At 36.1% G+C, this 144,179-nt stretch overlaps 11 protein-coding genes and 1 pseudogene across 14 annotated transcripts in view; 6 read left to right on the top strand and 6 right to left on the bottom strand.

Annotated features, from left to right (window-relative positions):
- The window catches only part of LOC121811370 (mitogen-activated protein kinase homolog MMK1-like), a 3,835-nt gene extending 654 nt beyond the window's left edge, over positions 1-3,181 (top strand). The window contains exons 3-6 of the mRNA XM_042212219.1: positions 935-1,072; positions 1,506-1,838; positions 2,400-2,580; positions 2,702-3,181. Of these exons, the coding sequence (XP_042068153.1) occupies positions 935-1,072; positions 1,506-1,838; positions 2,400-2,580; positions 2,702-2,880 (831 nt within the window). The 3' untranslated portion in view covers positions 2,881-3,181. The remainder of the gene's footprint in view (positions 1-934; positions 1,073-1,505; positions 1,839-2,399; positions 2,581-2,701) is intronic.
- Positions 3,182-9,031: 5,850 nt separating this feature from the next.
- LOC121804932 (protein MEI2-like 7) lies at positions 9,032-10,519 on the bottom strand. The gene is made up of 4 exons (XM_042204657.1): positions 10,104-10,519; positions 9,615-9,701; positions 9,359-9,524; positions 9,032-9,294 (listed from the first exon to the last, which is right to left on the bottom strand). The coding sequence occupies exons 1-4, from the start codon at positions 10,490-10,492 to the stop codon at positions 9,139-9,141; spliced, it is 798 nt and encodes a 265-aa protein (XP_042060591.1). The 5' UTR covers positions 10,493-10,519; the 3' UTR covers positions 9,032-9,138.
- Positions 10,520-63,742: 53,223 nt separating this feature from the next.
- On the top strand, positions 63,743-67,724 carry LOC121811363 (phosphatidylinositol 4-phosphate 5-kinase 2-like). The gene is made up of 7 exons (XM_042212208.1): positions 63,743-65,456; positions 65,548-65,713; positions 65,788-65,898; positions 65,991-66,184; positions 66,272-66,402; positions 66,496-66,589; positions 66,884-67,724. Exons 1-7 carry the CDS (start codon positions 64,123-64,125, stop codon positions 67,188-67,190), a joined length of 2,337 nt encoding a protein of 778 aa, XP_042068142.1. The 5' UTR covers positions 63,743-64,122; the 3' UTR covers positions 67,191-67,724.
- Positions 67,725-77,557: 9,833 nt separating this feature from the next.
- Positions 77,558-80,563, bottom strand: LOC121811353 (multiple organellar RNA editing factor 1, mitochondrial-like). Its single transcript, XM_042212198.1, has 5 exons — positions 80,175-80,563; positions 79,392-79,489; positions 79,249-79,314; positions 78,393-79,154; positions 77,558-77,841 (listed from the first exon to the last, which is right to left on the bottom strand). The coding sequence occupies exons 1-4, from the start codon at positions 80,513-80,515 to the stop codon at positions 78,397-78,399; spliced, it is 1,263 nt and encodes a 420-aa protein (XP_042068132.1). The 5' UTR covers positions 80,516-80,563; the 3' UTR covers positions 77,558-77,841; positions 78,393-78,396.
- A 980-nt stretch (positions 80,564-81,543) lies between these two features.
- Positions 81,544-88,350, bottom strand: LOC121811345 (oxysterol-binding protein-related protein 1C-like). Its single transcript, XM_042212187.1, has 10 exons — positions 87,526-88,350; positions 86,741-87,097; positions 85,226-85,325; positions 84,279-84,721; positions 83,574-83,729; positions 83,159-83,326; positions 82,941-83,081; positions 82,430-82,657; positions 82,126-82,239; positions 81,544-81,928 (listed from the first exon to the last, which is right to left on the bottom strand). The coding sequence occupies exons 1-10, from the start codon at positions 88,045-88,047 to the stop codon at positions 81,761-81,763; spliced, it is 2,397 nt and encodes a 798-aa protein (XP_042068121.1). The 5' UTR covers positions 88,048-88,350; the 3' UTR covers positions 81,544-81,760.
- A 5,630-nt stretch (positions 88,351-93,980) lies between these two features.
- LOC121811335 (biotin--protein ligase 2-like) lies at positions 93,981-100,524 on the bottom strand. The gene is made up of 11 exons (XM_042212176.1): positions 100,372-100,524; positions 100,024-100,297; positions 99,854-99,915; positions 99,614-99,762; positions 98,198-98,318; positions 97,825-97,980; positions 97,296-97,341; positions 96,325-96,397; positions 95,484-95,560; positions 94,269-94,362; positions 93,981-94,151 (listed from the first exon to the last, which is right to left on the bottom strand). Exons 1-10 carry the CDS (start codon positions 100,478-100,480, stop codon positions 94,320-94,322), a joined length of 1,110 nt encoding a protein of 369 aa, XP_042068110.1. The 5' UTR covers positions 100,481-100,524; the 3' UTR covers positions 93,981-94,151; positions 94,269-94,319.
- Positions 100,525-100,630: 106 nt separating this feature from the next.
- Positions 100,631-105,176, top strand: LOC121811324 (histone-lysine N-methyltransferase ASHR1-like). Its single transcript, XM_042212164.1, has 14 exons — positions 100,631-100,766; positions 100,862-100,995; positions 101,145-101,279; positions 101,880-101,934; positions 102,032-102,156; positions 102,431-102,519; positions 102,605-102,686; positions 102,813-102,917; positions 103,023-103,113; positions 103,196-103,315; positions 103,810-103,916; positions 104,069-104,138; positions 104,500-104,563; positions 104,680-105,176. The coding sequence occupies exons 1-14, from the start codon at positions 100,667-100,669 to the stop codon at positions 104,843-104,845; spliced, it is 1,443 nt and encodes a 480-aa protein (XP_042068098.1). The 5' UTR covers positions 100,631-100,666; the 3' UTR covers positions 104,846-105,176.
- A 47-nt stretch (positions 105,177-105,223) lies between these two features.
- On the bottom strand, positions 105,224-110,544 carry LOC121811317 (annotated as a pseudogene).
- A 6,400-nt stretch (positions 110,545-116,944) lies between these two features.
- LOC121811307 (DEAD-box ATP-dependent RNA helicase 42-like) lies at positions 116,945-121,033 on the top strand. The gene is made up of 2 exons (XM_042212147.1): positions 116,945-117,167; positions 117,415-121,033. The coding sequence occupies exon 2, from the start codon at positions 117,451-117,453 to the stop codon at positions 120,829-120,831; it is 3,381 nt and encodes a 1,126-aa protein (XP_042068081.1). The 5' UTR covers positions 116,945-117,167; positions 117,415-117,450; the 3' UTR covers positions 120,832-121,033.
- A 916-nt stretch (positions 121,034-121,949) lies between these two features.
- LOC121795204 (synaptonemal complex protein 1-like) lies at positions 121,950-129,186 on the top strand. 4 transcript variants are annotated; one of them, XM_042193673.1, is made up of 20 exons: positions 121,950-122,076; positions 122,244-122,459; positions 122,558-122,607; positions 122,924-123,131; positions 123,208-123,333; positions 123,458-123,556; positions 124,348-125,024; positions 125,104-125,352; positions 125,436-125,564; positions 125,665-125,733; positions 125,817-125,927; positions 126,433-126,540; positions 126,620-126,733; positions 126,797-126,883; positions 127,553-127,639; positions 127,753-127,827; positions 128,026-128,112; positions 128,208-128,273; positions 128,584-128,687; positions 128,843-129,186. In XM_042193673.1, exons 2-19 carry the CDS (start codon positions 122,294-122,296, stop codon positions 128,683-128,685), a joined length of 2,610 nt encoding a protein of 869 aa, XP_042049607.1. In that variant the 5' UTR covers positions 121,950-122,076; positions 122,244-122,293; the 3' UTR covers positions 128,686-128,687; positions 128,843-129,186. The 4 variants fall into 4 exon arrangements, with proteins under 4 accessions (XP_042049607.1, XP_042049625.1, XP_042049616.1 ...); XM_042193691.1 differs by having other exon boundaries at positions 128,211-128,273; positions 128,843-129,185; XM_042193682.1 differs by having other exon boundaries at positions 126,623-126,733; positions 128,843-129,183.
- A 1,971-nt stretch (positions 129,187-131,157) lies between these two features.
- Positions 131,158-133,530, top strand: LOC121798686. The gene is made up of 3 exons (XM_042197817.1): positions 131,158-131,992; positions 132,698-133,069; positions 133,148-133,530. Exons 1-3 carry the CDS (start codon positions 131,347-131,349, stop codon positions 133,393-133,395), a joined length of 1,266 nt encoding a protein of 421 aa, XP_042053751.1. The 5' UTR covers positions 131,158-131,346; the 3' UTR covers positions 133,396-133,530.
- Positions 133,531-142,587: 9,057 nt separating this feature from the next.
- On the bottom strand, positions 142,588-143,570 carry LOC121804754 (protein SRC2-like). The gene has a single exon (XM_042204407.1). The coding sequence runs from the start codon at positions 143,452-143,454 to the stop codon at positions 142,984-142,986; it is 471 nt and encodes a 156-aa protein (XP_042060341.1). The 5' UTR covers positions 143,455-143,570; the 3' UTR covers positions 142,588-142,983.
- Between the last annotated feature and the right edge of the window lie 609 nt (positions 143,571-144,179).

Raw genomic sequence — 144,179 nt, 5'->3', positions numbered from 1 at the left:
AATGTATTGTTGTTCTAAGAAGGAGACTTGTTTTGCCATTATTTGATTCTTTTCATCCCGTTTCGTATAAATGTGTGTAATCATTAGGATTTTGTCCTTTTTATGTGTTTTGAAATTCGTTAGTCTGATGTTCCTTGGGCAGCCCGCAGCCGGTTTGTTGGATTAATAGATTGCTCTAGTTGAAGTTTTTTCAGTTTTTTTGTAATTTTAGGGAGTTTGTGGTGCTTTTAGCTGCCAAATAGAAAGAATCATGTAAAAAACAATATGTCTGTGTGTAAGCGAAGTAATGACTTCACACGTTGGTGTACTCGTTTATGATAAACAATGAGTTAGTTACTTAGTTAGAGATAAAAAGTTATCAAGATCGCTTTTTTTTTCTAGAGAAACTACATTTTAGGAGATAGTCTTTTTTATTCAAAGATGCATAAAATTTTAGTAGTTTCGTGCCATGCCACGATGGAGCTCAATAAGTCGTCACAATGTGAAATAAGGCAGGTGGCCTTTGGTTTCTTTGATATCATCTTTTTTGGTGATAGAAAGATAAATACAGTGTTTATACCTGGTCAGTTTTGATTGAGTGAGGAGCCTGAAACTGATGGCTGGTTAATTTGAGTTTAACTGGTCTAATAGGATTTATCCATATGAGATTATTTAGGAATATATGATTATTAAGTTTCGATGAAAGCTTTGGTACTCACATAGAGCGGCAATTGGATTCAATTATAGTGCTGAGCCTGCAACACGCTCCTGGCGTGACTAATTTGGCACTATCAACTTTACACGATCTTTTGTTAATATAGACATTTGGTACTGACTAGAGTGTAATCGTTCATATAATCATATCATCTGACATGGAGAAGAGATCTAGAGAATTTTAGGAATGCTGGAATAAGTTGATTTGAATCTAATTCAATGCAAATCTCTTCTGCTGCAGGTGGTTGCTATCAGAGATATAATTCCACCACCTCAAAGAGAAGCATTTAATGATGTTTATATTGCATATGAACTTATGGACACTGATCTCCATCAAATCATCCGTTCCAACCAAGCTTTATCCGAGGAACATTGTCAGGTTATATTTCACATTTAGTTCAATTTATTCTGCTTATATTATCACTTGTTGCTTATTTAGTTATTATTTTTGCACCTAGTGACCTACATGAAAATGTCTTTCTTGTTCATCTTGAAATTACAGCACTTTGTGTTTGCATAAATATAAAACCGGAAAAAGTAAGTATAGCTTTTACATCTTCTCGTCTTTATTCAGTTGTATATAATTTTACAGTTAGTATTTTATTCGTGGAGTGTCGATAATCATATATTTTGGCTTTGTTGACATGTTATTGCTTTGTTGGAAGTTGTTTTATATCATCCCCTGTTTTCTTTCTCGTTTTCTCTTTCACTGTCAAAAGTTATATCCATTAACGTTAAACTTCGACGGAGACATTTTGAGAGTTCTTGTAAAAAAAATCTTTTTCTGTAAACTAACTATTGTGGTTGTACAGTATTTCTTGTATCAGATCCTTCGTGGATTGAAGTATATACATTCAGCAAATGTTCTCCATAGGGATTTAAAGCCTAGCAATCTTCTTCTGAATGCAAATTGTGACTTAAAAATTTGTGATTTTGGATTGGCACGGGTCACATCTGAAAGTGACTTCATGACGGAGTATGTGGTTACAAGGTGGTATCGGGCACCAGAGCTGTTGTTAAATTCATCGGACTACACTACAGCTATTGATGTATGGTCCGTCGGGTGCATTTTCATGGAATTGATGGATCGGAAACCATTGTTTCCCGGTAGAGATCATGTACACCAGTTGCGTCTTTTAATGGAGGTATCTACTAGCTACTTTATTTTGATATCAATTTGTCTATTTTCTATCACGATGACTTATTTATGAACCATTATTTGGATGCACAAATAGATGAATCCGGATATGCGGAATAAAAAGATGGCAAAATATTATTTTCTCATCGAATGAAGCAAATAAACCACAAGCATAAAAAACTTGATGCATTGATCAAGTCATCAATCTCACATATTAGTAGAACTGCTGTTACTTTTTTAAATTCCTTAACTGAAGATTAAAACATTCAATCCCCAGGCTTTTCGCACCATCATCAGTGTTGTCGCTGTCACCATAATCATAATAACAATTCTAGGAAACTTGTTGATGAAAATTGTTCCTCCTCATTTGTGGTGGAGGTAATATTCAAGGAAGACGGAAATTGTTATACTCCATTGACAAAGGCTCTTAATACGAGGCTGTTCCAGTTCTCTCTGTAGGCATTCGATTGCATATAGTTAGTTTTTTAGGTGATCGATAAGCATGCTCCATTGATGTCTACATGTGCTACTATGGCAAATGTCAGCATGGGTTTTGTTTTTCTTGCAGCTGATCGGCACGCCATCTGAAGCTGAGTTGGGATTGCTGAATGAAAATGCAAAAAGATACATCAGGCAGCTCCCCCCTTATTCCCGGCAATCATTTACGGACAAATTTCCTCATGTGCACCCCCTTGCCATTGATCTCATCGAGAAGATGCTAACTTTTGATCCTAGACAAAGGCTTACAGGTAATGGCACTTCTGCCCTGCCAATCACTATTCTTATCTTGAGAAACTAATGTTATACAGATTTCCATTTTGATATCGAGCTGGTTGTAGACGTCTTATATTTTGATATTTTTACCATCAGTTGAAGGTGCATTGGAGCATCCGTACCTCAACTCGCTCCATGACATCAGCGACGAGCCTGTTTGTGTGACCCCCTTCAACTTCGACTTCGAGCAACATGCATTGACGGAGGAGCAGATGAAGGAGCTCATCTACCGGGAGGCGCTTGCTTACAATCCGGAATATCATCTGCCCTTATGACAGCAAATTGTGTTGTGGAGTTGTTGAGTATTGTGGTGCCTGTGTTGTAGTATGTGATATTTGAATCAGTTTCTTGTATATAAATTATTGAATTTAGGTATGCATATTTATCTAGACCAATGCTGTTACGAGCAGTGGCTGCCGGCGGTGGTGAGGATCAAAACGACATGTGTTAGTGGTTGCCTTGTATTTTTCTATGAACCTAACATTTTCCGACTATTTGAATATTGTGGTTTATTTTTCATTGTTTGTTGTACTATGCGATTCGTAATGTTATCAGCTAACTACTGATTTCATTTTATTTTTGAATTCTTGTATATCTATTTTGAGTCAGTTAATAGTATGTGAAATATTTAATTCAAAAATATCAAAAGAAATGCGAAAACAATGTAACAATTTTCATAATTTATGTAAGAAGAAATTAAATCTAATTTAAGCCTTTCATCTTTAACTACAATTAAATAATAGCTAATAGATATTCATAAATTTGATAGTTGCTATTATCTTTTTAATATTAAAAAATAAAAAACGAAATTACACATGACAAATTGTAGATCACAAGATTTCTAAAATCATATGGTCTTAAATTAGTTGTAGTTAGCAATTAAATGATGAGTTAGCAATTGATCACTACTCGTGTACTCCGTATGTAACTATTTGTTGTACTAGCAAATTAGTACTATAAATGGTAAAGAGGTCCAATATTCTACTAACTTTCTCCCACTCGAAAAAATGAGACTCCTATTCATGAACGTAGGACGAAGAGATCAATATACAATGTTAATTGATATTGATCATATACTTATTTTGTAGTACTACCTACTATTGTCATGGAGTAGCTGCTTAAGTCTAAACAGTATATCCTAAACTGAAGATTTGCTAGTCCATCATTAATTATTACTCTACACTATTTCAGTTTTCAATTGATGTATGTCAAATCATATTTAATTTTTAATGTCCAATAAAGAATAAAATAATTAATTACAAAATCAGAATAAATAACTTAATGGATTAGACAATAAAATTATTTCTGCCTTTTAGATCATGTTGATCAGTAATCATCTAAGTATTTAAATACTTATTTAATTATTTTTCTCTCTTCTATATTCTCAATATTCATTAAACCAAATGATAATTACTTCTAGTGGTTTATCAATAACCATTCAGCCATCTCATTATATAATTTTTATATTATTTTAAAAAAATATTATTATTTGTTTTAGGGTACTAGTATTTTACTATTGTAAAATTATAAAAAAGTACAAAAAATAACAAATTAAAGAGTTAAAGAGATAGTAATTGATACTATTAACAAATAGTAATAAAGAAAATTTGATTATGCATAGAGAAAATTTTAATACAATTATAGCAAATTTGATATGAAGAGAGAAAAATTATGAATTTTAGTATTTTTTAAAATAAGGAATACTAAAGATAATTAATACTGTAAAAAAAATATTTAAGCACAAGTAAAATTAATTCAAATGATAACTTTGGCGAATATACGGAAGAAAGAGAATCAAGTGGTCTCATTTCCCATTTTCATTAGACCAAAGTCTATGAAATTTTTGTTTTATTAATTTTGTTTAATTAATGACATAGAGGAGAGAGAGACCGTCGTCTCCGGTTGACAGAATATGGGCTTACAGAGAGATAATGTAGGCATACATTTGCAATTTAAGGGAAAATGAAGGAAAATGTACAGGAATACTACTAGTACTACTCAAATATTAAATGTGTACTTTTAAAAATGTATATACTTCTTGTAAATTTGCTTTGTTTTTTTTTTTAATCTCAAACTGTATCTCTCTAGAAATGAGTAGTAAACCAATTTTTTTTTTCTCATCTTAACTGAAAAAATTGGATTTTCAATGCAATAAATAGAGATTGGAAGTACTACTATTTAGTATTTTGTAATTTTATGTCATCATATCATATCTACTCAATCCTGAACCTAAGAGCATCCACAACCGTGCTCTTGCCAGCGAGCACGGTTGTGGGCCCGGACCCACTTTTTCTGCCTACTATCTGGCAAGAGCACAACACCCACAGCTGTGCTCTTCCGCAAGGACGAGCACAATTAAATTTAAAATTCAATTAAACAAAAACATTTCCATAATATTAAAATTCATTAAAAAAAACTAAATAATATTACAAATGACAAATAAAATAAAAACAACATAATTAAAATCCTAAAAATTAAATATTACATAATTAAAATACTAAAAATTAAAAATTACATAATTAGACACCTCAAAATTAAAAATTACATAATTAAAATCCTAAAATTTGAGATTGAGAGAGTTGTTTGGTATAGTGTCATTTTTTGTGTTTGAAATGAGACTATTTATAGATGAAAGTATGAATTTTGGGGTAAAAATAATGAAAAAAAAAATAAATTAAAAGTGTGGAAAAAATGGATATATTTTATTAGGAAGTGGGAAAATATTTTTTTTATTAATTTTGAATTTTTCAAATTTTTTTTGATTTTTTAAAAAAAATAATAAAAAAATGATAAATCAACGGGCCAATCAGAGCATGCCACGTCGACGCCTCGTGCTCTTGCCGCTGGCACGGACGTGCTCTTAGCTAAGAGCACGCCCGTGCCAGCGGCAGCGGAGCTCGTCCTTGCCAGCGGCACGGACGGACGGACGTCGTCCGTCCACCGTCGTGGATGCTCTAAATCTTAAACACTATTTATAGTTCTTAGCCATTATTGCTTTACATTAATTATTATGACATGTGTCAAATCACAATTAATTTTTATATGGTCAATAAAAAAAGAATAATTAGAAGTCAAAATAATAATTTAAGTAATCCAATTAAGTTTAATATCCACAGTTTCTTACTATTTTATTCTTTTTTTATCATTTCTACTTTATTTTTTATTTTACTTTTCAACATAATTTCTTAATTTATATGTACAAAAATTTTAACTGAACTTAGTTGGGAATGAGTGAGTAATTTTTATCTCCTGTTAACATATTGAGATAAGTTCGATAGTCGACCATAGTTTACTTAGGCCATCCACAACGCTGTTCCTATACAGTTCCTAAACCGTTCCTTAAACTACTATTTGCGGGCCCCACTGTACTTTTTTACTCCATTCCTTAACTAAGGAACGGAACCTGCAACCCTCCGTTCCTTAACCGTTCCTTAACCGTTCCTTAAATTACTATTCATTCAATTTCATTTTTTATTTTTATTTCCAACTCAATTCAATTAAAACAAACACACTTTAATAAAATTAAAATAACATTACAACTTAAAATTCAAAAAAATAGAAAAAGACATAATTAAAATCCTAAAAAAATAAAAATTGACATAATTTAAAATACAATTTTATAGAGACAACCAAGAATAAGTTTGTCCCACATCGAAAGTGGAACATAAAACATTCAAGGATGTCTCTATAAAATAGAGACAACCAAGAATGAGTTTGTCCCACATCGAAAGTGGAACATAAAACATTCAAGGTTGTCTCTATAAAATAGAGATAACCAAGAATGAGTTTGTCCCACATCGAAAGTGGAACATGAAACATTCAAGGATGTCTCTATAAAAGAGAGACAACCAAGAAAGAGTTTTTCCCACATCGAAAGTGGAACATAAAACATTCAAGGATGTCTCTATAAAATAGAGATAATCAAGAATGAGTTTGTCCCACATCGAAAGTGGAACATAAAATATTCAAGGATGTCTCTATAAAATAGAGACAACCAAGATGAGTTTGTCCCACATCGAAAGTGAAACAAAAAACATTCAAGGATGTCTCTATAAAATAGAGATAACCAAGAATGAGTTTGTCCCACATCGAAAGTGGAACATGAAACATTCAAGGATGTCTCTATAAAAGAGAGACAACTAAGAATGAGTTTTTCCCACATCGAAAGTGGAACATAAAACATTCAAGGATGTCTCTATAAAATAGAGATAATCAAGAATGAGTTTGTCCCACATCGAAAGTGGAACATAAAATATTCAATGATGTCTCTATAAAATAGAGACAACCAAGATGAGTTTGTCCCACATCGAAAGTGAAACAAAAAACATTCAAGGATGTCTCTATAAAATAGAGATAACCAAGAATGAGTTTGTCCCACATCGAAAGTGGAACATGAAACATTCAAGGATGTCTCTATAAAAGAGAGACAACCAAGAATGAGTTTTTCCCACATCGAAAGTGGAACATAAAACATTCAAAGATGTCTCTATAAAATAGAGATAATCAAGAATGAGTTTTGTCCCACATCGAAAGTGGAACATAAAATATTCAAGGATGTCTCTATAAAATAGAGACAACCAAGATGAGTTTGTCCCACATCGAAAGTGGAACAAAAAACATTCAAGGATGTCTCTATAAAAGAGAGACAACCAAGAATGTGTTTCATAAATTCGCAAGCCCATCAAATATATATGGGCTAATACGAATTTCTAGTATTCATTTATTTGTAAAAATTGTTTTTAAATATAAAAAACAATTTTTATAAATAAAAATATTTTTTTTATTAAATTCGATTTTTTAAAAAAAAATCGAATTATTGCGTCACCGTGACGACGCCCACTCGCGGGGCAGCGAGTGGGCGTCACGCGTCGAATGGGAGGCCGCCACGTCGCCTCGGCGCGTGGTGGAACGTGTCGTGCCGCGTCTCGCGGGAACGCACCCGGCACGGCACCTGCACGGAATGGCGACGACACGGGCGGCTGCAACGCGTGCCGCCGCGGTTCCGTTCCTCCGGAACGAAATAAGGCACCGCAACGGCACGCGTTGCGGATGCTCTTATAGACCTAGGCTAAATCGAAAACGTGAACTGCAATAATTAATTGATTCTAGCTGTTGCGCTTGAATACGAAAATTACAGTTGGAGTTTATACGTTAAATAGTCGTATGAATTATTAATTGCATTCAACCTATTTCCTAGTATCAATTTATTAGTAATTGATCGAGTAGATGACAAACTTGAGTAATCATAATATTTTAAGTGATATTGTTTAATAGTATGATAAAAAAAAATAATGCTATGCGGTCACGTTATGGTCAACCATAAATTAATTAAATAATAAAAAAAATTGATTTTTTAAAAATTTTTGGTTTAATACTACTTGATTTTACTTTTATATCATCTTCATTATATGTTGCTCAACATATTAGTGTTGCTCTTTCGTAGTTTTTGCTCAACTTATTAATACTGTCATTTCTTGATTGTTGCTCAACGTATACAGTAATTCGTGATATTAATGTGTTTTACGTAATGAAATTCAAAGATAAGTATCAACTCACAAGTCCATTCACACACATATAAGTTTATATCGGTAATTGTAATTTTTTTATACATGTAAATGGACTAAATTAACTCTTTATGGCCGGCCACATTATGGCCATTTAGCATCACTAAAAAAATACGTAGTTGAATTTATATTAACGGAAAGAGAAAAAAATAATAAAAGTAATAATAAGAAAGAGAAAATGTGACTGAGTTCCTCTGTTGTTCCTCCCAACACAACAAATCATCATGTTCAGTTATTTTCCTTTCTTTTTTATAGTATGACATTTTTATTTTTGTTATTGCTATGATTTTTTCAATTAAATACTAAAAATGTTCTATAAAAATTATTTAGACTCGTAATTAGCACACTTACACTTTCTGATTTTTTATTTGTATTATACTTAATTAGACTAGGTATATAGTATAAAATCATAAAAATCCAAATATTTAATTAAATAGATAAAATTCAATTCAATTCAATAGTAATATTATAATTATAATTATGTAATTATTTAAATTTTCAATTTAATGAAAAATATATCCTGATCAAATTTTACAATGTATGATTTTAATTATAAAATATAATTGCAACTCATTATAAGAGTAAGTAAGAATGAAAAAAATGAAATAAAAGTTATATATGGGTTGCGTTTTTAGACGAATTCAATATGCTTTGAATTATTTCAGTTCTGTTTTTAGACACTTGCCCTAACATTCAATAGAATGATACTATTAATATACACTATAGAATTAAAATATAAATTTTAACATTATTTATTTTGTTGTATGCACAGCAATTTGGAGGAAGATATAGTAATGAGTGAAAATGAGAATATTTAACAATAGGATTGATAATGAGAGGTTACATAACTAAAACACCAAATAATACTACTCTACTAACATATGTTTCCAAATCACCCAAGCTTCTACTCCTATACCCATACCGCTAGGGAGACATTGAAAACACTGCCCTTCTATAAAACCCAATATTTTAATAACATCCGCGGCAGATTCTGCCCACATTCACCGGCGCCGCCGGGTTCCGGTCCGATCCATCGCGCGGCGGCTCCAGAACCACCGGCAAAAACTCCATATCGTTGCAGACAAAGGTCGACTTCTCGAACCTTCTAATCAGAGCTTCTTTCCCCTATTTAATAATTCAATTAAATCAAAAAATAAACAAACGAACAAAAAAAGAAAAACAAATTCACCTGAACCCTAGCCCACTTGATCTCACAAACTTTGTGGCTACACACAAATTCACCATCTTCGGTGTAATATTCCCGCCATTTGAAGCCGGAGAGAACCTTCTTCATTTTCACCACGGCCTCCGCATTTGTGAAATTAACGAAAGCATAACCCAAGTTTCCCAGCTTCCTGTTTTTAAAGAGGTATGGAAATTTAAAATAATACTAGCAGTAGTTCAAATAATTATGTTTAAAAATCAGTTGGATCTTTTTTTTTTACCTGAAATCAAAGGGGAGGTAGAAGAAATCATACGCCACAGAATGAGTTTTACAGTAGCCATCAAGAAATTTCAGCATGAATTCTCTTCTACACATAATTAACAAAGGAACACTCATTAATTCAAGAAATAGGAAAAAATGTTTGAGGTGTATACTTATGGAAATGTATTTATTAAGATTAAATACATAATCATGAGGCTGCATTAAAGAATAATGATCAAAGTATTTAATTGCAGATAAGTACAAAGATGCGAAAGTTTCCCTTTTTAAGCACATATCTGAAGCTAGACAAGAAGAGTGGCAGGCAAGACTATCACTAAAAAGAAGTTTTGCAGAAAAATTAATTCTTGTACAGTACTTTATTTCTGCAGCGTAAGATGAGACAAAAACATTCATTCCCAATTCATGTCCCAAAATTAAATACAAGTATGAATTTATGTTTTATAATCTCGAAAAAATTGTTTGATTTTCTGTAAAGGAATGTAGCTACCTCAGTTGATTGGGAATGTTCTTGATCATCAGAGTCGTGTTTGAAGACGATGCGGCAACGGGGGAAGCCTTTAAAGTGGGCAGTGGTGGCGCATTCTTTGGCCTCCATTTTAGCTTCGGAGGTGGAGGCGGTGGCGGTGGCGGTGGCGGTGGTGGTGTCTTAGCCTTAGCCTTAAGAAGGCGCGGGGGGAGACGATTCTTTAGAGGCTTTTTGGGGGTGTGTCGTTGTTGATGGGAAATGGTGTGGTTTTGTAGGTAGACGACATAATATGGCGGCGGAGCGTATGAGAAGAGGGCGTGGGGAAGGGGAGGAAGCGGTGGGGGAAGTGGAGGGCTCGGCCGCCATTCATCGGCGTGAGGATTCAGTTGCTTTGGGAGGTTGACACACATGTTGATGTTATGAGAGAGAGAGAGAGGTGTTTTTAGATGTCTTATTTATATAGTTGTACGACTAGGGAACATTTTGTTGGTGTCTAATATTTTTGTTTTAACTTATGAAAACTGGAGTATATTTAAATGAGTACGTATATTTAAAGCCGATAGAAGATGGAACACATGGATTTCTATAGTGGATTAAGCTCTTTGTGTACAAAGATACGGGATATGATTATATTCATTTTTATTGGATTTCTATAGTGGATTAAACTCTTTGTGTACAAAGATACGGGATATGATTATATTCATTTTTATGTTTCAATTGTCAACACCCTCCCTCAAACCCTTCAAGGTGAATCTTGGAGGGGTTGGACTTTTTTTTATGATCGATTGGACAATCGGCCCAATTTTTTTTTTCGATCGGTTGGACCACTGGCCCAAATTTTCAGCCCGATTATACTGTTGGGTCAATCATTTTTTTCGGTTTCAGCCCAGATATACTGCTGGGTCAGTTAAATATGACTCACAGTCGGCGACCCGCTCTGATACCATGATAGAAATCCATGTGTTCCATCTTAAAACCAATTGGTAATAAGAGGAGATGCTCATGAGACTTATATAGTGGATTAAGCTCTTTGTGTACACCGATATGAGATATGATTATATTCATTTTTATGTTTCAATTGCCAACAAAAGTCACACTCCATTTCTATCATGTCATTTGAGATTTTTTATTTCAGCTAGTCGGACCATTTCTAGTTACAACTCATTTAGCCAGTCTGTATCATTTTTCATATAAAACTAATTAAATTACAAACTATCATAGCTTAGAAAAAACTGCAATCAAACTTATACCAGCTTAGTATTTTCAGCTTCACGTATGAATTTCATGTTCGTTTCATCGTTGGGATCCTATCCAATTGAAAAACTATATACTATGACAAAACGCAATTTGAACCACGGGGTCATGGAATTTCACATTGTTGCTTGCATTCATTTTGTGCTTTCGGGGCAATAGATTTTATTGGCGGACCACAAAGATTATTATTTATTTTACAAATTATAGTGATGTATAAAAATAATATAGACTTGATATTTATATTGATCTTTTGCATTTATATTTTTTTATAAGTGATAAATGCAAAAAGATCAATATTAATACAATAATTAAATATATAAAAATGCTAATTAAATATTTTTTCAATAAAAAATGAAAATAATAATAACTAGGAAACTGACAATACATCAGTTTAAGTTATAGAGTTTAGAACTTAAATTTTAAGATTTCACCGGTAACATAAATAAATTTAGCAATAATATCAATTCTTCTTGGGCATTCACATCCGTCGTTCCGCCAATTAATCTCCATCCATCAGTAATAACGGCATAAAAATACTCTCGTAAAATTTTTGGCAATGCCAATTTGTTTACAAATAATTTTACGGTAGGTAATATTCATTCATCAAACACTATTTTCTTAATTATCATGCCAAAATATAATCTTAGTTAACTTTGACGAGACAATGCAAGCTATTTTGTTTCCGTATGATAGCAAAAGATCAATATTAATCATTAACATTGATCTTTTGCCTTTATCATTTCAAAAAAAATTTGATTTTGCAACAAAAACGTACATCAGCACATGTTGTTTCTCACAAATCAATAAAATAATATATTTATTTGATCTATTTTATTTGATTATTTTACTCTTTTAAGTGGAACAATAATGACAGTTGTGCATTTTTACAAAGTAGAGGATCCTCCTCATCCCCATCAAGATTGTTATTCATTGTACTAAGTTTTGGAAAAAATATACTCCATCCGTTTCATGATAAGTGAAACATTTCTTTTGAACATGAGATCTAAGGAATTGATATTTAAAAAGTTAGCGTAAAACGAGTAAAATATGAGATATGGAAAAATAGAGAAGTAAAGAGAGAATAAAGTAAGAAAGATATTTTTTTGCTAAAAAGAGAAATCACTTACTTATATTGAGACATTCCGAAAAGGAATATGACTCGCTTATATTGAGACGGAGGGAGTAGTAAAATTTGAATAAATGGACTGTGAAATAAGGTGAGAACTAGGAGTAACATTTATAGATAAAATAATGCATTAAAATTGAATAAAAGAGTATTTGAATCAATCGCAAAATGCAGTACTAGTCTTCGGCGGATTTGTGGGTGCCGCAAAGTGTATCGATTAAACTCAATAATTAATATATTTGACAAATTGCTAGTTCCCATTTATTATTGCTTTTCATTTTTCTTTATGGCAAAAAAGTGACGTTTTGCTAGTTCCATAGGAATTATTGCTTTCATTTTCCTTCATGGCAAAAAAGCGACATTTTGCTAGTTCCCATTATTATTGCTTTTCATATTCCTTCATGGCAATGAAAGTGATGTTTTGCTAGTTCCCTAGTTATTATTGCTTTTCATCACAACAATGGATAAATAGTATTTTATAAATATAATTATTGATAATGATTTTTTGCATTTATTTAAAAAATGGTTTGCAACTTTTTATTGTAATGTATTGTCAAATTTAATTAAGCCAATATTTTACACACAATTATGAATGTTTAATCGCGAGAAAGAAAGATGTTTTTAGATGTCTCAACTCTTGATGGTAGACCAGTTATATAGGGAAGTAGTTTAAATTTGGCATGGTGTCTTATATTTTTGGTTCAACTTTTTAAAAATATTTAAGGGCACTTCAAAATCAGCTTAATTTTAAGCCGCATCATTTTGGTCAGTATTATGTATTTTAGCTACAACAACTACTATCAAGATAGGCTATTTTAAGCCACAACCCTTTCTCTGCTTTGTAATATTTTTCATGCTAGATTTTTAATTTTTTTAACTATAAATCAAATAAAAATACAAAATAATTATAAACTATCATAGCTTGAAAACTGTAACACCCGCCCTTTTTGAACCATAGCCGAGCCAATATCACCTTGCATTAGTTGTTATTTCTTGTTTGTTCGGGTTTTAAAATGTGTGCGATCTCGATAATCATAAAGAAGACGTTTAATGGTTTTGCTAAATAAAAGAAAAATCTATGAGTTCGTTCAACACAAATTCAAATAGAATTTTGAAAAGTCCTATGCTATTACAATTTGAATATCGAGAATATAGCAAAAAGAGGAGACGTGCCCCGAGTCTCGGTGGTTGTGCACATCCCCGACCCCCACCTTCATTTCGTGCTCCTATCGATTGCTACATTTCACACTTCTGGAACCTACAAAAGATAGATAAAATAGATAAATATTAGTCGCATCACCATAACATCTTTCAAATCAATAGTACAAGACTTTTGACAAAATCACATCACATCAAGCACGTTTCCCAAACGACGGCACAGGTTTCCCAAACGACGGCCATACTTGCTAGCCGTCATTTTGATTAACAAGATGTAAGATTCTTGCCATTTTTTAATTATTGAATGATTGATTTGCCAACTTGCCCATTTTAGTAAAAAGTCTCTAACTCTTGTGTAATAATTATCCATGTAAAACCATGTGATCCCTTTGTCTATAAATAATGCTACACCTCCTTTCACCACTCTTTAGTGATGATTTGACATGCTGTAGGAAGTCCTAGTGATGTAGCAGAAGGTGTTTTTGGTTAGTCCTAGTGCTAGTCTATTATTAGCTAGGGAGTCCTATTGTGGATGTTCTAAGGAACGACGGATGTGGATACCCAAGAGGAATTAATATTTTATTGCTATATTTTTATTATGATAGCTACTAGTTAAGAATGTCGATCGGGCTAACCCGTTCGGGTTCGGGCCAACCCACTCGGGTTGCTAGGCTATTTGGGTGCGGGCTATTCGGGTTATGAATTTTTTGGGTCATAAATTTTGAACCCTAACCTGCCTGATTCCGGGCTAACCCATCGGACTATTCAGACCTAAAAACATTCGAAAATAATCTCGTAATCAAATTTTTCTAAATTAAAGGATTTAAAATTTTATATTTTTTCTTCTTAGTGATAGAATCATATAAAATATTCAAAATATTTATAGTTTTCCTCAATAATAGTTGGAGAGAAGCCTTTTATCTCGATCAACTACAATCTAAACAAAGATAAATCAAAATTAAATCAATTAATTTCAATTAAAGCTTGTGCTCATGTCATTATTTTGGCATGTTCATAATTATTTCTTTATGAAAATTAAAAATCATATCTTACATGAATCATTATTAAAATAATAAATATATTGAAATTTTGATGGGTTAATTATTAATTTTGTATTGATATACGTTGGTGGTAGTAAGACAGTAGTAACAGATGATGAGACGATCTAATAATGAGTTGATGTAGAACTTGAAAGTTAGTAGTAGTATGAGATTGAGTGGAAAAGTGTAGAATGTAGATTGAAAAAGACTAATCATTATGCCACATGAAATTCAAAAATACAAAAGTCCCAAAAACTCAATATTTTTTAATAAAAAGTTGCAACTTGTCGGGCCAACCCGCAACCCGTTCGGGCCAACCCGTTTAACCCGCCAACCCATGCGGGCAAATCCGTTTAGCCCGTTTTATATTTGGGTCATTAAATTATAACCCTAACCCGCACATTTAACGAGCTATTCGAGCCGACCTACGGATTTTGGGTTGAATTGACATCCCTATTACTATGAACTATAAAATTCTAAACCCTAAAATCATGTATCTAAACTGACGTTTTGCTTGTACCTGCCCTAGTTATTATTGATTTTCATTTCCCGTCTTTGCAAAAATTTTCATTTTTATTTATTTAATCATTAAATAAATCATGTGCATTCTATCACCTGGAAAAAAAAGTTAGTTTGTGATTTTTCATTATACTGTCTTGTCAAAATTAGTTAAGACTATTTTTTGACATGATAATTAAGAAATATTACTCCTAGGGATGTCAATGTAGCCCGTAACCCGTGGGTTGGCCCGAATAGCCTGCCAAATTTATAAGGTTAGGGCTGAAAATTTCTAGTCCGATTAAATCACAACCCGATTAGCCCTAACCCGATTGACCCACAGCCCGAGTAGGGTTGGCCCGAAACCCGATGGGCTGGCCCGATTGACATCCCTAACTACTCCGTATTGACTAACAACGATTGTTGGTCGTAACAATTACTCCCTCCGTTCCATAGTAGCGGAGATATTTATTTTCGGCACAAAGATTAAGAAAAAGATGTGCAATATATTAAATAAAAAGATACTAATAAAGTAGGAGAGGGAAAAAGTAGAGAGAATAAAGTAAAAGAGATGGAAAAGTAAGTGAGAAGAAATGTGTTGACTTTTACTAAAAGGGGAAATGACTCAACTACTAAGGGATGTGATGGTTAAGAGATGGATGGATACATGTGTTGTCTCTTAGTTAAGAGATGGGGCAAAAAGTGCAGTGGGGCCCATGAATAGTGAATGGATGAGACGGTATTGAGACACAGATGCGGCTGGCCTTAGTTTTAGTTTTCTGGTTTAATAAAAACTGAATTTCTTTTTCTATCCTTAGTAAGATTACCGCCTCTTTCAGGTTATCTATCAATATATAAAGTGCCAGTTTTTTGGATTGCCACCTGGCACTGTTTTTGCAGGCTTTATAGTAGAATGTTTTTAGTTAATTTTTTTTAAGCTTATGTTTTAGACCAGTTGCTGCAGATTTTGTAGTTACACTTTTGGTAGGGGGCGCGTGAACATGTGGGGCCAGTTGGAAAGTAAAAAAAATCATATTTTGTGTTGCAGACCTATTTTCACTTTCTTGGCCTATTTTTTTATTTTTTACCTATTTTCTAAACTATAGCACATTATACATCACAATTACACTAATAATACAATATTTATATGAACCAACAATTACAAATCGAGATTTGTGCTTTTTTCTCCTCTGGTCTTTTTCTCTTCCAAACAACCCAACCTGAAATGAAAATTCATTTAGTGCATGTAAACTTTGATTATCCTATGTGGCATAGCTCATTTGCTGTATGATATTTATTTTGTCTGTATACCTAATTCGAAAATTGTTCTGCAATAAATGGTTCTCTTAAAATTGATGCTTAATCTTCCCTTTCCTATGCCACCTGATACATAAATGGAAAAATATATTTAAAACAGTTACCAATATATTTAGTGAACTATTTTAAAATAAATCGGTATTAAAATATGCTTAAACTTTTCTGTAAATTAAAAGCAGAACAAACAATTGGCATGAATTTACTTTCTTTAATATTTTTTAAACTTCTAAGTGATTTCTAAAATTGCAATTATTTGATACAATATGAATGATTAAAATCACAAGTTCATTTTTGTTTGTGGAAACCAAATACTAATGTTTTGATGCATCTAAATATTGGACTTTATAACCTATTTTTCAGCTTAATGAAATGAAAGACTAATAATGCATCTAAGTCTTATGTTTATTGCTTAATAACCCTAAACCCTAATCAATTGAAAGGCCATGAAATCTATTTCAAATCTGCCTCTAAGACTACTACTGAAGTATGATTAATTATAAGAACTTTAAGTTTTAAACCTAGAATGCAGGCATGGATGATAGAATCAGAAATTATTTGGTTTGTAATATTAATGAAAGAATATAATACCTTTTGTATCTTCTTATTATTAGTTCCTGTTGTTTGCCGATCATGAAATATAGTTGCTTCAGCTTCCACGCATGCCATGTCACCTGTGGAAGATTGTAATAATTGTGTATCTTGGCTTTTTTGTCTGACTGCTTTCTCTCACCTTTTTGCTGCAGAGAGTGGCTCCTTTTTGCTCCAGAGAGTGGCGGCTGTTGTGTTCTAATAGGGTTTTAGGCTGGCTTTTATTTCACTGACATGCCACATGTATATATATTAGATGAATAGGTTAGAAATACAAATAATAAAATTGTCCTGAGTTGTATGTTTATAACCTTATGAAATTAAATTAGCCTAACCTTCCTAAAGTCATATTCTAATTTCGATCATGTACATATATTATGCATAAAATGAGTGAGAAATATTTTAAAAACGTTTTTTAAAAGCATGCAGTCCAATATTATTAATTACAGAAAATAATATTTAAGATTTTTTTTGTTTTGATATGTGAAAATACTCACTCATCATTGTGTCTTATTGGGAAACTGCATTGGTTTATTATACAACATGCTTAGTATTTTTTTCCTATGAATACCTTAGCAACTCCACAAATCTCACTCAACACTCATTCGTATTCCACAAATCAGTAATATCAACAAGTGAAAATTCAGTTAGCACCAGTTTCTCTTACAAAATCACCTCTTTTTAGTTCTTTGTTTCGGTTCTTGGCTATGTTCAAGTTATTTTTACATTTTTTGTTGCTGTGAATAGTCGTTTTTTATGCAAGCACTTCTTAGCTGACTAAAGAACAGTTATTTTTACCTCATCTAACATTTTGTATGCATTCTTTGATTCCTTAATCGTGCTGTCAGTTGTTGTGCCTCCATTTTTATCTGCGTTTTCCTAAATTGAAATTATTTTAGTAGTTTGTCAACTCTTTTCATGAATTACTGATCCTCCTATATTTTTTTTAAAAACAGGAAGTAGTAAATCAAGAATGACACCTTTCATAACCTTACTCGACAATATTCATCCCAGTTTCTCTAACTCTATCACCAAGGTCAGATGTGTCCGGATTTTTTATGGATATTCTGGTGACAAGAATGATTACAGTTTAGAAGTTGTATTTCATGATAGTAAGGTATGTTTAGTTTGAGAAAGCAAAGTATGTTATCGAAATTGTAAGGAGACAACAGTATGTTTCAAACATAGGAATATCTTTTTTTTATGTATAGGGCAGCAGAATACTCTTTTACCTACTGAACATACTCTTTTAATTAATACATACACATGTTCTAACCTTTCCAATGTCATTGCTGCAAATGAGCTCTGGTCATGCTTATCAAGATCAGTCTACCCTTCCTGCGCTCTCATCTTTCTTCCTGTTTTGAAAGGTTATGACTCTGCAGAATATGACATAATCATTTGCTTAGATAAGGTCAAAGGATACTCCCATAGATTTATGTAATGATATAAAGTATTAAAAAATCATATTACAGGTTAATACCTTAGAGACTATTAATTAGTTTTAGACCAGCACTGTGTGGAGTTTTATTAAAATGCTAATCATTTTACCATTTTCAGATATTACTTGAGGTATACCTCAAGGCTTATGTTATGCATACCAATTTCCTCACATGCTCTAAGTCATCTTTACAGTACAAGTTCTAGACTAAGTAATTGCACCTTCAATACTATAACTCCCATAATGTTCTAACTGATTTTATCTAAGTTTAATTTCCTTAGCAAATGTAAGACCTATGTGGAGAGCAAGTATAAGTACGAATTTAAGCACAACAATCACACGAAATATGAGCATAAGCTCATTGCTAAATCCTGTATTAAATCTTTAAATAATATGAAAGTGTGAAATAATATGTGGTTTACATTGCCACTTTTTTTCTGTCAGTTGGTAGTTATGTTATACTACTAACTAATATAGGAATATATACAATACTAAATGGTTTTTACAGATTTTACTCTCTACCTGTTTCACTTATCCATTATATCCTAATATTTTTGATTTGGTCATCCTCCTAGCAATTTATAAAGTACTAAGATTTTTGAAGAGATGGTTAAAGAGATGAATAAAGAATAAAAAAATTAAGAAAAAGAAGAAAAATTAAATCATGAGACAAGTGCAGTATATTATTGAATCTTGGTAAGACTGAGATTGAAATATTTCTAAAAAATGTATATTTTCTTCTGTAGTGCGTGCAAACATGGAATATTTAAAAATTTTAAAATATTGTCATATTGATAAGTCGTATTCTAGGCCTAGGTTACTGGTCAGTATGATGTGCGTAATTGAATTATATCTGCAAAAACTAGTTGCTTAAGCGTGCAGGGTAAGCATTCTAGCCAGTAGGCAGAGTTTCAGACACTTCAAGTGAAAAGGGCGTCAGGACGATTACGTACTGACCAGTATACATGCAAATATGGCTCGAGATGGAGAAGGAGGATAGCTGGGACTGCTCAATCACAATTAAGGGCAAAGAAGTCATCTCACCGCAAGGTCTTACCCTAAAAATCAAGGGTAAGCCTCCCTATAAAAGGAAGCCACTTGGAGAGATGGAATGGAATGGAATCATCATCATCACTCTTAGGTAGAATTCTCTCGGAGTTCAGTCCTTCCGCCCAGTCCAGAATCTCGTTCCTCGCCACTGCCATGGTCACTTGAAGATCTAGATGTTCCCGGAGTTCCAAATCGTTCGTTCCAGCCAGCAAGACCGTAGCTTAGAGATTTCATCGCCCGGAGTGGCGAAACACTTTTATTTGCTTTCGTAGTTTAATTTACTTGCTTTCTTTACGTTGGATCTTTGTTGCTTTTGGATATTTTCTGCTTTTGAAGTACTTGTTGAAGATCTGAACGTGTTTATGCTATGAAGTTGATTTCCGTTTCGGTTATTGTGTTGATTTATTTTCCTTCCTATTTCGCCTAGTTAGCTTAGATCTAAGGTTCCTTGGTGTTTTAAGTGCCGAAACTTTCCTTTCTTTGTTTCTGTCAAAATTCCTTTAGTTAAATGTGGAACTGTTGATCGTGAGTGAATCGCTGCATGTGAAGTCTTGTTTGAGTTCGTTTTCGTTTTCCTGCTGACCAGTACGCGGAGTTGCATTTTCTGTGTTTTGATTTCAGATTTGGTGTTCTTATTTGTGGATCTGTGTTCGCGGATTGATAAACTGTGTTTCCGTGTTGAATCTGGAATTATTTTCTGATTTTAGTTTGTGTTGTTGAAGAAGATGATGTCCCTGTCTAATGTTGGGGACCACTTTGCTTTTTAGATGCTTTTTGCTTTTTGTCCTTTACTTTTAGTTATAACCTGCAGATCTGTCAGCCTAGTCACCTTGACTACCACCACCCTCTGAATATTCTGTCTAGCCCAAAATAGAATCTCGTACCTTCCAAATATTTTCTGTTACAAAAATGTCTCCTTATTTCCACGTACACAGCTGCACCCCTACACTCCTTTCCCCATTCTAGTCAGTAGGAAATTACCTTTAAGTTCTTGCCTAGGTAAAGACTCAACCCGAGCGTGGTAGCTAACCAAACCATCCAGAATATCACCACAATAGTTTTAACGCACCATCTCTGTGGGATTCGACCCTTACCACCACTATACTAATCAGTAGAAGTGGGTTGAGGAATTTTTGAAACCAGGGTCTAGGCTTAGTTAGGATCTCTATCCTGACCAGTAGGACATATCCTAGCTTGAACGACACCTAAGCACCCTGAGAAAACCAACGTTTCAAATGGCGCCGTTGCCGGGGATGGATGGCGTTACTAGTTACTTTTGTGTGTGATACTTTGGCGTATATATTGTGCATAATCTTCTTTTCCTTTTCTTTCCATTTCAGTTTATGAGAAGCAGTTCGGCTCCTGACCAGGGGAGACCGAAGATACTTCAGCGAGGATCTATACTCGTAACCACTCGTTCTGGCTTGTCGACCACCTTGTCTGACCTAGGGATGAGTAGTGACGAGGAGAAGGGCACCATAGAGGGACCGATACCAGAAGAGATACCACTGTTGGAAGGCAACCCAAGGGAAATGGCCAACCAGGGAGATGAGGACCCGGAGATCGGGACGCTGAACGCGCATACTGAAGGAGAGCCCCCGCAAGCCATAGTCGTTACTCCAGGCCAAACCGCCTGCGATGTGAAGCCTCATGTGATCGCAATCCTGCCTACATACTGTGGGAAGAGCTATGAAGGGCCGTATGAGTTTCTTCATGAGTTTTGCAAAATTTGTAGGGCGCAGAGGAGACCGGCAGGAGCGACGGAGGATGATTATAGGTTGAAGGCTTTGCCATTTGTGCTAAAAGGGGAAGCTAACACCTGGTTCATGCGCCTGCCCCCAACTCCATCGAGACTTGGGCCGATTTCAAGTCAGCATTTCTGGGCGAGTTTTTCCGTCATCCAAGACAAGCGCGCTGAAGAGGGAAATAACGAATGTGAAGCAAGGGTATGGTGAGCCCTTGAGTGATTATTGGGCAAGATACATGGGTCTTTTGGAATCGTGTCCCAACCATCGCATGGCGGACATTGAAGTACATCATACTTTCTACGAAGGCATGAACGCGGTAACCAAGGACCTGGCAAATTCATCGTCGGGAGGAAGCTTCCCGCAATTGCGGGTTAGCGAAGCAAAGAGAGTCCTAAGGAAGCTACTGAATGCAAAGAAAGAGTATGACCATTCAAGGGAAGGATATAACCGAGAGCGGGCTGCTGTTGCCTCGGTTACTGATCAGGAAAATACACTGGAGCAGAAAATGGATTTGAAAATGGATGAGCTGAAGAAGTCACTTCTTAGTGCGATCGAGAAGAGCACTCCACCACCTCCCCCAGCTGGGAATTACAAGGGTGCAGAGCAGGGAAATCAAGGACCGAACTATGATCAGCCTAATGACTTCGGGAATATGGAGCAAGTTAATGCTGCGGGGTACTTCAACTCTAGTGGGCATTGGATTCAAGGTAGGCAACGGGATGCACCATGGAGGGATCATCCAAACTTCCGATGGGGTGACGGGAGCCAAAATCAGAACCAAGGTCAGAGCCAGTATAACCCCCATCCGAACCAAAACCCTAACCGTGGACCAGCGAACCCAGACTACCAGCCCAACTGGTCAGGAAGAAACCAACATTCCCAAAACCAAAACCCACAGAACCCGAACCCTGTCTATGTGCCACCCCACCAGAGAAACTTCCAAAACTTCCAAAATCAGCCAAACCCAGGACCCCAAAACCATCAGAACCAAAATCAATTCCAAGGCCAGCACCAGAATCAATATCCTCAAGATCAGTACACCCCTCCTGCCCAGTATAACCAATACCCGCCTAATCAAGGCCAGCAAACCTCCCAGAACTATCAACACCAAGGGCCAAGTCACTTCCAAAACTCGAGCAGGTCAAGGAGATCCGTTGAAGACATGATGGGTGAAATGCTAGCATCACAACAGAGCATCAAAGGAGAATTGCAATCCCATAATGAGGTCGTGCAGGGGATGCAAAACGCCCAGAAGGAACATAAGGCGAACATGGATATGATGAATAGGCAGTTAGCTCAACTGGCCAGTTCGGTGGGTGATTTGAAGGGAAATGCAGGGAAACTCCCATCTACAGTCCAAAAGCCCGAAAAGGCAAATGTGAGTAAGGTTACGTTGAGGTCGGGAACCGCTTATGACGCGCCTCAACCGAAACAACCTGGTGGAGGATCTAATGGAACAAAGATAGGAGGTGATACCATTTCAGTGGATGAATTAGGGAGAACTATGCCTCGGATGAAGGATCCATTCTTCTTGGATGATACACCAAGTTTACGAGGTGAACCCGACACCCTACTGACCAGGAAGAAACCCCCTCAAGAGGTAGAACCCAGAATGAAGGCCCAGACCCAGGAACTACCCAAGAAAAACTCCAAGAAGGTTGCTGAAGAACCAGTAGAGGAAAGAAAAGGGGAGAAACCGTTCCCATTCCGATTTGTTACAAAGAGGAAGAAAGAGAACCCGGTTGACTACTTGTCGATTTTTGGGAAGTTGGATGTCACCATACCATTCCTCCAAGCCGTGAAGCTACCCCATCTCGGGAAATTCATTAAGGACTTCATAGCCGGGAGAGCCCAGAAGGATGACAAGATTATGGTGGAAGGAATAGCGTCAGCAATAGTGCAAGAGAAGTTACCACCCAAGAGAGCCGATCCAGGTATGTTCACTTTGCCTATAGCTATAGGAGATGTGAAGGTCAAACATGCAATGTGTGATTTGGGGGCGTCCATAAATGTTATGCCATTGTCTATCTATAACCGATTGAAGGGAGTTAGATTGTCTAATACTAGGGTGTTGATCCAACTGGCTGATAGGTCGTGCATAAGTCCTGAGGGAGTTTTAGAAAACGTGTTAGTAAGAGTGCATGATTTTACCTATCCTGCTGATTTTTATGTGATCAAAATGAGTGAGCATGAAGCTAGGGAATCTAGTGGAGTGTTGTTAGGAAGGCCATTTTTGAGAACGGCTAAGACAATAGTCGACATGGCCGAGGGGACAATTTGCATTGATTTCCATGGAGAGAAATTTACTTTTGATATCAATGAAGCCATGAAGAAACCGATTGATTCTGAAAATTTGTGTTATGTTGACGTGATTGACCCCCTTGTCCAAGATTTTCTTGAGACCGAACTATTGCAGGAGAAACTCCAAGCATTAGATGCTTATGAGCAGGCTGACGTCGAAGCCGCTGCATGGTGTGAAATGATCAGTAGCCAAGGGTTGACTGATGAAAAATAGAAGTAGCAATCAAGGGATTCTGTCAGAAATCGGAGTTCACTGGAGCCGCAGGGGTTCAGCTACCAGCCAGTATAGAAGAACCATCGAGGGGAGGTTTAGAAAAAGAAGGAGAGATTGAGAAAAACCCTCTACCCGAAGACACACTTCCACCTCAAGTTGAGCTGAAGAAGTTGCCACCAAATTTGAAGTATGCCTTCCTTGGAGAGGAGAACTCTTATCCAGTGATCATCAGTAGCAGCCTCACGAAAGAACAAGAGGCTAGGCTACTGACCGTGCTGAGCAAGAACAAGAAGGCAATTGGATGGAGTCTTACAGATTTAGTGGGGATTAGCCCCGACGTCTGCATGCACCACATTAGGTTGGAGGAAGGAGCGAAGACACATCGAGATGCTCAAAGGAAGGTAAACCCTAACATGCGAGAAGAGATATTGAAGGAGATCTTGAAGTTGTTGTCGCTAGGGATTATCTATTCAGTACCGGATAGTGAGTGGGTCAGCCCGATCCACATGGTCCCAAAGAAGTCGGGCATCCAAGTAGTTCAGAATGAGAGGAATGAACTGATCCCAACGAGGCTAGTCACGGGTTGGCGAATGTGCATCGATTACCGTAAGCTGAACAATGCGACCAGGAAGGACCATTTTCCCCTGCCGTTCATCGACCAAATGTTGGAGAGATTAGCTGGGAAGAAGTTTTTCTGCTTTCTAGATGGGTACAACGGGTATTTCCAAATTTACGTAGATCCTGAGGACCAGGACAAGACTACTTTCACTTGCCCGTTTGGAATCTATGCATACCGTCGCATGCCCTTCGGCCTGTGCAACGCTCCAGGTACGTTTCAACGATGTATGATGAGCATATTTTCTGATTTGATTGAGGATTGCATAGAGATATTCATGGACGATTTTACGGTTTACGGAGACTCGTTCGACTCTTGCCTTCACCATTTAGATATAGTTTTGGAGAGATGTCAAGCAAAGAGTTTGGTTTTGAACTTCGAAAAGTGCCATTTTATGGTCGCCGAAGGGATAGTTTTAGGACACGTGGTCTCAGAGAGAGGTATCCAAGTGGATCGAGCCAAGGTAGATGTTATATCCAAATTACCATTCCCTACTGATCAGAAGGGAATAAGGGGTTTTCTGGGGCACGCCGGATTTTATCGAAGATTTATCAAGGATTTCTCCAAGATCGCCCAGCCCCTTACTAGATTACTTCAGAATGACGTGGAATTCATCTTTGATGAGCAATGCAAGGCTGCTTTCAACCTTCTCAAGGAAAAGTTGATATCCGCACCTATCATAAGGGCTCCTGACTGGAACCATCCGTTCGAAGTAATGTGCGACGCCAGCGATTTTGCGGTAGGAGCCGTGCTGGGTCAGAAGATCGACGGGAAGAGGTACGTAATTTTTTATGCGTCCAAGACTTTAAATCAAGCCCAGCGGAATTACGATACCACTGAAAAGGAGATGCTGGCAGTGGTGTATTCTTTCGAGAAGTTCAGGCCGTATTTGTTGGGATCTAAGGTCATAGTGTATACTGACCATGCGGCGATTAAGTATCTGAATGCCAAGAAGGAATCCAAACCACACTTGATCCGATGGGTACTCTTGCTACAAGAATTTGACTGGGAGGTAGAAGATAAGCGAGGAGTCGAGAACAAAGTGGCGGACCATTTGAGCAGAATAGTGCAAGATGGAAACGGTGACGAAGTGCATGATAAATTTCCAGAGGAACATTTGTGTGAGGTGATTTTTGTGCCCAAAAAGATTGATTGGGAAGAAGTGTTCAAGCTTACTGGTCAGAATGATACAGCAAAAGGAAAAGAGAAGGTAGGGCAAAAGCCTTGGTACGCGGACCTGGCCAACTACCTGGTAACTGGAGAGCTTCCAGAAGTGCCAAGTGTTACCAAAGCCCAAAGAATGAAGATCAAGAGTGAAGCGAAATACTACTTTTGGGACGACCCCTATTTGTGGAGGATAGGGTCCGATCAAGTGATAAGGAGGTGCATTCCTGACTAGGATCAGCGGGATGTTTTGACCCACTGCCATTCGTTAGCATGCGGAGGACATTTCGGGTCCAAGAAGACGGCTAGGAAGATTTTGGATAGCGGCTTTTATTGGCCAACCCTCAACAAAGATGCGTACGAGTTTTGCAGAAGTTGTGAGCGTTGCCAACTGACCGGTGGAATATCTGCCCGGGATGAAATGCCACAGGTACCCGTAATAGTTTGCGAGTTATTCGACATATGGGGAATGGATTTCATGGGGCCTTTCCCTTCATCCTATGGGAATCTGTATATCCTAGTTGTTGTAGACTACGTCTCCAAATGGGTGGAAGCCAAGGCCACAGGCACGTGTGAAGCCAAGGAAGTGGCCAAATTCTTAAAGAGTCATATCTTCAGCCGATTCGGTGTGCCCAGGGCGATCATATCCGATCAAGGTACACACTTCTGTAATCTCACAATTGAAGCTTTAATGAAGAAATACGGTGTGCACCATAGACTATCCGGCCCTTACCATCCGCAAGCAAATGGTCAAGCAGAAATCTCTATCCGCGAAATAAAGAAAATTTTGGAGAATACGGTGAACACTTCTAGGAAGGATTGGAGTGTAAGGTTAAAAGATGCTCTCTGGGTGTATCGAACAGCCTACAAGACTCCCATAGGCATGTCCCCTTACCGGATTGTCTTTGGAAAGATGTGCCATTTACCAGTTGGAATCGAGCATCGAGCATACTGGGCAGTACAGAAAGTGAATATGGATGCTATAGCCTGCGAAGAGGAAAGGAAGCTGAACTGCAGGAGCTTGAGGAACTTAGATTGGAGTCATTCGATTCTTCCATGTGGTACAAAGAACGAACTAAATTATGGCATGATCGAAATCTGAGGACTAAGGAGCTCCATGTTGGCCAGAAAGTACTACTCTTCCAGTCAAGATTGAAGCTTATGCCAGGGAAACTCAAGTCCAAATGGACAGGACCTTACATCATAACTGCACTCCGGTCCAACGGGGCAGTAGAAATTTCAGGGAGTTTTTCTAACTCTGAACCTTTCATAGTAAATGGGCATAGGTTGAAAATATTCAGGGATAATAGCGAGGTGGGTGTAGTGGATGAAATTCCACTACAGCCACTTACATCGGTTTCATACTGATCAGTAAGATAGGAATTTGGAATTCCGCGCGGCCAGTTTCCCTTTGAGAATAGTATGCATATACTGGCCAAGTTGAATTCCAAATTACCTAAGAAAGTTGTAAATATTGTAAATACGTAATTAATATTTGCACGCTAGATAATTCCTAAAAATCCAAAAAAAAATATTTTCGGGCCTTAATTTTAATTTGAAGTGCGCATTGACCAAAGGATTGCTTATCTGGTGCTATTTCAAAATGTTATTTAAGTGCCCATTTAAATTAGTCTCTTTTTTTAGGCAAGTAGAGGAGGAATTATGGAAAGGACGAAAATTTGAATTAAAGCTTGTGCAGCTTTTGCAGGGTGACAGCAAGAGAAATGGCGCGTGAGCAGAGGGAAAAGACGCCCGGACCAATCAGAGGCCAGCAACCTCAACCGCCCTTCCCGTCTGAAACGTCGCGACCGGCTACCCTGATAACCGGTTACAACCACCTGCAACTGCTCTCTCTCACCCGAATTAAACTTACCGTCCCAACATTTTTCCCTCACAAACCCTCATTTTCAATTCGCTTTCAAGAAATCCTTGTCCATCTCTCTCGCGGAAACATCATTCTCAACCCTCAACCCTACCTTTTCACCACTAAATCGCAGATTTCCACTCATGGGGAAGAAAGCTTTCACCCGGAAAATCAAACCGCGCCGCCAAGAAACCCAGGAGACACAACCACAGCAAAATCCACTGCCACCAGCACCGACCGCTCAGCCACCACCTATGATTTCCATGGATGCCATGATGGCGTTTCTTCGTCAACAAGACCCTACTCGGGACTGGACGGCGGCATTGATTGGTTTTGATCAAATGGGGGGCGTAGGAACCACACCCAGTGAACTCCCGCCTGCGCCGGACAGTCATGCAGCAGATTCAGTGCCGACTTTGGCAGAGCTCGACGCTATCACCGCACATTACGACTCCGACTCTGAGGAGCGTACGAAAAAGTCGAGTCAAGGCAAGACAACTCCGGAGGGGAGCGAAGGAACAGAGAAAACGCCCGAAGCGGAGCCGGTAGTTCAAGAAGTGAGAAGGCTGGAAATAGATTTGAATGAATCGGCCAGAAAACAAGGCCTAATGACAGACGAAGAATTTGACTCGATTCTGAACAGGGTCAACCAGAGAGAAGAGGACACTGCACCAATGGCTGAGGGTCTAGACCTCGCATTGGGGGCAGCAGGAAACAAGGAGAAAGCCACATCAGGAAACATACCGGAAGGCCGACCTTTCCAGTTGGTAGGAGGGGAAGGAGAAGCACCGAGTAAAGAAAAAGAGCCAGTAGATCCCCGAGTAGAAGTAGGGGATGGTAGAATGCAGGTAGGAGATGAGGAAACAGCTGCAGAAACCAATGAACCAGAACCGGTGGCACCTCCGGTAGTGAAGCCCAAGCCCATAAAGCGGAAACTGGTGGTGAAAGCAGACCCCAAGGCAGACTCACCCAAACCGCGGAGAATTTCGCAGAGATGCTTGGGAAAGTGGGCAGCTAGTAGGGCGAAGCCGAAGACAGAGGCAGATCCCGTGGAAATCTTGAGTGAAGAGGAGAGGACCACTCCCACAAAACCTGGGAAGGAGTCTTTACCTGTTGCAGAGGAAACCGAAGCGGTCTCTCCAACACTGAGTGGCCAAGGTGAAGAGGCTGACGGGATGGCTGAGGGTCTGGACCTCGCATCCAAGTCAGTAGGCCACAGGGAGACCGGTCCTACTACCCAGTACCCATTTTCAACACAAGCTGAGAAAGAACCCGAAGTAGAGAACGACAAAGCTGAGGAGGAAGCCAGGTACTAGATAGAAAGAAAAAGGAAAGGAAAAGCCGTTGTGAAGAACAAGCCGAGTACCAAAAAACCGCGTACCGTGAACACAGGCATCGTGATCACTGAGGCTGACCAGAGGACCCCATCAAACCGGCAAACACAGAGTGACAGTGAATATGAGATCAGTGAAGAATCTGACTCCGATAGCGATACGACCATGGAAGATGAGGAGTACAAGGAGCAGCAACTCCCTAACGATCATCGGGAACTATTGCATCCACCTGTAGAACCACTCCGATATAAGCGTTGGACGGTGGAGCTCACAGATGACGTGGTGGAGGGGATGCAATTTTTGACTCCAAGGAGCTCCAATCCATCTATTGCACCAAGAACGCAAAAGGCAAGAAGGTTAAGTGTGGAAAGGTAATTCATCTCCCCTCGTTAGATGAATTGAAGGTTCGGGAATCATTTCTCGCCCTTTTCCACGAATTGGGTTTTGAATGGCTGTTAAGGAATGAGAATTTGAATGTTCCGGTCGATTTGGCCAAAGAATTTTTCGCGACCTTTCGATTCAAGGTCACAACGGATTTGGATGTAGAGTGCATCAGTTTCAGAGTATTTGGAGGAGAGATTAGGATGAATTTGATTGAATGGACTGTTCGGCTAGGGATATGCAGTTTGGAGGAGGCCATAGGGCCCGAGTGGAGAGATAGGGAGCGGGGGATTCCCCGCAGGCATGTGGACTTTGAGCCCCAGGTAGCTTGGGAAGAGCTTACTCACCCCGGGGCAGGACAGTTTCAGTCCACTATCTCCCGATCTATCCATCTCAACGATCCTAATCTACGCCTGGTTCAACTCTTCTTGGGTTACAACCTTTTAGGACAGTCGAATTCGGCAGTCCGGACATCGATGACGGAATTGTATCTTATGTGGTGTGCCAAGAGAGGCAAGAAGTTGCATTTAGGGTTCTGGACTGCATACACATGTCACCTCATCGCTACCCACCCAGCACGGAATATTTCCCTCTGCCATATATTGGGAATCTTTGTGAGAAACAACGTCACCGTTTCAGAGGACAAAGACTTAACCCCCTTGACGATGGTGGACGCCCCAGGATTGTTTGATACCCCCCTATTCGTCTGGACGAATGCGGTATACATGAGGCAAGGCGTGCCACACTTCTACGCGATGGGAGAGGAAGCTACACCCACTGCTCGGTTGGCAGCAGCTCATGAAGCACCGGCACACGACCAGAGACAAGAGGGGATGGAAAAAGCTGTGGAGAAGATAGCGGAGGGAAGCAGACAGATAAGGGCAGAAATGATCGGATTGGCATCGGACCAGGAACAGCGTCAAGCCAGAATGGAGAAGGAAATGGATGAAGTTAGAGAGGAGAATAAGCAATTGAAAGCAGAGATGGTCAAGCTAGCGGCAGTGATGGAAATGATGTTGGAGAGATCTGCAGAGCAGAAGACATTGGCTCAAAAGCAAGACGCTATGGAGACGTTAGTGACTACTTTGGGAGAGGAAAACCATCGATTGATCACGGAGATGGGCCGGATGGCATCCGTGATAGATGTGTTGTTGGAAGAAGTGACCAGCCGGAAGAAAGAACAAGCTACAGGAACAAGCGGCCATGGAGGCCAGGACGATGAGACCCACCCACCAGAGACAATGATAGACGAGCCCGAGGAAGAGAACGCCGAGGTGCCGGCAGCAGCCGAGGAACCGGCGAAGGAGAGTGAGGATCACACTGGAACGGAAGAGGAACCCCTGGAAAAGCAGCCTACACCACCTGCCCCACGGAGGAGCAGGAGACTTCGCTAAGACCACCCCCATCTGACCAGTTAGTTTTTCTTTTTATTTTCTCGTTTTTAGCTTTTCGTTTTTAATTGTGTTTTGTGTGTCTAGGTAGTATAATTTCTGTTTGTGCGCAAACCCCGTTCATAACACTTAGCCTATTCTATAGTCTAAGCGTGAGAAGTTAAGGGTTTGTCTTTTGGCGCATGTGTTTGTGTTTTCTGTTTTTCGTAAGCATGTTAACTCACACTTAGTCCGTTGCACGGCCTAAGTGTGAGGAGTTTTGTGTATATATGTGTTTTGTTGGTTGTTGTTTAGGTTTTCAAAATCTCACACTTAGCCTATTCCATAGTCTAAGTGTGAGAAGTTTTAGTTTTAATTTGTTGTTTTTGTCTGTTTGTCTATGTGTCCATCATACTGGCCATTACCTTTTCCACTTCACAGCCCTATCTGAGGGCAGACACTTGTGAAGTGGGAGGGGGGACGCAATGACCAGTATGATGAGTATGTGTGTATGTGTAGTTTTTGTGTTCGTGCTTGTGTTAGTGTCCTGTTAGGTTTAGTTTTTTATTTTGTGTGTTGATTGGGCTTAAAACTCAACCGTCTTGAGCTGACGGTGAAGGGAACTGAGGGAGATAAGACGTGCTGGAAAACCGAAACCACCCTCCCTAGTACCTCCTAGTCAGGTTAGATGATGTGAGTATGAGAGAAAAGCCCATACTTAGAGCCAAGCGCGAAAGCCCTCTTAAAATGTGAGTTATAAGCTTTAAGTGGAACCACTTTCCACATATATGGAAAAGAAAGAGAGGCTGCCACAAATTGCCTAGGAGGAAGTGACCACGGGTAGCAAAGACTGAAGGCAGTAGGAAACCTCCCATCAATAAAAACCACCCTTAGAACCTTTTTTTCTAACTCTTTTACCCAGATAAATACCCCTAGCCAATGGGACTGTGTGTGTGCAAAGCGTGAGGCGAATGAAGCCTACTGGCCAGAAAGATGTACAAGGAAGCAGACTCCAGCTGGGCAAGAAGGTTCGGAAGAAAATCGACCAGGGAGTTATCCCGGGTCCACAAAAAGAAAAAAAATGAGAAGAAGAAGGAATAAGGGTGGCGAAGCCACAAAAAAAAAAGAAAAAAAAAAGAGAGAGAAGATTGTGGAGAAAAATGGTCAGAAACTTGACCACAAAAAAAAAGAGAAGGAATAAGGGTGGCAAAGCCACAAGATGATACTGAACAGTTGGAGACCCAAGCCAGAAGCGCCAGCTAAAAAGCAACTGATCAAAAGCCTACAGCACACAGTTCTCCCGCATTAATAAAATAGAAATTTTGAAAACTTAGAGCCTTAGGAACATCTACCCCAAAACGCTGCAACCCAATAGCCCCATTACAAGCCTTTAAGTCCTTCAGTAGCTGCACGTGAGATCTAAGTCCGAAGCAAGCGTGGTTGAGCATATTGAGAGAATGCGGTCCTAACATTCCTGGTGAGGTATGAGAGACCGAGTGAATCTAGTGTTTGGCCGAGAGTTTGGGCGATCTTGACAAACGGATGTACTGACCAGGAAGGAATAGGGGGTGGCAGGAGTTCAAGGCTGTCTAAGGCCGGATTGCACCAGATCCCGAGGTAAGGGATGGTTGAAAATATAGCCCAAATCTTTGTGTTTGTGTGTTTGTGTGTCTTTTTCTGTGTTTGCCCAATTGTTTTTCTTTGCGTCGAGTCTAGTTTAGGTAGAGTCGGTCAGGGGAGTAACCAGGCTAGAATTCGACTTATTCGTTTTTGTTTGTTCTTCACGCTTGAGGACAAGCATGTGGTAAGTGTGAGCAGTTTGATAAGTCGTATTCTAGGCCTAGGTTACTGGTCAGTATGATGTGCGTAATTGAATTATATCTGCAAAAACTAGCTGCTTAAGCGTGCAGGGTAAGCATTCTAGCCAGTAGGCAGAGTTTCAGACACTTCAAGTGAAAAGGGCGTCAGGACGATTACGTACTGACCAGTATACATGCAAATATGGCTCGAGATGGAGAAGGAGGATAGCTGGGACTGCTCAATCACAATTAAGGGCAAAGAAGTCATCTCACCGCAAGGTCTTACCCTAAAAATCAAGGGTAAGCCTCCCTATAAAAGGAAGCCACTTGGAGAGATGGAATGGAATGGAATCATCATCATCACTCTTAGGTAGAATTCTCTCGGAGTTCAGTCCTTCCACCCAGTCCAGAATCTCGTTCCTCGCCACTGCCATGGTCACTTGAAGATCTAGATGTTCCCGGAGTTCCAAATCGTTCGTTCCAGCCAGCAAGACCGTAGCTTAGAGATTTCATCGCCCGGAGTGGCGAAACACTTTTATTTGCTTTCGTAGTTTAATTTACTTGCTTTCTTTACGTTGGATCTTTGTTGCTTTTGGATATTTTCTGCTTTTGAAGTACTTGTTGAAGATCTGAACGTGTTTATGCTATGAAGTTGATTTCCGTTTCGGTTATTGTGTTGATTTATTTTCCTTCCTATTTCGCCTAGTTAGCTTAGATCTAAGGTTCCTTGGTGTTTTAAGTGCCGAAACTTTCCTTTCTTTGTTTCCATCAAAATTCCTTTAGTTAAATGTGGAACTGTTGATCGTGAGTGAATCGCTGCATGTGAAGTCTTGTTTGAGTTCGTTTTCGTTTTCCTGCTGACCAGTACGCGGAGTTGCATTTTCTGTGTTTTGATTTCAGATTTGGTGTTCTTATTTGTGGATCTGTGTTCGCGGATTGATAAACTGTGTTTCCGTGTTGAATCTGGAATTATTTTCTGATTTTAGTTTGTGTTGTTGAAGAAGATGATGTCCCTGTCTAATGTTGGGGACCACTTTGCTTTTTAGATGCTTTTTGCTTTTTGTCCTTTACTTTTAGTTATAACCTGCAGATCTGTCAGCCTAGTCACCTTGACTACCACCACCCTCTGAATATTCTGTCTAGCCCAAAATAGAATCCCGTACCTTCCAAATATTTTCTGTTACAAAAATGTCTCCCTATTTCCACGTACACAGCTGCACCCCTACACTCCTTTCCCCATTCTAGTCAGTAGGAAATTACCTTTAAGTTCTTGCCTAGGTAAAGACTCAACCCGAGCGTGGTAGCTAACCAAACCATCCAGAATATCACCACAATAGTTTTAACGCACCATCTCTGTGGGATTCGACCCTTACCACCACTATACTAATCAGTAGAAGTGGGTTGAGGAATTTTTGAAACCAGGGTCTAGGCTTAGTTAGGATCTCTATCCTGACCAGTAGGACATATCCTAGCTTGAACGACACCTAAGCACCCTGAGAAAACCAACGTTTCACATATCAAAAAAGAGATGGCATACATGACATTGTATTTAAGAAAATTCTATAAATCTACAATCTGAATAAAGAATTGGAGATGGATAAAGAATAAAAAATAATAATAAAAAAAATAAGGATAATGAATAAAGAATAAAAAGTGCAACAAAACAGAATCATGACAAAAAAAAAACCAAAGACCACTTACTAGACGTAAAGGCCAATATCTGAAATGGTTCAGATTTATTTTAAAATTTTAGAAAACCAATGTCCAAATTGACTTACCAAGGAAGTTTCTGTTCTCTATAAATACCACTTCCAAACGGACACTATTTGCACACTAACTGCTCAAATTAAAACAAAACATCATATTAGAGGTATTTTTTCACCAATCTGCATTCCATCAGAAAATATTAAAGGCCATCACAGCAAAAACTCAGGCCAGGATTGTTAGGGACACAGGGAAGAAACAACCATTACCCGATGCTGGCCAATGGAGGAAACAAATAGTTTTTTACAGTATCATCTTGCTTCTACATTGTCTTTGCATTCTCATTCTTCTTCTTTTTCAAATAGAGATGCTTGCCAATTTCTACAGTAGAGAGAACCGAGTAGTTGAAGTAGTTAGTTTCACACAAAAGAGAACATCTGCAGGTAGCTTTATCATTTTCTTACTCATTACCAACTACTAATATCTTAACTGAAGATCAATTCCAGAAATTGTTGTGAGCATAAGAAATCATCATGCAAGGTCTATTGTCTTACAGTTTTACATGGAAACAATTCCTTGAAGAGCACAAGAAAGTACCACCGAGTATAGGGAGAAGAGCACATAGCAAACCCACAGTACAGTCATGTCAAATAGGCGGGTCTTTCATAATTTTGGAAAGCACAAGTCGTTCAAAAATCAGCAAATTATAAACTTAATTACAAGAACGGTTATGGAGATTTGTCAGTGTTATGTTTGATTGAAATAATCAGATTTTAGAGATTGTACGCTTCAACTTTAAACGTATAAGTATCAAAGCAGGGATGGATCCAATTTAGCTCCACAAGGGGCAACTGTTCCACCTCAAAAAAGGAGAAGGTTGCAATGAGAAGAAACAACCATGTATCGAATATTGTAAACCAAGTTGGCCAAATCAACAGCTTACCGTAGCAGTTTTAACATTGTAGGCTATAACTTTAGAGATTGTGGGCTTCATAACCAACAGAATAATCTTAAGCGTAGGACAAACCTGCATAACAAGGGTTCCAAGGAAGTTTAACATTGGAAACGGAACGATCAAGAGACCATGTTTCCAACTATAAGAAGACAAACAAATGGACTATGAAAAAAATCATCACTGCAAAAGTACAATCGCAGCCGGTAAGCCTTGATCAAATGCATCCTGCCTTCCACTCTATTTCCTGCCATCCATAAAAACACATTTATAATTTATATAATTATATATACAAATTACTATATGATTTTTATTCACTATTATTTCACTTATCTCATTATTTCTTGAAGTTTTTGGTTTATACCTGTAGCGAGCAATCTGCAAAGTATCTAATACTATACTATTAGTAGTATTTTTCACATATATGATTTGTATGTTTACAGAGAATAGATGACTAACCTATAAATTTTGTTTGAAATCTTACAGTTTTCGAATTTATAGCCACAAGTTGCAGTTACTTCTTTTTTTGCATACTTCTTTTTTAAGAGTAGAGTGTCTGAAACCCTATAATTTTTAAAATGATATCCTAAATGGGTCAGCCCGAATCCATTTTCTTTTTTTTTTTATATTTTTGTTATGGTTTCGAACTAGGGTTTGTGCCCTTCTCTACTTAGAGACTCTATATTGCTTCTGAAATTAGAGGAAAAGCATTGTCAATACGAGTATATAAAACTTTTTGAATAATTTTTTTTAAAAAAATTTGATTCAGAATTAGGCGATTTATGCAGATTAAGGAACGGAAGGGCAAGAAGCCGTTACCTTTTTCGGTTGATTGTGGTGAGGGAGGTAATTTCCTCTGATTTTATCTAGGGTTTGGAAGAAATCCAAATGGTGCCTTTGTTGTAGTCGTGTAGGGGATGGATTTAGTCGATCTATGAGAGTGCACGGTTTCGAACGGAGCCTGAATCTTTTCGTTGATCACGCCGTCGCTGAAAAATGAAAAAATAAGAACTTCTTGGTTGAGAGTGCGATGTATCCGTAGCCGTCGCCATTTCTCTCAGTTCGTTAAAGCGTAATAGGTAGGGTTTCGTCGATGAAGGCAGCGCTTGAAATGGAGAGGAAAATGTATTTATATGGTGTATATTATATGTTAATAAACCCTAAAGTATTTTAATTAGCTGATTTAATTGTATTAGTGTAATCTTAAGTTGATAAAATTTGGAGAATACTGTATTGGGCCAATTTCAATTTTATTAGTTATTGGGTTTATCTTTTATTTTGCCCTATGATTCTTAATAATAGTATCATTCTTTATTTAAATTTTGTAAGCTGGTCTATGTAAAATGTGCGTACTCATTTGTGAGAAATAAGGACTAGTAATTTACGTTTTCACAATATAGAATTTTTTAATGGTCCATTGTAAAATTGTTCCATTATTTTTCTGTTATTTACTCTGGCTGCTAACCTTTTATTTGGTCCATATTTTTGGAGCTTTTATATATTCTAATTCCAATTTTGTAATATTGTTCAAATTGATTATTATGTTAATATTTATTAATTTACTATTAATTGTTTTATTTGGTATAAAATTTTTTATTTGACAAATTTAATTTTCTTCTTTTATATATTGACATATATTTGTTTAATTAAAAGAAATCATGAACTATTTTTCGTTCATATAATTTTCTTTTTTTTTCTTCTGTGATTAGGAATACATTTTCCTTTATTTGTATATCTTATTCTATTTAATTCGTGTATGTCCTTATTTGTTCTTTTTTGTATGGTGCTACCCCTGTATTTGATATTGGAAATTGTATATTTTAATATTGTAGTATGATGAATATCAAATGTTTCATTAGAGAATGTTAAGAGGATTTCAAATGTATGTTTGTTGTTGTTTATAATATTTTTAATTGTTTATAATATTATTAATACTATTTTTAATCAGTTAATATTTGTCTTTGTGATTTATTTTTCTATTTGATTTACTTGTAAAACAAAAGATTGTTAGAAGTAAATCAACAAATTTCTTAAATCCAATTAAAATCAATATAAATATTCTATTTTTAAACCTATCTATTGCAATTGAGATATTCTCAGAATTTGTTCATCAATCAATTTCAAATTTTTGGTCTAAACATTTCAAGCAATTTTGCATTTCTGCAAAAAAAAAATCACAATTGTTAATAACATATTGTACATGCTTATTTTCAGAATTCCTATTGATGTCTATAGACATCACATTTTCTGAATCATGATCGATCTGTTTTTTCGGATAATTAATTTAATTTTAAAACTTTCATTGATTGCTCAACTTAAATCAGTCAAAATATGAATCTATGTCTTACCTTGGTTTGAAATCCTTCAATTTATTAAAGACGCCTTTGAATTATCTTTCTTCTTCGTACGTTGTTGGATTTATGTGAATCATTCTTCTTCAATTCTTCTCTTTCTTCTTCGCTGTGTCTTTGAACACCGATCTGTCCCATTTTTGCCGATCAATAGAATTTGTGGTGGATCGTTGCTGTCAATGGGTTTTGCCGATTTGAATCCTCTATCGGCGATTGTGCTGGGCAATTAGATGTCGGCATCGGCGTTCTTGATTTGATTTTTGCGGGTGAGGAGTAGATTTTGGTGTTCTCTGATTGTTAAGGCTTTTGGGTTTAGGGCTTTTGGGATTCTGTAAGTGTGTTATTTGACTTTGGTTTAGGGTGACAAAGATGAGTGTGTGATTGTGTTTTTGGCCGTGCTATGCACGGGACAGAGACAATTAATCTATTTGATTGTACTCAAAATATGTTTGTACTAATATGATTAATGATCATTAATAATTTTTTTCTTTTTTAGAGACAATTATTAAAGTTTTCTTAATTTAAATTTGATTTTAATGCGAACGTAATCTATTTGGGTGAAAAGGTTTGGGCCGTTTTTCTTTATTTTGTTTTCAATTGTTGGGCTTTCCATTTCATTTCATTTAGCCTACTCTATAAATGAATTTGATCCAGTTCATAATAATTTAGTTGGGCTAACATAATATTTTTTTAGTATTGAATATGAAGTTTTAGATTTTAGTTTGTAAAGATGAAATAGGTAGCAGTAATGATTTTACTGTTAATATAGTGTATAAAGAAGTGTTTCAAACTTAAGAATTTTGTTGTTGTGTTAATTCTAAGTGTTGTTTCTACATATGAAAATGTATGTTTTCGTCTCCAAAACTTATGAACTATTTATTTATTTCAAGTCTTAGATTAATAAGTGTTGTATGATTTTTTTCACAAATTAAAAATGTACTTCGTATTAAATTGTGTGAGATGTGAAAATCCTTTTTTTAGATTAGTTCGAAAGGATCATGCTTCTTTTTAATTTAGTAGTACATTTTCTTTTATTCATATATCTTATTTTATTTCATCTACACATCTCTTTTTTTATTTCTATTATTTAACATTACTACACTCATATTATATATTAAGATTGTATAAATCGCATGCTAAGTATGAAATGGTTCATTTATAGTATTTTGAGATAAGTACATATTTTGTTGTTATTGTTTATAATGATATGAATAATTGTATAAGTCGTATGCTAAATATTACAAATTATAATCATATAAATCATATGCTAAATATGAAATGGTTCATTTGTTTTATTGGTCGAATTTATAATGAACTATTTACTTTTTTCAAATAATTTTATTTATTTACTTTGGTATTTAGTATTTCTCAATCTTTTGTTTGTATATCCTATTCTATTTCTATTTTTTTCCTCATGTCCTTTCGTTATAGTGGATTGATAAATTGATAGATGTAGAAGCAGAAATATGTTTTTTAAATCTTTATAATCTTATGGATGCAAAATTTAAATAGTTTCTATTCTTGATTTGCAATAATTTTTATATTTTTTCTATATATTTTTTAATTGATTTAATTTCGTTTAAATATATTTTCTTATTTTTTGAAAATCATTTGGCCCGTGCATAGTAGTAACACTAATTCTCCCATAAATGGCGCCCATCTTTTCAGTTTTTTCCCTCCCTCCCTTTTACCATTTCCGGGTACATCTTAATACTATTATTTTTTGAAAAATTGTAGAAGATTGATCGAATCTGCATTTTATTTTGTTATTAATATACTCCACCTCTTTAGAAAGAAAACATCGGATCTACACTATTCCGTACATTTAGTTATTTTGTTTATGGAATTTTAGTCTTTAAATTCAGTTGATTTATTTGTCGATTCTGCAATCTCAAGTATATATAATAATGTCACATTATAACATACTTTACCGCATGTTTTATTTTCTATTTTGTTCTTATTCATTTTTTTTTACCTTTACTTAAGAGCATATATTATGCAACTTTATAGTAGAGTACATGTTTTCATGTTTCAAAATTTTAGTAATAATTTAGAGAAAATAAAATTTTGAAAAATAAAAAATTAAAGTTACGAAAGGTAGGCCGGAAACTCAAATAACAATATTATATCACATATCAAATTGTAATTTGTTTCATGTTATTGCGAACTGAGCTAAAATCTCTAATACTATTTGTAAAGAAAAGAGAGAAAGTATTATATTATAAAAAAATATTTTAAAAATTAAATTTATAAAAATTGATATGTTGAAGAGTAATGAATTAAAATTAAAATTACAAAATTCTTAAAATCAATGTAATAATTCAGTTAGGTTAATATATCAAATAGAAAATTTAAATTTTGAAGAATTTATAGAGACTTAAGCTAATAACTCTAATACTATTATATTACTGTATAAAAAAATATTAACTATATATCTTTAAAATATTAAATAGATGAGTTAGAATAATGTTAGTATTATTTTTTGGTCAAAGTTTGATTGGTACTACCTCCAAAAGATTAAGAATTTAAATAATTAAAATTTGGAAAGTAAATAATTATAATCATATTGAATTATGAACCTCATAGAATAAAAAAGTGTAAACTCAAGTAGTATTAATCCATCATATATCATATTTTATTTGTTGCATAGTGTAGTGAATTGAGCTAATAAGAAAGAAAAAAAAGGAAACATTATCTATCTTTTAATGTGTATTTATTTTTATGATCGAAATTTGAGTGTAACATTTCAAAATTAAATATTTAAAGAAATTAAAATTTTTAAAAGTAAATTATTAAATCAAAATTGTAGACTCAATTAGTGCTAAATATATTGTATACTAGTATCATTTTGTTGCATGTTACGGCAAGTTGAGCTAAAAACATTAATATTTTATAAAGAAAACTTTAACTATTACTGTATCTTTAAAATATCATATCAATGAGTTAAGATCATGTGATTATTTCTTGATCAAATATCAATTGTAACGTTAAAATAATTAAGAATAAAAAGAATTAAAATATTAGAAAGTAAATAATTAAAATCAAAATTATAATATTACTAAATTCAAAATCCTAAACTCAATTAGTATTTATATATCGTATATCAAATTTTAGTTTGTTTCGTGTTATAATGAATTTTAATATATTATAAAGATATTAACTATACAAGGTTCGATTAAGTTTGCAACGTTCCAAAAAGTTAAAAAAATTGAAGATATAATGTTGGATAGTAAAGAATTCATATCAAGATTATGAGATCATTAAAATCAAAACTGTAAATTCAGTTAGTAATAACACATCGTATATCAAAATTTAATTTTATTTCATAAAAATAGTAAATTGAGCTATTAATTACAATATACTTATACTAAAGAAAAAGGGAAAATATCTAACTATATTAGTTCAAATATTATATAGATGGGTAAAGAATATGTGATTATTTTTTTGATCGAGGTTTGACTGTAACGTTTTAAAATTTGAGAATCAAGAAATACTAGTTTAGCAAAAACAATTAAGAATCGAGAAACTAAGAATTAAAAAGGAATGATATTTCATATTTTGTAAGTTGTTATAACGAGTTGTGGAAATTCTAATCTTTTAGCTTTATTAGTAGGACTGTAGGAGATAGTAATTTCTTGAAATATCCATACATTAGTAATGCTTCGGTGGATCATCCGCAAATTTACAAACCACAACAGATGATGTGTTTAAAATTAAAACACACCAAAATACGAATAGAATTGCAACAAATGATATATTGAGCATTTCCTTTCTTGTTTTTTAAAAATACTTTATTGGTTTGATTACTATTATATTAAACATATATAATTTTAATCCAATCATAAACCTAAAAGAATTAAGATTAAAAAACATCTAATCAGTTTGCAAAATAATATAAATTTTTTAATTAAATCAATAACTTAACATATTTATTATATTCTAATTACGATATCACAGATTAATTTTAGAATAAAATTATTAGATTTGAGTATTTAAAGAAAAAAAGTGTTTTAAAAAATAACATAAAAATATTAATAAAAGTAAAAAAATTAAGATAAAATAAAAAATAAAACACACATACATATATTATAATTAGAATTTATGAGTATTTTAGCTTATAAATCTAATTGAATTTTAAAATATATTTGAGTGTTTAAATTCAAAAAGTGTTACATAACGAAAATATATATGCATGGTGCAAAAATTAAGATATCATTAAAAAGAAAAGAAATAAACATGGAGTAGCAAATTTGCAGGCATATCGAAATTTTGTGTTTAAAATTTGTCTCGTTGAGTTTTTACTTTTTATTGGGACTATGAAGTCATTGAAGCGTAATTAATGCATAATTTTTGTTCAAATTTGAAAATGAAGAAGAGAGGGAATTCTCAATTCTGATTTAAGAGGGTTATTAAAGTCCTTTTAATTTGTCCACTAACTACAATTAATATTTTAATATATAATTACCACTTTAATTTACTAAAGTAACTTTGTGTTTTGAGTGGTTGACCATAATGTTGTTGTTTAGCATCATTCATTTTTTAATTGCATATTTAATCTCAATAATAATATAAACGTAAACAACATTGGTAAGTAGTACTACTATGTTAAAGAGGAAACCTACGGCGATGTCAGAGAATATGAGTTGCAGCCTTTTCACTAAAATAGTTCTGTTCTCACCAAACTGCCAACTTCAAAATTATAGTAAATCCTAATAATTGTTAATTTAACTGAATTAATAATTTATAAAATGTTTTACTATGACATTTATTAAAGAAGCTAAATAATAACAGAATTAAATTCCGTGCATAGAAAACAGGTTATCCATTTGCGTTTTTTGGGAATCATTTTTAATTGGTGTCATTTTTTTAATAAATTAAATAAATAAAATTAGCCATTTAAAAAAATATATAATCGTACTTCTGTTACTTTATAAAAATATACTCCTTTAATTTCATTTAGTTTTTATTATCAGGTGATGGAATACCCATTTTGGATGAGACAAAATGGAGGCGTGGACATATATAATACTCACTCCGATTGTTCCATTTTTCCATTTCCGTCTATCCCATCAAACTTGTCTCATTTCACTTTTTATCATTTTTAGTAGTGAACCATATATTCTACTAACTCATTCCTACTCACATTTTATTATAAAAGTAGGACTCACGTTCCACTAACTTTTTCAACTCACTTTTCATTATATTTTTAAAACTCGTGCCCGGTCAAAGTGAGACAATCTTTGTGGGACGGAGGGAGTATTAATCTTTTGACTGACACTTGTCAATTTAACTGTTATTATTAATTTATTTTTATAAATTTCTCTTGTGTAACAATTCATTAATACTGTTACATTTAATGAATATTCAGTTGAGTTACTACTTCCTTTATCTATTATAACATTTATTATTAATATCGTTTAGGTACAGATAAATCGATCACATAATTTAGAGTTGATGCTTCTAATTACTGTGTCTCAAATCATAATATTTTTTAAAATATTAACAATAAAATGGAATAACTTAAGTAAGAGCAATAAACAAAAATAAGAGATCAGGTTAAAAAAACAGTTTTAAGCTTTTGATAAATCTCGATATTCCACAAAACTCCAAACATCTTGACAGATCGAAATCAAACAAAAAACTTAAAAGTCAAAACTTCAAAAACGATCACCAAATCCCCCAAAAAACGGTGACAAACTTTTGTTATTTTTGAAATCATTTGGCGTTTTCCCACAAATCGATTCATAAATCCCAATTCTTGCTCTTTTTTCTGCTTACTTTTGTATTTCATCAAAATTCTCACCGTCTGCAGCCTGCATAAAAATCCACTTTTCCCCTCTGTTTCTGGAAATACTAATACTCTGTCGCTTTTTCGCTAAGACATTTCGTCGAACGCATCGTAGACTTCCTTGTTGTCTCCAACAACCAACAGTTTTTGCCGTTTTAAACAAAGATTCACTTCCCCATTGAAATGGGTTTGACCAGGAAATCCGTTTCTGATCACCGGATTCTTGGCTTCATCAGTAGTTGATCTGACAGTTTCCGGTTGCAGCTTAAACACCTATCTGAAACGTTGGTGCTCTGCAAAAGGAAATCATCACAAATAGATGCTTGAAAGATGCAACAAAAAGGGACTGTTTTCAGACAGAATATCTGATGTTTTATCTATGTCTAATCTGTATGAAAAAGCTGGCTCAGATTAGAGTTGAATTCATGTTTTTGTGTTTAGTTTGTGTAAGTTTCGATTATGGAAAGATATTGATAATCTTTTAGATAGTGTTGCAAGTAAGCAAATTAATAGACAGTATATGCTACTATTTCCCTATTTACTAGAGTTCACTTTGTCTGCTTTCTAGTAGGAGTACTCCCTATAATTTGCTATGGATATGTTTTTACTGATTTTATTATCATTGAATTTTAAATGTAATTTTTAATTTTAACGAAAGTCATAGTACTAATATAATAACAATTGAAATTGTAATTACAAGAAATGAGAGCTATAATTATGAAGTGCTTATAGTGTTTCATGATTGTGGATGTATTTATACGTTATTTTTATATGTAAAAGTAGGTGTGTGACACGTGTATTATTGGATCAAGGAGAAACACTTATAATTCGGGTTGTGCTACATAATGGCGATTAATCTAGTTTTATTTAAATTGAAAATGTGAAAATCTTATGATCTCGTTTTAGATGTTACTAATGTTTAGATTTTCTCTCTTTAGTTCCTCAATTCTTCTAATTGGCATACGAGAGAGAGAGAGTAGTGCAGCCCAGTGAAGATGGGCCCAATAGAAGTATGTATAATCACCTACGCTCAACCTAAATGGGTCGGTTTGGGCCATATTTTTTCTCAGAAATTCGAGACCGGTCCAGCCCAAATTCAAATCCGAGTAATTATTCAAAAATAAAATTGACAATATTATCATTATGAATAATGCTATGCGGAAACATTATGGTCAGCCATAAATTAATTAAATAACAAAAAAAAATTATTTTTTTTTCAAATTTTTGGTTTAATACTACTTGATTTTACTTTTATATCATCTTCATTATATGTTGCTCAACATGTTAGTGTTGCTCTTTCGTAGTTTTTGCTCAACTTATTACTACTGTCATTTCTTGATTGTTGCTCAACGTTTACAGTAATTCGTGATATTAATGTGTTTTATGTAATGGAATTCAAAGATAAGTATCAACTCACAAGTTCATTCATACACATATAAGTTTATATCGGTAATTCTAATTTTTTTATACATGTAAATGGACTAAATTAACTATTTATGGCTGGCCACATTATGGCCATTTAGCATCACTCTATCATTATTTAATCATCAATTATAGACCAATAAAAAAAGGTGAAAGTTATGTATCCAAACTATTTTTTAAAAAATTATGGATAATGGTTATTCATTTACCCAATGATGATCCAAACCCCTATATATTGGTGATATGTTCCCTATATCCCGACTAACAGATCTTTCCTAGTAATAAGAACAGTGTGTTTGGTTTGAAATTTCCCTGCCCAACTTAAATGCCCATATGAAATAGAATAGTGTGTTTGGTTTGAAATTTCCGTGCCTAACTTAAATGCCCATATGAAATAGCAACTTAATTATGTGGAAGTTGTTTCAATAATGTATACAACGTGGAGGGTGATGAATCGTGGGAGAAAGTGTCGTTTTTAGATGTGATATGATGTCGTGTTGCCCATACTTTGAATTCTTATATTTAGTCATCCTTTCTTAATAAGATCAAACCGTGTGACACTTTTGCGGCAGCACACATATTCCCATGATTGTTCAACTCAAATTGAAGATGCAAATAGAGCCACAAATCCTCGTGAATATAAACAAAATAAATAATTGAGATGTTAATTGCTTCAATGCTCGTGTATGTACGTTTGAGAAAAATAAGAACGCAAAGTTCATTATAACTTTAAAAATTTTCAATGTTTAGAAAAGTTTGATTTACGATATCGCTTACATAATTTGTTACCGAAAGAATCCACCTCAATTAAATAATCCACCTAAGAATTCGTCAAGACGACGCATCACCCATCATCGGTTTTTTTCTAAAACTAACCATATATCAAACTTAAAATATACTCACTCTGTCCACGAAAAATAGGACACTTAGTGAATGACACGGGTTTTAATGTAGAATTGGCAAAGTAAGAGAAAAAAGTAAGGTAGAAGTAGTGTTAGTGGAATGTGGGGTCCATATTATTAGTAGGAGAGAAGGGAAAAAAGTAAGAAAGAAATAGTGTTAGTGGAACGTGGAGTCCATATTATTAGTAAGAGAAAAAGGAAAAAAGTAAGAGAAGTTGTTGAAAACTTTCCTTTTTTGAACGTGCCCTATTTTTCGTGAACAACAAAAAATGACAAATATACCCTATTTTTCGTGGATGGAGGGAATAGGTGACATTAGGAAATATTTTTTGAAAAACGTATAGAAATAGCGACACAAAATTTAATCAATTCAAATTTGACCGCAAACAAGTTTATCTAAAAAATTTAAACACATATACAACAAAAACCCCAATCCAATCGTACCACACAACCTCAAAATATGATACCTTCTCAAATACCTTCTCCCCTGGGGAATAGTTTTTCATGAAAAAAATGCAAATATTGTAGTTATAAAATTTTACCTCTCCATAAAGATACATCTTCAAAATGGGAAAATGTATATTAACTTCTCAAATACCTCTCCCCTTGGAGAATGATTTTTCATGAAAAAAATGTAAATATAGTAGCTATATAACTTTACCTCTCCATTTACCTCTCCCCTTGGAGATGCTCTTAATGTTTATCTCAACTTATTATATCTATATCACCATGTGGAGTATATATTCATATATATGTGATGCTTATAAGTGTACTTCATTTTTTTTCCTTTGTGGTGATAGAGTTATGTATACATTATATATATATATATATATATATATATATATATATGGTTGTATTATATACCAACCATATATATATATATGGCTGTATTATATGGTTATATATATATATATATATATATATATATATATATATATATATATATATATATATATATATATATGGCTCAAGGAATGATCCACTTTTTGTGGTTGAAAAACATGTTTCCATCATCATATGGTTGGATGGATGTCAAAAAGAAGATACAAATGGCTAGTTGGCTAATACCAAGTAGGCATGCACACGGTTCAACCGGAACCGGCGGTTCACGGTTCAAAAAAATCACGAACCTGAACCGGCCCGCCAAGGGTTTAGGCGGTTCCGGTTCAAAAAACCGCTGGTTCGGGCGACGGTTCAAAACTGCCGATTTCCGGCCAAAACCGCTCATTCGGCGGTTCAGTTTTTTTTTTTGCATTTTTTTCTTTATTTATCTATGGAATGTGCGTAAATAAAATTCAAAAAATCACGAAGAAGATTGCTTTATTGATATAAATTTAAACTAGGCTACAAGTTACAACAATTACAAATCACTAAAGACTTGAAGTCTTAAACAATAAATTTAATCGTCTATTTTTATCATTCTTATACAAATTATATTATTTGTTGTTTTTTGCACATTTTAATCAATACAATGAGAAAAATGAGTAACATACCTACATTTAAATCCAATTATTTGAACATGTCCACATTCTATAAATATACAAATTATGAGCAACATGCCACATTCAAATTTAATTAAACTATTATAACTAAACTATTCTAGTTGATGCTATTATTAACTATAAATTTGTCTTAGAAAAGGAATTATGACAAAAATAAATATAAAAACAGTAAATAATAAAATGTAAAAAATAAAGAAAGTTTTGTCTTCTACTTTGGAAAAAGATTAATGAATGATCCAAACACATAGTTATAAAAGAAAAATACTTCAACATATTTTGTCCTACATCGAAAGTGAAACATAAAATATTCAAGAACGTCTTTATAAAAGAGAAACAATCAAGAATGGTTTCTTATACTTCAGAGGCCCAACAAATAAATATGGGATATTATGAATTTTTTGTATTTATTTTTTTGTGAAAATTAATTTTTAAATATAAAAATTAATTTTTATAAATAATAAATATTTTTTTTATTTGAACCTACGGTTCGAACCGTTGAACCGGCGGTTCCGGTTTCTGAAAATCGTGAACCTGAACCGAACCGCCGAACCGTCCGGCGGTTCGAACCGCCGCAGCCGGTTCTGGTTCCGGGTTATGAACCGCCGGTTCGGTTCGATTTGTGCATGCCTAATACCAAGTACCAACTACTTGGTAATTGTTACTACATTTAATAAGTGGGATTTACCTAGGCACGATAAATTAGTGGTAGTTCCTAGAGTTGTAATATCCCTATAAAAGAGAGTGTTCTATATCTACTACAATATAACAAAAAATACAAACAATTTCTCTTCTCTACAACTTCAGCCACCATGAATTATCTTCTACTCATACCCATCGCCTCTCTCGATTACCATCTTTGGTATTCTGTTTGATTCTTTGAACTTGAAAAGATAAGTTTTGAACTTTTGATGATTTTAAAAAAAATATTGTTACCACCATATTATATTATCATGCTATTTGGAGTCTTTAGACAAGGACCGTCTTCCAATATTTATATTAGCAACAGCTTTTCTCTAATATGTTCAACTCTGTAAGTTTAAACTAATGTTCAATTTTCATTTTTGAATTCGTTATCGTGCACAATTGACCTTATAGAATCACCAAAAGGCATATGGTAGAAATGTTGGTAAATGAAAAATAAACAATATCCAATATTGTCTTAAATGAAAGAACGGTAACCAGTATATTAAGTTACATGGAATTAGAAAAAGCCCAAATTTATATAAGAATTAAAAAATATAATGATAGTATTACTCAAAACTGAATTACTCTTTTTTGTCTATAATCAATCATGCTTTTCCATTTTCGTATGTTGGACTGAATTATTTACTTTCTAGCAGTACTATGTTTCATAACTTTCTCATACAGTCATACTCAATACTTACACCTATTAATATCTTACACCGACATGTCACGCCACTTCATTTTAATTAAACAAATAAATCACGCTATCAAACCAAATAATATCCCTATTAAATCCATCCAATTAGTTAGTAATCCAATTAATTCAAAACCCAACTCAACCCTTCTCCAAAAATTCATTTTTTGGGAGTGTAACGTTAAAAGAAACCAAATATTAACCACAAAATTGGAAATGGAATTTCTCAAAAACAAAAAGGGGGAAAGATGGAGATGACTTCAAAGAAAATGCCAAAAAGCAAGCGCCAAGTGGAATGGAGTTGGTTCTGTTTAATATGCGAATCGCATTACGTGGCAGAAAATGATTAATTCATAACCCTGGCCCAGCTTCTAAAAAAGAATTTCCATAAATTAAATTATCAGTAAAATAAGGAATAAGTATATATTTAGATGGATAGATATCCATATTTAAATTGAATACTTTTGTAGTCTGATAATTTTACAATTACGAAGTCTCAAATTTGATTTTCTCTAATATCTATTTATCGTAGTATAATTAAATATGTACTCCGTCGTTGTGATCCGTTGCTAACTTTTCTTAAATTGCTAATTTGTCAACTCATCAACGTAGTGTATTAAAAATGTCAACACGATGATACTGAAATGTCAACATAAACTTACGTTGATATTTTAATACATTGTGCTGACATTAATATTTAAATGTCAACACCGTTTGTTAAAATGTCAACACAAATATGTGTTGACATTTTAATGTGATCGTATTGACATTTTTAATACAATACGTTGATGGGTTAGCAAGTTAGCAATTTAAGAAAAGTTAGCATTATAACGCATCCTTGTACTCCGTACTATTTCTTAATTCCCAATTATTGACCTTTAATCAAACTAAGCAATGGTCAATAATGTATGTCGTTGATGCAAAGCTTACTACTTACTAGTACTATTATTTTTGTTTGAAGATTTTTCATCTTGGAAGTGATAATGAATGATATATTTCAAAATTACCTAAAAATTGAGATAATTTATAAATCACATCATACTGACAGAAACATCTAACAAAACAAACTTAAAAAATAAAATTCAAACACAAAACAAAGCAGCAGTCGTCCAAGGCATGAATATTGAATAGGGATATCTATCAAATTATTTAATTTTCTATGTTATCTCATAAGTACCAATCACTTACAAATGACTAATCACGAACAAAATTAGTGCAATCTAGTTCTTGATATGCATATAGAATAATAATTTATCACATTTCTTATTGAGTTAGTGTCTACCATGAATCAACCTTTTTAACTACATCATACATCATATACTCCGTATATATATTATTTATGATAGTTAAGATATGGTATAACTAAACTAAACATACTTTATAAGTATATATACTTTAATCAAAGACTTATCATCAACTTAAGACAAGGACTACGATATGCCCAATAAAAACTGTCTTTGACCTTCAAGATTTGTAACAAAACACAATTTTTCAAAGATGTTAATGGTTGAAAACAAAATTTCTCTGCCAAATTAATGTAAAATAAATTACCAATAATTTTGTTAGAATATTCCGAAGGTCATGATATTTTCACAAATACTCCAAAGTTTAGGTGATAATTAATCTGATAGTAACCCTAATATATATGGAGGAGATCTTAATCACGTCTATATATACCTAAGAGCTTGAAATTAAACTAATATTTTAAAAGTTTAAGCTATTTTATTATGTTGGAATCACGCAACTTGTGCAAAAGCACAACTTGTCAAAATCTAAGTATCCACATTATGTTAAAACTTACTAGGAGTAATAGAGACGAGGAAAATAGTATTTTATTTTAATATTTAAAAACTATAGAACTAAATCTATGGTTTTAGAAACACAAGTAACTAAAATTGCTGCATTTTGTAATGTTAGTGTTATGGCCTAAAATCACACCGACAAAAAGTACTTCAAATTGAATTTCTTTAGAACTGTTTTCAAATTTTTGGGCCAAAGTTAGATGCTTTAAAATTTGGTAGCGCCTCATTCATAATCTTCTAGAAAAAGTAAGTAACAATGATCACTTGAAAATAACTGATCGATCCTACTTATCTTTTACCCACAAAGTAAAAGAAAATAACTAAAGGATTAATCCTACATAATTTTTACCCGCAAAGTAAAAAAAATCAAATACTACGTCCATCCCTTAATAATAGAAATTATTATTTTCATTTTGGATCGTTACTTAAAAATGAAAACTTTCTAAGCTTTCTACCTTAGGATGTAGATCTCATAATCCACTAATAAGTACTACTATTTTCACTACTTTCTTTTCCTCTCTCTTACTTTATTAATTTTTCTCTTTCACTCTCTTACTTTATCAATTGTGTATTAAAAAAGCGTATCGTTTTAAAAGTTTATATCTTTCAAGGGCAGAGGTAAATATATGATAACGCATAAATTAGTTGGTAAAGTGTTTTTCTTCCAATCAGTATACAAGAGTTTGAGTTACCATAATCACGAATATAAGTGTGGAACAACTATTATTCCTTTTTAATCATGTAAAAAAGAAGGTAATGATCAAATAAAAACAATTATAGTAGTTGGCTGGACATAATAAGAGTTCATGTAATTTTAGTATATTAAAAAGGGTGACCCCAATTAATAATAAGAGGTGATCATTTGGAATTTATGAAGTGTGAGAGAGGTGGCTCAGCCTCAATTTATGGTCATCTACCACCACCACTACCATCTAATTTTACTCTAAGAAATAGACCACTCTATACAAGACTAATGGCTCATAGATAACCAAATTGCTCAAACCTGAGTCATATACTGGTATTTTTCATAGATATGGGGCACCTCAATCAAGTGGAATTGTTTTTTTCAAAAAAATGGAGCAATGTTTGATATTGAATAATTGAGTTAGACTTCGAATAAAGATTCTGGGCACCCACAGTGGAGCGGATGATAGGCCGCCCGATGCCTCGGGCGCGCCATCGTCTGTCACTGTGGGTGCGCGGACGATGGACGATGCGTCATCCTCGCTCGACAGATAGTCTGCGGAGGAAGCGCGGACAATATGACATCATCCGCGCCATCGTCCGCCCACTGTGGGCGACGCGGACGATGACGCGGACGATGCAACGCGATTTTATTTTTTTTTTCGAATTTTGTCTATATATTAAAAGAAAATGCTTTGGGCGCCCCTTAAAGCGGCTTATAGGGCGCCCCACTGCTGGTGAAAGGGTAGGATGATAAAATGCTGACGTGGTGGTGCATAGGGCGGGCTTTAGGACGCCCCACTGCTGATGCCCTAATGTGGAAAATATTTAATTTTCCTTTTGTGGACTAGTACAGCTTGATTATTTATCTGTTGATTATAGTTTATGACCAATCCTTTTCATTTAGGACTACACATATAACACAATCAGATTAGGATTTGCGTGTGAACTTCAAATTTTACTTTTTTTTAAAAATAGTTACTGTGCTAAATAAATTGGATTATGGAGTCGCAATGTTCATGGTAAAATTTTCCACTTATAGAAAATGAAAGTTGGTAAAAAGAAAAGAAGTCTAGAGGATGATATTTCAAGTAAAATGAAAGTTGGTAAAAGGAAAAGAAGTTAGAGGATGATTTTTCAAAACCAAAATAAATTTTTTTATGATGTATTTCTATTGTGTTATCTCTTTTTGACAACTTTTACTTTCTAGAGTATGAATATCCAGTTAGGCTGAACATCAAAGTCTACATAAGTCTACATGCATCTCTAATTTGAATTTCACTAGAATACTTATAATTTTTATTTTCAAAAATAAAAGCTATAGACATAAGACCTTAAGAGAGTAACTATAATTTTCATAAAAAAAGGTTGTGGAAATATGGAAATTTTAAATTTAAAACTATAAAAATTATTAATAGCTGCTAGATACCACAAAATAATAAAATTGATACTATGTGAAATAACTCAAGACATAGGTCTTGTCTACACATGATTAGTCTTGCACTATGTGATAGAGATTTTCTTGTTTTGTTTTCATTCCATTCTGAAAAAGAGTTAGATCCTCATCGTCTAGCTCTCCGAGAAGCCTCCGCCGGTGTCAAGACCTGCGCTGCAAAGTCTCCGTCCGCTTAGGCTCCTACCAGTGATTCCTTACCGAAACTTGCTGCTTTTCCATCGCTGCTCATGTCTCCTCCGGTGTCGCTGATAAACTCGCTTTACGGAGTTCTGTCGGAAAAATCGGCGGCGGGCTTGCAGTACAATTGTACAAGTATATCCAAGAGGGAGCAATTAGAATGGCAGAAATATTTCTAAACATCTAGATGACTAAACTATACAAAACTGGCGTATTCCACAATTTCAGAGAAATCAAATTGATAAGTTTTCTCTTTTTGTACTAATTCACAAAACTAAGTTTGGGAAAAAGAATGAAGGAAGAGATAGAAGGGGACGAGAAATGCAAGTAAAGTTGGATGTGATGACGTGGTATTTTTTAAAATTATTTTCAGTAATTAAAATTAAGATAGATGTAGAGTTGACTGCCACCTAAGTATTATTTTTCTAAATGTGTTTTGATTTTTGATTTTGGGGAAAAATCAGAAAAATGTAAAGTTGATGTATTTATATTCAAAAATCAAAGTTTTGGGGGAAAATAAGAAAATGTTTAAAGTTGGTGCCAAATAACCCAAATATAAATTCAACTTAATTATTGTTTTTTTAAAGATGGTCAATAATAAATTTTCATTTAATTTTATGATGACTTGAACCCTCAATTATTGTATGAAAGGCGTCGTCAATTTAATTAAAACGTATTACCAACCAGATTACCTGTGAAAACCCACAATTGAGTGTATAAAGGCACAACAAATAATTTTCCAATTTGATTTTTCTGAAAAGGACACTTGCAAAACATTTGAAGAAAATAAATTGTGTGATTGGGGTGAAAAGGACAATTACATATACTAGAGCCTCTTGTCTGAATATTCCAACAATGGGTTGTGATCGTGGGGCCCAAAGACGGCAACCCTCTAAATTCTAAGAGTATCCGCAATGGCGAACTTTCGTGCGGCGTGCGCGACGTTCGCGCGGGACGTCCGCCATTGTGCAACTGTTCAACGGATACGGACGTCTGTTACGGACACCGCATGTCCGCGCCTTTTTGATGACGTCTGTCGGGACGTCCGCCATTGCGTTGACTCCCACGGACGTCGGTGCGAAATTCCCGATTTTTACATTAATTTTTTTAATTCTATAAATACGTCTCGTTGCACTTCATTTCAATCGCTCCACTTGTTTTAACAAGTTTCTCTCTCTCTAACACACTTTTCTTTTAAAGAACGATGGAGTACCACGATAGCGATTCTCCCGCTTCGAGCGACTAACCGTCGCCTTTTTTCCCGTCGGTGGAACGGCGCCGATGTCTGCCTCGATGCCCCAACTGCTGGGGATGATGCCCCAACTGCTGGGGATGATGCCCGGGTACTACAACATGTACCTGCAGTGGTACGGGATGATGAGCCAAATGTCCCAGATGACCAGGGGGAGTTCCAGAATGCCCCAAATGCTGGGTATGATGCCCGGAATGCCGGGTATGATGCCTGGAATGCCGGGGATGATGCCCCAGATGCCCGGTTTTATGTTGTCGGGGATGATGTAGGGGTTGCCGGCGGGTGTGGGGGAGTAGGCAGGGGGTCCCCCAATCACCGGTGGACAACGTCTACCGGCCCTACATGGATTTACTGTCGCCGGACAACCCGGCGAGTACTCCTGTCGAGACCCAGTTCACTGGCCTCGACACGTTCTCGCTGGAGGAGTTGGGGCTGTCTCCGATCCAGGATTTTCCCACCGACGAGCCGACGCCCAAGGGGAGAAGGGGAAGGGAAAGGGAAGGGGAAGGGGACGTGACACTACATCGTCTGCAGCGGTGTACGATGGTGGGTCGGGGGCTGCTGAGGTGGGGAAGGGGTCCAGCGGGAACATGAGGACCATCTGGAGCATGGAGGAGTGCATTGCGCTGGCGAAGGCGTGGATCAGTGTAGTGGAGGATCCATACGTCGGGGCGAACCAGCACATCGACAGGATGTGGTGGCGCATTAGCCAAAGCTACCTCCAGTTCAAACTCGCAGGGGAAAGCCTCACAACGGCGAACAATGCCTGAAACAGTGGGAGCGGCTGAGGAGGCAGCTCAGCCGCTTTGCCAGCCTTTACACGAGCTGTCTCCGCATGGCGTCCAGCGGCATGTCTGTCGAGGACGTGAAGTTTGCCGGGCACCAGCAGTACATCGATCCTTCAAAGGGGTTCGGGGAATTCAAGTATTGGGATGTCTATCAGCGCCTCCGGGGAGTGTAGTAGCATTGCTGGTTCTTACGAGCCCCCCCCCCGAGCCAGAGTTCCCCACACCCACATCGTCGAACCGCCGCCGTCCGGTTGGGCAAAAGCGGGGACTTTGGGGGTAAGCGGCAGCGGATCCGTCGAGGCTCAATCGGCAGCACCCACCCAAAACGATCCCGAGAACCCCTCATTCGCCCGCATCGCGGCACATGAAACCTTGTTACATGCGATGGTTGAATGGCGCCAAGCGACCGACCCCCATTACCCACGAAATTTCTTCCCTTTCTCCAAAACCCAACGAAATAAAAATTATCAATGTTGAACTTACTTGATTGCAAGTAGGGGTGAGCAAAAAAACCGGAAACCAAATATCCGAACCGAACCAAACCAAACCAAAATTTTGAAATTCGGTTCGGTTTTTCGGTTCGGTTCGGTTTTGAAAATATAAAAATTTCGGTTTTTCGGTTCGGGCGAAGAAAAAAACTGATTAACCGAATAACCAAATTTATTTAATTATTTATTATATATATATATATATAGGGGTGCGTTAGAATGATAATTATATTTATGGTGATAACCTAATAACCTATCATTTTATGGGTTAAAAATATCATTATGAAACAAAAATATCATTTTATTACTGAACCTATCATTTTACCCACTGAAACTATAATTTTATTCCCCGAAACTATCATTTTATCCAACCAAAGAACTCAAACAATCAATTTATCATGCAAAAGTATCATTTTATCATTTGAAACTATCATTTTATCCCCTCAAACTATCATTTTATGATGCAAAAGTATCATTTTTCAAATAAAACAGAACAACCAAAAAACATCATCAAACCTATATCATTTTAACCATATAAACAATCATATTATGTACAACTATCATTTTTAAAAGTTACCTCATATTCTTCATTTTGAACTTCTTTCTCTAGAACTTTTTCCTTCTCTTCTCGAGCTACTTTATTAGCCATTTCCTTTTCGCTTTCATTCTGTTTCTCTTGCTCATTTTCTACCTCATCATCTTTTTCCTTCTCCATATCCTTTTCCCGATTAAAATTTTGATTCTCATCAGGAGTGTAGTCATATTCCGGTATCAGAGTGAAGGTAGGGAACCCATTTCTATTTTTCAGTATGCATGTCCTCTCAGCAGCTTTAGTTAGCTCAATCATGATATCGATCCATTCAGGATCGTCAATTTCATCATTGCTCATAGCATGTGTCATTGTTTTCTGACTTTCTATAGCATGCTGCACACCTTCCTCTCTCAATCCCATTGCATTTCTTGTTGTATCACAGATTATCTTAAAGCTATTAAAGTTCCTGAGTTCATCTGGCGCTGCTTCAAGGACATCAACCATCTTCAACATTGAGGCTTTACAATCCCTGACAGCTTCCTTCCATTTATCTATGAAAGTATTTTCTTGACTTCCACTGGTTGTCCCCTCTTCATGATGATCATTCATCTTCAGAGCTTCTACATCTTCAGGTTCATCATCTTCATCTTCAGATTCATCATCTTCATCATTCTCTTCATTTGGTTGCTTTTTATATCGGTCATACTTATGACCCAGACCAAAATCTGAATCATTCATTTCTGCTCTTTGTCTTTCTTTCAACAGTTCGGCAGTCCATCCTTTAACTGTTGGATAACATTTTGGCACCATTTTTTTTTCAAAGACAATTCTGTCCACGTAACAAGCCTATATTAACAAAAAACTAAATATTAGTTTTTCTGTAAATAGATTCATAGACAATGGAAAATAAAAATATTCTTACCACTACAAAGATAACTGGTCCGGTAAATATCTTTGCTGTGTTTCTTTTCCATCTCTTTTGTGTTTCATGCAATTTAGATATGACATAGCTACACCAATTGTATTGTTTCTTCTCAACATCAGCTATGTAATCTAAAATTTGTGGGCTCACATTTCCATCAGCAGGAGTGTTAATCAAGACATACTCCACGAGAACCATAAAAGTCCATTTGAACCACTCACCACCTTCTTCGTCTTTATTCATCTGCTCTACAACATACTTTGACAATATTTTTTTCTCTCCACCTTTACAGAATCTAGCAATTTGAGTTTTAATGTTGATATTTTTCTGAAATTTGATCCAATTCATAGGTAAAGATCCGATCGGGAACCCAAGAGTTATGTGAACATCTTCATCATCTAAAAACAGTGATTCCCCGCTGTTCAATTTAATTGATGAACTTTTAGGGATAAAGTTGTAAATCAGATAATATGCCAATGCTCTTGGGAAACTTCTTATATTGAAGTTTAGGAGTGCGCCAAACCCAATCTCTCGAACAGCTCTTCTTTGATTCTTGTTTAGAGATTCAAGCATGTCAACGAAGAAGTCAGTATTCCTTCTTCTTGCCAAAGTCGGTGTCTGAATGACTGTATCATCTTGAACAACTTTTTCCTTGCCCTTCTTTGAAGATGTCTTACCATTAGTTGCACCATCATTCATTCTTTTCTTCTTATTTTCTAGTTCATCTGCTAATAGTCTATCATCATCAGCAGCAGCAGCATCACGAATGTTCTTTCCTAATAAACAAAAGATTTCAGTGTGTTAAACGGTTTATGTCATTATATAAAGTCAAAGTATCATTTTATCCCCTGAAACTATCATTTTATAATTTAAAACTATCATTTATCTACATAAATATCTTTTTATCTACCCAAAGTATCATTTCATAATCTGAAAACATCATTTTATCAAGTGCAACTATCATTTTACCTTCTGAAATTATCATTTTCTAAATTTCAATGAGTTCAAAAAAGCAGAGAGAGCATAACTTGTCACTTAAGTAGAACAAAACACTACTCACAAAATCAGAACTTAAATAAACTGTTTCGAATCTGCATTACTGCTGCACACAATTTTCTAAACCAAAGCGTTTTACTAGTAGATCATGGCTTCTCAAGTGTAAAAGGTCAGGAGGTTAGGATATGGAATAAGGTATGAATTGATGATACAAAACCAAGTACGAAGTAAATTCAAAGTAAATTCATCATGATGTCATATGTAACTCTAAATCTACACTAAAAAACTATAGAATCTAAAAAACGAGAATCGCTGGCAAAATGATAAAATCGAGCAAAAACAAAAGTGAAATAAGTAATAAACTTCATTCAACCTTTCTTCGATGATGCTTGAGCGTTTTCCGTCGTCATATTCCAGAATTTGGATGGTTTTTCCTTCGAAACTGAAGAAGCAACGGTTTGAAATACGATTCGAAGGGTTTTGAGTGTGAGAGAAATTGAATGCAGCGTTTAATTCACGTTTTCCTTTTACGCGCCTAATTTTATAACGAAATGATAATTTTGCCCTTATATATCCAAAATATGATAGTTTTATTTGATAAAATGATAGTTTTGTTAGATTAAATCTAGGCCATATATTTTAAAAATGTGTGGTGGAGATTTAGTTATAGGCTTATCACACAAATTGAGGTTATCATTATAATGCACATATAGAGTTGTGATCATATAATAACCCCCAAATCACGTAATAACCCTATAACTAAATATGAACCATACATATTTTCTAATCTTGTGGTTGAGATTCAAACTTAGATTTAATTCATAAAAAAGGCGCATGGGGTAAATATGTCATTTCTCTCATTTAATTTCTGAATTTCGCTCCATTCTTTCACTCTCTCTCAATTCGATTCTCTCCTCTTCTTAGCGATTTTGTTTCCATATTCCTCTTCTCATCGATGTTGCTTCCAGATTTTCTTCCGATTTGGTTCATTATTACATAATCTCCAGATTTTGTTTCCATATTTCTTGCATAATTGTGACCGGGAAGATGTTTTCAATTTTACGTTCTTATTTTCATTGATTACCTGTTCAATTGCTGTCAGAATTTGCTTCGATGGAGTCGGTAGCAAATAACGAAGGTAACAATCATTATCTATTATTTAGCTTATTGATTGTGTTCATATTTTAATTTATTGATTGTTTTGCTTCATGTATTGAATTTGATTTTAGATTAATATTAGCTGTCGATTGGTTTATGTTTCTGATGTACTGAACTTCTTATTTAATTATATTATGTATTGCCGATTATGTGTTAAGATGATACTTTTGGCTTATAAATGTTAGGTTTACTGCATAAAATGATAGTTTTGCCGGATAGAATGATACTCTGAGTTGATAAAATGATACTTTTGACTTATAAATGTTATGTTTACTGCATAAAATGATAGTTTTACCGGATAGAATGATACTCCGAGTTGATAAAATGATACTTTTACTGATTTGTAGATATGTACATTCCTGTTTGTGATGATGATTTGAAGTCAATGATTGGTATGAAATTCAATACATTAGTAGAAGCATCTGATTTCTATGAATATTATGCTCGTTCAGTTGGTTTTGACATTCGTAAACTGGGCAACAAATCAGTTCATGGTATTATTAAGTGGCAGTATTTGGCTTGCAGCAGACAAGGCTCTAAGAATTTTATACCTGGTGATGCATCCCAATCAACTGAAGTGTCTGTTAAGAAGCGTAGGTGTCGGTCATTTAGGTGTGAATGTCTTGCTAAGCTCAACTTGAGGTATTTTTCAGATGGCATGAGCAAAGGGTATGAGGTTTATCAGTTTGTTGAGTATCATAATCGCTTAATGGTTGCGGATGAGCATATGCATTTTATGACGGCCAATCGCAGTCTGGATCCTATCCATCGGAGGTTTATGGATGATTGTGGCAGGTGTAATATTGGTCCCACTCTCACATTCAAACTTTTGAAGAAAATAATGGGTGGACCTGAAAATGTTGGATGTGATATTATTGATATTAGAAATGGTTATCGCGATATTATGACCAATATTGATGGTTCAGATGCTCAAATGATTTTTTATTATATGCGTTCTCAAAAGGAATCATCTGATGCCTTCTATTATGAAATTGAGATAGGATCTCATGTAAAGTTAACTAAACTCTTCTGGGTTGATGCTATTTTAAGACGAAATTATCATATGTTTGGAGATGTAATTTCATTTGATTCAACATACAACACTAACAGGTATATTACTTTTGTTGCTAAAAGACATAAAATGATACTTTTTGCTGATTAAATTATATTTCAGTGGATAAAATGATACTCTTGGCTGATAAAATGATATTCATAGCTGATAAAATGATACTTTTCTGTATGTATGAAAATATAATTCATTTTTATGTTATGTTCTGAAGGTATTGCATGATTTTTGCTCCATTCACTGGAAAAGATAACCATTCCAGAGCAGCTACATTTGGAGCTGACTTGTTATCAAGTGAAGGTAGAGACTCATATTCTTGATTGTTTGGCTGTTTTGTTGGATGTATGGGGGTAGCACCCAAATTGATTATCAATGATCAAGATTAGGGGATCAAACTTGCTGTTCAACAAGTATTTTTACAAACAAGGCACCGATGATGCATGTGGCATATTATGGCATTTTAGTTTTAGGCGAAATTCGGTTTTTCGTGTTCGATTCGGTTAGGGTGAAAAATCGAATCGAAACCCGAATGCACACCTTTAATTGCAAGCAAAGTGAGGCACAATTAGTTGGCCAAAATCTGTATACGTACGTCGATGAACAGCACAAAATTGAGTAACAGAATAAAAAATTAAAAGCGGAGTGAAGAAGAATTAGCAAAGCTGGAGGAAAATCTTAAAACAAAGAGAGTTGTGGTGGCCTTTCAAAATGGAGAGAGGGGATGGTTTTCTAAATATGCGGCGGCATGTGGGGATTCAAAATAGGGTTTGTGCATTTGAAATTTTAATTATTTAATTCTGTTTTATTGAAAGTAGCCATACCTTTTTATTGAATTATAGACCAATTATATTGACTTATACTAATACTCCCTATATATATGCGTGTGATTTGGGAGATTATGGAAGGATGAATATTTAGGATTTTAATTTTGAATTCCGTTTTATTTAAAAATATATTATTATATGTTTTATGTATTTAATATGTATAATTTAATATTTATATTATTATTGCTACAGTATTCCGGTTCAACCGGTGGTTTGATCGGTCGGGCCAGTTGAACCGTGAACCGATAGCTTCACCGGTTCGCTTGCCGGTCCGATTTTTAAAACATTGCTTTACACGAACAAATGTTCACAACTTCACATCACTAGACGAGAACAGAGAATGACTATCCATTTTCAATTTTTATTATTTATTTATTTCTTAATTTATACGAGTATTTGAAAAACAAATCTATTTATGTTTTGAACCTTATATTTTTCTTTTGACCGATATCAGATTATCATGTATTCTTTTTTATATGAGAAGTTCAATTGCATTTATTTCTTCAACTTCTTGTTTTTTTCGTAAATTAGTATGATTTGTTCGTCTATTCCTGTCCAAAAATATTAAGTAGTGCTAGATTTTTCGTATATTTATGTTATGTTCTTAGTAGTTGAGAGTTTTTTTTTTCTATTTTGGCCAAACATATATACATACATATAATTGCATTTATTAGATCACATTTTAAATTAAATCATAGTTTTATATTTTTAATAAAAATTGAATTCTGAATTAAATTGTATTTTAAATTAATTGCAATATAGAATTCTAAATTATTAATTTGCTCGACTCAATAGTTTAATTAAAAACAATAATTCAAAAGGAAATAACTACTATGGAAATAAAATAACTAACTAACTAACTTTGCCCACGTAATCCTATCGCGAGACGAAGTCTCCGAATTGATTTGGGGGCCTGGTGCGCCTTCTCGATCCCTGCTGTTTACTCGCGGATCCAGACGTCGGTCTTCCGCGTTCCACCATTTCAAACGACAACTCTGGTTGCTGCAGTTGCTCGAACTCTTCCAAGGCATCTAGGGTTTCAGGATGATCAACACATTGTGTTGTTTTACTCATATCATGATACCAGATACTCCTATTATAGTTGTGTTGTGATCAACATTTATGTCCTAACGATTTGAATTAATACTCTTTCAATCGTTTTTATACTTTATTATACATGGGCCTCATAACATGATCCGTGTAAGGTAACACTTAGTTAAGTTGCGCTCGTCTCACGAGCAGTCCTCCAATATAGCCAAGAGCAACATGCCACTAAGAGTGTCCACAATAGAGCCGCCTTTGCGCAGCGGTGGATGTGCCACAGCTAAGTGCCCGGCTGCGCCGGGTGGGAGGCCGGCGGTCGAGCGGCTGCGCTGCGGCGGCCTATTGCACGCCACAATTCCGCCGTGGCGGTGCTTTTCAGATTTTTAATTTTTATCTTTTAAATACCTATTCCCAATTCATTTTTTTTATTCCATTTCAATCTCAATATTTTCTCAAATCCATTCTCTGAAAATGGATTCTGACGATGAGTATCAACGCGCATGAGATGAGGCCTATGACGCGTTGGTTGAAGAGGTTGGGCACAAAGTACAGGAGGAGGAGCACTTGGCGGCGGCGGTTCCTCGTCCGATCCAGCATCGGCGGACAATCACCGCGATCATATCGGGGCTAACTAGCTCCAGACCGATATGGTTGAAGAGATATGGGCACGTAGGGGAACGGGCACATCATGATTACTTCCGTTTGTAATTCTCGTTGACTAATTGTTTTTGAATGAATTATGTTTTTTTATTTCTAATTATTTTTGTCCAATTAATTTTGTTCTAGTCCAATTAAAATACCAACAATTAAAAATAATGTGATTTGTAATTGTGGCGTGGCTAGACGTGACTGAGGCATGAATGTGATAATTGGACGGACAACTTTTTTTTTTGATGTTACATTGTTGTGGACACCCTAACCAATGTGGATATATCAGCATAACAAAGATCAAAATTCTATGCAATAAAAAGAAACCATATAAATTAAGGCAAATGTACTATTTTCCCAAGAAGATAAGTGGATCATTTCAACCACATTTGCACTCTAAGATTCTTTTAGGTATAGTTACTACAAATCAATTTTTTTTGGCACACATATTTTTCTATAGTTACAAAACATCAATGCTTCATATGTTTGGAAATAAGGTCTTTGACTGGTCAAATACCTCAACAATATTAAACCAATAAACCTGATTAAGTTGAAAAAAAAAATCTTAGGAGTAATTACATAACCTTTAACTTTCCCCATATTTTATGGAATATGCAAAATAATATAAAAGGAAAGTTTATAATTCTATCGTTTTCCAGAGTTGACAAATGTATGAATACAGATGTCAATATGCTTACCATATTTAACCAAATGGCAAAAAGAAAACTAATCAAGTAATAAAACTAATTAAAAATTAATCCACACGTATATTATTGATAACTCTCAACTCCAAAAATATGGAGACTTTTACTCTATTTTACCTACACCAAGCAAACTCAGATTCTACAATCAATAATAATTAAATGAGGGAATTTCCTCAAAACTTTTAAACTTTCATCAAATTATCAGTTATAAACCATATTTTAAATATTCGAATTGTTGATTTGTTTTGATTCCCAGCACTTACATGACTTGATATTATACAGTAAAATAATACTATTATATTATACTTACTAAATAGTTTAATTTATTGTATTCTCTTAAGTCTCATTTTTTGTTAATATAAACTCTAATTTTACAATTGAAAATTTATAATTAATCGAATACTACTAGTAAAATGTACAAACAAGAACAAACTAACACTTCAATGATATTTTTAAAAATTACTACTAGTATTAGTATGAATACCATAAGTCCATATAATAGTAGGACGGAAGTTTATAAATTTAGTGTAGTAGTGAAACATTAATTTTTTTTTATTTGAGAAATTACCCATTAATTAACACCACCTAAGCTAGAGGCGCTCGTTTAACTTCAAAACGGTCGGAGAATCGTCACACGTGGCAAGTTTTGTAAGAAAATCGAAAAGCAGGGGCAAATTCGTCAATAAAATGACACGTCCTGCTCATATTCTTCCCATCTCAGGCGGCGCCGCCGTAACTTCACGACGGAGTCAGATACTAATTCCTCCGTCTGGGCAGCACCCCGTGAGGGTATATTCGTCATTTTGGATACACGTGCATGTAGTGTATATCGTATAGCAGCATAGAAAAGATTGGCCGATGATATTTCATTGTTGTATGTATAGGCGTCTCTCCCAATGCCAGCTGAAACAAATGCGAAGCCGGCTAATTTAATCTCTCTTTCTCTCTCTCTCACACACACGCATTACACACACTAATTCATTTTATTTTATCTCACCTTTTTTTCTTTTAATCGTATTTTAATTTTGTCCAGATTGCTTTTTCTGAGTAACTTGTTTATTGATTGATTTCCATTTTCATCCCTCTATACAAACCTGATCTCTTCTCTGCTGTTTGTTGGGATTCCAATCTATTCTCTCTCAAGTCTCAACACATTCCAAATGCTGCCGGAGCTCCAATTTTCTCCTTTCCGCCGGCACTAAAACTAGCAGAAACGGAAGGAAAACCCAGCTTATCTATGCCATTGACGGAAAAGGGGGGGAAAATGCCGGAGCCACAGGCGGAAAACAGAGTGAAGAAGCCAAGCGACGACGACAATCTAGAGAGAGAAAATCAGAAATCAATCGACGCGACGACTACGACGCCGAGGTCAGTGCTCATCATTCCGCGGAGCAAGTCTCAGGCGACGAGCCGCCGCGTGGCGCCGACTTCAATCGAAGACTCTGGCTCAGTTAGGGTTACGGAGAAGCGCCTCCCCAACGGAGATCTGTACATCGGGACATTCTCGAACAACACTCCGCACGGATCGGGGAAGTATCTGTGGGAGGACGGGTGCATGTACGAGGGCGAGTGGAAGAAGGGGAAGGCAAGCGGGAAGGGGAAATTCTTGTGGCCGTCCGGCGCTACTTTCGAAGGAGAGTTCAAATCGGGTCGGATGGAAGGAACGGGCACGTTTATCGGGCCGGACGGGGATATGTACCGAGGGTCGTGGTGTGGGGATCGGAAGCACGGGTATGGAGTGAAGCATTACAGCAATGGCGATTACTACGAGGGGCAGTGGAAGAGGAATTCACAGGACGGGCAGGGCAGGTATCTGTGGAGCAACGGGAATGAATACATCGGTGAATGGAGGAACGGAATTATTCATGGAAGAGGCGTTTTGGTCTGGAACAACCGGAATCGATTCGATGGGAATTGGGAGAACGGCGTTCCCAAAGGGCAGGGGGTTTTCACTTGGCCGGACGGGAGCTGTTACATCGGGAGCTGGGCGAATGATTTAAGCTGGAGCAATAACACTGCGCAGATATTGAACGGCACATTTTATCCTGCTCACACCGTGAGAAGCGGCGGGGTTGGGGATGAGGGGTGTTTTAGTCAAAAGCTGTCGGCACCGGTGGGGGAGGAGGGCGTTGTTGCGGTGTCTGGTGGTGGGAAGAAGCGGGCGTCGGTGGACGGAGGGGCGGCGGAAAGGGTTTTTCCGAGGATTTGCATTTGGGAGTCGGATGGGGAAGCTGGGGATATTACTTGTGACATTGTTGATAATGTCGTCTTCAATCAGGATGGGATTAAGCAGTTTAGGAGGAACCCTTGTTGCTTTAGTGGCGGCGAGGCGAAGAAGCCGGGAGAGACGATTTCGAAAGGGCATAAGAATTACGAGCTCATGCTCAATCTCCAGCTCGGGATAAGGCATTCTGTTGGGAAGCTTGCTTCTAACTTGCGCGAGCTCAAGCTGAGTGATTTTGATGGTAAGGAGAAATTCTGGACTAGGTTTCCTTCGGAAGGGTCGAAAATCACGCCGCCGCATCAGTCTGCTGAGTTCCGGTGGAAGGATTACAATCCTGTGGTGTTTAGGTACTAAGTAATTTGCAGTTTTAGTCATTTTGTATAGTTTCTTGATTTGGGTTTATGGCTGAATATTCAATCTGAATTTGTGCATCATCAGACATTTAAGGCAGCTATTTCAAATAGATCCTGCGGATTACATGTTAGCCATTTGTGGAAACGAGGCGTTGAGGGAGCTTTCGTCTCCCGGGAAGAGTGGAAGTTTGTTTTACCTAACACAGGATGGTCGTTTCATGATCAAAACTGTGAAGAAATCAGAAGCCAAGGTTGGTTGCTTTCTCTTTATAACTTGTTAAAGTTTGGAAAATGAAGAAGGTTGATTAATTGTTTGTTCTTGAAGGTGCTTATAAAGATGCTTCCTAGTTACTATCACCACGTCTATTGCTATGAAAACTCGCTGGTGACGAAGTTCTATGGAGTTCATTGTGTGAAACCAGTGGGTGGTGTCAAGGTATGTGGTGGTTGCTGGAATTTAATTGCTGCAACGTATGTTTATAACTATATATGTCGAGTCTAAATTATTTCGTGTTTGTTATCTACTAGACGCGTTTCATTGTGATGGGGAATTTGTTCTGCTCAGAGTATCGAATCCATAGAAGATTCGATTTGAAAGGATCCTCCCATGGCCGCACGACTGATAAGCTTAAGGGAGATATTGATGAGACCACAACCTTGAAAGACCTTGACCTTGATTATGTATTTAGGCTGCATACAAATTGGTATCAAGATCTTATCAAGTTAGTTTGCATTTCTCTTCTTTTATGTGTAGTTTATTGCATTTTGTCACATTTGCTGTTTCCTAATTTCTTGCATTAAATTTGCAGACAAATTGATCGCGACTGTGAATTCCTGGAGACAGAACGAATAATGGATTACAGCCTCTTAGTTGGCCTTCATTTTCGTGATGTTAGCACTGGCGACAAGATTGGTTTATCGCCATTTCTTCTGCGCACAGGTAAATTGAGTTTTAATCAATTTCTTTATGTATATAGACGAATTACTTTTGTGGGAAACGAAGATTGCTGATGACGAGATATTGGTTCCTCAGGGAAGAGTGATTCATACAAGAACGAAAAGTTCATGCGTGGCTGTCGTTTCCTTGAAGCCGAACTGCAAGACATGGACCGGGTCCTATCTGGCAGGTATGCACCTTGCACCTTACGCCTTACATTAAATATGTATTTAGATAACATCACTTCTTGATGGCTGAGATTTGATTTGTTCTATGATAGACATTGTATTATTACTCTTTGATATAATTGGGAGGGCGGCCTTCAAATTGGTGGCAATAAATCTAAGTGGTTGTTGATCAATTGTAATTATGTGGGGTATCTATGTGCCTTAGAGATTGGTCTTGTTTGTAACAGTATTGGCATGGAGTCAAGTTTCAGATTTCTGAAGCACACAATTAATGTAGTGTATCTATGGTTTATCAGGAAGCCATTGATCAGGCTAGGGGCCAACATGCCAGCACGAGCCGAGCGAGCGGCTCGAAGGAGTGTGGACCAGTGCACACCGGGAGGCTTGAGCAGCCTGACATCCTCACGCAGTGGTGAAATCTATGAAGTGGTCCTCTACTTTGGCATCATAGACATTTTACAAGACTATGATATTACCAAAAAGCTCGAACATGCCTACAAATCGTTGCAAGTTGACCCCGCCTCAATCTCAGCAGTCGATCCCAAGCTCTACTCGAAGAGATTCCGCGATTTTGTTGGGAGAATATTCCTTGAGGATAGATGAGCACGAACGAAAGCTCCTACACCGAATCATGGCTGCAAGAGCAATGCCTGCCTCGGGAGGCACTCGTGGTTGGGGAGGGTTCAGATTCTTGAACCTGACCGAGTTTTTGTGGATTGGCCGGGTGTTGATGGAAGTAAGTTATAAGACTATAGTAGTGGAGTACTCCATAAGATTTTGTACATGGAATTGGTGGGTTGGTTAGGGTGAAAAATTTGGTTGTGGGGTATTTTCTTTTTGAGCCATTTTTGGTATGTGCACCAAGAAGATTTGAAAGATAGGCATAGGGAAAGGAGCTAGCTCAACTGTTTCCCCAACAAAAAAAGATTCAAAATATTGGTGGAGGGATTTCAATAATGAAGTGTACAGATTACAGGGGATAAAGTGTTACATATTTTATTTATTTTTAGTTGAAATATCTCATTTCTTTGATATAAAAAGCCCTTTACCCCACACTAAGAAGAAGGGTTGTTTGTTTGTGTAAACACATGAAAAGAAGAGAAAGTTAAGGTGAAAAGAAGTGCTTGGTGTTTCTTATCTTATTGTTGTCATCACATCTTTCTACAGTACTTGATTGCTAATTATTGTGGATGAAATCCATTACTAACAAATTTATGTCACCAAATTTTGTTTAACCAAAACTAATTTAATTAAAATATATGGATGCATATATAGTACATAGGAAGTGCATAATATTATGGTCACAGTATAATTTTTTTTACTTTTTTTGAACCACGAATATAATTAGTGCATACTTTAATTCAAATTTTAAAAATAATAGAAAAGAAATTCAAAAAAAATGAGGTTAAAGGCTAATAAGTCTTTTTAACTTGTCCACTTACTACACTTATTATTTTAATATATAATTAATATATCAAATTATTTATATAACCTTATTTTAGTTGTACAAAATTTGGTTGTTTATCATCACTCAAAAAATCATCATATGAAAAAATAGGATTTTGTTTTGGGGAAAGGATATATACGTACTCCTTGAAGATATTACTCTCTCCTGTCTCATTTAGATAGATGTCTACATTTCCTTTTTAATTTGTCACACTCAATATATTCATTTTCTATATTTAGAAATAAATCTCCATCTCTTTCTCCTTTCTTCTCATTAAAATATTTAACTATTCTTTTCTCTCTACTTATTCTATCTACTTATTCATTAAAATCTCTAAAAAATGTGGACATCTTGAGTGGAATGTAGGGAATAATATGAATAAGTCTTTTAATTTAGTTTTGTGAATGTTATTCAATCGGCATGATTCGATACTTAAATTTTGAGATTGGTCCTAATTTGTGAGTTATAATCTTATTCTTTTGATGAAAATTACTACTCCTCCGTTCCATATTAATAGAGTCATTTTTCTATTTTGAGAAGTTTCAAGTTAATTGAGTCATTTCTATTTTTAGCAAAAAATAATTCTTCTCTCTTACTTTACTCTCTCTTACTTTACTCTCTCTTACTTTTTCCCAATTTATTTATCACACTATTCTTAAACTCCATGCAAAAAAAATATGTCTATTAACAATGAACGGAGTAAGGAGTGAGTACTGTACTAGTTTTTTCCTACTAATCTAGATAGATTCAATTTAATGTTGAAACTATTGAGGCGTATCAGGGGCATTTTTGTCAAAAAGATATGTGGCATCGGTCAAAGTTGAGAGGGATAGGTGGGGCCCGTTTACTGTGTGACTTCTCTTTTGTGGGATTGGGATCTCTCGTCCTATTCCTATACATCAATCTCTGTCTCCTCTGTTATTTCTTTTTCTTTTCCTGAAAAAGCTTCAATTTTATTATTATTAATAGTACTCCCTCCTTCCCATATTACTTACACTTATTTCCTTTTTGTGCGTCCCAAGTTATTTGCACTCTTTCCATTTTTAGTAAAAATTATCACCTACAGCCGTAATATTTGACTTTGTCTATCACTCATTCCTTAATCTCCGTGCCGAAAAGGAAACGTTCAAGTAACGCGGGACGGAGGGAGTAATATTCATTCTTCACGTACTGTTAAGAATTTAAGATACTAGATGCACATTTTTTGCTTTTGTTTATTGTGATCATTCTTGAAATTGTGACGGCAATTTTAAATTTTGATTATACTAAATAAATCCATAGTCCATATATTCATCCTTATGTGTTAATTCTAATTTAGTAGCAGTCTCATTTCCTTCAAATACTCATAAAGCTTTGATTATGTGTTAATCTAAATCTTTTTATTCTAATTTCACCTTAATAATAGAAATGGAAAATTGTGCGGTAATTTCTGTCTTATTACATTAATTGTGTTTTCTTGGTATATGTAATTAAAAAGGAAATGGATTACATTTTTAATAAATATTGTAAATCTGACTGTCGGTTTACAAGCAATTAACATATTAGATTAGATACATATAATGTTGAAATTAAAAAAGGGTAAACATATGTCACGTGTCACACGCATAGTTCATAAATCATAATGTTTCCTCTAAAATAAACTGTCTTTGTTATCGACTGTGAACACCAAATCTTGATTTCCCCAAAATTTTTTTAATAATATGAGTAGTTTTTAATTGATTGGTTTATCTTATTATAATAACAATAATATTAATATTATTGGTGTTTGACAGAATATATCGAAATGCCCTAACCTCCGATTTTGCCCCCTCATCTGATCCCATAATATTTAGCCACCTCCAATTTTGATGCGTTACACAAACTTATAGTAGTATATGTTTATATAGTTGTATTATCGAAAATTGATTTACCCAATGTTGTTTGTATTAATTAATAAAATAATTTGATAACCAATAATTGATTAAAGTTTGCACTTAATTCTGCCATGCGCTGGGATAAAAAAAAATGATAAAACCTATCCCAATAATATGTGATCGAGTTGAAGGAATTCATCCATTCTTAATCAATATTCGAATGCTAGATGTTCAATTCTCGAGTTTAAATGTCAAATCCTTGGGCCAATTGTGTAATGCTCTTTGAGATGCATAAAAATTATTGAAATACTATTAGTACTCTTGTAGAATTGCTGGTGGATAATTGGTGTTTGAAAAAAAGGATAAGAGTTGAAGTCTTGAAGATGGGATCCTCCAAAGATGAACTTTCTCACACCTAAGATATGAATTTGAAGATGAAAGAAAAGTGTATTGCATTAATGGAATATATTGGTAGAATTAAGCTGTCATTTCCTTTGCATACTACAATTATTGGGTGATATTTGTATGTTCTTCAAATGGTTTGGTGATTTTATTTCCACAACATGATTGGAATAATTTGGATTTATATTTTGCTATTTTACGTTATTCTCTTACTTTACTTATTCTCAATTATTATTTTAAAATACGTGCAAACAAAAATGATTCATTTGTAATGAAATATTGAAAATATAAGTATTCGTAGACTTTTAGATTGAAAAAATTTGATAATTAGATGCAGATCAAATAAATCGTCACAACTCACAAACAATCTAAATCTCCAACATTTCATTAATCTATATTTTGGTGTTAAAGTTAAATAATTTGATTACACATATTATAATAATAATGATAATGACGACGAAGACGACGCATGCTGTTTTCGACAATTGTCTGACAACAAATACAGATATTGTACTAGTATGTAAATTAAACTATTAACATTAAATGAAAGTATTGCTTGGCGCAGGTTAGACAAATGTGTTATATTTAATTAATTAATTATTCATATTGCGGGTATTCCCTAACGTTGATTAGCAAAGAAAGATAATGTTTTATATTCACATGGTAAAATTTGCTTAAATTCAAATAAAATTAATTAATACAGTATAAAGTCCTGTAATAAGTAATATTGTAACTTCATATTCAATTATTCTATTAGTACAGACCCGACACAATTTATTTGATGTTTAAATGAACGAAATCGTGCCGAGTTAATATTTCATTTTATTAACTACGTAGGTTAAAGTTTAAACATAATTAAGGGCCACTTAACTAAAATTTATTGAAACAAAAAGGTTTATAAGTATAAATTGATCATATTAAACTTGATGGGTAATATATACTAATGCATGTAAACCAATTAAAACAAACTTTCATATACGTCAAAAGTAAAACTCACAAGCATAGTCCAACTAGATCAAAGTCCAAGTTTTTTAATTAAAAGGAGTGTTTCAAATGATCATTCTAATCTATTCCGCTCACAAGTTTCACTAAATAAACTCAAACAAACTTTTATATCAGACAAAAAAATTTTAATATATAACAAATAACTTATTAATCTAAAACTCAAAAAATATACTCCCTTCGTCACACTCAAGATGTCCACAGTGACACGAGATTTTTGAAAAAGTTGTTAGGTAGAGTAAGTAGAGAGGAAAAAAATTGAATATTTTAATAAGAAGAGAGAGATTTATTTCCAAATATATAAAGTGAATATCTTACCTGAGACAAACTAAAAAAATATATAAACATCTTGAACGAGACGAGGAAGTAGTGGAAAATAATGCTAGAAAGGAAGTAAATCAGTCACCAAGACTATTTTTATGGGCTTGTGTACATGTTTTTCAGCCTAATACGATTATTGGTCTTATTAGGGTTATGACTTGCCTTTTTCTCTGTATATAGCTGTTTTTTTTTATTATAAGTTGTATCCGAAAATTATAAAGTACTAACTTAAAATCATCCTGTAAAAATGAATAGAAACTGTGTGGAAGTAGTTAAACAATTTATATGTTTATTAATAGTATTTATGCGTTTATCTCCTAGTAAATATACATCGTATATTTGTACATGTCTCTCCTCTCTTTCTCTCCCTTTGGGTGGTTCATGCTTTTATTTCCTCAATTGAATGAGTTTTTAGGGTTTTCTGTATTGCAAATCAGGTAATACAGATTTATGCCTAAAAAGTGTATAAAATGTGCATTTTAGAAGATCTTGATTAGATATTTAAGTGCTGTAGTGCAGTTGTGACAGTGCACCCATCTATCTATCATTCAATTTACGTTAATTTATGTTAGGGAGTTTAAACAAAAACGTGAACAAATCGGATGTCTTGAAAGACGTGAAATACTTTCACATCAAATCAATTTGGCGGTTCTACCAATATTTGATCGAATACAATTCAGGTTTTGAAGATATTCATATGTAGATTCTGTAGATTTCTTTGAACCCAGAAATTGATCATAAGAAGAGGCTGAAAACGAAGAGTCGCGTCTCTTCGTTTCATAACTGTTTTTAACAGTTTTTAGCGAGAATAGGAAATTGCAAAATAGTCCTTCAACTTTCGGAAATTACGTTTCTGGATGAATTTTCTGTATAGCAACTTGAATGGAAATAAAAAATTTCCAAGCTGACCTGGCAGACCCCAGCCAGGGGCTGCCGCTCCTTGGACCCCGCTACTCGGGGGCGCTGCCCCCGAACCCCGTCTAATCATAAGGAATTCAAATAAGTGTACACTCTGCACTTCCAACTTATTTAACGTCTCATTATGATCACGTTGATCAATAAGTTAATCCAATTACATTAAAATATTCAATAATTTACTGAAATTTGGCCACTCAAATTATACCCTATTTCTGTATATTTTCGTACAATTACACTTTTGTCTTAAATATCAGCCGCCTATGCAGATTATACCAATCTAGTTATTTTACTGCACGCATCATTTAATGTTCCTTTTTCAGCTTTAAAGTATTTTGGGATTTTCAATTTGCTTTTAATTCAAACATTGAATCTTGAGAGTTTGCCCAGTTTGTTGCCTCAATGCATTGGTAGTCTAAACATTCAACACATTTTCCAAGATTAAGACGATATTAACTTGCAAGGAAGCCAAGTAGGTAAGGTAATAGTATTTAGTTTTTAATCAATAATCAATAGTGTAATTACATAATTTTAAAAAGTAACTAATTCCTAATTATGAATCGAATGAGGTGATTATCATCCAATCATTAAAATATTTTCCAATTTGGTCCCTAAAACTATGAACTTTGATAAATTTTGATATTTCCACAAAATTTAAAAAGCATTTAAAATATTACAAACTTTATATTGCGCTTTTCTATGGTGGGCCAATCACCATATCCAACTATCGTACGTATCTTTTATTTTTAAAATCCTGATTGGCACAACTAAATCAACGTGGCGTTCTACGTGCATTTTTTTTATCCTACTTGCGACAATCTTCTAAAGTAGTTGTATGAAACATCATAAACATTTCACTGTTTGTCAATGTAGAATAAGTTTTTTGTTGAAAACATCTTATTCCAATCTGGTTGAGAAATATAACACAAAGAATGTGAAATTTATTATATGTTAAACTATTTAAAGTTCATCTGAAACAACATAATTGGACTAAACTTTATAGTTTTAGAAACCAAATATCCCTAAAAACTATAATTAACTCTGTAATTAATGAATTCGTACACACATCTACGTTTTCCAGATTGTTCCAGCCAGTAGTAATTATTTGCTATATATCAGCATCAAATACAACTGGTGAATTAAACCTTGATCACTTTTGAATTTGGGAAAAGGACTTGTGAATTAGAAAGAAAATGTTCTCCCATTTATGCATGGGAATTATTTCTCCACGTAGTCAATTGCACATGCCATGCATGTACTTATGTACCATGCCCATATGAATTAATGTATCTACAAACATTGAATTAAACACGCGTTTTCTTGAGATGATGACCATGAATTTATTATCTATTTTTATGCGAATACTTTTTTAGTATTATAATATACTCTTAATTAGTTGTTTCTTTATTTCGATATTTGATTTGTACTACATTCTAGTTCGTCAAATCTTGACTTGAGCTACTATATTTCTTGTATCAAGAAAAACTCTTCGAGTACGCAAATAATAGTTCAAAATTAGTTATTACACAAATTACAAATCTTGTTCTCTTAGAGCATCAACAGCGGTGAGCAGGGTCCGTCCGTCCGTCTGTGCCGCTGGCAAGGACACCCCTGTCCGCCGCTGCGCTCTTGCCATTGGCACGGGCCTGCTCTTAGCTAAGAGGACGTCCGTGCCAGCGAGCAGGGTGACGTGACACATTTCTATTGGCCGTTGACTTTTTTTTAAAATAAAAAATAATACTAAAAATTTAAAAAATATATATTTTCGGATTCCCAAAATATACAGATTTTTTTGAATTTTTAAAAAAAATTAATCCCAAAATCATCTATAAATACACACATTCATCATCCATTTGAGCGAAATTCGACCACGAATAGTGGTTTTTTTTTATTTTATGAATTTAATTATGTAATTTTTAATTTTTAGGATTTAAATTATGTCATTTTTAATTTTTAAGACTTTAATTATGAAATTTTTAATTTTTAGGATTTTAATTATGTAATTTTTAATTTTTTAGTAATTAGTAATAGTATTTTGGGTATTTTTAATGTATTTTAATATTGTGGAAATGTTTTTATTTAAATTGAATAATAGAATGGTGGGACCCTTGAGCATGTCATTGCGGAAGAGTACGGATGTGAGTGTTGTGCTCTTGCCTAAGAGCATGGAGTAAAAGTGGGTCAGGGCCCACTTTCGTGCTCGTTGGCAAGAGCATGGATGTAGATGCTCTTATACCCATAAACCAATGTGAGACAAGTTTTCTTTTATTTGAGCATATAGCACTTAACCAGGGTCAAAATTCTCATTAATCATGAATGGTTTCCCTGAGGCCACCACTCTAAATTGGCTTCCAAACATTCTCATTTGTTGCGACCGACTATTTCCTTAACCCCCACTCTGAGTCATCTGACCTATCAACGAAAACACCAATGTATAACAAACTAGTATGAGAATTCATCAAATTAGACTAGCCTATTAATAGAGTCAGTCAATTAAATCTACAAACATCTTATATGTTGTCGTACATAATCAATATGGGATAAATCTCTTTACATACATATTATATATAGTAGTACTAACACTGAAGTCCTAACATATATACTAGTTCTAAGGCATAAGTTGTTGTAGGTGTTCCCCCACTGAAAATATTGTACTCCTATTAGCTTCTTAATTTGGTACTCGCCTACTCATTTGTCTTAATTCTAAATTACAATTAAAGAATCATTCAATTTAAATAACCAAGTAAATAAATAAAGCATATAGGACATGAACTAAGTTACCTAGCTAAAAATTAAGTGGGAAAGTTAAATACTAGTAGTACTTACTACTAACACAACTATCTCTTTCATTAATGAATGTATATGGCAACATAATTAAACTAAATGCAGCTATATGTCGGGTAAAATTGCAAGTATTTCCAACACAAGGCTTGTCTTAAGGCAGACAACGCCGCCTTCACCAGTTGAAAAAACACTACACATTTCAATAAATATTTATAAGTGCCCATCTTTTTAAGTAAAATAAAGTCAATCATATAACTCAATTATTGTGAAAAATTTCCTTTAATAAACTACGAATGTGAATGACCAATATGTCTCAATTGTGTGCATTTTATTTTGATTATTTAATAAGAAACGATGTTAGAAATTGTTGCATTTGGCTCAATTTCCCAAAGTTTGAAACTACAATACTCATGTTTTGTGAGTTAGCTAAAAAGTGTAGGTGCCATTGTCAATATAATATAATATAATATTATTGTACTTAGTTCACTAAATTATTTTTTAACTAAGTTTTGTAGTTATGTGCTATTATGGCCAACTAAGACCCTTATTTTTTTCAATTTTTTTTTCTTGGTCATTTTAAAAATTTCAAGTGATTGGAATAGAAAGCTTAGGCTGGCATTATGGGTCACCATATCTCGTGCATATGTAGATCATGATTCATGAGCAACCGTTGATGATGATGACTCGATTTTAAATTCTTCCAGTTCAGGCAACAGATTGGGACTATGAGAGTTGTAGAAAAGAAAAGAAGCAATTCAGCCATCTTAAATCATACTGTATATTAATTAAAAAAGGTAAACGGTTCCTTTAAAACAGTTGTTTATTAGCATTAATTATTTACTTGTTAAATAGAAACGCATTCCATAAAGATCTTTAATGGAAAACGGTTGTTAATTTATCACAATATTCGTAAAATAACCGTTCTACTATATTGTATGTAACTTTATGCATAAAAACTCTAGGAATGCATGAATATGATCACAATTTTCTCGAAAAAGAAAAGAATGTAATGATAAAAAAAAATTCAATATACTTAGTCAGACATAATGGCATGTTTGTCTTGATTTTAGTGGATATATTAGATAAATTTGTTTGAGATGGATGCACAAAGTCCAAACTCCCCATGCTTTTACAAATAAGTATTTTAAAAAAGTTTATGTAGAAAATATTTAAAATAGTATTTTCCATCACCTTGTCCCTCTAAAAGTCCAAAGTTGCATAACACTTGCATGTCTCATTAATGATGCCCATATAAAATTAGAATATGATGTGCTTGTGCATATTTATACTAGTCTATTTTAATTGTCACATTTTTTGTGGTTAATAATAAAATACTAATTGAATCTCGAGTTTTTAGTAATATCCGAATCTTAGATAATTGATCTTGTTTAGCTAGAGCATCCCAAATAACCTCGGTTATATTTCAACTCTTTAACGTGTTTAATAACTATTCAGCACCCACAAAAGAATTTCAAAATTAAAGCCTCATGGTATACTCGATTAATATCAAGTTAATTTATAAAAAAAAACTCGTTATTGAGTAATGGTGACGCTAAACATGAGGTTCCAAGAGGGGGGGACAGTCTCCACCCAATTCTCTACTTGGTTACTATAGATCAACATTTTTTTTCTTATTAAATACTAATACTACTACTAAAACTAAGTCATAATTCTGCAACTACTTGTCCATAATTAGGCAGTAAAGCAATATCATGATAGCATCTCTAAAGTATTAAAATATTAATAAAGGATTCTCTACTAATTAGTACTATGAAGGTTTTTATTCTTTTCTGGTCATTGGATCCCAAAATATCAAGAATTTGTATTTGCAAAAGAAAAAAGAAGACGAAAGTTTATTCGTTTTTCATTTAAGAATACATGAGTTTCTTTTTTGGCATAATTTTCTAACGAATTCACAAAGTAAATAGGTAAACGGATGTCTTTTTAAGTATACTAAAACAAATACTGCTACAACTTTTCTATACAAAAATCGAATGTAATACGGTTCCGTTAAAAGTTGTAATTGGGCTTTATAACAATGGGCTTTTCTTCCATGAATGACTGCTTTAAGCTCAACTGACCGGGTTGGATCCGAAACTAAAGCCCACTTAGAATCAATGTAATTATATTTCTGGAGATATTGGGAGTATTATTTATTGTCATATGCACACTAAAAACAAATGAAAAAGGAGCATTATCATTTATCAACAAATCTAACTCTCCTAAAGCCATGAATAAATAGGAGGAAAGGAAAAACTTGAGATGCTTCTTCTCTCTTCAGCTATATCAGTTGGTAAATTATTAACAAAAACAACTGCATGGAGAGATGTGATCGGTTCAGTGACTTACATAGTACGCAGAGAATGATCTTCATCATCAGAATACAAGTTCAAAGGTGATTCTCATTGTCTAAAACAGAGACGGTATAGCACATCCTTTAGTAGTTATATCTCACAGATGCTCCAAACCACAAACTATCCATATCCTTCAGCAAAGCCTCTAGTGCACACCTCTACTTGAAACACATCCTCTACATCACAGAAACAAAAAAAATTAAACTGACAGCCAATGATGCACTGCAAGTTTTGAATACCAAAAAAGACATAATAAATGGTTGGTGCGGTATGTTAACAGTGGTGACAGAGTGCATGGTCTATTTTCATAGTTCTAGCATGGAAAAAGTCAAGTGAACTAATAGAAATCCATAGGGTTCCATCCTAAGACCAAATGATGATGGGAGGAGTGGCCCATTAGACTCATATACTGGTTTTAGTTATCTCTTTACACGTGGGATATTGTTGTATTTATTTTTCTTTCATTTGCCAACATTAACAAGACATGGGACTAAAATTTATTTTATGTACTTGTAGATGCTACAAAAGACATGAGAAATATGTAATATTTCTAATAACCAGACATATAACAATTACGAAGTGACAACAAACTCCAAGTCAAACAGCATCTCTGCATGCACACTGATATACCAATACCAACCTTCAAGTGAAATCGCCAGATATTCACAATACACAGAGCTGTAAATTAAAAGGGCAACAAGAGTAAACAAAGGATAAACAGACTCACTAGGTCAATTATTTTGGGAAGATGAAAAGTTTCTATATCCCCCAGATACTTGCCCAAAACCTCCATCTTGTGAAGAGCCATAATTAGCATCTTGCGTATATCCCCTTTGTCCAGGTCGTGCATGGCTCTGAGTCTGATGTCTTCCCTGTTCCTGTGCATAATCAGTCTCAAGCTCTGCTCGGTTGAAGTTTCCCTGATAAGAAGGCGTAGCATTTCTTTGATCGTGTTCTGAGATACTGTAACCACTTCTTTCACCCGATCCAGCCGAACTATTATTTGGATGAGGTGGTAAATTAGGTGAATTTGGATAACCTCCACGTGGGTTCGGCACATAGCTCTGCTGTGATGGAGATCCGTAGCTGTGTTGTGGCTGTGGTGTATAACTGGTCTGTGGTGGCTTGTAGTTCTGCTGCTGAGGTGTTGCACTGCTCGGGTAGGGTGGTGACCCATAATTTTGCTGGGGTGGTGGCCCATAGTTCTGCGGGGGTGGTGTCCCAAAGTTCTGCTGGGGTGCTTGCCTGACGTTTTGTCGTAGTGGTTGCTCATAGTTCTGTTGTGGTGGTGGCCCGTAATTCTGTTGTGGTGGTGGCCCGTAATTCTGTTGTGGTGGTTGCCCGTAGTTCTGCTGTGGTGGTTGCCCATAGTTCTGCTGTGGAGGCGGCCCATAGTTCTGCTCTCTTGGACGCCTATCCCTGTTGCTTCTTCTCCCATAATGCACTGGGGGCGGTCTTGGAAAAATCTCTCCATTGACATACTTGTCCCCTACAAATGTGATGGCCATGCTTAAAATAAGTAAGAACAATGGTTCAATCCAAAAGACACATTCAGAGAGTCAGTAATGGAAAGAAGGTCTAACCTCCGTATTCCTTATTTACTGGATCAATATAGGAATCTGGCAATACAAATACCACTTGCGGAATACCTAACGACAGAAACTTTTAGTCAACAAATGGCTGAAACTCCACTGTGCAGTGTAATTGTCGCAAAAGCTACACTTACTTTTAAACTTTTCAGATGTCTCTTCCGAACACTCAACCTGAAAACCTTGATATGTTGTTGTACTCAGTGCATATATTTTCTTCTTTGCCTCTTCGACACTGAAGAAAAACAATCAAAGGATGAGTCAGGCAATGTATCAAGCTATGCTCACAGCCCTATATGCATTTACAATATGAAGTGTTGCAGCCAACACTTGTAATAGTATAATTAAGTACAGGGAAATCAGTACACTGTGTTTATCAAGAGAAAATATACCCAACAAAAAAACACCATTCATACTTGCTTACTTTTCCAAGAAGTTATATCGGAAATTCGGAACACCCTTCCTAATTTCTAACCAGTAACAACAACGGAGAAAATGAAGAGGAAAAACAATAATGATAATACATGAGGTGAATATAACCACATTGACATTAAACATTTAAGCATGTTATGTTGATTTGATTGAAGTGTCAAAAGCCGCCGCTTGATCCCTAACCTACATAATACAATCTGGGAGGAGCCATTCCCTTAAATCATCAAATAATTCATTATCCTAAAGCCAAAACCAATCAGCATCAGTCATCCCAATCCCAACAGTTTTTATCAAATATAATTAAATACTGTTCAGAAAGCACGATACGGCGGGTGGCGCTACAACGACACTCACTGAAACCAGCTAGCATTTCGACTTCTGTTCAATTGATGAAATAGTGACCTATCCATTCACTAACGGTACAAATCACATTTGAATTAGCCATAATTTGATCACAATTTAACAGAAATAGGGATGAACCGACTGACCCGCCGAAGACTTGTGCAGCGATATTGATATAGGTTTCGATCATCTGTTCGCGTGGAATACTGGAGTCCTTGGGGAAATCGACGGTGATCAGCCAGTGGTTGTAATCGCACCCTTCGAAGAGGATTGTGTCGGGGCCGATTTCGTCCGTCTCCGGATTGAATCCCCTGCGGAATAGGGTGGTGGAAGAAGTGAAGGAGCGGCGCGTAAACTGCGAAGCCGGGGTGGGGGATGGAAGAAGCCGAGCGGCGGAGAGGAAGGACAGTGGTTTGGGTTTGTGGCCATGGACAGAGTGCTCTAGAAGGGAAAGAACGCGTCGGAGGCTAAGTGGACGGAAGGCCATAGTTTCAGAGAGAGAAGTTAGGGTTTTTGGGGGTTTTAAGGATTTGGAAGTTACTAGTAGTAGTATTATTATTTTTGTTTGAAACTATATTTATGAGTAAAGTACTATTTAAGTCCTAAATATATGGCCATTTTTGTCTAAAACATTCAATTTTTGAAAATCGAGTCCAAAACATACGAAAACGCTCTCGAATAGGTCTTTTTTTACGGTTTCCGTCAACTTTGACGGTGAACCGTCATTTTGCCCAATTTTAACCCGATTAGCTGAATTTAATTACTGTGGCTAATTAAAAATTTTGTTCGGATTTTACATTTTAAATGTTAAATGAAAATTCTGAAAATTGGGTAATATAATTGTTTTTTCCAACTCTTCATTTCATTCAAATTTCTTCATTTTTAATTAGCCACAGTAATTAAATTCAGCTAATCGGGTCAAAATTGGGCTAAATGACGGTTGACCGTCAAAGTTGACGGAAATCGTAGAAAAAGGACCTATTCGAGAGCGTTTTCGTATGTTTTCGACTCGATTTTCAAAAAGTGAATGTTTTGGACCAAAATCATAAATCGGCCATATGTTTAGGACCAAAATAGTACTATACTCTAGTACTAATATATTTAATTTTTAGATATAGTAGGTCGTTTTGTCAGAGACAAATTAAAAATAATTCATCTTCATTGAAATAACATAAATAATTCCTCTTTTGATATCATGCACTCTTTGCAATATCGATCGATGTTTGATAGTGATTTCAAATCCCCTCATAATCATAGACACTCAAACAAAATTATCACTTTCTACCATTAATTTTTGAATATCCGATGATGTTGCTAATGGTAGACTGTGAAACATATTATCAACGGAAGTTGGTGCGCCAAGTGTAGTCGAGTCATACTTGATTACCTCTTGTGATGAGTGTTTGTCTTGCTTATCGTATTTATTTAGTGCTTTTTTGTAATTGTATCGTGCTTTAATCGATACTACTACCAAATTTCAGGAAATAGGAAGAGAAGATGAAAAAGTGTTAAAACTTTAGCAAATGAATATGCAATGAGTACGTATATAAGGTTGAAACAACTTCGTTGCTTCATCTTTGCCAATACATTCGATTTCAGTTTATATAGGAGACATGCACACTTATATATATTCATATATGTATATTTGCAACTCATACAGACCAATCCTCATAATTTCCTAACAACAACTACCAACGACAAAACTAATCAAGAACCAATTTCCTTCTCTACGTCAATCTGTAGTGTGATCAGAATGTATATTACCAAAAACATCGTGGGATGCTTCCCAGTTGCCCTGTTCCCTAGCTTCCCAGTATCCACCAACATAACGGTATGTCTCCGATCCTTTGTCTTTCGCAAACCAACGTGGCTTCCACCCCTTCTCTTGCATCGACCTAGCCTGTGTTCCCAATCAAATCCACCACATGCTTTAATAGATTGAACAATCTTGATCATGTCATTTCTTTAAATACTCAATCGAATATGTTGTCAATGTAATGTATCACTCAAAGTAAACGCCCCCTCATGGCTTCATACGATAGCCGAGAGTATACACACATGTTGCTGAACTTTAATGTTCAAGATCAAACTAGTTACCTGTCGTTGACGTTGCTCTAGCCGCAATTTTTCAACGTTCGCCTTCTCGTACTCCCCATTTTCCAAGCACCTCTGGTCGGGTCTCAATCTTGAATCTGTTGGGGGTAGCTTCTCCTGCAAAAAGGTGTTGAGTAACGACATATATACATTCAGGGATCCATGTCACAGAATCAAGTTCACGAGACTAAACAGAACTATTTCACAATAACAAGCTGTAATATATTATAGGCCAACAAAACTGGCTTCGAAAGGTAACAAATAAGACAAAACGTGTACAAAATTAATTCGTCTCCAAAAAGATCACCTTTAATCCTGGAGTAAGCTCATTCATTGTGATGGCAAAGCGAGTCAAGTTATAACGTGTCGGGCACTGTAGAGGCTTGCTGCGTTTCCATAGCAATCGAGCTTCAGATAGAGATTCATGACCTTTTCCTTTGGAGAAATCTCCATCAACATAGTGCATGCTCTCATCCCATTTCCCAAACAATGTTGCCACCGTCTTTCCACTCTTGTCTTGGACAACTCCATGCACCTGCATTCTCAAAGTTGTTTTTGTGGAGACACCCTTAAGAATAATACTCCAGAAGCATAATTACTATAAATCATCAAATTCTCAAGGTTTGAGATAAATTATCAGGAGAACTTTGATCTATCACCAAATATTGTTGCAGAAAAAATATATGCTTAGACACTACTTGATTGCAGATTACTTATTTTACAATTGCACTCGGAAAAAATTAAGATAGTTCAGTTCCATAAAATATGATGTTCCATTTCCATATAATTTCCATCTATACAAGAGTATGAGAGAGTACCTGATGAGGATTCCGGTCTATGATGGACTGCTCCTTGAATTTAAGCTTACAAGAGTAGTCGTGATTTTCTTGTATCCGCATAGTACCATAGTGGTCACAATATAGTTTTCCCAAAATGAGATTATATATAGATGTTGTAACCTGTCAGATAAAGGTCTTTGTTTGTCTATGAAATATACTTGGAGAAGATAAAAATCTGCAATGATTTGTGAGAATACCTTACTCCATTGAAATACTGTTCCATCATCGAATTCGACAGTCAGAATGCCCACAGGATCAAGCTGAATGGACCGACCCCAGAATTTGCTTTTCAGATTACTATCGCCATAAAACCTCCAGCCTGTGCCCTCACAATGGCATGCTACAATCATGGGGTGATGACTCACCTGATCCAAAGGAAAACTGACCACTTTCGTACTCATTGAAAGTAAAAAAAAATAAAAAAGAAATTCACTTTTCACTTAGCACTCTGTTTAGATTAGAAGTGGTAAGTTCTTTGTTTTGAGCTATTGTGCAGTAATAATAAATTCAGACAATTTTTACGAGATTGTAGTCAGTCAAAGATCTCCAAAGTAAAGTCTGCGAAACTATCTTAGCAACCAATATTTTTAGCTCCCCGTAACAAACTGATACCTTTTCTGAGAAAAATCGCAAGCCTTTGTCTGGATAATCAGCTTCATATGTCTCCCCTAACAATGGATTAAAAGGTTTGCAATTTCTTCCTTCTGTAGAAGCATAGCCAGATACAGCAAATGCAGCTACATTTAGAATCCTCATTAGGCTGTTACCCTAAAAAAATTTAATAGTAAATCATAAGTCAGTTGCTAAAGGGTGAAAACAGAAGCATCTTGCAAGAAGAGCACCCATGATACATCAAACTCTAGAAACTAGATTAATATGTTAAGACCAGTGAGAAGACAAAAACAAAGAATTTTATCGAAAACGCAATGCAAAACAACAACAAAAATTCAGACCTCAGAATAACAGAGGTTATCTGCACCATAGCACCAGCTGATTGGACCAAAAAAAAAGCAAGAAAGGTAATACATACTCTCTCCGTCGTATTACCTCCCTCCGTCCCAAAAAAATAAGGACATTTGGGACAGTACAGGAATTAATGCATAATTGGTAAAGTAAGAGATGAGGAGAAGGGTAGTTAAAATAGTGTTAGTGGATAGTGGGACCCACATTATTATTAGTGTTTAATGGTGGGCCCTAGTGGTATAAGTTGTAAATAAATTGATGTAACAAAGAAAACATGTCTGATACAATTGTGCAGCCAGTGTATCAGCAAAATAAAGTACCAGCAGAAAATAAGATAAACATTAAAAGCATTACCTTCTTTCCCCATTCATAAGCTCGATCAAGAAGATATGAATATTCAACATCTTCAAAACATTTTTGCAGAGAAGAGAGAGGCTCATTGAAGTAGACAGGGAGACAAACTTTCGTGAGATCCTTCCCGATGTTGTCTTTGATCATTGACCATAAACTCACTCCTTTCTCCTTCTCGACAGGATCGGGCAATTTTTTCCTACGCTTAACACGAGGAAAGTTTCTTCCGGCAAATCTAATGTCAGGATCAATACCATCCTCAGATTCAAAAGTACTAAGATCATCACCAGATGACAATGACGATGTCCTAAAGTCGGACTCATTGCTCTTAAAAGAGCTAGAAGAAAGAAAATCCTTGGTGTCAAAGAAAGTATTATCTTCTTCATCTGTGTCTTCGTCAGCTGCACCAGCTCCTTCATTTTCATATTCAGACTCACTGGCACTTTCTGGTAGAAGTATACAGAAAGGTAGTGAGGAGTGGCTCAGTTTATTCAAACACTAAATTGGAGATGCAAGATTTACCATATACTAGTATTTATGGACGTACTATAATAATTAAAATTTTAAAACCAACAAAACAGAATGAAAAGTTTGGCAGCATTAGGCAATCAAACATTGTCACTCCCAGTATATGCTACAAACTAACGAATTGCAAAGTCTAAATTTCAAAATACTCCATGATACGAGGTATTTACATGTACATTTACGGACTTTTTAGTCCAACTTGTTGATCAAATCCATTGAGATCCCCCCAAACAAAGATGACGGCAAAGGTTGTCAGCATGAAACAATATGTAAAAGAACTACATACCTACTGACAACAGAAAACTTGGGAGCTTAAATAAAATATCATGCACATGGTCTCGGTCATCAGGACTTAAGAAAATCATGATTTGGCTTTAATGATGTTAAGTCAACCAAAAATAATTAGCATGCATGGGGAAGCATACCACTATACTTATCTTGCCTTGATCTAGAGGATGCTCCAATTTCTTTTAACTGCCTCTGACTCTCGTCGACAACTGTATTCTCCAGATCCACTTTTTCTGTCTACAAATTTAGCAACAATGTTTCAGTCACAAACTAATGAAAAACAATAAGTCAAGAAATAATATTGTGAGTCTCGATATATCTTCTGCAGGATGGTTCAACATAATGCACAAGATATACCCATTCCAGAAAGTGGTATTTGCATAAAATAAACCATATGCCTTTAACTGAAAAAGCAACAAAAGAATGAGTGGGTATATTAAACATTGTATACTACTCCAGAAGGCTAAAAATGAAACTACAGCCAATGAGCCCATCACAGAACTTAGTCAATGAGTATATGATTACAAGAGAAACATTGGGTGTATAAAAAAATGTAAAGGGCTTGAATTAAAGGTATCCAGGATGGGTATGATATGACACAGAAGAGCACCTCACACAATCAACAATTGTCAAAATCTAAAGAAGCTAACTCTATGCAAGTTTCCCTGCATGCAAACATGGAGTAAAAGGGGAGTAGTTTTTATTGATATGATGAGCAACAACAAAGAACTTATCAAAATCAAGGATTTTCACAAACAAAAAGTATCGAGTCAATCAACGTTACGAACAACAGAACCAATTAAAAAAGACATAAGAACGATGATGTATCTACCTCTTCAGAGCAATAGAAGACAACACCTGCCAAATGATAACTGGTGGCTAATTGTGAAAGACGTTGAGAAACCATTAATGAACTGTCAGAGTAAATTTCTGCTTCTGAGGAATATGATATTGTTTTAAATAAGATGGTTGACGATTAAACCCACTTGTTTATGAGTGAAACCAGAAATTATCATTTATATGGTACAAACCAGAGCAACCTTAGATCAACAGATCTGTGCCGATGGGACTTCCAATTTCAACCAAAAATGAATTTATCCACCACATTACCCTATACCTCGTTGTAAGAAACCAACATCCCAGTAATTATAGATTACAGGTATAGGGTAATCCATTTCTTACAACGAGGGGAGCTAAATCTAACAGCCTATGCACCGTCTCTCCATTTTAGTATACTACCAAGTGTTATGAGTAAAAACTTAAATTTGGATAAGATAATTAAAATAATAATAATAATAATAATAATAATAATAATAATAAGTATTTAAAAAGAATAAAAAACACCTTGATGTAGTACAGGCTGAAAATAGAGCAAAGGGAGAAATAAGCCTCAAAGGCGCCTCACTAATAGAATTTATACTTAAGAATATAGTAACAATGAGTACAGTGACATTCAGAACCAATTCTAGTTCTAGAGATCTAGAGTGTTTATAGTCAGTCTACAACAAGAAGAAAAAAATCACTCAAAACACCAAGTCAGCCACTAAAAGATCTAAATGTACAGCACTTTAATGTGCATAACTCTGTGAAGAAGCTATAGAATAACTCCGAAAAGAATTTGTAAGAGAATTTCTACTAATCTTGACATGTACCTCTAACTGCCGCAATGTGTCCATGAGAAACCAATGCTTCTGTTTCAAGAGCATCAGCTGATTCTGCAATGAAGAGAACTCATCCTTCATGATCTGCTCACTGTCCTGAATTACAGCCTCGCTCACCCCTTCTTCCAACAACCTCCGCCTCAGCTTTTCTGTCGATACAGCTAGGTTGTCCACGGGAGCCATTAACTCACTGTTGGACATCCTTGGAAACATGTCCTTCATAGTCTGCAATACCTCCATCCATGCTAATTTATCCTCTCTGCTCTCAGCCCTTAGATGGAGCCTCTTAGTACCCGTAAAAATAGAGAATCTCCTATCATCTGATCGGCTCTCTCGAATAGACGAGACCTGAACAGAGATAATAATTTTTTAAAACACCTAAGCCGCATTTCTGTAATATTATACTAGTATCAAATAAAATCCTAAACATGTTGCTTCAAAGTTGAAACCAAGTTAACCAACACCAAAACAGTAAGTATTAAATGACTCACGGTGATGTAAATCAATAAATACATTGCATCCTTGAGTATTACTAATGTACTACTAAGACTTGTGTTCAGTGGCAAAACATGACCAATCCTTTCATTCCAATTTTCCAAAACAAGATGAAGCAAAAGGAAAATGTTTCAAGCTGAATGAACAAAAAATAAAAGCAAAATCTTCATTCAACCTCACTCATTTTCCCAATTGAGAAATAAAATAAAAAACATAGTCCGCAAATCACGACTGCTGATGATGAACTACAAAAAGAAGGTTTAGAAAAAGAGAATCGAAACCTTCAAATGAACTTCACCAACTGGCGTCCGGCTCTTCCCCGGAGAAGTTCCATTCCAGTGATGATGATTCTGGTAGCTACGCTGCCCCATAACCCGCCGCATCGATGTCTCCCCAATCACCCTGGACCCGCTCTCCGTCTCCTGATTAACAACAATCTTATCCGGCCCGTGGATCTTATAGTAGCTCAACACTCCGTCTTGCAACACGAACCACCGCGGCCGCCATCCCCTCCCGTAATTCACCCACTTGTACAGAATCCCCGAAACCCCGTCCCCAACTATATCGTTAATCTTCAAATCGCGGCTCTGACCATGATTATGACTGTGGCGATTGCTGTTCGAATTGCTCAAGCTCACAGCACCGCCGCCGTGATCGGCGGCGGAAACACGCGCCGACGAAACCCTCGAGGTCGCCGCCAAATTCTGAATTCTGGCCGGCGATTGCGCGGCGGCAGGGATGGAGGAGTTGCTGATCGCCATTGACGAGACGCAGCAGAAGGGGTACATTCCGGAATCCAGCATAATTTACAGCTTCGATACTCGGATCATAACTCCTTGCTTTTTTTCAAAAAATTGGTCGAGAAAATCAAAGATGAAAGAAAGGAATGAATAAGAAATATAGTAATTCAAATTTGTTAGAGAGAGTTAAGCGAATTTTGAAGTGTGAATAGATACAGAGGAGAGTGGTGAGTATAGGTTGGATATGAGATTGATATTGAATATGGGAGAGAGAAGTTAGGGGCTTCGCGGAGAGTTTTCCGGTGAGATTATGAGGTGGCTTTGGGGCGGAGAAGTCTTCTTTGTTGAGGCCGCCGGTGAATTCATTTTATGCTGCTCCTTTTAAAACGGTATATATATAATTACGTGGTGTACTAATTTTTTTTTAATCTATCACCTTATTATTGCTAACTCAATACTTAATTAACTATAGTTAAATAGTAGTCATTAGATATTCAAATCAAGGGCCTAAATTATCAGCCTTGAAATATCAATACGATAAAAAAAAGTCAATAATAAGGGTATTAAGGTCAATTTACAGCAAATTAGTTATAATTAACTTTTGAAAAGTATCTCATAACTTTAAAACGCATATAAATTTCTCGATTTAAATTATGTTTTCGCACAACATAAAAGATAATTTCATAAGGATTCTAACGAGATCTCACTTGCATATGTTCCGACGTCAAAATTTAAAAAAAAATTAAAAAATTTTCAATTTTTTCGTACCGCAACAGATGTCAATTTAGTATATAAAAGATGTTAATATAATACATGTAGAATGTCAATATAAGCAATGTATTAACATTCTCAAAGCATTGTGTTGATATTTTCGAAACACTATATTGACATTTTCATCCAAAATCCTAATTTGATAGTTTTTTTTATCTTTTTCGATTTAATTAATAAAAACAAAAATTACCCGTGACAAATTTTAGACCACAATATTTCTAAAATTCTATGATCTTAAATTAGTTGTAGTTAGTAATTAAATGATAAGTTAGTAATCGATCACTCTCCTATACTCCACCGCATGCAAAGTTACGCTTTTTTTATTTTAATGAGTGAAAAAATAAAATTCATAAATCAATTACATTTTAAAATTTATGAGAGTGATCAAAATGTAAGTAATTTTCATGATATTAATTTCATGATATGATTGGCTTATTATGAGGTGGTCGATTCTAACTTTATGCATATAATAATTGGTACTTAGTGGAATTTACATACAAATATAATTACTTTTATATAACTATAGTTAAAGTAGGCGTGACAGTTATTTAGTGAACGTCATATAAATTTTATATTCATTTGATATATATGTGGATGGTTGAAGCTTTTAGAATGTGATCATATCCTTGTGCAGTCTCACTATATGGTTTTTTAAAAAATGCTATTCCATTATTCTATTCGATTCCGATATTAAGCGGGTGTGTCTTCCTTATTAATAGAAAATATAAAAAATTAAAAGTCGTTAATTTTTGTGAATTAATAAAGACTATATTTAATTATCGATAGATGAAATAGTAATACTATTGAAATTTTAAAAAAATCCATGAAACCATATTTTCAACACGTGGTATAGAATGACTAATGAAAATGTATGTACTGAAATTTATGACTCTATAGTCTCATTTCTCGAGTAAAATAATGAATGTGTCTATTTATGAAATAGTGCCATCATTTATCTAGATTCTAGTACAGTAGTAGTCAACAAAAACCTTTTTTTTTTTAATTTCTTGGACATGTTTGAAAACTCAACTCCTTCTCCAATTAATCAACTCCTTCTCCAATTAAGAGTACTATAGTTGTAAAAAATATTTAATACCCATAAAATATCCCATTAGTGGTATATGTATCATTGCATCTTTTTAGGTCCACAAACTTTGTCAGTATCATTTTAGGTCCGTGAACTTTGAAAATATCATTTTAGGTCCGTCAACTACAAGTTAATATCATTTTAGGTACTTTTTAAATATTTTCGAGTTTTTTTTGCCAAAAATGCCCTCGATACCTTGAAAGGTAATTCTGTCAATTTAGTTTGATGGGTGGTCTGACGCTGCTACAATAAGATCCTTTTAAGTGATTTGACGTACTTATGCACTTTGTCGTACCGATTAAAGAAGAGAGGAGTGTATTTCCTCTATTTACTCAAATAATTCATCCATATCTCTTTCTTTCTCACATTTTCCCCATTCCTTCTCATCCCCTCTTTCTCTCAAATTCGGAATATCTTCTAAAATTTCTACATGTCAACCACTTCTACAAACAGACGTCACTGGTTACGCTTTGAATATGTTAATTGTTTGTGCCGTGAACAGGAAACCCTTAAAATCGTCGCAGATTCAAGGAAGCATTCGCACAGAATGTTATATTTTGTTTGCGAGAAGAAAGGGAAGAATGGTGGGTGCTCATTTTTCCGCTGGTGCTAGGAAGTGACGTCTCTGATGCAGAGATGCAGCGGCGAAGGAATTGTCAAAATTGCCCTTTGAAGGCTTTATGGGCATTTTCATCATAAAAAAGTTCAAAATACCTCAAATGATATTAACTTATAGTTGACGGACCTAAAATGATATTTTCAAAATTCGCAGATTTAAAATGATATTTTGACAAAGTTCGTGGACCTAAAAAGATGTTCCTCAACATCACATAATTACTTTAATTAGTTGGTGGTTAAATTCTATTGTCCATTCAAATTTACAGCTGGTATGAATATTGTGACATGTACCAGAAATCCAATCTCATTTGTACATTCAAAACAATGATATGTACATTCTGATAATGAAAATTTAGACTCGTGACATTGTGTTATTATAGATTTTCTTCTCACTTTTGTAACACATACCACAAATATCCAATGTGATTCTGTTCACTAAATTTGAATATTGTAAAGCACTTAATTAAGGAAATACTGGTGTCGTGCATAGATGAAATTCAGACAACCTGTAAAGTCGTAACTAATTAAGGAAAATATGGTGGTCCTAACGACATTATTTAGTGTCCAAATCTATCGATTATGTAACTATTGTATATTTATACATAAATGTATGGAATATTTCATAATTTAAGGCTAGACTGTTTAGTTACAGCTGGTTGTGTTAGGGAATTTTGCTGTCACACTTATCTATACATCTTTTTTTTGGTAATTTGCAATTTGAAGATTTTGGAAATGCCTTTGTAGATATGAAAATAATGAAATTATTTGTGATTGAAAGTTGGAAACGTGAACTTTTGTAACTTGTGGTTATTGGACGTGAATGGAATTTGAATATTTTAATTTGGTCTTGGACATGTCAGAACGGTATTGCAGACTATGATTTTGCTAGGTGTAATATTTGTTATATTGTTTTACTATTACTTAGTAGTAATTGATTAGATTCTTCACTAATTTCCGTCTTTGTTTATTGTTGATTCTTTGTTGTTTCTATACTTCTATGCATTTGATTTGATTGTTGTTGATCGTTTACTTCATTGGTTAGATCTTGTTTAGAATTTACTAATATGACAAGCATCAAAATAGTTCTCTTTCTTTTTACACGGATTAAAAAGGTATATTTAATATTCTTAACTATAATTATTTATTGTTGTTCTTATTGTTCCACATTTTGTTTTAACAATCAATAATAAACTATTTAGATAGATTCATTAGTCTATCTAAAATTCAATGAAGTGAACTAGAGCTTTAGTCTTACCAAACCAAAAAATAATATTAAAAATCATCCTTATTAGTCATTAGTTATTATCATTATGGAGCATAAACGAACTTTGAGCTCGGTCAAAAATATTGTTGATCTCGCTAAGCATAATCTTATATAACTGCTGATTTTTTGCAACACAAGCATCAACTCAAAATCTTGATCAAAGGAAAAAAAAAAAAGGTAAAAACTCATTACCGAAAATGATGAAGTTACTCTTATCTTTTCTTCAAATTCAAACAGCACAAACGACAAATATGCAAACCATATATCATTCGAAAATTGTGGATTGCGACATTATAAAATCAGGAATTATTTAGGATATATTTATTTCTTTATAGTATTATTTTTTTGATGGGTATATAAATGAATAGAAATTTAGAGTTATTTATTTATGAAACGCCAGCCTTGAACAACGAATTATCGTTGTTTAAAACGTTATTTTTATTTATTTAATTATTTTTTGCAATTTGGCCTTTGGTATTAAATTGAATATGTCTAATCTCAAATCACAATTAGCACGTAACGAAGCATTATTCTCGATTCCATCCTAAAGTAATAAACTATTAGTAACATTAATAATAATAATAAAAAATAGTCCCACCGTCTCATCTCATAAGAGTATGCACTTTTAATTAGACATGAATTTTAATATACAATTAATAAAATAAGAGAGAGGTAGAAATAAAAGTAATTAAACTATTGTTAAAATGAGTCTCACCTTATAAGAGATAAATTTTTTACCAAAATTATAAAATGCACATTCTTATAAGATAGACTAAAAAAAAAAAGAGTACATATTTTTATAGGACGGATGAGTAGCAGTCTTTTTCACAAATTCACCTAGTTTAATCATGCTTTAAATATTTTAAACTAAATTGGGAGTCTAGTCCATGGACCCCTGTGATGGTAGCTAATTATTGTCATTAATAAATCTAGTAGGTAGGTATATAATTAGGGTAAAAAATTTACAATGTGATACTACTATGTGAAGTAATAATCTTACGAAAAGGAAGCAAATATATCGATTTTCAAGTTGAGCGTTGAGCGTCGCTTTCTTCAAAATTGATAGTATATAATATAGTATAAATTAGATCAGCCATTCATCATTAACTAAAGTGAGAGATGGTAAGACAATAGTAGTTTATAAAAGGGTCCACTAAACGTGATCAAGCATGTGAAGTTGTAGAGGATGATTGACCAAAAATGGTGGAGATCCAATATCTATTAAAACACCCATGATTTCATTGATTTGATTAAAATGCAAAGCACGATTTTATTTGCTTTATCAACACGACAAATAGGATCTTTGACTACAATTATTAAAATAAATATAAATATATCACTATAATTGACGTGATTAGAACAATCAACCTATAAATTTGAGGAAAAACATCGACTAAGTTGCACTTTGTTGTCATATGACTAGTTGAATAAGAAGATTTTTATTAGTAAGAATTATTACTTGAGTTTTTCGGTGTTCATTTGTTATGTTTATTATCCACAAATACTCTCTCGAAATGAGTAATTTAACCCTCAATACAAATACTCTTGAAATGATTAATTTTACCCTAAATCAATTTTAATTTACGAATCGACGTTTCTAATAATCCCTAGTTGTTGCTCAATATTTATGCTTCGCCATTATTTATTATCCAATCATTGGAATCGAATATATAATAGCATTATCATCGGATCGAATGCGAATAAAATTTTCTCTATTTTAATTAATTTCCCGACATTAATTTAATTTGATTCGTTTCCAACATATCGGCAGCAGCCCACTCCTCATAAGTCTTGACGATTATTAATCACCATACCGTATTTGGTAGACCAACAAACATTCAATCTCTATACTAAATTTATAATCCTATATATAAGTAACGATTAGTTAATTAGTAGTACTACTACTTTGGTAGTAGCAGTATATCATACCGAGCCAAATCCTATATGTCTCTTGACATTTGTGTTATTTATAGATATAAAATCGTATCGTTTGATGTTCTCGAAGGGGCGGAAACCCAAACCAGCCACTTCATTTTTTTCATTTTTCTTTGGTTTTTTTATCAATAAATGGTATATTTAATTTTTCTATCATGTGAATTTAACTAGCGTATAAACTTAAATCATATACTACAAAAGTTATTAGCGTGCATATGCGTTTAATTAAGATAGGAATTTTAAAATGTAATTAAATTTATTTTCCATATTAATTTATTATGAGGTTACTATAATAGATTTATAATGAACATAATAGTGCCATTAAAATTCAAAATATAATAGCTAAATTAAAACGAGACATTTTATACAGATATAAAAATTAATAACAGAAAGAAGTAAGCAAAAAGTCGATCCTGTTGAGTTGCATGTCTTCTTCGAATTAATCATTCAAAATCAAAGCTTGTCCTTTTTCGTCAAAAAAGCCAGGCCAACCTACGAATTTAATCATGCCAAAACTGAGTAAAATGATTAAGTTTAACTGTGACATGTAAAATAAAGCAAGAAAAGAAATAAAGAAAAAAAAATTAGAGTCAAAATTCATGAATTCACATGGAGAAGATGCTGGTGGCCTCCTTTTTCCTTAATAGGAATGAAACTTGTTCAAGCCAATTTCCTTCTGACCAGTCCTTGAAAGAAATCGAAACTGTAACAAAGTAAGAGCATCAACACACGCGGACAGAAAAAAAAGACACATAAATGCATGTGACGAAATTGCATTAAACACTTGAGGGCCATGGGGTGTCCCATGCCCCCGTCTGCATAAACGGAATAAGGAATGTGAGGGGAAGTAGTGGCATTGTTCTTCTCTTTCCGTTTCAGAGTAAAATTTATGAAGAGGGCAGCTGAATAGTGTTAAATAGAATATCAGTGTGAGAGCACAGTGCTTGTTAGGTAGCGAAAGGGAAAGGCGTCAAGGTGCTTGTTCCTGATGGAGATTAGAGCATCTGCCAGATCGATAGAAACATAAGTTCGCAGTCTAGTTGTGGTATCTAATAGTAGTAACAGTGGAATCGCAAAGGAATCAATATAGTATCTTTCTGAACTTCTCCTTCTATCCTTTCTTAGGTATGAGAATTCGGGAAAGAACAGGAAAAGTTAGAACCACGGTGCACAAAAACGAGCAGGAGCTACATGTCTTCATGTTTCACATGTGAAGAATATTTGCCATTTGGCATTAAGACAAATGCAATAGAGATGCTAGCTACAAAATACCAAGCACAGGTACACCTTCTAGTTGCGGGCATCACTTTCAATCATTTAAATCAGAAACAGGACAAGCAGGAAACATCAAATCAACGATCTAACTTATGAAACTTACAAAGAAGTTCAGGGTAATTTAAAAAAAAGGATAAAATAACACTTCTTATAAACCCAAAAACTGAAATCAACTGCATTATAGTATTTAACAGTAATTGGAAGGCTAACAATGAGCATGGCTTGCAAAGCATAAAAAATACTAACAACTACTCACTATTCTATTTAAACCAGTACAATAATTTCAATTATTCAGAGGTTTTGAACAAAAAAAATGATATTTTAAATTCTCTAGCTACATTAAACATATTGATTTTGACATGCTAAAAAAATTGACGTGCGATAAAAAATTCACTGCTAGTTGCCAAAAAAACATGTTATATTTCAATAAATTTCCTATTTTAGTAAACTATATTTGTATAAATAAGCAAACTATTTCATGCTTCTTTAGTCATACTAGTTGCATTGCTGGATTGCTTAAAGATTAGAAGTAGCAGGATCTATGTGTACCTATTTCCATCTGGATGAAGCTCGCATATCTGACCATCATCAGTGGCAGCCAATAAATATCCAGAAGGTGTCAAGCCCTAAGAAGCAGAAGGTTTTTGGTGTAACGATAGGCACTTGGACAATAATAAGTAACACTTAGGTCACTGTTATGGTAACTTCAGTTATTTTACATGTACTTTACACGTTCAGAGTACTAAATATGCTAATTCTTCCTAACTCAAGATATTTTTCTGTAAATCAAAAAAATAATAGGTTTCCCATATTTGTGCAGCTCTTATGTGCTTCAGCAATCAAATGAAAGTAATAGACTAATAGTAAACACAAAAGGTTAAAAAAAAGTAGGGGTAATAAGAAAAGCAAAGAGCTGTTGTTAATGGATGCAAGCTAGTACTATTTCTTAAAATGTGCATTCTATCTTTCTTCCGAAAAGAGCTATCAGTGAAGTGGCCCCTCAATGAAGACAATTCAGCGGGGTGGCACTGTTAGGTTGTTAGTTCACTATATTATCTCTGTAAAATTATTCTCACATTAAATGTTGTTCAAGTGTAAATTTGATGCGGAATTGTTCTGAACAATCAAGTTGAATTTTTTTGAAAGTTCTTCAGAAAATCCGCTTATACCTTGCACACTACTAAATTCTGAAGAAACTGACATTTACCTTATATTGTTTCATGTAAAGTTAGAGATGATTAAACAAACTTTCCTAAGTGAGATTGTAAGAGTCTCCACCAATTGCTCGAGGACCAAACCAAAGTAGATGCTCTGGTAAATTGAAGAGTTTTTCAAATAAAATGCAAGGATAAATTGGATAATGTCGTGCTTATGTTTCAATAATAATCACCTGGATTGTGACAACATTTTCAGAAACTTGGTCTTCGCTCTCATTCTTTTCCTGTACAATAACTCGCTGTCCACTGCATGCAAGTTACATAATAAGAAGCAAGAAAACCACCACATTCTATTAAATCATTGTTAATAAATATTCACGCTAGATCTTTACATGATTTGAAACTTTATGTATGACTCTTCTTACGAATCAAAACCTAGTTCTTTCATAATTAAAGACCATGACAGTTACACTGTACAATCAATGATGTGAATACTTTGCCTTCCTTTTTTTCATCTAATTTTTTATTTCCAGTTTTACGCATGCAATGCATATAGGCGGTCTAAGTAATGAGTAATGACAGGACAAGAGATAATGAAATGGTGGTCATAGCCATAGGCCTAATATTTTCATTTTTTAATGTGGATTCAGTATTATAAATGCACCACTGCTGTACTAACAGAAGCATGTAAAGCAATAAATTTCAATCTATTTTTTAATGTACTCCTTCACTTCCTTTCCATAGTTTCAAAATTCAACATTCTAGAGCAGGAGATATAAGCATATTCATTTTTCTCTTGTGAAAGCCTGAATATATGTTTCCACATCCCTAGGCAAAAACATAGATGACAACATCAGATGCTTTCCTGGTATTTCCTTTTTCGTAGGTCATGAATAAGGATGTTATACAATTTCCATAAAACAATTGGCAAGCATCTATACACACATTGATGGCAGTCCGTCTCTAGTCACAATTATCAAACCATGTTCAGGGAAGATACAAGGAAATTTGCAAAATAACATATAAACATAAAAACACGAAAACTTTATATTTTTCAAATTTACTGAGTATTATCAACATAATCGCACAATAGACAAACCCAAACATATTTTCGTAAACTAGATACAAAAAGCTACTACATGTGATATCTCTCTCAGCCATAATCGATATGGCTTGTACGGGAATCACCACTTTATTGTCTTACCTGTGAAGCCATGTTTTGTAGTAGAGGTTCTCCAGTGCTTGAAAGCCTACATAACAAAATTAACCATATATTTTCATTCAATATTTCAAATGTCTAGATACGTTGAATATATCATAATATTTTTGGTTAAATTGATAAGCAGGCGTGAAATTGATAAATAAACCCGAATGTAGTTGAGTACTTGGAACATTAAATTGTAAACATCAAGCAGAAATTCACAAGACCTATTCTTTGTGGCCAAAAAGACATGCGTCTGACCACAAATTAAATTCTTAGGAGATAAATGTGGTTGTTCAATGGCACAAAATACATTGTCATTATTGCCTTTAATTCATTATTGAACTGAAAACCATGCAGAGAGATATGAACAAAGAGATGATGCTGACCCAAATATTTTTTATGTCGAAACCAAACTCTAGATAAAAGAATATGTCACCTCCAATGTTTAATTTGCATAACACTCTACAGCCACGCAAGATAAAGAAGAAACCTTAACAAACTAGCAGAGAGATAGAAGGAAAATGATCACCTTGGCAGAGGAATATATCATGAAAGACCTCGAATTTATTAAAGAAAGCTGATATGATATCTTCACGTTGTAATTGATTCGCAGCATATCCCAACCTCTGCAGAGCAGCATTCAAGCATGTTGTTGGTTTTTGGTTATCGATATTCAAGCCGATTCCTACAAATATAATACAAGTACCTTAGTGGAAACCCTTGTGATTTGACGATTGCTTGATGTTATACCATATATAGTAATATGACCATACATGATATGACTCAGTTTCAATAGGTGGGAAGGGTGGTGTGTGTTAGAAATAAAAGAGTGAATATACCAAAGCCTGTAAATACATGGAGAACTTGTCTCCTAATAACGCATAAAAGAGAAGAGCAATTACCGGCACTGATATTAAACTTTTTAGACTTATACGTTGATGTGCACAAAATGCCTCCCACTTTAAGACCGTCTAAATACAGATCATTTGGCCACTTTATCCGGACATCTAGAGAGGGCATTCCCTGAAATGCTACGGGTATTAAGATGTGAATGACAAAAAAGAAGTAGAAAAAAAAGATCAAGATAAGCTAAAGATATGCACTGTAAATTGGAAAATGAGATATCAAAACTAATCAACAGATAAACTATGGAGTATGATTTTACAATCTAAAGAAGCCAGAGAATATAGCTAAATCATTTGCACTTTTGCAGGAATACCTCAGTTTCTTTATGCAAAAGCAAAGTTTCTAGACAACTGTCTTAACCCCTACCATATTCTCTCATTGAAAAAGGATACAAATCTGCTCAGAGTCCTGGACACTAGATTGAATTCATCAGAACTATAATTTCTTGATGATGAAATTCAATCATATTGAAGAATTTCACATCTACAACCTTATGTTGTTTACGAAACTGTACATGAAATTAGACATAATCATTGGTAAAGAAGTTATATTCCACACTTACACATTGAAGAGAACTCAGTTGTATTACATGTTTCAACCTTCATATCAGCCACACTTGTGAACATAGCCTAAAGAAACATTATGTGCCTAACCTCTACTGAAAAACTCCAACAAGAAGATCAATTTCCATGCACTCGGCTCTCATGTAGGCTCAATGTCTGCAAGTATAATTGCATTAAGCCCCTCATGATGCAATTATAGCTTACACAAAGGCCTCCATAACCAATGCTCTTTGAAAAGAAAGGGCCTTGACTCAATGTTATGTGTGTAACTAACATTAAACTGGAGACTTTTGTGCTAGAGCTGAACTGCTGAAGCACTTGCATAGCAACTGCAGTAAGTAACTACCATAACAAACTAAGTTTGTAACACAACGTGACATCTTAAATTTGAATAAGTAGAAAGGATAAAACCACCTAAACCTGATTTGGATCTTGATTGGAGGCAGCATGCATGAAAATAGTATTTTGATTATCCACTCAGCCTGAAATTCTAATGAACGATCAATTTCAGGCTACTCCTCAAAGTTATCGTCGTCACTGGTTGCCACCAGTTAATATGCAAAATCATTATGGGCCTCACTTGTTCAATTAGCGAAGCATGATATAAGATTCGTGTATCCTCATTATAGATGTCAATATCTATAAAGGTTAAAAGTTGAGCACTGTTTCACATATTTATTCTTGCAGAATGATCTTCAGCAACAACATAGCTTCGGCAGCTAAATAGTTTTATCATGAAACTAACTCGAACAGCATAGGCAATCGGCACATTTCAGGACCATGCAAACGATGTTCTATACCACTTGCATTTAACAAATGGACACAAGCAAACTCAGCAAAATCACTTACATTTCTTCGACAGACATCATTAACTGCTTCGGTCATAGCCAAAGAAACCACATACTGCACAAGTGGTACCACTCTCCCATCCTCAATCTGTATTGTGAATGAAAAGAGAAGGCATCCCTTTGGTGATTCCCACACATTCTTCGACCGGCCTTGAAACCCGAGCCAGATGTAATCAACAATTACAGTAACATGAACAGATAGATGCATTCCAACGCACAATATGAAATCACAGATCAATACCTCTGCCCTTAAGCTGCACGTCAGCAACACACACAGAGCCAATAGGCAATTCACCAAAATTACTGCCAAAAAATACGTCAAAACAAAACATCACAAATGAATAAAACTCATTAACATAAAATACATTTACGGTTTAGGTAAACTAAAAATGCAATAAACGGAAACCTTACTTAGCAACAACATCATGCGTGGAAGCTAATCGTGGAGAGTAAACGAGCAGCCTTCCGAAACGAGAAGTCGAGATAGAATTCATGTACGAATTCACACGAAAAACGTCGTCGTTATCATTACCAGCACTGTCACTCTCCGAATGCAAACACACAGTCACCGGAGATCCATCGGGGAGCTTCAAAGCGTTGTTTGTCTTCAAGCACCGAGCCAATTCTTCCTCCACGGCCGATTTCCCGCAAAGCACGAGCTTCGTAGATGACTCCGACTCCATTTCTGCAATGAAAAATTAGTTAGCTCTCCATATCACAATTCAAAAACACTGATCGCGGAAGGTAATTAAGTTATACTCGTTGATAGGCAGAGATTCTTCGGGGAGAAACCGAGGTTTTGCAGAGAGCGAAACGGGAGAGGTTTTATTAGAGAGAGAAAGCGAGGGGAGCTGGTTACAAAGAGCATGGCATTCAAAGGCCAAGGCGGAGAAAACAATTTTCAGCTTTAACATTCTACACGGGTTAGCGGGTCGGGCCTAGTTAGTTTCGGCCCAATTAATAACGGCCCGGCCCGTGGACCGAGAAAATAGAAACTTAAATTCCTACTGTCTCTGCAACTTTACACAGTAACGAAATTCGAGTTTCTGCGTCAATGGAAGAACTAAAGAAGGCATTAAACGAAAAAGGTTTAAAATTTTCGACGCTTCCAGAAAAGGGCCACTGCCTTTTCGCTGCGCGTGATTTCTCCCCAGGTTTGTCAAGAAAGAAGTTGCCTTTTTTTTTTCTTTATCTTCGATAAGTTTTTTGAGTTGTTGCAGCGATTGATTTTGTTTGTCTTGAGCTGTAGGGGAAGTGATATTTAGTGAGAATCCATATGTTTGTCTCCCAAACAAGAACAAGTGTGAGTGGTGTTTTTCATCAACCAACCTGAAGAAATGCTCTGGTTGCCGTGTTATTTGGTATTGTAGCAGCGAATGTCAGGTGAATATGTTGATGTTTGGTGTTCTTTTGGGTTGAAAAGAATGGAGATTTTTTTTTATCTTGAACATGAGTTTAGTTTCTTGTTTTACTGATTTTCTGGGATTTTGTGTTGTGTGTGATAAGTAGCTACATTTTCTGATTAATTTCAGAGGTCAGATTGGAAGCTGCATTCTGCAGAGTGCAGGGTGCTGTCGAAGGTCGACAAGCAGAGAGTGAATTCGCTCACGCCATCCTTACGATTGATGGTGAAGCTATGTGTAAAGCGAAAGCTGGAAATTGAGAAGGTGAGTGCCTGTGCTTGATTATGGTTGATGGTAAAGTAGCAGATTCCATGTTAGACTTGCAGAATCGAAATTTGGATCAAGAAGAAAAGGTTAATGAAGAAAATTGTAAATGGATGTAAAAATGTGGTAATAGCTAATGTCTCTTTCAAGTGAGGAAGGCTTTCACCTATCCCTGCCCTGGCACTGCATAATTATGTTAAGTTGCATAAAAATTCTTCATATAATAGATACACTGTTTCGATTCCCCTTTTAGCATCGTTGTCTAAACTGAATTTTAATTTTATTTGTGGCATTCACAAGGTTCTGATGCACCAAGTGCATTTTGAGTAGCCTAATATTTGCAATTTCAAGCTAGTTGCTAAATCAAATCTAACACTCGGGAAAATCTATAAATCTTCAACTTATGTATTGGAAGTATATCTGTCATGGAATTTAACAACTGCCCTAGGTGTTTTTATCATTAATGTATGCTTAATTAATTGCTTTGTCTTTTACCATATTTCTGAAGTTCTACTCTGTTGATGGGTAAAATGTTCATGCTCAACACATACAGATAATTGCAATGAGCCCAATGATGGTTGATGATTTTAATGCTACTAGGTTATCCCTACATCTGCTACAGAAAGTTACAAGTATGTGGAAGCGTTGGTTTCTCGTATCCTTTGGAAGTGTTTAGTCCAGACTTATGCATTCTATGGTGTAAAGCATGTTAAACTTCTACAGCTATTGTATTCTTAACAAAACTAAAATAGATATGTCAGATATCAATGAGAAACAGCTGCTGCTGTATGCACAGATAGCTAACCTTGTCAATTTGATACTCCCGTGTCCCGATTTCGAGATCAACGTCAAAGAGATTACAGAAAATTTTTCTAAGGTGAGATTTCTCGATATCCCACTTGTTGCTGAAGTTACAGCAGGAAATGTTATTCTTTGTTGCATTAAATCCGTATTTTGTTAAATGGCTTTAATATGCAGTACTATGAAATAAGCCATTTGGTGGTTAGAGTCACATATAAATTTAGAAACTGAAGCATTAGGAAAGTAGTTTGTACTTAATTTACTCACTATTGGGATCATTTGAGTGTCAGTTCAAGTAAATGTTCCAGTCTCAATGAATTATTGTCTCATTTCTTATTTTCAACACCCAGCTAGCATGCAATGCACATACTATTAGTGACAGCGAATTGAGGCCCCATGGAACAGGGCTGTACCCTTTCATTTCTATCATCAATCACAGGTATTTTCTCAGATAATCAATAATCTGCCAGACTGCAACACAGCCTTGCCACAATTATATTTCTGACTAGTTTTGGCTATTTTAGCTGTTTACCAAATTCTGTTCTAGTATTTGAGGGAAGACTTGCAGTTGTACGGGCCATGCAGCATATACCAAAAGGTACTGAGGTAAATATCTGACGATGTCCTCTTGTTTGATATATCTGCAAGTTTTTGAGTTGAAGGTCGTTATGTTATCAATGGTTCTTCAGATTGATGTGTATTCTTATACATTGTTTTCACTGCTTTCTGAAGGTATTAATCAGTTATGTAGATATTGCTGGAAGCACTTTAACACGGCAGAAGGCTCTTAAAGAACAGTACTATTTCACTTGTGCTTGTTCTCGCTGCATAAAATTGGTACTTTGGATAGCCCCTCTCTGTTTCTTAGCATAATTCTTTAACAAATTGGAGAATCCATCTACTGTTTTCTGATCTTCTGAACTAGTGTATTCCATGCGTAAGGGACAATCTGATGATATTCGAGAAAGTGCAGTTCTGGAAGGTTATAGGTGCAAAGATAGTCAATGTGATGGATTTCTGCTATGCGACTCTGGTACACCTTTGTTAATAGAGAATGTTGCTACCTTCTGTATCCCTCTGAAGTCACTTTGCTAATCTCTATTATTTAACAACAGATGACAAAGGGTTCATTTGCCAGCAATGTGGACTTCTTCGGGAGAAAGAAGAAATTACTAACATCACTATAAAATTGAAATCTATGTCAGAGAAAGCTTCCACGTTACTTTCTTCTGGTCGTATCCTTGAACTTTCTGATTTAGTTACTTGCATTATTCATCTCTACTCTCTAGTAGGGCTGGGAAACGGTCGGTTCCCAACCGAACCTATATGTCGGTTAAACAACGCCGGAAAATGACGAAAGTCGTAAATGGGACCGAAACCGAGACGGAGGTGCGTTCAATTAGTCGGTTCCATTTTTAGAACCGAAATCCAGCCACTGTCCAAAATTTTTCTAAAATTGTTACAGCCGGGATTCAATTCGATCTCGGGTGAACCGAAGGAAACATAAAGCCCCAAACCGAAACTGGACCTTGACCTCTGTTTTCGGTTCTCGGTTAACCAAGAATTGTCATTTTCAGGTTCAGTTCTCGGTTAACCGAGAACAGAAAACCGTTTCTGCAGTCCTACTCTCTGGTAAGGTAGTTGATAAAGCTTCTGGTTTTCATCAACACTAGTATATGGAACTCAAACTGAAACAATGAGAAGCAATGAGATCCTTAAAAAGATTCAGATAAAACTGAGGCAATTGAGGCTTATAAGATGATTGAAGGATTGCAATTACAGCTGTACCAACCATTATCAATCAGTCTTATGCGAAATCGGGAGACTCTCATTACGGTTGTTTGCAGTTAGAAATTTACTTCCATAGTCTTAAAAGTATTTCTTGTTATATAGACTGTTTGCCAAATGACAAGGTTGATTCCTTTCTTTGCCACACAGACTATTCTATGTATTGTACTAATTGTTATTCGGAAATCCTATTTCTTTAGATATTTATGGAGCTGCAGGATTGGAGGGAAGCACTTTCATATTGCAGACTGACAATTCCAGCATATGAGAGTATGTACCTCATTTATCAAATGCTCCGCTCTAAGCGGGAATACGGTGAATCTTAGATGAATGCTGATGCATAATATTGCTGGGTTTTACTCATAGACTAGCATTCCAAGATGTTTTAAATTGATAGTTGATGATATGATATGCTACACGAGTATAGTGCATCTGGCTTCTTTGATTTTTAGTTCTCGAAGATCTTCATATAAGTTTCCATTAAGAAGAATAAATAGATGTTGCAGCTGCAAAGTTGATGTTTGTGATGAGCTATTACACTTATTGGTTTCTGAGTGATTTTGTATGCCATTGTAACTTCAATAGCCCTCTCTCCTTGCTTTGGGGCTTAAACATACTTTTGGTCATGCAGGAGTTTATCCAAGATCTTACCCTCTGGTTGGACTACAATATTACATGTGTGGGAAATTCGAATGGTGAGAATTTTCTCCGAGTCAACTGGGCATCAAATGCCTCTCTGTAGAATAGTTGTAGCCCATCTTCTTGATCTACCATGGCCACTCTAGTTGAGTCGAAATGTCGGAATTTGCAGGTTGCTGGGAGAGACAGAAGCAGCAGTTAGATCACTGACGAAAGCGTTGGACATATTGCGAGTGACTCATGGAACAAAGAGTCCGTTCATGGTGGAACTCATGAATAAGGTGGAGGAAGCTCGTGCAGAGGCATTGTACAAGCTTCATTCTCAAGTCGTAAACTGATGCTTGACACTCAGAGCTGATCCTCGAGTCAAAGAATGGTAATTTGACAGTCATTGCAAGATTGTGTTACTGTTGCTAGGCTTTGTACAAGCTTCATTCTCAAGTCGAAGACCAATCCTCAGCACTCACTGCTCACCCTCAGACTTGAAGAATGGTAATTTCACACATTGCAAGATTGTGTTACTGTTGCAAAAATGGGAGTGGTATTCATGTATGTATACCAGCATGGTGTAAGAGAAGATAAAGTATTCGAGTGAACTACAATCATCCTCACTTTTATGGTGACTGAAACAGTGAACTTTTTGATTATACATCTTTCCTTTCTCCCTTTATTAGTGGCATTCGAACTCAAAGCAGATAACATCAGATGCGTAATTCAACTAATAAAATTGACCACTTCAAATAGGTTCAAAAAAATTTGTTTCAAAAGCTCAATCCAACAAAATAAGTACTACTACTCTACAGGTATAGGTACAACATGAAAGGATAGCTTACATGTGAAGATGGTGGCATTCGTCAGTACTGCCACATATTCTACATATATCTATACGTATATTACAAAGCCAACTCTTTCCACAAATGAATAAAGCTTAACAAGAAGGGAACCTAAACCACAATAAGAATGTCAAAGAAATAAACAACTCAATCTTTTGAAGAAAATGAAGCATTGATCTGGTCTTCAAGTTTCTTCATGAGCGCTAACTGTTCCCAGAGCTCAAAGCAAACTGTTGAGGATTTGCAAAAACTTGCGCAACTGGTCCCTTGATACAGACACTCTTGGGTCTGTTAGCATGCCGTGGAGTTGAGAGCATAGCAGCGCACCCTTTTGATCGTCTGCAGTTGATTCGGCAATTAGTTGAAGCAATGTACAAAGTTGATCAGGAGGGCTAGGTGATTTAGGTGGAACAGGAGGAACGAGAAAAGGGTGTTGGAGTAGTTGAGGGATCCTCCAACGCTCATTCCGGTCCCAAGCAAGACATTTCTTCAAGAGATCTAGAAGCCACGGGTTGGGGAGAGGTTCATATATGATCTCATGATTTGGATCAGTGATGACTTTGAATTTTGCCCAGAAAGTTTTGTATTCTGCAAAAGGTGTTCGTCCATAGACCATTTGGTAGAGGATGCAACCAAGGGACCAGATATCAGAAGAACGGCCACATTTTATTGTGTTTCCGTTAGCATCTGTCTCATTACACATAAATGCTTCTGGAGACATGTAACTTAGGGTCCCGACCTGCAAACCATATTCGTAATGCTAATATTAATGGGTACTGTCGTGAAAAAACTAAAACCTCGATCTCAAGACATAAATTTCTCAATGAAAATAGTACTATTATAATAGCCAGACTAAAGACTTGAAAGATCATTGGGGGTTTAAGAGAGTTTTTGTTAATGCTCAATTTTTTTACTACAAAAGACAATGTAATCATATTTTTATGGATTTAATGACTTTCTGGCAGTAAAACTACTTGTAGGAGGTAACTAGCATCCCAAAGTAAATATTAAGTTTTAAAATGATAGAAGGGAACCTGCGAGTCCCGTTGAATGTTTGTCGTGTCACTCATTATAGCCTTGGCAATTCCAAAATCTATTAGCTTCAGGAAACCTCTCACCAGAAGAAAATTAGCTGGCTTCAGATCAGAATGCACGATACGCTCCTCATGAATAGTGTTTACTGCTTGAAGTATTTGCTGCAACATAATATGCAAAGTGAGATGTTAATATAATAATAATATCTTGCTTTATTCTTTGGCAATGGCCAGTTTCTTGAGCAAGTATAGAGGTAATGGCATGAAGTTCGTGAAGGACCTGCCAATAAAATCGGAGCCAGTTCTCATCTATAGTTGCATTAGAACCATCCAGTTCCTTCCATTTCTGAGCTAGCATGTGGGCTAAATCAATTTCTCCATACTCAAGTACCATGTATATAAACCCATCATCTCTAACCCTGGCCACTTTATTGCTTATTGAACCATGCATCACTTCCCTGAGTAAAGTCTTATCTGTCACCTAAAAACACAAGAATATATAAGTTTGCATTTTGTACATGTAATATTCACATAAAAATAGCACGAAGAAGAGAATATTCACATAAAAATTAGCACGAAGAAGTTCTTTCACTTTATTCTAACTTCAGCAAATGATTTCCTTTCTTTTCGCACAACATTTTATGACTAAAACAGCACCTTATATAAGTGTTTTAGTTTCTCAGATCAACTTTGTAACCAATTTGTTTACAAAATCTTACCAACAGCTCAAACATGTGTATACATATTATTTTAGTGCATTCTAATGTAATGTTGGCAATCTCTACAGTGTGTCAACTAGTTAAGCAGAGTTAATGCTGCTTCATATATACACATAAAGTAAACCTAGGTTGTTCTCTATATTCATAGCGGACCACTTGAAGACAAGGAAACAAAAATTGCTGCATCTTGCTGCATCCATTCCAATCAGTTAAAGTGAACATCTAACACTTATGGTGGTGCCACAAGTCACACCTTTGACGTAACCAGGGTAAACTTATTTGGGAGATTGAAGCACAATGGTTATGTTCTTATTCTTGCTAAAGCAGCACTTGCTTAGAACTACTTGGCATTTATGAACGAATACCTCTATTTTAGTAACAACTAACAAACCAAGTGATAAGGAGCTCTTACAACTAATTGGCAAAAGCATCAAGTAAGCATGTCTGCAGAGTGCAGAGGAAAAAGTATGTTGAGTATGCTAAAATATAGGTGAACTTGTCCATGATATGGTTATAATTCCAAATTTAAAGTTCAAAGCTACCTTTCACAACAAACCAAAGGAGGAGGACCACAGTGTCATCAAAATAAACTAGCTAAGGGTATTCATTCAAGCATACTTTCAGCATGCAAATATGTTCAGACACTCCATCCCAAAACATAGGCCTAATGGAGTGTGGCACTGGTTTTAATAAAAAACAGTTGCCGTGTTGTGAGTGGAGAAAGGATCTCACCAAGGGGTAGTGTTAGTAACAATTAATAAATGTATTGTGAGTGGAGAAAGTGGTGGAGAAAGGGCAAACAAATTGATATATTGATGATAATAGGGACAGGGGAGTAGTTGATAATTAAAATACACAGTGTGATGTGACCTAACAAGTTCCAAGTGGTATAAATACTCAGAGTGAGAATCTGATAGAGATAGTACCTCATAATCAATCAGCTGAATGATGTTGTTCTTCCCCCTCAGTTTGGTTAAGTACTCTATTTCTTGGCAGAATCCAAATGCAGTGGCATAGTCACGGCCTTTAAGTTTTATCTTCTTCAAGGCATAAATTGTGCAATCCGATGATATAACTTTGTGGACCTCACTACTTCCACCACTACCTATCTTGCCAAGTCTTTGATAGAGCTTTCCATTAACTTTGAAAAATAAGTCAGGATCATAACCCTTCTTACGAGAAGTTGATGTTGCTTTACCAGTAGCCTCTCTCCCTGGTTTCTCTGACTTAGAATTTTCCAATTTTTTATCTGATAGAGGAACATCTGATGGTTGATGTTGAGATTTTACATTGGGAATATCTCCTTTGACTGGATAGCTGTTGTCCAATTGTGGAGAATCTTTAGCAATACTATAATCATGTGGCAAACTAGTCTGTAACCCCTTACATGAACCAGATGATTTATTGACTTCCATTGCTGTTGCAAGAGCAGAGCTGATAGCTTGTGAGGTCACGGCTGATTGAGGAGCTGATTCTCCACCAGAGTTCTTGGATAAAGAACATGATGGCTGCACAACGTCCATTTGACCTTCAGCTTCTTCAGCTGGCCCGGTGCCCAATTGAGCATCGCCTGCTTGAGATTGCGAGTAATAAGTTGTTGAACTAATCATAGGAGCAGAGCTCGAGTTCATCAGCGTTGAAGTAACACAAGATGATCCGATCACTGAAGACTGTGTGATGGCATTATTTAAATCATTCTGTAAAAAGTTTCCAAACTGATGGAGCTGATCATGAACACCTATTGTCCCTCCAGTCACTATAGAAGAAATACCTCCCTCAGACCTAAGACTGTTTTCCATTTCCATGCTTTGAAAATGATGGTTTCTCCAGTCCTGATTGACAGCAGCTGAAGCATCCACTTGATTACCCATACCCGTCTCCGTTTCTGTCAATGCAAGTGAATCCATATGAGACAACAAATCACCTGTTCCGGTAGCCATTTGATCATCGGCCCCTGCATAGACAATTTGCAGTATCTTCTATAACTGAGAACTGCTACTAACCCCTAGTTTTACCACTCTACTTGGCATCCATTTACATAATATTTTCAGTTAGTTATCTCGTTTTTATTAATTAAACTTGCAAAACATTCTGACATCCCATTGAATCGTTAATTAACAAATAGGATTGATAATTACCACGAGATGTGGCAATGGCATTTCTGGAAAAATGAACCTTCCTCTGTACTTCCCCTTGAGCATTCCCATGGCCTGGTCTCAACGAAGCAACTGCATCATTGATCTGAGGCCTAGTACGTTGGTCTATATCATGTGCATCTAGAGTGGTAGCCCCTTCTGAAGGTGGAGTTATTGAAACATCGTCGTTATTGGCACATCGTCGTGATTGTATCCTCCGACTCTGCAGGATATCCTCTTTGCATTTTTTGGATTCAAATATTGATTGTGGTTTTATACTTGATTCTTTTGGAGTCTCTCGTTGAGGAACCACATTTCTTCTCGGCTTATGCATTACGGCTAATTGTCCATGCAAACAAATCCAATACAAACGTTTAGCAAAGCTAAATTGATAATACACCAAACAAACTTATCTTACCCTACAAAAGCTTGTACACCAGTGACTAAATTTAAATCAAGTATCACGAACATCAACTTCAAGCACATACATCAACTAAAGATGGATAAAGTCCTCTTTCCACAGAAATGCTTCAAAATCACTACCTACATCAACATTTGAACCACAAAGCCAGCTTAAAGCAAAATTAGAGCTAATTTTAAGACTATGGTGCTACATTTATAGCATGAGGTAGAAGACATTAAAGATCGTATCTCTGAAAAAGAATTCATCACTATATGCACTACTGGATTATACTATAAAAATGCAGTTCACGAGATAGAAACCAAAAACCCCAACGCATTCAACCGTCTACAGTCAGAAGTATCCAAAATTCTAAATCATTGCTGCAAGGTAACACAGTAAGGTACAGACTGCAGGATAATATCCCAATTTTGTTTAAGAATTTTTATGCATCGATTCCTAATGTTTCCTAGTTCATGGTCTCCCAATTCAATTCGAGCAATACCACATCAGTATGAGCCCTGCTTAAAACCCCTAGCCACAGCCACACACATTAACAAAAAACACACTATACCTACGGGACGGTGTCGTTTGAAGGCGGCTTGAATATCGCGAACGAAATCGGGAGGGGAATGCGACGAGGACGACGTTGACGAGTTGTAGGTGGAGGTGGTGTTGAACGAACGGCTGAGATTAATCGAGTCGGAGTTGATGTTAATCGGACGGCTTTGCTCGTGGTTGAAGAACTTCGCCTCGGCAGATGGGGCCGGAAGTTCAGGCTCCCCTTCCATCGATCAATCGCTCAAGCATTTCCGATTCTCCACGACCATTTGCGGAGAAGACCACATCCACCACCAAGCTGCATTCATTAAAGTGAGAGAGAGGATTTTGAAATTGCGCAGAGCGGCAACGGCGCTCTCTGCTTGTCCGCTAATTTTATTTTAAGAGCATCCACCGAGGAGAGCACAATGTTATCCGTCCGTCCGTGTCAGCCGCACGACACCGCTGTCCGTCGCTGCGCTCTTGCCGCTGGCGGCGCTGCTCGATGCATCGAGCACGTCCGTGCCCGCGAGCTACCGACGTTGGAAATTCAATTTTAAAAAAAAAAAAAAATAATACCAAAGAAAAAAAATCACAATCCCAAAAAAATAGCCGTTTTTTTTACCGTTTTTCTATATTTTTTTATTTTTTTTATCCCAAAAATCATCTATAAATACACACATTCATCATCCATTTTTCACATCAAATCATCTGTCATTCATATTTTTTCAAACAACTTATCTACACATTCATCTCCCACTCAAACCCCCAAATGGATTTCACCCATCTCATTGCGGAAGCGGAGCGTTAAGAACAAGAATACTATGAACAACATCGTGCCACCTATGAAACCTATGTCGCAACGAATACCCCCGCCCCTCCTCCTCAACCAACTAGATCAACTCGCCGCTACATCCATCGTGACCGGGAGGGAGCCAACGAAAGGCTCATTGCCGACTATTTTTCCGACAAGCCGCGGTTTCCGGAAGATTACTTTCGGCGCCGTTTTTGCATGTCAAAACGTTTGTTTATACGTATTGTCAACACATTGTCCGCCCGTGTTGAATACTTTCAAACAAGTACAGACGCAGCCGGTCGGCAAAGTCTATCCGCGTTGTAGAAGTGTACATGTGCCATCCAACAACTTGCTACTGGGCAAACGGCTGACCTCTTCGACGAGTATTTGCATGTCGGTGAGTCCACTGGAATCATTTGCCTTAAAAATTTTTGCGAGGGCGTTCGTTCAGCTTTCAGGGATGAATTCCTTCGGGCACCCACCACCGATGATTGCCAACGGTTGCTTCGTCTTCACGAAACAGTCCATGGTTTTCCCGGTATGCTTGGCAACATTGACTGCATGCATTGAAGGTGGAAGAATTGTCCGACTGCTTGGAGGGGGCAACACTTAAGCTGCCACAAAGGCGGCGGCCCAACACTTATCCTTGAAGCGGTCGCCGACTACCGCCTATGGATTTTGCATGCATATTTCGGTGTTGTCGGATCCAACAACGACTTGAACGTGCTCTATTCTTCACCACTCTTCAATGATGTGTTGAATGGTGTAGCACCGGCGGTCGACTTCACCGTCAACGGAAATGCATACCGCATGGGTTACCATCTCGCCGATGGTATCTACCCAAGGTGGTCGACTTTCGTGAAGACGCTAAGCAACCCGCAAGACCCGAGACGGGTTCTTTTTGCGCAGCGTCAAGAGTCCGCTCGGAAAGACGTCGAAAGAGCTTTTGGGGTCCTTCAAGCCCGATTCAACATTGTGAAGGCCCCGTCTCGGCTGTGGTACGTGAAAAATATCGCCGACATCATGTACACATGTATTATCTTGCACAACATGATTATAGCCGAAGAAGGACCGAGGACGGCTAGCTTTTACAACGAGGATGAAGCCGGAAGCTCAACCGCGAGGTCTCCCCCACGCCGAGGTGTGCATATGACGGTGGGTGAAAGAATCGAAACAAGGCACACAACCCGAACCCACGTTGAGCTACAAGAAGACCTAATCAAACACAATTGAGCGAAATTCGGCCACGAGTAGTGGGTTTTTTTAATTTTATGAATTTAATTATGTAATTTTTAATTTTTAGGATTCTAATTATGTAATTTTTAATTTTTGTGTAACTTGTAATATTATTTCAGTTATTTTTAATGAATTTTAATATTGTGGAAATGTTTTTATTTAAATTGAATAATAGAATGGTGAGACCATTGAGCTTGTCCTTGCGGAAAAATACGGATGTGGGTGTTGTACTCTTGCTTAAGAGCAGGGAGTAAAAGTGGGTTCGGGCCATATCCGTGCTCGTTGGCAAGAGCACGGATGTGGATGCTCTAACTGGAGGATGTATCCATGCTCAATTAATTCAAACACTAATTTAATCAATTTAAAATATACTAGGAATAAATAGTGAATTAAATATACTATACATTTTAGAATTTAAAATATACTAGGAATAAATAGTGAATTAATGTACTACATTTTAGAATCCTTTATTTTCATCTATACACATGTATATGAATTTATATGATTTTAAAATATACTAGGAATAAATAGTGAGTTACTGTACTACATTTTAGAATCCTTTATTTTAATCTATACACATTTGCGGTCCTTATATTTTAAAAATATCTATTGTGATCTTTATATTTTACATTTTATACATTTAAGGTTCTTTGATACATTTTCAACATATATATATTTTTTTTTTCTAGAGTGAACTGTACAAAATGGCCCTAACTTTTCGTGGTGTAACAGCAGAGACCCCTAACATTTAAAAATCCCACCACATGGATCAAACAAAATATATAATCACAAACCTTGTATATTTTGTCATTTTCCGGACGAAAATGCCCAAATGGGCTGAATGGCAATTCAGTAACTTTACCAACCAAACCTGCATTATTCTACACACCTATTCTGCACACTACTGTGTAAGAGATGTCAAAGATCATAGTCTATTTTTCCATTCTCTATTTTCTTTCATCTTTCCCTCTCTAATGATTTCATTCCTTTCATTCCTTCCTTCCTTTCATTAACTACTAAACTAATTTGTTTTGTTCATATTTACAAAAATACTACTCCAGTCCCTATGTTTTAGTATGTAAAGTGGAGTATTATGAAACTATTTGTTTTTATGTTGAATGATGGAGTATTTTTTTATAATAATAATTCTATTATTATAATATACTTTATACTACTCCACTTAGTTTTTTTAAACATGGAATAGGTGTAATTAACAAAAACTAAGTGTTACTGTAATGTATAAAAATACATTAGTACTATTATAAAAGAAGGAATATCATAAAAAAATATTCTTCCATATGTAAAGAAACTATCCAACATGCATGTCAATAATGAATATTTATATTAGTAAGAAATGATAAGTCAAGTTAATTTTAGTAAAAACAATGATTTCTACATGATATTTTATTCTAGTGTAAAGAAGAATTCTTGTGATAAAAAAACAGCTAGTGTAATCATCGTATATGAGATTCCATTGAATCAATTAGCATTTTTAAAGATATGAAATAATAAGTGTCAAATTTCATTAGTATTTACAGTATTGAATAAATAAATCAGTTTACTAGTTAACGATAAAAAAAATGTAAACAACTTTTAGAAAAATTTATTTACATATATTTGACGGAAATAGATAATGGCTCGGTGTGGTGGGGCCATGTGGATGGAATGATTGAATAGTCTGAAGATAATTATTGGGAAAAAGGAATTAAAAATTAAAGAGACAAGTTAATAAGTCACATCAAGTGTAAGTGTGCCGGTACATGAAGCAGACTGCATGGAAGGGGTGGCGTCAGCCTGTGTTTGACGAGAATGCCCTTTTAGGGACTGAGGGTATTATGGTCCGAAAAAATCTCATTTGTGATTATATATTTTGTTAGATCCCTGTGGTGAGATTTTTAAATATTAGGGGCATCTGCTGTTACACCACGAAAAGTTAAGGCCCTTTTGTGCAGTTCACTCTTTTATCTAAAATGCCCCAAGTCCATGAGGAGCATTTTTGTCCGATTACTTTCCAATTACAGCCGCCATTTTTCAAACATTAAATTTCCCAATACTTTAGAATCTGATTTAACTTTAGTTTAAGTATGCAAAATGATATTTTCACACTGTTGTTTAAACATTACATATAATTTGTCATTTGACGGCGTACTTCATTCAAAACAAATGCTTCAATATTGTACATCCGAAACTAAAATACCATAATTGAAGATGATTAGTTTATCAAACAACTAAAACAACCAACCTATCTTTCCATCTACCTTCATGACTTAAGAGCATCCGCAACAGTGGTGGGGAAGAAGACCGCCGTCCGTGCCAGCGACGAGGACGAGGCTCGCCGCCGCTGCGCTCGCGCCGCTGCTCGATGCATCGAGCAGCGCCGTGCCAGCGAGCAGTCAACGTGGCGGCACACGATTGGGCAACGGCATAGCCGTTGCCTTTGAATATTTTTTTTAAAAAAAATTCGTTAATTAATTTTAAATAATGATAAAAAATAAAAAAAAAATTATTTTCCAAATCCCAAAAATATGCCCGTTTTCTGAATTTTTTTTTATTTTTTCCCCCAAAATCGTCTATAAATACACACATTCATCATCCATTTATCACATCAAATCATCTCTCATTCATAATTCTCATACAAACTATCAACACATTCATCCCTCACTCAAAACCTCAAATGGATTTCACCCATATTATGGCGGAAGCGGAGCGCGAAGAACAAGAATACTACGAACAACATCATGCCGCTTACGAAGCATATGTCGCGGCGAATACCCCCGCTCCTCCTCCTCAACGAACTAGATCAAATCGCCGCTACATCCATCGTGACCGGGAGGGAGCCCACCAAAGGCTCGTTGCCGACTACTTTGCCGACCAGCCACGGTTTCCGGCAGATTACTTCAGGCGCCGTTTTCGCATGTCAAAGCGCTTGTTCATGCGAATTGTCAACACATTGTCCGCACGTGTTGAATTCTTCCAAACATGTCCAGATGCAGCCGGCCGGCAAAGTATCACGTCGTTGCAGAAATGTACGTGTGCCATCCGACAACTCGCTACTGGGCAAATGGCCGACATCTTCGACGAGTATTTGCATATCGGTGAGTCCACTGGAATCCTTTGTCTAAAGAATTTTTGTGAGGGCGTTCGTTCAGCTTTCGGGGATGAATTCCTTCGGGCACCCAACACCGATGATTGCCAACGGTTGCTTCGTCTTCACGAATCAGTCCATGGCTTTCCCGGAATGCTTGGCAGCATTGACTGCGTGCATTGGAGATGGAAGAATTGCCCGAATGCTTGGAGGGGGCAACACTTAAGCGGTCACAAAGGCGGCGGCCCAACACTTATCCTTGAGGCGGTCGCCGACTACCGCCTATGGATTTGGCATGCATATTTCGGCGTTGCCGGAGCCAACAACGACTTGAACGTGCTATATTCTTCACCACTCTTCAATGATGTGATGAATGGTGTAGCACCGGCGATCGACTTCACCATCAACGGAAATACATACAACATGGGTTACTATCTCGCCGATGATATCTACCCAAGGTGGTCGACGTTCGAGAAGACGCTCCACAACCCGCACGACCCGAGATGGGTTCTTTTTGCGCAGCGTCAAGAGTCCGCGCGGAAAGACATCGAAAGAGCCTTCGGGGTTCTTCAAGCCCGATTCAACATTGTGAAGGCACCGGCTCGGCTGTGGTACGTGAATAATATCGCCGACATCATGTTCACGTGTATTATCTTACACAACATGACTATAGCCGATGAAGGGCCGAGGGCGGCTAGCTTCTACGACGAGGATGAAGCCGGAAGCTCAACAGCGAGGTCTCCCCCACGCCGAGGTGAGCATACGACGGTTGGCCAGAGGATCGAGACAAGACACACAATGCGCGATACCCAAACCCACATTCAGTTACAAGAAGACCTAATCAACCACATGTGGATAAAATTCGGCAACGAGTAGTGTTTTTTTAATTTTTAGTATTTTAATTATGTAATTTTTAATTTTTAGGCTTTTAATTATGTCGTTTTTATTTTATTTGTCATTTGTAATTTTATTTAGGTTTTTTAATGAATTTTATTATTATGGAAATGTTATTGTTTAATTGAATTTTAAATTAATTGTGCTCGTCCTTGCGGAAGAGCACATCTGTGGGTGTTGTGCTCTTGCCAGAGAGCAGGCAGAAAAAGTGGGGCCGGGCCCACAACCGTACCGCTGGCAAGAGCGCGGTTGTGGATGCTCTAATGTTCCATCTCTTTCAACTTCTATTTTCATTGCTTCATTTGGGCACTTTCTCAAACACTCCACCGAGAAAAATTACACCCACCAACCTTTTTTTTCTTCTCGCACACAGAGTACAACATTTCATTGGATTGTCGTTTTGAATCAGCTACTACTATTTTGAACAAGGCCTTTGACGACATCAACAATTTTCATATTTGAATCTTGACACCTATACTCATTTCCTCGGTTTGAAGAATTCGTAGATCATAAACATATGTGACTGAAACAAGAAAGAGGAAGGAAAAAACAAGAAGACTATTAGAATTTAGAACCAATGGTAGGAAGAAAATGAAATCTACACACTAATTTCACAAGTTAAAAAGAAGAAGAAAGTGGAAAGAAGAATCAATAATCCATCTTCGAAAGGCCCAACAATGCTACTGTTAAATTAAAATTGGCCCACTAAATTCTAAATAAAAATACAAGATCTAAAACTAAATAAATACAGTAAATAATTGCATCCCTCACGTTTCCCTCTCTCTAAACTTCTCAATTTTCCGGCTAAACCCACCAATCCACCACCACCACCACTACCGCCGCCTCAGCCCATTTTCTTCATTATTCTCGGTCGACAGACTAGCACTTCAGCTCCCCGCCACTGCCGTCGTGGACTCGTGCTCGTTGCGCCTTCTTCTCAGCCTCGGTTCAACAACATCAAGAAGCCCTAATTCTATTTGTTCATCAGGTTAACTTCTTCCTCACCGATGCTTCTTCTTCTTATTATTCTAAGTGCAATCTCTCTTGGATTTTGTAATGAGATATGCCTAAGTTTGCTCAATTTTTCTAAACTGGAATTATGGATCTAAAATATGGAATGATTAAATTTATGAAATTGTGAATTTTGACCAAAAACATGGCTGCACTTGGCTTTGCATATATGTATATTATGGATTGAGGACTTTTAAGATATAGCTATTCACTCAATTTCTCAGAGGTTCATCGTATTCAAGCTATTCCCACCAATTTCCATGGAAGAACCGAAAAGCAAGTCTAGAAGGGATGGCTCTGAAACAGACGAAGTGAAAGCAAGTCACCATAGAGAGGATCGTAAGCGTGAAAAAGAGAGGAATGGGGAGAGGTACAAGGACAGGGACCGTGACAGTCGCCACGAGAGAGAGAAGAGTGTTGATGACAAGTACAGGGACAAAGAAAATAAACGTGAACAGGAGCGGAATGGGGAAAGGCACAAGAACAGGGGCAGGAACAGAGATCGTGATAGTCGCCACGAGAGAGAGAAGAGTGTTGATGACAAGTACAGGGACAAAGAAAAACACAAGTCTAAGCGCCATGACAAGGAACAAGAACAGGAGAGAGGAAGGAACCATGATGATGAGAGGCCCAGGGACAAGGCTAAAGGCAGAGAGAGGGAGAAAGAGAAGGAGAGGGAGAGAAGGGAAAAGACCAGGGACAGAGAGAGAGAAAGGAAAGAGAGGGAGAGGAAACATGAAAAGGAAAAACGCCGAGACAGGGATAGGTCACATAGTAGTGATGATGATGTTAAGGACCATGAGAGGAAAAGGCACAAGAAAGAGGAGGATCATCAAACTAGGGATTTAGAACAAAATAGTAAGGCCAACCGGCATAGGGATGACAACGAAGACAATAGTTCACGGAAGAAGGGAAATGTAGATTCAGAAGATAAGAAGGAAAAGAGTTGGGAACAAGATTTAGCTGAAGAGCAACAGAGATTGGACGATGAGATGGAAAAAAGGAGAAGAAGAGTTCAGGAGTGGCAAGAGCTGAGAAGGAAGAAGGAGGAATCGGAGATAGAAAAACATGGGGTGCCTGTTGCTCATGAACCTGAATCGGGAAAGACTTGGACACTGGAAGGGGAATCTGATGATGAAGAAGCTGGTCCGCAGGAAAGAGAAACGATGGATGTAGATGAGGACGAGGATGCAACTATGAAGCCTGTTGCGGAGGACATGTCTGTAGACTCTGCAAATGAGGCAGCTCCTTCCATGCAAAGTGTTGGAGACAATGCTGTTGATGATGAAGAAATTGACCCCTTAGATGCGTTTATGAATTCTATGGTTTTGCCTGAAGTTGAGAAACTAAACAATACTGTGCCGTCTGCTTCAAATGACTCTGGTCCTGAATTAGTTGAAAAAAATGGTAAAGTGAACTCCGAGAACACTAAAAAGGGGAAGAACAGATATATGGGCAGAATTATTCCTGGAGATAACTCTGATTCAGACTACGGAGAAGTTGAAAATGAGGAAGATCCTTCAGAGGAGGAAGATGATGAAGAATTCATGAAACGGGTGAAGAAAACCAAAGTGGAGAAGCTTTCAATAGTTGACCATTCGAAGATTGATTATCCCCCCTTCCGTAAGAATTTCTACATTGAAGTGAAAGAAATTTCAAAGATGACTTCTGAAGAAGTGGCTGCACATAGGAAACAACTCGAATTGAAGATACATGGAAAGGACGTGCCTAAACCAGTCAAAGCCTGGCACCATACAGGATTGGCTACTAAAATTTTGGATACTATTAAGAAGCTCAATTATGAGAAGCCAATGCCGATTCAAGCGCAAGCCTTGCCCGTAATTATGAGTGGTCGGGACTGCATAGGTATTGCAAAAACTGGATCTGGGAAAACCTTGGCCTTTGTCCTGCCCATGCTGCGGCACATTAAGGATCAGCCTCCTCTGATGTCAGGTGATGGGCCTATCGGGCTTATTATGGCTCCGACAAGGGAGCTTGTCCAGCAAATCCATAGTGATATAAAGAAATTCACAAAGGCTTTCGGCCTCAGCTGTGTGCCTGTATATGGAGGTTCTGGGGTTGCTCAGCAGATTAGTGAACTGAAGCGAGGGGCTGAGATTGTTGTTTGCACCCCGGGTAGAATGATTGATATATTATGTACTAGTGGTGGTAAAATTACTAATCTGCGTCGTGTCACTTACTTGGTCATGGACGAGGCTGATCGGATGTTTGATATGGGTTTTGAGCCTCAAATAACAAGAATAGTCCAAAATACAAGACCTGATCGGCAAACTGTGCTATTTTCTGCTACTTTCCCTCGCCAAGTTGAGATTTTGGCTCGTAAAGTATTGAATAAACCTGTTGAACTTCAGGTAGGTGGTAGGAGTGTTGTGAACAAGGACATTACCCAACTAGTTGAGGTTAGGCCTGAGAGTGATAGGTTCCTTAGACTCTTGGAACTACTTGGAGAATGGTATGAGAAGGGGAAGATACTAATTTTTGTCCATACTCAAGAGAAGTGCGATGCACTGTTTAAGGATTTACTTAAATCTGGATATCCGTGTGTGTCACTTCATGGGGGAAAGGATCAAACAGATCGTGAATCCACATTAGCTGATTTTAAGAGTAATGTTTGCAATATATTGATTGCCACAAGTATTGCTGCTAGAGGTTTAGATGTCAAAGATCTAGAACTAGTCGTTAATTTTGATGTCCCTAACCATTACGAAGACTATGTCCATCGTGTTGGTAGAACTGGCCGAGCTGGTAAAAAGGGGTGTGCTATCACATTTATCTCAGAGGAAGATGCGAGATACGGACCTGATCTAGTGAAAGCCTTAGAATTATCCGAACAGAGTGTCCCCGAAGACCTCAAGGCCTTAGCTGATGGCTTCATGGCCAAGGTGAATCAAGGGCTTGAACAAGCCCATGGGACTGGCTACGGTGGTACTGGTTTCAAATTTAACGAAGAGGAGGATGAAGCCAGGCGAGCCGCAAAGAAAGCTCAGGCGAAGGAGTATGGTTTTGAGGAGGATAAATCAGATTCGGACGATGAAGATGAAGGGATTAGAAAAGCAGGTGGCGACATATCTCACCAAGCTGCACTTGCTCAAGCTTTGGCTTCTGCTACCAAAGCAAGTGCTGCTGCTTCAGTAACGGCGCCCATGACGTCTGGGCAGCTCATTCAAAATGGTGGCGTTGCGGCATCTGCTGTAATACCCGGAGGTGGGCTTCCGACGGGTGGAAATGATGCAGCAGCCAAAGCAGCAGCTCTGGCAGCGCTTATGAATCTGCAGCATAACTTGGCAAAGATTCAGGCAGACGCGATGCCTGAACACTATGAAGCAGAGCTGGAGATAAATGACTTCCCTCAGAACGCCCGTTGGAAGGTGACACACAAGGAAACCCTGGGTCCGATATCGGAATGGACAGGAGCAGCCATCACGACTCGAGGCCAGTACTACCCGCTGGGGAAGATTGCAGGGCCGGGAGAGAGGAAACTGTACTTGTTTATTGAGGGCCCGACGGAGCAATCTGTCAAAAGGGCAAAGGCAGATCTCAAGAGGGTCTTGGAGGAGATCACTAACCAAGCTTCATCCCTTCCAGGCTCAGCGCAACCTGGCCGATACTCTGTTGTCTAGGCTCTACCCTTGAGAGATTTGCCTTCATTTTCCTACTCACTGTTTACTGAAATCTTGATTATAGCATATGCTCAAAATATTTATATTTTGCATCCCAATATTAAAAATCTGGATTAGATGGAAAATATTCCGTAAGATTTTGTTACGTTATTGGTTTACACTGCTATGTGTTGTATGGTTACATACCCCTTTTGGCTGTTGATTTATGGTTTTCATGCTATACGCGAATTTAAAGGCCTCTCCATGTATAATCCATTTTCCCATTTATACATAATTTTGAAATGTATTTTAATGTTACAAAAAGAACAAAAAATTCTAAATAAAAGGATTCAATTTTGTTTTTCTTAATAGATGATAGAAGAAAAGAGTTAAAAAAAACAAGGAGCTACAATTTATCGACACTAATTAATAGTCTAATTAAAACATATCATCTCTATTAATATACTAATATCTGTAAATAATGGTAATTGATTGCACCCGCATCATCTAGAGCTACTCTCGCATGCACTCTGTCATTTAATAAACGACACAATTTACCGGCAACTATTCATCTTAATTATTAAGTACCCCTACTAAATTACTACTACTATATAATTAAAATTTAATCATCATCGTTAGTATTAATCTCTTTAATTAATGGCATGCACATCATACGAGTGAGCGCCTAAGGAAGTCTTCGTAAAACCTACAAAGTGTATTATTAATAGTAAAAACTACAGTGTGTGAGTTAACCGAGCGGTAGAGAGGTTAATAAAGGCCTCAGGTTCGAATCCCAGGACGCGGCCTTTAAATTTAAATTCATTTACTAATTAAAAAAAGTAAAATCTACATATTTTCAATTAACTTCAGTGCATTTGATATTGGAAAAGAGGCGCACAAAAAACTAAATCAATTGTAATTAACAACTAATTTTGAACAATTAAATTTAGGTGGAGATAGAGTAATGTTAATTGAAAATTTATAAATTCTAATGAATTAATCCAATTATTTTAGTTCTTTAATTACGGATAATGGATGATCTATGGAGTTAAGTTAAGTGTTAGTTTTGAGAAATAGAAAATAAAAAAATTATTTTACGACGACATGAGAAGAATGCCACAACATAGGTGCGGGGTGCCTATAAATACCAGTTGCTTGGCGCCAAATTCATTTGCATCGTCGTTTTTCATCTCTGCTCCTGCAAAAAATCCTCTCGGCGAGGACGCTCTTCGGTTTGGATTCTTAGGGTTTTCGTTCGCAGCAGAGGTAAAAAAACCTGATTCTCTATAGGTTCGATTTTTTTTACCATTTCAAACGAAGTTTCTCTATCGTATTTCCTCACGTTTCTGTTACTTGATTCAATAAATTACTGCTCAAAGTGATTGTTTCCGTTATATATTCCGACTGAAATGTTAGAATTTTGGAATGTGAAGGTTTGAGATCGCTTTGGCGTTGTGCTGCGGATTTCGTTGGTAACTTCGCAATGAGTAGACTTCTAGGCTTGTCAGGCATTAGAAGCCTGGATCAGTTCAAATCTTTGTCTGGATCTAGTTCCAGAGCTGCGAACAAGAAGATTATGCCAAATGCTTCACTTGAAACTCCAGAGTCGGTTTCTTCGGGCAGTTTTGCCAATCTGAAGCTCACAGCAGGTTGCACAGGCCTTTCGTTGCATTTCTTCATTGCTCGGCAGATTTTACCGATTTTATGAGGATTTTGACAAATTGTCTGATTTCTCGTCTTTCTCCAGAAAAATTGGTCAGAGAGCAAGCTTCTGCGAGAACTGACCTTGAATTGGCGGTAATATGAGAAGAAACGTATATAAGTCTGTTGTTAACTTCTCTACGTACTAAAAATTCCTACTATTTTTCAATTTTATTTTATTTTAGTAATGTGCGTATATCAATATTGAATGTTCATGCATATACTTGATGTGCATATATCAGTATTAGATATGGTCATGCATATACTTAATACGGATTTTTTCTAGATTTAATCATCCTATAATATTCTCGTATGCAGAGAGTCTCTTCTATAGTATTCAAACCAAAAACTGAGATCCAAGTTAATGGACTGCAGGAATTTTTGAAGTAACTTTTGATATCCTAAAATGCAGAATTCTAAGCTCAAGAAACTGACGGAGCAAATATATGTACTGGAAGAGAAATTGCAAATTGCGTACAATGAAAATGCGAAGCTTAAAGTGATGCAGAAAGAAGATGAGAAGCTATGGAAAGGACTTGAATCAAAGTTCTCATCAACAAAGACACTGTGTGATCAGCTCGTCGAAACCTTGCAGCAGCTGAATGGTCAGGTTCAGCAAGGTATGTGTTCTTCATAATATCTCATCTTCAGGATATATATACGTTCTGCTGTTCTATTGACAGTAGAATTCCACAGCTGAGAAAGATAAGGCATACTTTGAAGATAAACTGTCAGCGACTTCAGTTACTCTCAGTGATTTGCATGAGAATATGAAGTCTATGTCCTCAAAGTTGGACTCTTCTGAACAGACAATGAGAAATCGTGAGTGACATAATATGTGCTGTTTCAGACTAGAGCTATGTTTATTTAGTTAGTAATTCAGTTATTGCCTTTGTTGTGTCTTTTGTAATAGATTATTTGATTTCTTATTATGTTATATATCAAGGTGAGAAGGAACTACTGGAACTTGGCTTTGAAAAGGGAAACCTAGAGACAGCCTTAGGAAATGTACAGAACAGAGTTGCTTGTCTGATAGAAGAGAAAGGTAATGCTAATTTGTCTGAACCTTTAACAATCATTTGATAGTATATCTTGCAAAACTCGATTGCTTGTTACTATTGTATTCAAGGAGACTATGCTACAATATACTGCTTCAAATGCTTGAACTGTCAGGAGGATAAGTATTAATAAATTCTTCGTGAAGGTGGTATAGCTTTAATTTTTTATGTGGCCACTTTACATTATCCATCAAATAATAATTACTTTCAGTAACATTATTTCCTGTTATTCTGTTGGACACTTTCGGTCTTGCAAATTTATCAGATTGAAAATCCTCATAAAACTCTAGTTGCATCTCAACAGTTTAAAAGAAGGTTATGCTTGGTTGATACGCCTTACCTTTGGAGATCAACTTGTTGACATGATTGAACCTTTAATTTTTGGTTTTGAGCTAGATAATCTGGTTCAAACTCCAAACACATGAGTGAGTTTAATCATTGCTGTTTTAGTATTTTGCACAATCCTAAGTGAATTATGCAAAGTGGCTTAAAATTTCAAATCCAGAAAGTTAAACTATCACCTGAACTAAAAACATTACTGCACTGTTTTCCATGTTACAAGGATACATGCAAATGAAAGATTGTTATCAGCGCATGTTTTCGAAGATTCTGATGCATTCTGCATATTTTCTCATATCTGAACCTTTTACGCTTTCCTTTTTGCATTTATGTACATGAACTGGCTTTTCCTTGTTCTTTTTCTTATAGGTTGTTCAAATAAATCTTTTCATATTCCAATTGGTAGAGTTTTCACTTACTTTTTTTCTGTGTGATACAGACAGTGTGCTGAAAAAGTTAGAGAAAGATGGAGCAGCACACAGAACTGCTTTAGAAAATCTGACTACCAACATGGAAAAATTGCAACTTGAACTGAGAGTAAAAGAAGATGACGTGCTTGAACTGAGTTTCTCCAAAGAAAAATTGGAGAGAGAAAACAAGGACCTGTTATCTAGCAGAGATGATTTTTCTGACAGATTGCAACTTGCACTCCTGGAGGTCAAGAATCTAGAAGAATTTTTGACTATGCTAGTTGAGGAGTTCGAAGAACTGGAGAGGAAAAGCCTGGAATTTTCAGAAAAATCCATTCAGTTAAATGCTTTATTTGATTCATGCTTGAATTTGGCTCAGCACGAGAAAGACCTTGTCTCTAAGTGTGCTCAAAGAAAGTTTGATCAGATAAATGACCAGTGTGCTAGTGCTGTATCTGAGAAAAATGCTTTACAATTAGATAATCATGAACTGAAAAATAAAATTCTTGAGCTTCAGAAAGAGCAGGAATTTTCAATGGTACAGCACGCTGAAGAATGCCGCGTAGCAGAAGAGAAAATTCGGAAATTGGAGTCTGAAGCAGAAACTCTTGTTTCTAAGCAGAGTGAGATGCATGCTTCGATACTTAAATTGGAGGATAACCTTAGGGTTTCTTCAGAGAACTCTAGAATATCAGAAGAAAAAGTGGTATAAGCTCATCAACTGAATTTTGGTCTTTTGTGTAACTGAAAGCGGCATAGGTTGAATTTTTTTTCTTGTCATGCAGCAAGATTTATCAATGAAACTTTCCGAGTTAGAACTAAGCAGCAAAGGTCTTATAGATGGACTAAACACAGAAATCCTGAAGAAGCAAGAAGAAAGTGATGTTTTGCAGAAGGAGGTTGAGAAGCGAGAAGAAAATACACATTTACTCGAGGAAAGAGTGAAAGAGCTTGAGAACACGGTAGAGGAAAAGGAGCAGCTTCTTGTGGAACTCAAGACAAGAGAGGAACAGATTGGTAACCAGAAAACAGAGGTATTCTTTAATTAGTTTATCTGATAAAAAATTTGTACAGCTGTCTCTTCGATGGTCCGTAACTACTAGTCTTCTGTTTTAAGGTTATGGCTTCCCTGGCTGACACAGAAAGTAAGCTTCAGGAGGCCAAAAAGGAATATAATCATATGTTAGAAAGCAAACATTTAGAACTATCAAAGCATTTGAAAGAAATCTCTCAAAGAAATGATCAGGTCATCGCTCTTTTCCTTCACTATTTAACTTCTAAAGGTTATGCATATCCTTGTTGGTTTATAGATACATGAAAATGACTATATGTTGGAATCTGATCAGGCTATTAATGATATACGGATGAAGTATGAGGTGGAGAAGCAGGAGACTGTTAATCTTGAGAAAGAAAAGGTTCACTTGGTTACTTTTCAGTTATGCGGTATAGCATCTGTGATTCAGTTTTTTATAAAAAAAATTATTCTATCAATTTTCAGGCAGATAAAATAATCCAAGATGTGGAAAAAAGATGTGAGCAAAAAGTCGAGGAAATCAAAGAAGAATCTCGGCAACGTTTGCTGCAGGTGCAGGAAGAACATGCTGCAGCAGTAAGCACTCAGTTCTATTTAATTAAAGGTTTTCAAGTTTGTGAACCAATGATTCTACTACCATTAGTCCTCTATTTCACCACATTCTGTAACATGCCGAAAATTACCTCTATGGTTATACATTTACAAAGTTAAATTCATTATACCCACCATTTCTCTATATTGCTCTTCTTTAAGGCTGTGTTGATTAATCGCTGTAGGTCTGTAAAGAATATTTAAATATATAATTCTCTTCCTTGTTAACTCTTTCACTAACCTCTAGTAATTTTAAGCACCCTTTTTTTCTATACTAGACTTTAAGCAAATAGCATGCTTGATCATGGGTGCTTTGTAAATTAAGAGCAATCTGTGACATAAGAATTTTTATTCAGTTTATGGCAATACCTGCATTATGAACATTTAATTCCGTGCTTTCATACACCATATTTTGGTTTTGTTTCTGCTAAGATGCACAGAGCACAAATACGTCTCTTGTGCTGAGACAACTGTTGAATTTTCGCTACAGGTCAGCAACATTCACAAGGAACATGCTAAACGAGAAACGATCCTCACATCTAAGCATACTGAAGAACTAAGGCGCACTGAACTTCATGCCGAAGCTGAATTAAGAGAGGTATATCATCCATTAAATAGGTTGCTTTATATTGCTACTTTGAGCAGGTGGTATCATGTATCTTAATAACTATTCCTAGCAGAAAACTAAAATGCTTAGGTCCGAGCATGAGGCTCAGTTAAGAGCTTTGAGATGTGAGCATGAAGATGAGTGCAAAAGACTGGAGGAGGAGTTGGATATTCAAAAGGAGAAGGTGAATTCTTTGATTCCATCTGTTCTTTTACTACAACACTAATGATGTCCTCTATAAATTTAGGAAGAGAGGCAGAGAACTCTATTGCAGTTGCAGTGGAAAGTAATGGGTGACAATCCACAAGAGGACCAAGAAGTGACTTCTAAAAAGGTCTGCCTAATAACATTACTCCCCTCCACCCCTACAGTAATAGAAAGAGCTCCCTTTTACATAGCATGAATGCTTAATGGTAGAAATCATGACAACCTTATGATTTAGTAATTCCATTGAACATCGGGCTTAGGTCAGGCAGGAGCAAATTTCCCACAAATATACTATGTGGTATCTTTTCTATATGGTCAATTGGTTGACCATGTCTGCTAATTTTGAGAATAACAGATCGTGATTACCACAACAAGTAACATGTCAGATCCAGGGCATCCCAATTGGATTGTCTTGGATGACAGTTTCTCATTCCGAATCTGTAAAATCAGAATTTTGATCAATCAATGCAAGTTTGAAGTTGAAAATTGTGTATAGTATAAGATACAGAAAAGTTATTTTGTATAATGACATTATCTGAGTTTACTTTTATTTCTTTCTTCTCTGTCCTGTTTTTGGTATATAATGGTTCTTATTAGTTCATATTTGTTGCATAAAGTTTCCAGTATCTGAATGATATAAATAACTGATACTGTATCTAACTATCACTTAATAGTTATTGTCAGAATATCTTGTGTAAGTTGCTACGAAATTCTACCTGCGATTGTTTCTGCCCCTTTGTTATGAGCTTATACTTGCCTATAAACGAGATTATTTGATGAAGTGAATATTATGCAGAACTACTCCATAACTTCTAAGACGAGAAACAAAGAGAGCAACAAAAGAATTCAGCAGTCTCTTGACAGAGCAGAAATTGATGAAAAGGTGTCTCCTAATACAAATTAACATTTGATTTGTCTTGTTTCACTGATATGAAAGTACTTTTGGAGTATTCACGTTCATTTGAAATTTATTTTTTGTTTCACTTCACCTCACAGGCAACCCAAACTCCCGTTTCAAACATGTTGAAAAAGGCCGAGAATGTGAATAATCTGCCTAAACATAGTAGGAAGGTGAGGATTTTACTACAAGTTACTTTTAGATTTGATGATAAATGGGTGAATTATTCACATTTGCTCTTATCTTTTTCTGTACACATGAGTTTTTCAATCACTATATCTTCAGGAATAACAAGATCAAAGAAAACACTTACTTTTGTGGGAACTTATGATGCTAACATATCTGTAATGCTTGCACCTCGCAATTAGCAGGTGACTCACCATGAATATGAAATCGAAACATCAAATGGTAGAACAATTACAAAGCGAAGAAAGACCAAAAGTACAGTCATGTTTGGGGTCAGTAGTTATTCAATCATTCACTACTAATCAGTTCTGATGTTGCTTTAGACAAGAAGACAGGTTATGACTGAAGTCTTCACTTTGCTGTACAGCAGGATCCAAGGAAGCAAAGGAAGAAAGACACACCAACGGCAAAGACTCCCAAAAATGTTATCCAGGCAAGTGTCCACTAACCAGTTGTTTGGAAACCTGTTTGCATTTTTCCTTCGCATTTTATATCCTTTTAAATTCTGTTAGTTATTGTTCACCAGTTATGGATAGCAAAAAATGTGGTGTGGGAAACAGATACGAATTAATACCTGTTGATCCACCTGATATGTATCTACTATGTACATCTATGATCAAGCAATATAAAAACCATATGTCTGCATTTTAACATATGCTCAAGAAGTCTTCCCTACAACTAAAAAAAGTCATTTCTGGAATTATGTTGGCCTGTTGTTAATACTAGTTTTTAATGTGATCTAGAGAGGCAAAGAAGGACTCCCTCCAAAACCTTCCAACATAGGCGATTTGTTCACTGAAGGATCTTTGAATCCTTATGTAGACGACCCCTACGCATTTGATTAAAGGTATTCCAATTTCTCCGTTCAATTTTCTTGATATACATGTTTAAGTAACTATTGCTCGACTCTATGCACTTGGCGTTTATCACCTTTCTTGCACTGTAACTATTCTTGAAAATCTTAAATGATAAAAAAATTCCTGTTCGCCTTCTCGAATGCAGTTTCTCTACTCACAGCAGGATCTGGAAGTAATTTCTACTGCAAACGAACATGAATATCAGCTGCACTGCACGCAGTCATGTATGAAACTAAACTCAAACACGCTCACTATCCCAAACATTAATCATGTACATGAAATTTTACTGTATGATTCTGTCTCATTAAGTGCCATAAATTGTTCTTGACCTCATCCGGGCCAGCATTTCAGTCGTCTGTTTGTTGCACGCGTGGCGCGTTTATATAACTGTAGTTGCACGGCTAACATAAAACCTTTTATGTTGAAATCAATTGTGCATTCTGTTCGTCGCCTCCTCTGTCCTTTGTGCATGCTTTAGTAATATGAACCTTTTGGGTAGATATATATTCATGATTCATGAAAGTAGACCGTGACTACGTTTTAGAGATTATTTCAGCTATTTGTATCAATCAATATCAAGCTTGCATATTCAGAGCCCTTTTCCCTCTCCAAATCCTTTTTAGATCCTAGTTCTTGCTTTAGTAAATATTTGGCAAAATCCAATTTTTAATGGACTTATATGAAACATGTATATGGTAGATTTACACATCATAAACAATGGAAGCCATTAAAAAAGCGTATATAAATGGGAAAAACATAAAGTAAGTATCAAAATACGTGACTATCTTTAAATTGAAGTGACTTTTATCCCTCTAATAATTAAGTTCCGAATCCACTCCCCATATTCTGTTAATTGTTCCGAGTACTTTGTATCTAACAAAGTGGAATCAACATCTAATTAAATTTTGATAATAAAAGTACAAGATTTTATTCCATAACATAATGGGCTTTAATATGATTTTGAGGCATAAGGAATCAAACCAGCTTTTTAATTCAAAGCTCCATTAATTATGAGGTAATTAGTGCTTTTCTTGTTCTTAGCAATGCTCTTAGTTCTAGATATTCTAATTAAGCTTGTGTCCCACTACCTTTTTTAACTATTCAAACAAATTATGACATTATATAATTTTTCGAAAGTTAGAAGACAATCTTAAAATATGAGATATTAATTAGAAGCACAGTAAGTACGACTTTGGAGTACATGTAATTAAATGTTATCGAATTTGACATCGGTCACATGGATTAACTGTGCAGTTTCACTCCTCATTCAGATTAATTAAACCCAAATTAACCTTATGTTTAAAATGAACCTTTTGAGTTCAAAATGATTTTAATTTTCAAATGCTAAGGGAATATTAGCTCATTTATATGTACTCACAAAAGTATCTAAGAGTGGTTTGGTTTAAAAACTAGTGTACATATTTGCAGGTTTATCATGGCTTTTTGAACTCACAAATGTGAGGTACGAAAAGATGGAATATGAATATTATGAGAAACTACCCCAAAAGTTGTATTTCCTAGTTATCCGGATGTCCTACATTAGGCCATAAGACATTGCAATTAATAAGCTCATAATTAAATAAATTTGTCTTTGGCTGTGACAGTTAATTTAAGATATTCTATTGATTAAAGAAATCAGAGATTCCTTCCACAACAGTCTCTATTTAATTATTTACACACGCTCTCTTTGTCAGTTAGTATATGATGTCTCCCTCAGTGTCCCCCTTCCCATCCTTCATATTATTGTAGTTCTCTTTTTCCTTTTACAGAAAATAAAGGTAGATTATTTATTCAGTAAATATACATAAATAATGACATGGACTTATGCATAAACATATGAAGGAACAAAAATTAATCATGGATAAAAGTTACTCCTTCAAATGACCACACCAAGAATTGTAGCAAACCTATTTTAGCAAGTAGTACTAGTTACTAGGAAGTTAACATTCCATAAAAAATAAAAATAAAAATAAAATTAAAATTAAAAATAAACAAACCAAGAGGTGAGCCAAATACACAATAATTTAAGGTGATGAATATATATTTTCTGAAATTCAGAAGTCATATTTCGGCTTAGTTAATTGCATATCCTCTTTTACCAATCACCAATCACACAATGTTGAAGCTTTGTTATTGTATCATCCATGCACGCCACGTGTATTGAATGACATCATAATTTTACACATATCATTTATTAAACCTTAATAAAACCACATGAATAATTGAACTTTGTAGTTTTGGACATTTTATTCCACTTTTCCAAAATTTCCAAAGTAGCACTTGAGCTTAATAATCTTTAACCGGATTCTAAAATTTTAAATATTCTCGATGTCAGGACATATTCAAACTACGCTCTAATATATTCTCTACAAGATCTTTTAAAATTAATTAACTTGGTAAACATTTCCCAACAATTCCTGGTATAGAATTGTACACATAAAAACCAATGCACTATGCAAAAACACACACACACACACACACAAACAACACAGAGAGAAGAGAAGATAGCACCAACTCCTCATCTCCCTCATTTACCCTTCCACCCTCTGTAAAAGTGCATGTTTGTACTCACTTTCTTGAATCTTCTCACACATAAAAAACACACAAATTAAAACCCCACGCCAAGAACTTCCCAAAACCCCTCCTACAATGGCCAAAAGCAGAAACCCCAGAAACCCAAAACCAAAAAAACACCAAGAAAAACCCCATTCATGGGCAGCTGTTCGAAGCCTCTTCACCTGCAAGTACCTCCAGGTACAACACCACCAGCACCTGGTACACCTCCAACAACAACCTCAAGACACCCCCAAATCCAAGAAACACCCCAAACAACAAGACACAACATCAACAACAACAACACACGAAACAAACAAGAAGCAATGCAAGAAGAAGCTGAAATGCTCAGGCTCCCTCTGCAGCATGCAGAAGCCAGAGATACTCATCTCTTCATCTCCCAACAAGAAAAGGGCCGCCGCCCATCTCTCCTCCTCAGAGAGCAGTGATGCCTCAATCACCAGCAGATCAATGAAAGCCACTACCACCATTAACTCCTCTTCGTCCTCGTCCTCTTCCTTCCTCACAGCCCCCTCGGCCTCCCCCTCCGTCTCCGGATCCTTCAGGAGCATGCCGTTTAGGAAGCTCTCCGGCTGCTACGAGTGCCGGATGGTGGTCGATCCCGTTCTCGGCATGACAAGAGATCCTTCCTTGAGGAATACCATCTCTTCTTGCCCACAATGTGGCCAGGTTTTCATGAAGCCTGAGAATTTGGAGTTGCATCAAGCTGTTAGGCATGCTGGTAATTTTACTTTTTTTTTTATAATTATAGTTATAATAATTATAGTCATGTAAATTACTAAAATAATAGTAGCCAAAATTTATGTACAAGGGAGTAATAGTCCAAAAATGGATGATATGATTGATATCCACATGCATCTAATTTTATTTTGCTATATGGAAATAGCTAGAAATAGAATGGCTTATTAACTCTCTTGTCTTTTTCCTTGGTTAATTGCGATGTTGAGTTGAGTTCGGTTTTAAATTTTGTCAAGATTTTCAAATTTTAATTTTGGAGTCAAAGTAGTTTCTTCAATTTATGTGGTGTGAGTATTTCAATGCCCCTAGTAGTTCTTCACAATGAGTTCAATAAGTGCGGATTGGAATTTCCCAAATGCTTATTTAAAATTGGTCCTTTTTTCCATGCTTATTTTATTACTCCATATTACTACTCTAACATATTTTATGCTTATATAATTGACATAATTTATTGTAAAAATAAAAGAGAATTGTGATTGGGAGGGATGTTGTCTCCTAAGTAGTCTTCGAAGATAGGGTCATAATTCCACAATTTCTCATCCGTTTCACTCTTCCCAAAATTTCATTAATGATGCTATATATGTGTGTGTGTGTGATGGGCTGGCTTATCAAGAAATGGCACAAAATTATAGAAATTCTAGTAATTTTTAATTTTATGACATGGAAACTAAAAATATGAACTGAACAGTGTGTGAACTGGGAGCTGAAGACACGAGCAAGAACATAGTGGAGATCATATTCCAATCAAGCTGGCTGAAGAAGAACATCCCAGTTTGCAAGATTGATCGCATATTAAAAGTCCAAAATACCCCCAAGACCATATCCAAATTTGAAGAGTACAGGGACACCATCAAGGCCAAGGCCAAAGCCGCCCGCCTCCCCAAGAAGCACCCGCGCTGTGCAGCCGATGGCAACGAGCTCCTCCGCTTCCACTGCACCTCTCTGATGTGCTCTCTCGGCCTTAGCGGCTCGTCCAATTTGTGCAACTCCATCCCCTCCTGCGCCGTATGCAGCATCATCAAAAATGGCTTTAAGGTCACTTCACAAGTCTCCTCAAAAGGTATTTATTTATTACCCACGAAATGTTATAATTATTAGCGACAATTTTTTACCCTCGTTTTTCTTAATTTTTTGATAGGTATATTAACAACTGCGACTAGCGGAAAGGCGCATGACAGTTGTCGCGTGGCGGTGGATGAGGGGAAGAGGGCTATGTTGGTTTGCCGAGTGATTGCCGGCCGGATAAAGAAGAATCCGGAGGGGAATGTGGAGGACTATGATTCCGTAGCCGGAGCCGTTGGAGTTTATTCGAGTTTGGATGAGTTGTTTGTTTTTAATCCAAAGGCTATATTGCCATGTTTTGTTGTAATCTATAGAGGTTTTTAATATATGGTGGATCTTTGAGCTTTTTGCTCAATTTTCTAACTATTGTTGAATTTTATTGTACATATTTTATGTTTTGTGATTTCGAATTGTGGCTTAATGCCAAGTTTTTCCATATCTTGTTTATTGTATTTCTTATTCTCCGAGTATTGTTGAATTTATAATTTTTTTCATCCCAACTATATAGAACAAAAAATACTTTAATTTGCTTCTTATTTTTGGTTATGAACGCGGAAAAAATTTAATAAAAAGACATTTATATATGTATAACAGTTGGAAGCTTTTTTTATAAATCACTGGGAATTAAAGAATTTGTTAGTTTAATAAAAGCGAAACCAGTAAATATGAAGTGTTACATTGATGATGAAAAGTGAAAAAGTTAAAGATAAATAAAAAAAAGCAACATGAAAATGTGAAGTTTTAATTTGGGGTGGGCAAGTCAGCTTTATACAACGGTACATTTGTCTTCACATATTAAGATTCCATCTTTATCCAACTAATAATTCTTTAATACACAGTTAAAGATGTTAACTAAACATTTCTTATCTCGATCAGCTTTTATATATTCTACGAAGATATTTAAATCATGATCTTCATCAAAGATTGATTCAGTTATTTTTATATATATTTTTGAACCTATCTAGTTTGCTGGAAGCCTGGGACTAACACTAGTAGGAGTATACGAGTTACTGTCATAAAATTATTGTAACTGGAAAAGCGTAAATGCTCAAATTAAATTAACTTGTTTGAATGTTGCCTATTTTACAATAGTGTATTTTAATTATGAATAATTATCAAATAAAGCACTGAAGATGACCTTCTGGTTCGTCTCACACTTTCAAATTCTGAATTATAAATCACAAAGTTTGCAATTTTTGCAATGATCTCATCCATCTCCTTCTTGGCAAAACACACAATAATGTACTAATAATCAATTTTAAACACGTCACGCCGTCACCCACTACATAAACATGCATGTATTGCCTTAAGGCCCATAACATTTTCATAGGTTCATGAAAATTACAAACTTCATGCATTATAATTTAATTTTTGAAAAATGTGCAACAAACCAAAATTTGATCATCTTTAATGATTTATTTAATAATTCACCCTTTTAATTAAATATTAATTAAGCACAAAGTGAGGTACATACCACTGCCCATTTTTCGTGTACAATATACCTAATGATTTATGAACATTCTCTGAAAGTCTGAAACTGTTTATGCTTTTTGCTGTTTGTTTTTTAGCCTGAACCATTAAATGTTAATGGTCGCGCATGAATTTCTTTTTCTGTTTAGTTTCAATCGATCCTACTTCCCTCTAACTAAAGATTTTATTTTATTTTTTATTTTGAATTTTGACTATTGTTTTGTACTACTCATTGGCTCATCATTCCCTGCATTATGGCCATGTTTGGTTAAAGTCAAGCACCAAATTATGGCTTCAATTCTTGTTTATTACCACTTTTGTATCATTAAATAATGTTCAAATTTCAAACTCAAAACAAACAGATAAAAACAAATTAACTACTTTGGTTTGGGCACTTATGCGCCGTGGACATTTCCACTCATCTCGATTTATTAATTAATTCAACGCTCCCATCTTTAATGATCAAATAAACATATTTTACTTCCAATATGGAGTATTATTTATATTGTTTGAATTGACAATACATAGTATATTTCAGTCTTGATACCTTATTTGAGATACAACTGAACTTTAGAAGTACGTAAGAGCAAAAAAATGTTTAGATATGGGTTTTATTTTTATAGTCACATCGATAGGATTTTGATCTATGCAAAACTAGATTTAAATACAGAAACACAGAACAATATCATGCATATGGCATGTTTATGTCATTATTAGTCTATTTTTAGGCCATACTAATAAAAAATGACCAACGTGATCTTAACATGACATTAAACTCAAATATTATAATATGACCTAAAACTGTTTAATTATGACCTTCCGTGTTTTTGGTTAATTATTGACCATTAAATCATCTAATCCTAGGGCCATGATTTGGGCTGTATTTCTGGATTTAAATGCATACTTGTTTTGATCATCTCCCCATATCGATATATACATATTTTCTTTTACTTCTTATTTTTTATTTTGACATGTTCTTTTTCATTTTCTTATCAATTTTTTTGCAGCAATGTTTCTTCGTTTCTTTCTCTAAATCATCGAATCATGCAATTACCTCTGACAATTTGTATTCACCTACGCCAGTTTAGGAGTAAGAGTTAAAGATAATCTCGAACAATTTCGACAAAATTAACAATAGAGAATAAAGGAAAAAAAGTGTGTGTAGAGAGTTAAAGATAATCTCGAACAGTTTATAGAGGACATATGTATAGTTCTTTAAAAAATAACCATACATTGAAAATGGATTGTTTTATCACCCCGTTGACATTTTCCGAATAAAAAAAGTGGATACATACATTTCTACTAGAAAATATTTCACATACACACCATGTGAAGCATCATTTTGGACATAGAGATATGAGTACCAAGATAAGGTTGCAAGGTTGTAATGATATTATCTCAAACAAAAAGAAGTTGTAATGATATTTGGTTATAGCATGAGTTCGAAAAGTGTGACATGAGGGGACCCTCAAATTGAATGATATATCACACTCATCATCATACTATATTATGTCAAGTCAATTCCTTTTTTTCCTTTTCGATAGCTATCTAACACTTTTGTCCAAGTTAAGTTTTATATAATTCGATGTGTGATGGAAATAATTCGAATTCTATGTCACTTATTGTTTGATTTGACTTTGTAATGATTTTCCATAATATGCATGATCTCAATAAAGCGAGAGTTGGAATACAAATTTTGGAAAATTAAAGCAATGGGGTTTAATTTTTATGTATCTTTGCATTTGCATTAAACAAGCTTATATCTTTCACTAGGAAGACTATTAATAGTAGACGAAAAAAATATAATACAGTACTAATTATATAGCAAGATTTTAATTGAGCTGATGGGCCTGAAAATATATGTTCGTTTAACAAAACAATATGCATTTTTTTCATTGGGCCCTTTCTTTTAAAAATGTGTTTTAATTCGGGCCTCTAGTAAGCGACACTATCACCTAAATTAAAGGGTAATCAATAAGTTATAGCCCAGCCCAATTGACAAATCTATATTAATATAACTCACAGACTATATAGCCTTCTATTCAAATAATAAAATAAAATTGTTAATAGATCGACACTTTTAAGTTTTATCCCTGTCGTCTCCAAAGTTAATTTTAATAAACAATTTCATTACTTTAACTTCCAAGAAAAATAGGTTTGTGCTCAACCAAACTTGTATTAGTCATAAGCTCTTGGTATCCATCATTAATATTACAAATTAAATATCCAAATCAACAGTGGATGCTTGTGGAAAACAAATTAAGATTATCACATTTCGATTACCACTAATTAACAAGTTAGTGTTCAATCTTGGTTGTGATGTTTGGGACTTTATTAGTACGTATATGAAAATAATTGAATTAAAGATGTGGAAATGATTTTGTTTTGTTTCGAAAAATGGGTCCTTCAAAATTTTCAACGATACAATTATTAACGATCAGAGTCAGATAGATGCATTAATATTTTATAACTACGACATGTATAACTTAACTCCAACATGTAAATAAATTTATAGTAAAAACTCTTAAAGATGGTAATTGAGAGTTAGGCGATTCATAGGGCGTCGGAAAGACATAACAGAGCTTTGGAGAGAAGATAATTCTTGTGTATTTTTTTATATGTATTGAATTCGGCTATTCCCTCTTTATATAGGGAAGAATACAATGTAAATTTGGTAGTAGATCAATCTATTTCTAGACTATGTATTACACATTTATTTCATATCAATTCAATATCTTCCTCTTCTAATCATGCCTCTTCCTTTGGTAATTCCTTGATTCGGTATATTTGACACTCCCCCTCAAGTTGAGCAAGGGTATCTCCAATGCTTAACTTGGCCAATACTTCTTTGAAGACTCTTGGATGCACTGCTTTGGTTAGAATGTCCGCTAGTTGTTCTTCTGACTGGACGAACGGGAATTCAATGATGCCTCCGTCGAGTTTCTCTTTGATAAAGTGTCGATCAACCTCCACGTGCTTTGTTCTATCGTGTTGAACTGGATTTTCTGAAATGCTAATCGCAGCTTTGTTGTCACAATACAACTTACTCTTTCGAGTTGGTGGAAAGCCAATTTCTGTGAGAAGCCTTCTTAGCCATATGATTTCCATGAGTCCACTTTTCATTCCTCGAAATTCGGCCTCAGCACTGGATAGGGCCACCACTTTCTGTTTCTTACTTCTCCATGTAACCAAGTTTCCTCCTATGAAAGTAAAGTACCCCCCTGTAGATTTCCTATCCACTAGATTGCTTGCCCAATCGGCATCGGTGTATCCATCAATCTCCAAGCCTTCCCTCTTGGCGAGGAATACTCCATATCCTAGAGTTCCTTTCAAATAGCGCACGATCCTTAATGCAGCTTCTATGTGATTAGTTTGAGGTTGGTGCATGAACTGACTTACTATGCCGACGGCGTATGCAATGTCGGGTCTCGTATGAGAGAGATAGATGAGTTTTCCCACAAGCCGTTGGTACCGGTCCCTGTCTGCGAGTTCTGCTCCTTCCTCTAGCTTCAAACCATGATTGGGAGTCATTGGAGTTTCTGCTGGCTTACACTCGAGGAGGCCAGTTTCGGCCAACAGGTCTAGGACATACTTCTTCTGTCTTAGGAATATTCCGTGTTTGGATCTTAACACCTCTATCCCCAAGAAGTACTTCAGTGCTCCTAGATCTTTCATCTCGAATTCCTTGAAGAGATTTTCTTTCAACCTCTGGATTTCTTCTACATCATCTCCAGTGATAATCATGTCATCAACATATATAATCAGACATGTTATCTTGTCGCCTCTCCTTTTTGTGAAGAGTGTGTGGTCAGATTGGCTTTGTTTGAATCCGTGCTTGAACATAGCTTGGCAAAACCTGCCGAACCATACCCGTGGAGATTGTTTCAGCCCGTACAGAGTTTTCCGTAACCGACATACTTCCCCTTCTCCAAATTCTGCAGAGAAACCTGGTGGGACCTCCATGTATACCTCCTTGTTCTGTTCTAGTTCTCCATGGAGGAAGGCGTTGGTCACATCAAACTGGTGCAAATTCCAGTCTTTGCTTGCCGCTACGGATAGTAGTGCTCGCACAGTCTCCATCTTCGCCACTGGTGAGAATGTTTCTTCATAATCTACTCCGTAAACTTGGGTGCACCCTTTTGCCACAAGTCTCGCCTTGTATCTCTCGATTGAACCATATGCTCGTCTTTTTATGGTAAATATCCACCGACATCCAGCTGGCTTCTTTTCATTTGGTAGTGTACATTTCTCCCATGTGCCGTTTTTTACCAATGCATCTATCTCCTTCTTCATAGCTTCTCTCCAGTGTTTGTGTTTGCTTGCCTCCTCAAATGATTGTGGAATGTCTTCTTCCTCATATAAGGCAGTTTCGAAGGCTCGGGCCATTTCTGATAAGTGACTCTGTGTAAGGTTGGATACTGCGTATTTGGCCTTTCTTCCTCTCCATTCGGGTGAGTACAGTCGTGGAGGTACGCCTCTTGTTCTCCTCGGGGGCAACTCGTATGAGTCACTTCTTCCACTAGTTCCACATTCTCCATCATTTCCCCTATCAAGGTTAGTGCCGTCCGAAGGGATATTATCAAAATCTGAACTATTTACCTCAGGAATCGAAGTCGGGGATGACGGCTGGTCGGTGTCACGTTGCTCGTCGTTTTGTATTATTGAATTCGACGGCCCGGCGGTGTTGCTAACTTCCTCAGGTGGACCAACGTCTGTGACAGGACTTGGCTCAGACTCTCCCCCTGTCTGTGGTTCCCCCGCCGACTTTACCCTTAAGTGGTGGTTTTGAATATCGGGTAGCCAATCTAGGAGGTCATTGTTGTCTAAAGTTTGTGTCTCCCCCTGACCGCTAGATTGGTAGTAGTATTCTCCTTCCACAAAATCACAGTTCATGGTTGTGTGCATTTTACGGGTTTTTGGGTCATAGCAACGGTATCCTTTTTGATTTTTACCATAGCCAAGGAAGACACATTTATGGGCGCAGGGGTCAAATTTCGAGCGTTCGTGTTTGGGAATATGAACAAAAACAGAGCAGCCAAAAACTCTGGGTTCAAGGGACAGTGATGATGGTATTTCAAAGTGTTGGGAAAAAATGTCTAAGGTAGTTTTGAAGCTAAGTATGCCCGTGGGTAGTCGATTTATGAGATAAACTGAGGTGGCTATAGTTTCCGGCCAAAAGGATTTTGGTACTTTGGATTCAATTAGGAGGACTCTGGTGATTTCTAGGATGTACCGGTTCTTTCGCTCAGCTACCCCGTTTTGTTCCGGGTTGTATGCACACGAGGTTTGGTGGACTAGTCCCTTAGCTCTAAAAAACTCTTGCATTTTATTGTTGACAAATTCCCCCCCATTGTCTGATCTAAGTATCTGAATGGTATGTTTATACTGGGTTTGAATAAGGTAATAGAAATCTACGAACTTATCAAACACTTCATTTTTATTTTTCAAAAAATAGATCCAGGTCATGCGTGAATAATCATCAATAAATCGCACAAAATACCGAAATCCTTGGCCACCAGTAATAGGAGCGGGACCCCAAACATCAGAGTGTACTAAAGCAAAATGAGATTTAACCCTCGTATTGTTTAACTTGAACGAATGTCTATGGTTTTTGGCTAACACACAAGTCTCACAATGAAAAGAGTTCAGAGTTCTAGCTAATTCAGGAAAAATAAGACGAAAATATCCCAAAGATGGGTGCCCTAACCGACGATTCCAAAGCCAAGCCTGTCTGTCAGTCAGTCCGGGAGTCAGCATCATTGCAGCACTCTCTTGGGCTATCTCATCCACATAGTACAGTCCGCTTTGCTCAGTGCCACGCCCAACTATCGTCCCCGTCTTGATATCCTGTAACATGCAAAATCGAGGCTGCATTAGTAATTTGAAGTTCAGTTCCTTAGTCACATGACTAATAGATAATAACTTATGAGATAAAGACGGAACAAAAAGTCAATTAGAAAGGCGTAGAGTTGGCGAGATATTTATGGTGCCTGCCCCCATAACTTGTGCTAGGTCCCCTCTGGCGGTTTGGACATAGGATTTTTTGGAAGTGGTAATCGAAACAAAGTCTGAGGCTTCAAACGAGATTGTATCGGTTGCCCCACAGTCAAAAATCCAATGGGGGTCTTTAGGGCCAGAAAGGGACGTAGAGGAACAGGCTAAGGCTTCGAAGGAGTTATGACAGGCTATGGTTGGCTGATTGTTAACGATTTTGGACTTCTGGGGTGCAATTTGCAAAGTTTTCGCAATTGGAGGGTGATTTTGCAATAGATTCGAAATTCGGGGTGAGTTTCGGGATTTATGAGAATTTTGGGGTTTAAATGTGGAATATATGAGAAAGGGAGGTATGGTTTGGGTTTTCGGTTTTGTGGGGACTGGATCTGGAATATTCGAAAGTAGTGGTGAAATAAGGGGTTTTGTTGAAACCCTATCCGCCGTCTTCCCCTCGCTTGTGGGGACCCTCTCCACTCCTCCTTCCCTTCGGTCACTGCTTTCGCCGGCGATACCACCAATTGGTGACTCATTACCTTCGGACCAGGTTCGAGCCATGGAAACTGAGGCGATTGGTGCCTTTTCTTCGGTTTGGATTTCTCCATTGCCACCGGAGATGCTGCCGCCGCCGCTGCCACCCGTCGATTTTTCGGCGTAGGAGGCGCGGTCGTGAGCTACAGCGGCTGAGGCTCTTCCACCGCCTCTGCTACCGCCGGTTCGACCTCCTGCATTCCGGGCTTGCCTCGCCTTCTTCATCTCTTCCCACCTCTCCGGGAACCCGTGGATGTGGAAACACGTCTCTCTGGTATGCTTCTTTCCTCCACAATGGTTGCAGACTAGTTTGCTTTTGTCTTCATCTTTCGGGAAGTTTGTGTTCCTGGATGGATGATGGAGGTACTGTGGTGATCGATTTCGATCGTGTACTGCAAGCCCCACTCCGATTCCCGATTCCTTTTCTGGGTTGAGCAGCTTCTCGTTGACTGATTCTCTTCGGACTATCCCGTAGGCTTTTCTTGCTGTAGGGATGGGATCCATATTTAGGATCTCTCTCTTGATCTTGTTGTATCTTTGATCGTCTAATGCCCACATAAACTGGTATAGTCGATGCCTCTGTGTGTTCTGGTTGTATTTCTCAATGCTTGAAGGCGTTTCCATTGGGTTTGGATCCCTGGTATCGATTGATATCCAGAGGTCCTGCAGTTTCTGCCAGAGGCTCTCCAGCGAAGATTCACCTTGTTTGATGCTATATGCCTGTCTGTGCAGGTCTGAGATCTGGAATTGATCAGCGCCGCTTCCATACGTTGTGGCTAGACTATCCCATAGGTCGTATGCCGTTTCGTATTGGGATACCTCAATCACGAGGCTGGCGTCGATGTTGGTGATGATCCAATTGAAGCAACAATCATCCCGTTGCTGCCATCTGTTGTAATTTGGGTCCGTCGGAAGGGGGGGTCTGTAACTCCATTTATGTGAGATGCCAGACCCTTCCCTCGGATTCCTCGACTCATCAGTTTTGCCCATAACGGGTAGTTATCCCCGTTGAGTTTCTCTGTCAGGCGCACCTCGCCTAGTGATTCAATTGATGACTGCTGTTGGGATTGGTTTTTCTGAGACATGCTTAGTCTCATAAATTCAGCAAATTGTTCTGCTGAGAGGGTTACGACTGTATTGGTTTTTGGAGGATTATCAGAATCTTCATCTGACATTTTCGGTTGTGCTTTTGCAGGTTCAAAGGGTCGGGAAAGGTATTCGAGACTATGATGAAATTTTTCTGAGTCTCAAGTTCGAACAAACCTGCTCTGATACCATCTTAAAGATGGTAATCGAGAGTTAGGCGATTCATAGGGCGTCGGAAAGACATAACAGAGCTTTGGAGAGAAGATAATTCTTGTGTATTTTTTTATATGTATTGAATTCGGCTATTCCCTCTTTATATAGGGAAGAATACAATGTAAATTTGATAGTAGATCAATCTATTTCTAGACTATGTATTACACATTTATTTCATATCAATTCAATATCTTCCTCTTCTAATCATGCCTCTTCCTTTGGTAATTCCTTGATTTGGTATATTTGACAAAAACAACGAGAAGAAAACAATACTCTATGATCAATTGTTAGCAAAGACGTATGCGATCCATATTCTTGTCAATCTATTTGCCGGTCATCCATCTTTGGTCAACCCAATGATATTACCCAGAATTTTAATTTAACACAAGAAATTGCAACATGAGAAACACCTCCAATTTCACAACATTAATTGTCGAATATTGTGACTTCAGTATGTAACAGAGAAATTTAAGATTCAAACACCACCATTAAAAATTTAAAAAGGAGTCATAACTATAATGGTCCTAAGGTAGCCGAATTCCGACCAACACAAAAAGTGCAACACACACACACACACATATATATATATATAAATCAAAGTGAAAAAAAGGGAAGAAAATATTAGCACTGCGACCAGCCAGCAAGGCTCTCAGCCAACAGCATCTTATCAATGGAAACTCTCTCCCCAAATCGATACGAAAACCTAACCGCCCCCTGCGAATTAGCGCTCCCGATCTGCACCGGCAAGGTCAGAACCGCGATCCCACCGCTGGCCGCAGCGATGTCGAAGAGCTCCTTGAGCGAGGTGTGGACCTCTCCGATGTAGCGGTCGCAGGCGAGGCGCCTCCAGCTGAAGAGCTTCACCACAAGCATTGTGCCGAAGTGCTGTACCTTCTGCTCGTTCAGGTTGTACCTCGCCGTGAAGTTCCACGCCGGATTGGAGCCGCCGTGCCAGTCCGTCGGCGTCCGCCTCTGGACCTCCGTGGTGCCGCAGATGGAGACCGTGGCGTAGACCTTCATCCGAAGCAGCCGCGTCAGCCTCTCGAGGTTGTTGGCGGAGATTAGGGTTATCTCGAATGTCCGGCATTCCATTTTCGATTTTATTTGGAAAAAAAATGAGGGTTTCTCAGTTTATATATAGGAGGAGGGGAAGTAAATTAAAAGTGGCTAGTTGCATGTGATGATCAAAGAGGAAAGCACGCCGAGGGGAGAAGTGTGATGATCATTGTATTTATTTTTGGTGTTTATATAGGAGGAAGAAGAGAGATAAATATATGTGAAATAATTTAGGGTCTATGATATGCCCTGCAATTTTAAAATTCAATTGAAAAAACCATGACGTTTGGATATGTATGCAATTATTTCATGGCGAATTTCTTTGCCAGAATTCTATCAGCTTTTACCACCAATTCATTAAATGAGGTGCTCTATTCACACAGAAAACGTCGTCCTTTGGTTGAAAAACACTAACAATATATTATATCAGCATCATGAATTATTCCCCAACGAAAATATTTGGGGAAGTTGTATCAACTAGGAATCATAAGTGGACATCACCACTAATTAGTTTAACAATATGTTCTATTGATCATACAATCGTTTAGTTGAAACACTAGCAATATAATACACACAGGCGACGTGCTTTTCTTTTGCCTCGAAAATTTTAAAAATCAATTAAAACAACATGAAGTTTGGATATATACACAATTATTTTCCACCATAAAATCTTTGGAAAATTTGTATCAATTGAAAACTAATGAGTGAAACAAATGTGTTCTATTCATACAACAAAACATCGTGGTTTGGTACGGGCAATT

Source organism: Salvia splendens, chromosome 1 (genome assembly GCF_004379255.2).
Source record: "Salvia splendens isolate huo1 chromosome 1, SspV2, whole genome shotgun sequence".
NCBI lineage: Eukaryota > Viridiplantae > Streptophyta > Magnoliopsida > Lamiales > Lamiaceae > Salvia > Salvia splendens.
The sequence above is the reverse complement of the archived record's forward strand: the minus strand, read 5'-3'. Positions and strand labels throughout refer to the sequence as shown.

Coding starts and splice junctions, on each gene's coding strand:
- LOC121804932 (XM_042204657.1), bottom strand. CDS start 10,492: ATGTGTGTCAACCTCCCAAAGCAACTGAATCCTCACGCCGATGAATGG. Junction 9,702..10,103: donor AACATTCCCAATCAACTGAG/GTAGCTACATTC, acceptor AATTATGTGTAG/AAGAGAATTCATGCTGAAAT. Junction 9,525..9,614: donor TACCTCCCCTTTGATTTCAG/GTAAAAAAAAAA, acceptor CTTTAAAAACAG/GAAGCTGGGAAACTTGGGTT.
- LOC121811363 (XM_042212208.1), top strand. CDS start 64,123: ATGCCATTGACGGAAAAGGGGGGGAAAATGCCGGAGCCACAGGCGGAA. Junction 65,457..65,547: donor TACAATCCTGTGGTGTTTAG/GTACTAAGTAAT, acceptor GTGCATCATCAG/ACATTTAAGGCAGCTATTTC. Junction 66,403..66,495: donor GCCATTTCTTCTGCGCACAG/GTAAATTGAGTT, acceptor TTGGTTCCTCAG/GGAAGAGTGATTCATACAAG.
- LOC121811353 (XM_042212198.1), bottom strand. CDS start 80,515: ATGGCCTTCCGTCCACTTAGCCTCCGACGCGTTCTTTCCCTTCTAGAG. Junction 79,315..79,391: donor GACATCTGAAAAGTTTAAAA/GTAAGTGTAGCT, acceptor TTCTGTCGTTAG/GTATTCCGCAAGTGGTATTT. Junction 79,155..79,248: donor AGTAAATAAGGAATACGGAG/GTTAGACCTTCT, acceptor TCACATTTGTAG/GGGACAAGTATGTCAATGGA.
- LOC121811345 (XM_042212187.1), bottom strand. CDS start 88,047: ATGCTGGATTCCGGAATGTACCCCTTCTGCTGCGTCTCGTCAATGGCG. Junction 87,098..87,525: donor TTGGTGAAGTTCATTTGAAG/GTTTCGATTCTC, acceptor ATCTCTGTTCAG/GTCTCGTCTATTCGAGAGAG. Junction 84,722..85,225: donor AAGGCAAGATAAGTATAGTG/GTATGCTTCCCC, acceptor TACTTCTACCAG/AAAGTGCCAGTGAGTCTGAA.
- LOC121811335 (XM_042212176.1), bottom strand. CDS start 100,480: ATGCTCTTTGTAACCAGCTCCCCTCGCTTTCTCTCTCTAATAAAACCT. Junction 99,763..99,853: donor CGTGCAGCTTAAGGGCAGAG/GTATTGATCTGT, acceptor TCGGGTTTCAAG/GCCGGTCGAAGAATGTGTGG. Junction 97,342..97,824: donor TGATATATTCCTCTGCCAAG/GTGATCATTTTC, acceptor TTTGTTATGTAG/GCTTTCAAGCACTGGAGAAC.
- LOC121811324 (XM_042212164.1), top strand. CDS start 100,667: ATGGAAGAACTAAAGAAGGCATTAAACGAAAAAGGTTTAAAATTTTCG. Junction 101,280..101,879: donor GAAAGCTGGAAATTGAGAAG/GTGAGTGCCTGT, acceptor TAATGCTACTAG/GTTATCCCTACATCTGCTAC. Junction 102,157..102,430: donor TTACAGAAAATTTTTCTAAG/GTGAGATTTCTC, acceptor TTCAACACCCAG/CTAGCATGCAATGCACATAC.
- LOC121811307 (XM_042212147.1), top strand. CDS start 117,451: ATGGAAGAACCGAAAAGCAAGTCTAGAAGGGATGGCTCTGAAACAGAC.
- LOC121795204 (XM_042193673.1), top strand. CDS start 122,294: ATGAGTAGACTTCTAGGCTTGTCAGGCATTAGAAGCCTGGATCAGTTC. Junction 125,025..125,103: donor GAATATCAGAAGAAAAAGTG/GTATAAGCTCAT, acceptor CTTGTCATGCAG/CAAGATTTATCAATGAAACT. Junction 125,565..125,664: donor TCTCTCAAAGAAATGATCAG/GTCATCGCTCTT, acceptor GAATCTGATCAG/GCTATTAATGATATACGGAT.
- LOC121798686 (XM_042197817.1), top strand. CDS start 131,347: ATGGCCAAAAGCAGAAACCCCAGAAACCCAAAACCAAAAAAACACCAA. Junction 131,993..132,697: donor TCAAGCTGTTAGGCATGCTG/GTAATTTTACTT, acceptor TGAACTGAACAG/TGTGTGAACTGGGAGCTGAA. Junction 133,070..133,147: donor TTCACAAGTCTCCTCAAAAG/GTATTTATTTAT, acceptor ATTTTTTGATAG/GTATATTAACAACTGCGACT.
- LOC121804754 (XM_042204407.1), bottom strand. CDS start 143,454: ATGGAATGCCGGACATTCGAGATAACCCTAATCTCCGCCAACAACCTC.